At 37.8% G+C, this 144,179-nt stretch overlaps 1 protein-coding gene and 1 long non-coding RNA gene across 9 annotated transcripts; one reads left to right on the top strand and one right to left on the bottom strand.

The window, feature by feature from the left end:
- Positions 1–32,291: 32,291 nt before the first annotated feature.
- LOC106085739 (uncharacterized) lies at positions 32,292–113,527 on the bottom strand. The gene is made up of 4 exons (XR_001221013.2): positions 113,338–113,527; positions 111,679–111,969; positions 89,364–89,473; positions 32,292–32,765 (listed from the first exon to the last, which is right to left on the bottom strand). It is a non-coding gene; the product is annotated as an uncharacterized LOC106085739 (long non-coding RNA).
- On the top strand, positions 74,911–135,165 carry LOC106085738 (insulin-like growth factor 2 mRNA-binding protein 1). Of its 8 annotated transcripts, XM_013250130.2 has the most exons (8): positions 74,911–75,921; positions 83,376–83,739; positions 130,374–130,547; positions 131,024–131,398; positions 131,473–132,181; positions 134,376–134,531; positions 134,609–134,828; positions 134,953–135,165. In XM_013250130.2, exons 2-7 carry the CDS (start codon positions 83,627–83,629, stop codon positions 134,813–134,815), a joined length of 1,734 nt encoding a protein of 577 aa, XP_013105584.2. In that variant the 5' UTR covers positions 74,911–75,921; positions 83,376–83,626; the 3' UTR covers positions 134,816–134,828; positions 134,953–135,165. The 8 variants fall into 8 exon arrangements, with proteins under 8 accessions (XP_013105584.2, XP_013105583.2, XP_013105588.2 ...); XM_013250129.2 differs by having other exon boundaries at positions 134,609–135,165; XM_013250132.2 differs by lacking the exons at positions 74,911–75,921; positions 83,376–83,739 and adding exons at positions 113,678–113,761; positions 116,456–116,876 and having other exon boundaries at positions 134,609–135,165.
- Positions 135,166–144,179: the final 9,014 nt, after the last annotated feature.

The following is a 144,179-nucleotide window of genomic DNA, read 5'->3' as shown; positions in this document are numbered from 1 at the left end:
AGAGCAAGGATTGATGCCCACGTGCAGGATGTATGTCCCGATTGTGACCAGGGACAACACGACACACGTCACCTGTTTAATTGCCCAGCCAGACCCAGATCCCTCTAGACGCACTCTATCTTAGTCGCAGAGTTCCTGGATCTGGATACTCAACAGAATCAAGCAGGCGAAAGATGGAACATGACAAACTGTTACAACAACAACAAAGACTATTTTCATATACTTAACTCCCCAAATTGTCAGAAAAATCTACGATGGAATTGTTACTCATTGTACAATTTTTGACTCCTGGCTAGTGAAGTGTTCAAAATATTCCACTATTTTCAATCATCCCTTATGAGCCCCGAACTAGCACAATTTTTGGGTATTTTTTGACCCATTCGTCGTTAATGGCCTAATGACATTAGAGAGTCCCAAAAAAAAAATAAGAAAGATATTTTTCTTGATATTTGATATTTTTCTTTTTCCCCCTTTGATCGCAATAAGCAAAATATGCAATATAATGGGGATCGGGTAACGATAAACATAGTGGCATGGGTTGGATTAATATCTGCACCCTCTTTTCAAACTAACATAACCTAACGATAACCTGTGACGCCACGGCGTCCAAAGTTGAAGTATAGGTCCAAGCTTGAATTTTTAAACTTGGAGTATAGGTCCTAGCATGAATTATATGGAATTTATTACACACCTTGCACCCTGCACTACTACTGTGGCTGTGATAAAATGTGTATTTCGACCAAGAAATTCCAGTTGATTCGGCTTAGCCATGGCCTTCTGTCCGCATATCCTTTCTGTGCTGATAGTCCATTTGTCGTTTTTATTTGTAACTAAGGTGGAGATTTAGTATCCAATTATTACGAAAATTTGCATATATCATTTGTGATAACAATCGGTTCAGATTTAGATATAGCTCCCATATATGTAATTCGCCGGATTTACACATCTAAGGGCGTGTTTGCTAAAATTTTTAACGGATTTCGATGAAATTTGAAATTTGGTATGGAATATTGTATTACTCACCTGAAAACCTCAACTAAATTTGTTCAAAAACAGTTCCGATTTGCATATAGTTTTGAACCCACAGTTACTACAGCCTAATAATACAACTTGAACTACTACCTTTATATGGGAGTTGTATCTAAATCTGAACCGATTTTTACCAGATGAGTAAAAAACACTTCATACCAAATTTCGTGGAAATCAGTTGATAATTGTAGTTACTACGCCCTTATTAGTGTAAATCGGGCGAATTTCATATATGGGAGCTTTATCTAAATCTGAACAGATTTTCACCAAAATGAATAGCGTCTGCGCCTAGGCTAAAAATGGATATGTGCAAAATTTCGTGATGAATGGATAACAAATGCTACCTGTACCTTGATTCCAAAACGTTCACAGAGAACGTTCGCGTCCAGACGGACATGGTTTAAAGGAAAAAATGGAGGGTATGCGTTTTACTTTTTGCAAAAAAAATCTCACTTATAGGATGGGACGGTATAATGCACATGCAGTGGCACACATATGTCTACATAGCTTTTCATAAATAGGGAGAAACAGTTTTTCCCACAATTTTTTTTTGTTAAATGTGTTTTTTGTGCCACTGTATGTAGCCCATAGAAATTTTGACTAAGAAATCGGAAATGTTGTAACATGCCTTTAAGCTTTTTTATGTCACATCACTTCAGCTATAATCATTCCAAACTTGGTAAAGATAGCTCAATCCGCTAAACAAATTACAGACTTTTCAACCACTTTTTTTCAATCTCCATGTGTCGCTCAGGTTACGCTCGGCTATAAAAAGGAAGTTCTTATGATAGACCCAAATGGGCACATTGATATGAGAAAAGTCTGTCCGAAGTTCCCTAATCACACAATGAAATTCCATCTTTTTTCAATCTCAATGTATTCTTCATGTTGCGCTGTTCGAACTGAGCTATAAAAGTACTTTCCATTGAACTAGGGCGCCCCAGAAGCCGAGTTGGTCGTGGGTTCGATTCCCGCCAGAAGCCTTGGTCTGCAGCTACTGTGGTATCACAATGGACTTGAAATTGTCTAAGTGAGTCTGTAAGGGACAGTCACTCTTACCTAACCTACCATAGAACTAAATCGGCATAGCATCCTTTGTTATGAGAGATGTCTCCCCGCATCTCTTCAATGGAATGTTCGGCAAGAAATACATTTAGATTCTACCAGCCGTCAACATAATATTTAATATTCATGTCATATTTATCAATCAAATGAATATTTTACCTGTCGAGTGTAGCGCAAACATATTTCGCAGCAGATTATATGTAAGAAAGCGATCGCAAACCAGCGAACAACGTCACTCTCTCTGCGAAATTGTACTCTTTTTTTGGCAATTACCAAAAAATGTTTGCACCTGTCCATAATTTTTATCCACTGCTTTAGAGAAAAGCAAAAAGAAGCACAAGTTGAAGGAGTTGGCCAGCACAGACACATAAAAAGGATCGCCTTGATCTCGACTCTCGGCTTTGTTTCCAACGCGTGCCCAAAAAGAAACACACACACACACACGCACATCTTTATTCCAGTACAGTACAGGCAGATATTCGATGCAGTTGTTGTTGTTATTGTTGCTGCAGCTTATTGTAAAAGGTTTTTTCTGTTTCTTCTTAGCATATGCTCTCTGTCTGTAACACATTGTGATCCTGAGGATACCACTTAGTATTAGCTGTGTATGCGGTTGGCCAAGATAATACCTACCTATAGTCCAACTGGTTTAATCCTTAAATGCCTTTGCCTTGTTGCTGTTGCTGTTGTTGGTGCCTACACGACTTTCGTATCCACTGATCCTGGGGTGTCTACGCTGTCGCTGTCTGATCCTTCTCTTAAAGGACTCAAAGGTTTCTAATAATAATTTCTTTTTGCACATTTTCAAAGCATTTGTATTTTAAGGACCAGAGAGGACCTAGCAAACAACACAAGACAAATACCGACACATAATTATATTTAAATGAAATTCTGTCAAAAATTCAAAAATGTTGCACAATTTTATGGTTCTTTGCTAATAATATGTGCGAACGTAGTATGTATGTGTATGCATTTATTGTATTATTGCTATAATGATAAAGCCAAAAAGGGTCTCTGTAAAAAAATGGCCGAAGACATAAATGTAGAACGCTCTTTCTGCACAAGGGTCATAAGATCTTAGCTCTTGCTTCAGGTAGTTTTGGTTTTGAAACATTTTATGTAAGAAACAAAAACAAACCTACTTTTGCCCGCATTAATTGATTTCTTTTTTTTTCATAATTTGTTGCTAATGGGAGCGTTGCAAACGGCAACGTAAGCGAGAAATGTATTTAATGTCATTAAATTTGATATATGGCTTGTCCATATTCAAGCCTGCGATATATGAAGCCAGGAATATATTAAATATTTTCTTTTCTTTAGGTTCATTTAAAAGGTATCTCCACATAAAAAAAAATGATTTTTTACTTTTTATGTGAAAAAAAATCAAAATTTTAAAAAATTTTACAGTTTTCTTGTACATGAAATAACTCTTATCACTAAGTTATTGGGTTGCCCAAAAAGTAATTGCGGATTTTTCATATAGTCGGCGTTGAATTTTTTCACAGCTTGTGACTCTGTAATTGCATTCTTTCTTCCGTCAGTTATCAGCTGTTACTTTTAGCTTGCTTTAGAAAAAAAGTGTAAAAAAGTATATTTGATTAAAGTTCATTCTAAGTTTTATTAAAAATGCATTTACTTTCTTTTAAAAAATCCGCAATTACTTTTTGGGCAACCATAGTTTAGCACTAATTAAAATAAAATCGTGAAGACACAAAGGCGGGAGGAACAATGACTACCCTCCCAAGTTTCAAAAGCATTTCGTCTACGTTCTCTACTTTCCTGATTGGGATATCAGTATGTTTGGTGCCGCAATTTTATGCATCTAAAGTATTAACGGTCCCATTCTTACATGACGTACTCTTTCAAAAATAAATTTCTTTTAAATCTTCGTTCTACATAAACGTTTGTTTCTTGCTCTCAAATACCTTTCATATGAGTTGCCTAGTCATAAGAGTCGCCACCTCAAACCACATGGCCGCTCATGTGGTTTTGGTGTTGGTCGGTACCGCAGACATTTGACCTCAAATTTGGATATTAGATTTAAACATTACTTTCAGTCCTATATTGTGCTGTATGGTCGCCTATGGGGTGTTTTTGGAGATAGGACAGCTCCAGATACTTGGTCCAAAATTTTTATGTGAGATTCATTCTCTGTGTTTAGGTTCGATTGAAAAGAGGATGCGGATATTAATCCGCCCCATGCCATTATGGGCATACACCTAAGCCAGTAATCGGCGTGTTGTTCGCTCTTAATACTAAAAAGCAACCCTGAAAAGAATATCTAAGTTAGAGATTCCTTGCCATTAAGTTGATTCATGTCTGGTATTGTGTCCCCACCTAAGTACCGGTGTCTGTTGGCCCCGAAAGCCGCGCAATGACCTAGAAAATACTCCAACATCTCATCATCTTCTCCACATGCAAATTGCAAATTTTGCCCATGAACATTCCACTAAGGAACAGGGACAAATTTCTCACATATCAATGAGTGCAGTCCGATTCAAGTTTAAGCTCAATGAAAAGGGGCCTCCTTTTTATAGTCGAGTCCGAACGGCGTGCCGCAGTGCGACAAATCTTAGGCGAGAAGTTTTACATGGCATAGTACCTAACAAATATTGCCAGCATTAGGAGGGGAAAACCACCGCTGATCATTTTTTTTTGATGGTCTCGCCAGGATTCGAACCCAGGCGTTCAGAGTCATAGGCGGAGATACTTCGCTATAACGAACTTCCCTATAACGAATTGTTCTGTATACCGTATAAAAATTCGAAACAACTATCTTTCAGTCATTTTTACATATTTCACCCCTCTATAAAGAACTTCTCTATAACGAATACATCTCTGCAACGAATTATTTATCTCTCTATCACTCTAGCGCAGAGGTTACTATGTCCGCCTATGACGCTGAACGCCTGGTTCGAATCCTGGCGAGACCATCAGAAAAAATTTTCAGCGATGGCCTTCTCCTCCTAATGCCGGGAGCATCCAAAGGTTGCGAATAGTGGAATGCTCCATACGAACTAGCTGCAACGAAAGTCGTGGACAATCAACAGTATCGAGTCTCAGTGAGAGGCCGGGCGGAACCGGCTCCTGCACAAATACTGAGTGCCTATGATATACGATATGACAAGGCGAGTTTTTAGCGCCATTAAATAACTAATGGCCACTCTGTTCCCGCGGTGATCGGTCCTTTGGAGCCGAACGAGCTTGCTCACCTACAGGAGCTTGACGAGGATCGCCACCTCCACATGAAATTGTGGCTACAACAACAACAACAACACTTGGTGTCAGCTACCCTGCATTATTGGTCGCCATGATAATATCTCTCGATCTGTCAGTGTTCGTCCACTTGTCTTTTGAAAGCATCATTCAATCAAATAAAAGACATTTCTGCAAATCTGTCATCCATATTGGAAGCCAAAATCTCAAAAAAGATATAAAGACCTATCATGATGGACTCTAATGAAAGTTAATTACGAGTAGAATACGAACCTGTCATGTAAATTTGGAGCCAAGCATCAGTGGTGTTAAGAATCCGGGAGCAAACCTACCCTTAAAATCTCCAAATAATATATAAAGAGCAAAAATGACAGTATGGGAGTCAGATGAAAATTATATACGCATATTTGCTCCAAGTATCAGGTGGGTGGGTGGGTTACCAACCCAATATGGAATATCGAAAGATTGTGATTGTTCCTCATATGGAAATAGAAATCGAAGAGGAGCGTCTCTAGTTCAGCTCGTTGCTTAACAGACAGAGAAAGATGTTTTTTTATTGGTAAATATCATGGAATACAATAACGCTACAATTTTTATAAAAATTCATTCAAAACTTCTCTTAAAAGTATTTTCATTCTGCAGAAGAATTTCCCTTTCTTAATCTCTATACCAAAAACCATTGCATTTGTCTTTTGTAAGATAATAAGCAAGGAGTATGAGTGCTGTGCTGTAGTTAGATGATTATCTTGTCTCACATTACAGTGTTTATGACGTATTTCTGGGTAAATATTATTACATTCCACGAATAGTTCCATAAAACCCTGAACAGAAATGGATATTCTTTAATTGTGAATGTGCATATATAAGGGTGCCGATCGTAAAAAGTTAAAAGAAAACATCTATGAAAATAAAAATATCATGTAATGACTGCATGTGAGTTTTTTTTTTTGGGAAAACCTATGGATTATTCTATTAAGATAATAAAGTGATTAAAAAAACTCCGCAGGTGAATTTAAGACCTGGTTCCGCAAAGAATAAACTAGTTTAGTAGTCTTTACGATCACTAGGAAGAGAAACATGAAGATTGATTGTAATTTTGAAATATTATTGAGTGGTAATAACGGCTAAGAAATGTGTCATTGACTTATTCATATTTTCTACCAAAATGTGTCGTTATTGTCTGTTTAGTTGACCCTTAAGGTTGCCACCTCCACCTCTTGGTAGTTATGCGTACCAGTTATTCATCTTGTGGCATTCTAACATAGTATACGTATCGTAAAAGCAAACAAGTTATGGAATGCAAATAAATTCTTCGAATATTTGGGATTCTTCGAGCGAAGGTTGTTACAACGCAGCAGTAGCTGTTGTATATTTGTCTTGAAGTTCATGTAACAATACCAGTTCCAATTATCAAGTAAACATTTTAGGAATGTGTTGCACAGTAGGTCGTTAGAAACTCAGCCTATTTATAGGAACATTTTTTTTATATAAAAAACGAGCGAATATGTTTAAACTGTATTAAATATGGTTGACAAATGACAATATATTTATAGCAAATTAGCCAAAATCTTGCAAACAAATATATGGGAGCTATATCTATTTCTGAAACGATGTTGACCAAACTTCTTAGATATTTTGGTAGGCATTGAGGAAAGAGTTGTTCACAATTTTGGCAATATTGGTCAATAATGCGCTTGAAGTGACTCTAGCAGTAAAAATCGGCCTATATATTGGGTTGCCCAAAAAGTAATTGCGGATTTTTTAAAAGAAAGTAAATACATTTTTAATAAAACTTAGAATGAACTTTAATCAAATATACTTTTTTTACACTTTTTTTCTAAAGCAAGCTAAAAGTAACAGCTGATAACTGACAGAAGAAAGAATGCAATTACAGAGTCACGAGCCGTTGAAAAAATTTGTCAACGCCGACTATATGAAAAATCTGCAATTACTTTTTGGGCAACCCAATACATATGTGGCAGCTTTATCTACATCTGGAACGATTTTCGTGAAATTCACCAGTAATGTCGAGAGTCATAAGAAAATCTCTATTGCCACATTTTGAGAGAATCGTTTAACAATATTTCTGAAAATAGGACGAAAATACCTAAATCTGAACCGATTTCGAGGAAACTTTTTCAATACTGTGGCAGTCGACGAGGAAAGCGTTGTGCAAAATTTGGTAAATATTGGTCAATAAATGGGCTTGCTGTGACTCTAGAAGTTAAAATCAGGCGATAAATATAAATGAAAGCTATATCGAAATCTAAACCGATTTCCTTGAAGTTAACCTATAATGTCGAGAGTCAAGAGAAAAACATTCCTGCCAAATTTCGAGAGAATCGGTAAACAAATGATCATTTTATTGCAGTATTATAGCAAATCGGACGAACATACATATGGGAGCTATATCTAAATCTGAACCGATTTCAAACAAACTTTATAGACATTGTTGAAATCCTCGAGGAAAGCATTGTTGTTTTGGGAAGATTGGTCATTAAATGCGCTTGCATTGGCTCTAGAAGTGAAAATCGGAGGATATATATATATATGAGAGCTACATCTAAATCTGAACTGGTTTCTATGATATTCGCCAGTCGAGAGTCGTAAGAAAATCCTTCCTGTCAAATTTCAAGAAAATCGGTCATTTCATATCATTTTTACTGCAAATTGGACTAATATATATGGGAGCTATATCCTAATCTGAACCGATTTTTCCAATTTCAAAGAGCTACTTTTGCTCTTTGTTCAATCTAGAATTTTTACAAAGTTTTGTTTTTTAAATTAAAATCTTTTTTAGTGGTAAAATAAGTAGCCTTTTTTTTGCTCGATATTCTAATATAATTTGATATACTTCCCCTGTAATCGATTAGCGTCATCAACTGTTAAACTACATTTAAGTTAAATATCTTCAGCAAAGTCCCCTTTAATATATAGCAAATGGAATTTGTGCACTATTTTGCGTTTTGACTGAATTCGGCCACATATTTCCATTTACGCCCATAGTGCGGCGTGCCGCTTAGCGACACCACTTGTGAGATAAATTTTAACATGGCTGGATACCTTACAAATGTCGCTAGCATTTGTTAGGGAATAACCACCGCTGAAAACATTTTTCTGATGTTAACGCCGGGATTTGGACCCAGGTGTTGGGCGTCATAGGCGGACATGTTAACCTCTGCGCCATGATGGCCTCCACTTATACAATTTTAGTCCATTGTTATATCACAGCAGGGATAAACCACATTCTTTGGTGGCAGTGGAAGTCTGTAACCCTGCAACGGGAATCTGAGTCCACTCCCAACTCAGCAACTGGCGCTCTCCAATTGAATAGTAAACATTATGAGAATAATAATAATTCTGTAGAATAACTTCAAATTGTAAATATATATAAACATTCCGGAGTAGTAGTGAATCGCCCTAAATCTCGAAATTCCACGAAAGCTGTACTAACCCAGTTTAAGAGTAGCCACCTATCGAAAACAACTTGCATGAGCCCCCCCCCCCATTCGTTTTAATCAGTTTTTCATTATGTTTCTATCATACACATAATATTTATGTTACACTAAACACATACACACATAAACAAATTCCACACACTTGGACTTTCAACCATACGTTACTATGAATGGGTGAAAATAAGCCGCACATAAATATGGAATTCCAAAAATGTCTCTCCAAAATTGTAAAATTACAAACATCAACTTGGCGCAACATAGTGGGCCATAAAGAGACGAGGCGAAGAGGGTCATCGACATTGGCGACAGTGAATAAAAGTAGTTCATGTAAACACTGTGCATTGGATTTCCACTCCACTAAGTCATTGTACACAGGCTTGTAATTTTGTGTAAACAGAAAACACAACTCACACCACAGCCGATACATCTCTCAATGCATAATGCCATCACAGCAGACAAGAGCGTGTGTGTGTGTGTGTGTGCGTGATAGGGTTGACGACGCCGAGTGGCAATGGGGAAACCAGTGCACTCACCACTTTAATAGAGGACTATGTAAAATACAAACAAAGAGGCAAAAGTTTAGCAAACCCCATTACACAATACCCTTAAACTTCAAGTATACCAACTATTTTTAAGCAAATGCGAGAATATACCAAAAGGACAATGCATATGAAAGCTATATACAAGTCTGATCAGATCAATTTTCAAGACTAACAGCCTGTTTCACTAAGTTAATTGTCCCCATTCACCCGTACGCTATCAGGCAAACAGCTGATTTGCGTTCAATATGAAGCAGAAAAACAACTAATCAGGTGAGTGGTAATGCAGAAGAAGGCGTAAGTAATTTGCTTTATAATCGGTTTTCACTATGGGTGTATTGACGTTAATCCTCGACAAAAAAAGTAACATGTGAAAAATTTGTTATAAATTTTATACCTACTTGTTTAAGGTCATTTCGAGAACATTTCGTGTTTTGCAAAAAAAAATCGAGAAATTTCCTTTTATTAAAACAAAAAAAATCACCGCCACTGATAAAATCACCGCCATAAGTTGGAAAACTTTGCTCGTAAGAACCGCGCGCGTTTTGGACATTCGCTTTTATTTGTTTACTAGCTGAACCGGGCCCGCTCCGCTGCGTCTTCTTTTACTTTATATGGAACAAAATTATCCTTTGAGCTTTAAAGAGCTTTTAATGAAATGACATGTTAGGAAAATAGTATGGGTGTGGGGTGGCCCCATAGACACTTTTCCCGAATATTAATATCATATTTGTGCTTTACTTCCATATCGCTATGGTCGTAAATTTGTCCTCTTTGGGGGATGTTTTTCCCCAAACACTTGGCCCCACATCTGGATATCAGATTCGTATTCTACTCTCAAATAGCTTTTATTTAAGCCCCATATTGCCATGGTCAGTAAATAAGTCCTGTTTGGGGGGTGTTTTGGGGAAGGGGAGGACTCCCAGAAACTTGGTCCCACATATGGATATCAGATTCGCATTTTACTCGCAAATACCTTTCATTTGAGTCTCATATTGCCATGGTCGGTAAATATGTCCGATTTAGGGGTGTTTTGGGATGATGCCCCAAACACTTGGCGCCAAAATTGGATATCAGATACGTCTATAAGGAACACACAAACAAACACAAATTGATTTTTATATATAAGAAGAAAATTTATTGAAGTTGGAATCACACCACACAAATCTTGTATTAAGCTATGAGCCATTGTAATTGTTATAATAAATATGTATGTATGGTGTTCTTGACCCCATTTTCATAATATACTCAATTTCCCTCTTTTTTTATCAATTGTGTGCACCTTGCTTACCACCTAATCAATTCATGTATGACATCCCTACTTTGTGAATTCTCATCTCTTACATTTGGTATGACAAAATTCTCACTTACAATATGCAGGCCAAACTGAAAACACAGACCTCCAACACACACACACGCACAGACATGTGCATATGTATGAATGTATGTGTGTAGGCATTATCTATTGTTGGTTGTCCATACAAATATTTGATTGAATGCCTGAGTTCAGAAAAGAGCACCAGCCGCGTGGTTGTTGAAGCTCACTGATAACCTTCCACTAATCTGACCAACAGAGAAAAACTTGAGGTTTTTATGAATGAAATCAGAAGGAGGTGCTGTGGTGGCTCGTGACACCCGTAGTAAACTGTAATCAAAAGTTTTTATGTAAACTTTCGTTTGCGTAAAGCGAAGTGTGTCTCTGGCAATTGACAAAACGAATTTTCATTGAAAAGACGATTTGGAAAGAGTTGAATGGCTTTGAATGGGTGTTTTGGGAAGCGGGGCGGGGAAGTTTGATTTTGATAACATGCACCAAAGTCAGGTGTATCGGAAAATAAACCCATGCCAAAGATAATCTTTATGTTATTTTATGAACGTTTAATAAACATAGTTAAAGAAGTATGTCTATCTGTCTAAAGTTAAATAAAGGAAGAATTCCAGTGGTCATTGATTGAAAACGTTTAAAAAGTTCAGTTTTATCACAAAATAAAAGATAGAAGCGGAGGCCACCGTAGTGCAGAGGTTAGCATGTCCGCCTATGTCGCTGTACGCCTGGGTTCGAATTCTGGCAGGTACATCAGAAAAATTTTCAGCGGTGGTTATCTCCTCCTAATGCTGGCGACATTTGTGATGTACTGTGCCATCTAAAAACGCCGTTCGGACTCGGCTGTAAAAAGGAAGTCCCCAACATTGAGCTTAAAATTGAATCGGGCAGCACTCATTGAATTGTGGAAAGTTTGCCACAGTTTCTTAATGGAATGTTCATGGGCAAACTTGTATTTGCAGAAGCTACTTTAGTTTTAAGGTTTAAACCAAAATCTTTAGCGGATTTTTATTATTAAACGATATTTTTTTATTAAACAACATAGGATGAGAGGGGTATACTACACCTCGAAATATTGATCTGCGACCCCATAAAGTAAAGTCGATCTAGCCTGTCCGTCCGTTCCTCTAGCCTTTTGAAATTTTGCACAGATACTTCTTACTGATGTGGGTCATTGGGATATGCGAATGGGCCATATCGGTTCAGATTTGGATATAGCTCCCACATAAAGTGGCAATTATTATCCGATTAGACTGACATTTTGCATGTTGCGTTTTGTTATGACTTCCAACCATCGTGTCAAGTACGGTCCAAATCGGTGTATAACCTTATATAGTTTTCAAGTAAATCGATCTCCTGCTTAGTCTACATCTCCATGGTGGTCGGTTCCCAAGATTTGGCCCGGTCGAACTTAACACATTGTTATTGCCAAGTACGGCCCAAATCGATGTTTAACCTTATATAGTTTTCAAGTAAATCGATCACCCGTTTAGTCTACGTCGTCATACTGGTGGGTTCCCAAGATTTGACCCGGCCAAACTTAGCACATTTTTACTTGTTATTTGCCCAAAAAGTCACAATGCACCCGCCATTGTACTTCTTACTATTTAATAGAGTGGGTGGATTCTATATGAATGATGATCTGATTTGACCCATTGAAATTACAATGTCCAAAGCCTGTTTGTATCTTCGACCTTTTTATATAATAAAAGTTCATTTAAAAATCATCCAACCTTGTGCTATTAACTCAATTTTAATTTTTTACCTTTGAAGATTTCAATTTAAAATTCCTTGATCACATACTCTCCCCTCTTCTTTAGTTTTAGTTCTTTGCAGTTCACACATCCTCAACGAGTTTCTTATTCCATCTTCAAATGCCGCAAATTGCTGACTGTTGCAAGCTTTTGCCCCCTGCCGTGCTCTTTGGGAGAAAGGTGTCACCACTTTTAATTACTTTATTGCAAAAATACCGAGAGCTGCTTAAAGTTGGTGAATTCCTTGTTCCTTTTGCAACATTGTAGGCAACCGGTAAAAAAAAAGAACATTAAAATCCTTGTGCGATGACCATTGATGCCATTAATAAAAGCGGCCAACAAACTGCCGCAATGATCAATTTAAAGAAGTCTTCAAGTTGCAGCTCAGTCTTGTCGATTGCACATCTTGAGCGACGACTGGGCTTACCTTGAAAATCTTCGCGGATCTTAAGAGTGTCTCATATAAAGCAATTTTAATGATTGACAAATATCACCATCATCCTCATCATCGTAGCTTGCATGTCGGTCCTCACAGTCATCAAACAACCGCAAATGCAGCAGTTAAAGAGCCACTCAAAGGCGTCATGTGTGGAGTGGAGGATGGACCCCCATCAGAGAAAAGGCAGACAGACAGACTCTGACAAGCGGCAGCAGCGAATAGTGCTGCGTGGCGAGAATACAGGTGAGGATGAATTAAATGCGACAAAAATGAGGATTGAGCAAACCTGTGCCTGGGGAAGATCCTGGTTCTCGCAACCTCGTTAATAGCATGTGCCTCTCCAAATATACTCTGGGTGTGAGTGTGAGTGTGTATAGGCATGATGCCTGATGTTCAAGTTTTATGATTGCATGGCCAACGTTCGTTGTGAGAAGTCGGTGTAAAGGGCACTCCACATTGGAGCTGGCAACCTGCAACAACAAATTGCAGCTGTTGCACTTTTGCTCTACCCTAAAACAAGGCACACGCCAAAAACTACCGAAAACCAAAAAAAAAAAAAACGAAAACGAAAACGATTTTCGTTGCAAATATCTTCATATTTGGGCAAAGTGCCATCCACCACAGCCAGTTAACCAAGCAGTGCCCAGAGGTAATCAACGGCCACAGTACCACCACCGAAGCATACAAAACAAATACCAAGGAAAAAAGGGCTCCACAAAAGCTCAATGAGTGGAGGAATATCAGAAAAATGAGAAATAACTGTGATAACGGTAAGCAATCAAAAAGAGCCCAAAAGTACGCTGGACACACACAAACATTCGAACTGCAGCAGGTGCATATCACTCCAAACAGCACGGTTGGCAAGCATCATTTTCATCATCATCAGATATCGCCATCATCATTAAACTCATTTGAATGCATGCGGCACAAAGTCAATGCATTTGCCATTGTCTCTCTCCTCTTTGGAATATGCACTGACCATTTTATGGACAATTGACAGACATAACAAAATGTTTGAGCCATGTTTCTAATACTGGACACTCGTTGAATGACCGAAGAACTGCCTTCAAGTGTGGCCTTAACACCTTGCACGCTTGTTAAACAGGGCATGAGTATCACATTTGATCTGCTTAATTTTTGGGACTACAAGAATGGATCGTTAGTTGTATTGCCACCAGCTGCTTCTTTGCTTAATGTCATTATAAATTTTGGTATTTGGCCTTAAAGAGCCACCATTGACAGTCAGTCGTTTGGCATTACAAACGAACTTGGAGTGATTTATATATTTTAGAGAACACTAATGGCATGGGGCTGAAGGACCCAGTTCTCGAAAATAAGAAATTAGCTTTGTAGCAAAAACTGCAATAAATTGAAACACTTCCGAACGCGTGGATGTTCATAAGACAAAAGGGTAGTTTGCGATTTTGAGGCCATAAGGAAGAGGGGCGACGAATTTCAGTCAATATATACCAATTTTTTGGATTTATTGTTTTGGTAACTGCAAACCTCGAAACCAAAAAAAACGTTAAAAATGAAATATAAAGCAAACAAAAAATAACATAAACAATATTAAAAATTTATATGAAAACAGATTTAAACTTGCTAAGTTCGGACGGACCAAATCAAGCAAAATTTAAAGCTCCTAGGGGCCGTAAAAGACTTATCGATAGATCGGTTTATATAGGATATTTACCCGCATTAGGCTACAGACCGATTTGGCTAATGCTTACTTCACTAACACTACGTGCAAAAATTCGCCCAAATCGGATAATAATTGCGGCTTTCAGGGACCAATATGTCATATGGGGATAGCGGTTTATATGGTAGCTATATCCCATTGAGAAGTTTGCCCCTGTTCCTTAGTGGAATGTTCATGGGCAAAATTTGCATTTGCATATCCCGTTATAGACTGATTTGGATCGAGCTTGGCACGCTTGTTTAAAGTCGTAACAGAACACTACTTGCAAAATTTCAGCTAAATCGGATATTAATTGTGTCTGCCAGGGGCCCAATAAATCTAAAACGGGAGACCGGTTTACATGGGAGCCACATATGTCCAAATCTGAACCGATAAGGCCATTTGGAATTCCCAAAAAGAACTATTGGTGCAAAATTTCTAGTTGCTAGCTCTACTGCTTCGAAAGTTTGCGTGTTTTCGAAAAACAGATGGACGAATGGGCGAACTTGGAATGTCAAGACGATCAAAAATAAATATACTTTGTAACTAGTAAACTACCATTCTAAAATATCAAATAAAATTAACAAGTAACAAGTACCCTCCACCATGTATCGCATTTGTCGAATTCTTTGCCCGGTATTTCTTTTTAGGCAAACAATGAATAATGGCCAAGAATTGTTATGATTTTGGACCATAAATGAATTAAGTATTGAAAAACATAGTAGAAGTCATTGTGCAAAATTTCAGCTAAATACCTATAGGGGCTCAAGAAGTAATATCGGGAGGATGGGGTTGTATCAGGCTATAAATCGATTGATACCATATTTGACACTTATGTTAAAGGTCATGGGAGAAGCCGTTGTACAAAATTTCAAACAAATCGCATAAGAATTGCGCCCTCTAGAGGCTGAAGAAGTGAAAATCCCAGATCGGTTTATATGGCAGGTATTCCAGGTTATGTACCGATTTGAACCATTCTTAGCATTGTTGTTGGAAGTCATAAGAAAACACTTTATGCAAAATTTCAACCAAATCGGATAGCAATTGCGCTCTCTAGAGGCTCAAGAAGTCAAGACCCCAGATCGGTTTATATAGCAGCTATATCAGGTCATGGACCGATTTGAACCATACTTAGCACAGTTGTTGAAAGTTATATCGTACAAAATTTCAACCAAATCGGACAAGGATTGCGCCCTCCAGAGGCTCAAGAAGTCAAGACCCCAGATCGGTTTATATGGCAGCTATATTAGGTTATGTACCGATTTGAACCATACTTAGCACAGTTGTTGAAAGTTATATCCTACAAAATTTCAACCAAATCGGACAGGAATTGCGCCCTCCAGAGGCTGCAGAAGTCAAGATCCCAGATCGGTTTATATGACAGGTATTCCAGGTTATGTACCGAATTGAACCATACTTAGCATTGTTATTGGAAGTCATAAGAAAACACGTCATGCAAAATTTCAACCAAATCGGATAGGAATTGCGCCCTCTAGAGGCTCAAGAATTCAAGACCCCATATCGGTTTATATGGCAGCTTTATCTTAACATGGACCGATATAGCCCACTTACAATCCCAACCGACCTACACTAATAAGAAGTATGAGTGCAAAATTTCAAGTGCATAGCTTTTCTCCTTCGAAAGTTTAAATGCTTTCGCCAGACAGACGGACGGACATGGCATAAAATGTTATGACGATCAAGAATTTATATACTTTATGGGGTCTAGACGAATATTTCGAGGTGATGCAAACGGAATGGCGAAATAAGTATACCCCCATCCTATGGTGGAGGGTATAAAAAAGTATACAGTTCGGCCGGGCTGAACTTTGGATACCCACCACCATGGAGATAATTATCACCCTATTTTATTATGACTCCACCACCATACCCTAATATTTGATTTGGGTGACGAGATCACAGTTTCACCGAAATCGGGCATTATATCCGATTTTTATATAATTAAGACCCTACGTTAGAAGATCGGGAGGCTTAAAACAACTTACTGTTTCGAATTGAGTGAAATCGTGTAACAAATGCGGCATTTATAGCATCAAGACTTAATCGGCAGATCGGTCTATATTGAAATATGGTACGATATAGACCATTTTTCGGTTCAAATAACGTACAGTGGGAGAAAATCGAAAGAAAACTATCAAAAAATATGCCGTATGAGAACGGTTAGAGATATCTCTTTGAAATTTGAAATGTTTAAAGCTGTGGTGTGCACGAGATCGTGAGCAAAATATTATTAATTGACTTCCAAACTGTATAACTTTGTCCAAACTGTGGACACTTGTCGCGGTAAGGTCGTTGTAATTTTTGTCACGAATCCAAATCATACACAAAAATGAAAATCAAACCACAAATGCCTTCGCAAATTGCAAAATTGCGAAACAGATCTCAGTCAAAATTGCACAAGAAAAGAAACTAAAGTCGAATATCTCCGAAATCAGTGGAGATATTGTAGACATCAAGCGGACTTTTTTATAGGGACTTTCGAGCACCCATCAGTTTAAATTTTTTTAATTAAAAATCATACTATAAATGAAGATATGGCAGCCCTAACCATTTTTCGATATAGCGAGGTGACCAACTTTAGGGGTTGCCAAAAGGCGCTCAGACAACCTAGGGCTTTAAAATTTTGCACACGATCTCGGTCTAACGCCTCAGCTCTAACCATTTCAAATTTCAAAGAGATATCTCCACTCGTTCTCACACGGCATATTTTTTACTAGTTTTTTTTCGATTTTCTCCCACAGAGCAACGGGAGGCTGCTCTATCTAACTCTTCTAAATATCACCAAAAAATGGTAATAAATTAAACTTTTACAGGCTTAAGACCCTAAATCGGCAAATCAGCCTATATTGCAGCTATATCGAAATATGTTCAGATGTGGACCATCTCCGGTTCGAACAATGGGAGGACTAGTTCAACTGACTGTTTTAAATTTCAGTAAAATCGGGTAATAAATGAAGCCGATCTGAGTCAACAGATCGGTCTATATGGCACCAATATCTAAATATGGTCCAATCTGCACCATATTCTGCCAAATGACGAGACGTTCCAAACCACTCACTATTTCAAATTCAGCGAAATCGGGTAATAAATGCGGCTTTTCATAGGGTTTAAGACACTAAATCAACTGATCGGTCTATATGACAGCTATAGAAAAAGTACGGATCTGGACCAACTGTAGCGTGATTACAACAGTTGGACGACCAGCCAGGCAAACGAAACTTTTTGGATAAATACACGGTCGGAAATGGACATTTCGATGTGTTGGAAACGGAATGACCAAATGATTATACTCCCTATCCCAGAATGGGGATGCTACTTCGAAAAGTATTTCATTAATAAAGTTCTACACAAACTGCATTGCGATAAATGAAAGGACTTTCTGCCAACGAAATGTTCTTCGTTATCTTGAATTGTTGGCTCCAATTTTGATATTTTCATTTTTATCTCCTACGACGATGATGATGTTGATGCTTGCTTTTTGAGGCAACGCATTAATGTTGTCATTACAAGAATGTGGGTCAAATTGTGTGCAACACAAACATTAGCCCGGTAGAAAGAAGCAACAAGGTGTTACGCCACAACTGCATGCACCACAGTTGGCACAACCCCAAGGCAGATGTTTACAAATTCGCGTTGCTTTGTAACTTTTTAATCAGCGGCTTGCTTGCTTGTGTGTTTTCATTTAAATGGCATGGAGGCTTGGTCGTCGGCACATTTGGCTTGTGGCGTTTGTGAAATGTCATGTCTTAAGATTTCCTTTGGGGATTATAACACATCCTCGTCGGCGGCTCGAAATAAAGTTGTCTGGCTATCCTCAAACGATGCGATTAATAACACGGAAAAAAATTGCCCATTACCAGCACAACAAGGACCCATTGGTAATTGGGAAAGTGACCAAAAGCCTGTAAGCTTTCTCATTGTTTTGTATGCGTTTGTTTTCCTTGTCGGCTCTTTTATTTGGCAGAAGGAGGTAACCAACCGGGTATCAATATGTCATATTCGACTGTTGTTTTTGGCTCACAGGAGTCCTATGGTTGGCCCGCAGTCAAATGCAGTAAAGTTTAATGTGGTGCTGGCCACAACCTCCAACAAATTATAGCACAAACAATAATGGCATTTGCCAGGTTCTTTGTCACAACCATTATGGTGGAGTAGGGCTGGGAACGAGGTAAGCATTTTATCTGTGGCTCAAGCTAATTTTCAGTGTTACCTGTTATCGCAACTCCATGTTTGTTTTTGGCAATGAAGCAGTTTACAGCTTTATGATAAAGCCGAAGAGTTACATCCCGACACACACAAAGGACGAGTCAGACAAGAACAAAATATTCAGCTCCGAAGAAAAATTAGAGAGATGTTGATATGGTCTTTCGAAATCATTAAAATTTCTTATAAATAAAAGTTCATATATCTTAGGTGCAATAAGACCTTCTGATTCTACTTCTTGAACGCTTATTAAACGAAATTCTAAGGCAAATATAAAAAGAAAATATTTTCGAAAACTACCCTAAATAGCTGGGGTTTTTATTATCAGGTGCTTCCGCGTCTACTCATAAATACCTTCTATTTGATACCCATAATGCTTAGATTGGGGGAGTTAAAAACTTTCAAGCACCCCATAGGCACTTTCGGAATTCATTTTACTTCTGTTTATTTTTTGCTTTTTCATAACCTCTAGCAATTTTGCTCTTATTTAGAAGCAATTTCAATACTTACACCAAAGCATTAGGGGCCCAGGAACCGCTTTTAGAGGCAACGAATCCCAGGAAGCAGCTGGGACCTCTCAAATTTTGCACCAGCGATTGTGAGGGCATCAAAACGACGTTGACGAAATCTGAAGTCAACATTACTTATGCCACGCCTAATTTTAGCAGTGGGCGTTTTATTAACCTCCTCATTGATGATTCTTGAGCCCCTACAGGGTGAAATTATTATCCAAATTGGCTAAACTTTTGCATCCGGTCAACATCCACTGCAAATATGTCATGAATTGGTACATAATCTGTGTCTAAATATTTATTGTATTTTCTTATCTACGGCATTTTTCTGCAGATCAAACAGCATAAGTATTTCGCAGGACGAGGTTGGAACAAGTTGTGTTCCACAGTTTAGCAAATTTTCGTTTTTTTTTTCTTAAATTGCATCTCTGTAGGAGCATTTTCCATTTATTTCATTATAATACACTTTAAACTTTTTTTTACACCCTCCCCCATAGGATGGGGATACACTAATTTCGTCATTCTGTTTGTAACACCTCAAAATATGCCTCTAAGACCCCATCAAGTATATAAATTCTTGATCGTCATGACATTCTAAGTCGATCTAGCTATGTCCGTCCGTCTGTCCGTCCCACTGTCCGTCCGTCTGTCTGTCGAAAGCACGTTAACTTTCGAAGGAGTAAAGCTAGGCGCTTAAAAATTTGCACAAATACATTTTATTAGTGTAAGTTTATATAGCTGCCATATAAACCGATCTTGGGTCTTGACTTCTTGAGCCTCTATAGGGCGCAATTCACATCCGATTTGACAATGGCTTCTCCCATGACCTTCAATATACGTGTCCAATATGGTCTGGAATGATCTATAGCTTGATACAGCTCCCATATAAAACGATACCCCGATTTTTCTTATTGAGCCCCTAGATGGTGCAATTCTTATCCGAATGGAGTGAAATATTACACAATGACTTCTACAATGTCCAGCATTCAATTCATTTATAGTTCGAATCGCACTATAACTTGTTGACACTCAAAATTGGTTTAAAAAGAAATCAAACCATTAGACACCACAACTAACGATAATTTTACCAGCGTTGCCACCTAGGTCCAATATTTTGTTGTTGAGCTTTGCAACGTCATACCAATAAAGTTATAAAAAATGGACTTTTTGCCTCTGAAACTGGTCATAGGGCCCATAGTGTAAAAGGGTTGATTTTTTTTTAATTTAATATCCGAAATCAGCAAGGCCATCAACACATGAGGCATATTGCCTTAAACCTGGATGGAAGCGTAATATGTGGCTTCATTCATTAACAATTTGGGAGGTATTTTGCAAGCACTCATAAACCAATTACTTTATCGTTGTTGCATGTGTGTGTGTTAGTGTCAATACTTTACTTCCTATGCGCCAGCTTGCTTGAAGGCACCTTGCAACATCAATGTCATTTGCATAACTACGATGAAAGAAATCCGAAAGTGGCAAATGCGTTATTGTGTCGTGACGGCAGCATGCCTTACTGCATAAGCCATACAACAGGCGCCACATCAAATAAAGTATTTGTAATGCAAGAACGGAACACCAATAACGAAAAGATCAACAACAAATTAAGATACCAAACCAAGCACCAAACTAAAAATATGTAATAAGGTATAATGTTACGACTTTTTTTATTTCTAGATCAGTTATGGGCACACTAACACTGTTGGGAAGATCAAACTGTGTTTGTGTGAGTATCGTCAAACATCAACTAAATGAAAAAGATTTAAAATGGAGGCAGCCGAAGGAAGCCACACGAAGTTGTTAAAACTGTGCGTGTGCTTCTATTCGTTTTCCTATGCCCGCAGGCAAGGAATATGTGTACTGCCCAGGGTTCCGCTCCTCTCCCGATCAGGCCAAATTTTTTCGCTTCGTTCCGGGAATTTTTTTCTCGCTCCGCTCTTTTACATTTACACACCGTCATAGAACACGTCGTATATTATTTTTTCAATATGTTTGCAACATCTAGCAATATTCAACTCCGGTGACATGTATTCTTGATTGTCGTCTATATCGGATTCTATCTTAATGAAGTGTCCATATATACCGATCTACCGATTTACCGTCTTAAGCCCATAATTGGTGCCTTTTTTTCCAGAATCCACTTCTTGAGTCTCTGTAGCAAATTTTTGTCCATGAGCATCCACTAAGGAACAGGGGCAAACTTCTCACATATCAATTAGTGCAGTCCGATTCAAGTTTAAGCTCAATAAAAAGGAAACTCCATTTTATAGCCGAGTCCAAACGGAGTGCCGCAGTGCCACACCTTTGGAGAGAAGTTTTACATGTCATGGTACCTCACAAATGTTGCCTGTATTAAGAGGGGAAAAACCACCGCTGAATATTTTATTCTGATGGTGTCGCCAGGATTCGAACCCAGGCGTTCAGCGTCATAGGCGGACATACTAACCTCTGCGCTACGGTGGCCTCCTCTGTGAGTGAGTCTCTATGTGCGCAGCTCTTACTATGACCTCCAAATTTCTCGACAAGTACAATATGATCTGAATTGGTTGATAACTTGGAATAGCTCCCATACAAACTGCTTTCCCGAATGTACTTCTTGAGCTCCTTTGTACGCAATTCTTACTCGATTTTGGTGAAATTTTGCACAATGACTTCTACTATGACCTCCAACATTCGTGCCAAGTTCATATCCTGAAAAAGCTGTCATTTAAACTAATTTCCTGATTTGACTCCTTGAGCAACTACGGTAAGCGATTCCTATCTATGATTGCCTTTTAAGATAAATCGTGCAGAAACTTGACAAATGCGAGCCATGGTGGCATGCTTTTACTTATTTTTACTGGTTACAATCGAATAGAGCTCTACTGATCTGGTCATTTCGTTTGCAGCACCTCTGTACGTAAATTCGTTTGAAATTTTGCACTTATACTTCGTTCATCGTTTCATGTTAAGATATAGCCCCCTTATAAACCGATCTCACGATTTGGACATTTTTTGCGATTTGGCTGAAATGTTGTATAACGGTTTCTTCTATGACCTCCAACGTTCTTTTCAAGTATAGTCTGAATCGATCATTAAACTGACGAAGCCCTCATATAATTCGATCTCCCCCATTTACTTCCTTAGACCGATCATGCAAGCATATACCGGAAGAAATTCCTAATCAAATTTATAGAGAAAATTTGTAGACGTTTCATACTCTGCACCACAGTGGGTATGCAGACTAAGTAGTTGAAATTAAAATTTGCTTAAATTTGATATGACGAATTTCGAGCAAAGGCCCTAAAGTGAACATCGTGAGATGTATATATGTATATAGGAGTTATATCTAAAATAGAACCGATTTCTTTAAGATTTAACATCAATGTTGAAAGTCATGAGAGAATTCCTACCAAATTTCGTGAGAATCGGTTTACAAATGATCACATTATTGAAGAAATATGAAGATGATCGATATATAAAAATGAAAGCTTTCTTATAAGGTTATCTCATGTCACCTTAATAATTTTAAATTTTGGTTTCAATTTGCCAAATACCATGTTCGTAAACCAAACAAATTTATACAATATTTTAAAGTCTTTTCCATCCTCAAAAACCGCCCCGCTCCGGGTTTTAAAAATTTCGCTTCCCTTTTGGCCACTCCGCTCTGAATCCCTGGCACTGACCATCTATGTTCTAGATTTAAATTTAGTTTTTAAAAATTTTAGCACCGAAGTTATACTTTATATAGGACCAGCTGGCCTGGTGAGCTTCGCTACACCCCTTTTGACATAATCCAAATTTGAAAATAATTGATATTTGTATTTAACTCTCTAATAGTTTTCGTTTGGGTCCCGTAGTGTCCCGTTCGGTGTAAATGTCCATTTGTTGCATAATTTTGGGGTGTAGCGACTCGCCTGGGAATAGATCCTAAGCTTGTATATAAGTTTTGTATTCTACTCTCAAGTACCTTTCGTTTGATTCCCATAATGTCCGATCGGCCTACATATCCGCTTGGGAGTGATTTGCCCCATTTGGTAAACATGTAATTTTTGAGCGGTTTTTAGGAGTTGGTGGGCTTCCCGACACATGAGATCGAATTGTTATATCAAGATCGTACGCTACTCTTTAATACCTTTCATTTGATACCCATATTGTCCCAATCGGTAAACATATCCGTTTGGGCGGTTTTCGGGGAAGGGCGTCCCCCACGGTTATTTGACCCCAAAGTTTTATACCAAATCGATGTACCCATCTCTGAGATCTGGCGTTTTTATACCCCACTACTGTGGTACTGGGTATTAGAACTTAGTTTTTGTTTGTAACACCTAGAAGGAAGACCGATAGACCCATTGATAAGTATACCGATCATTTTCTGATTCGATTTAGCTCTGTCCGTCTTTCCATGTTAATTTGTGTACAAAGTACAGGTTGCAATTTTCGTCCGATCGTCTTAAAACTTGGTACAGGCATGTTTTTCGGCCTAAAGACGAAGCCTATTGAAATTGGAAAAAAATCGGTTCAGATTTGGATATAGCTCTCATATATATATTCCTCCGATTTGGACTAATATTGCAATGACGTGGTGATTTGTTAACCGATTTTGTCGAAATTTGGCAGGAAGGGGTTTCTCTCTCGACATTACTGGTGAATTTCATAGAAATCGGTTTAGATTTAGATATAACTCTCCTATATATGTATATATATCGCCCGATTTTCACTCCTAGAGCCACAGCAAGCGGATTTATTGACCAATCTTCCAAAAATTGTACAAAACGCTTTCCTCGATGCCTACCACAATATCTAAGAAGTTTGGCCCAAATCGATTCAGATTTAGATGTAGCTCCCATATACAGTGGCACAGAAAAGTCAACAAACCCCACTCAAAAATCGAGTTTTACAAAACGAAATTTTTATACGAAAAAGTGTTTCCACCACATATCGAATGTTGTTAAGATTGTTCATCATGATCACGCGGTTCATAATTAGTTAATATTATTTGAGTTTTATCGAAATCTCATTACATAACTGCCGGTTTATGAAACTGCCATTTACGAAAAGGTATGTAGATTTATCTGTGCCACTGTTTATGTTCGCCAAATTTTGGGTAATTTGTACTTGTGTTGTCATTTGTCAGCCTTAGTTACTAATATTTGAAATTTGATACGAGTTGTTTAATAACCCATCTGAAAACATACGGCGAGGTTCATTAAAATTGGTTCAGAATAAGAGACCCACTTTGCACTTATAGGGTAAGCGAAGTGTTTCACACAGTCGGCACCGCCCGATTTTGCCTTTCCTTGTTGGTTGAAAATTGTGGTTAAGGGGATGGTCCGCCCCCTCACGGATATCACTATATGAAGTACCCTATTTTCACCTATTTTCAGCATCTGTGAAAATTCCATGAAAATCGGCTCAGCCGTTTTTGAGTCTATTCGGAACAAACAAACAAACAAAGCCCAACACTTTAATTTGTATATATCATAATAATAGAGAGATATTTAAATGATTAGTACAAACTGTTGCTTTTTTTTCAATAAATCTTGAAGCCCCCTTCAAAAACTACCCTCAAAAAGTAACCGGAAAATATGCATGTCGCGTGCCAAAAGTCGCAATCAGGCAAAAACGTCCAACTACAATAACTGAGCTAAAGGGGCACAAAGTTTTTTGTGACTCTGCTGGAAAGCCATATTTTCGATTACGAAATAATTAATAAAACAGAACCAACAAAAAGTGAGTTTTATTAAAAATGCCAGCACCCTCTTCTCCTCTTTGAGATACGAGTATGTAAATACAAATGTTTATATTAAGGCACAACAAAAGAACGATCCGACCATCGTAACTCTTACAGACTTAATTCAAGGCAGACTCTCATCATTCCATAAAATGACTGGATGATCTTCATATGCCACAGCTTTGCATTGCATTGATGAGCAGGACTTGGACATGGGCAGCAGCGCAACAACCTTAACATCTGTGGAATAACAATACCTACAAGTTACTGGTGTAAATATCATATCCTTGTACTCCACCACTCCATGTGTGTTGGCTCTGGGTGATACGTAAGAGAAAACTCCTTTTTTTGTAAACGAAAGGGTGTAGCAAAACGGTGTAATAGTTTTTTTAAAAGTTCCTAGTAACTGATGTTGCTCAATAGCAACATAATGAGGATCATAGAGATGTCTCTGGGAAAGAAATTGATCTCAATGCAAAACGACAGACGGCCACTTGCTTTGTTTATAGTCATTCAATAGCACGATCATTGGCTGCTGTTCGTTGTTTTTAGACACCAGCAGTCGCTTTACGATTCAAACAAGCCGATGTGAATATGAAACTCACCACTCGGTATTTGCACTACTCTCTTGTTTTGAATGGTAGAGCATGGACAGGATATCTATAGAAAAAATGATGCCAATTGTGTAAGCTATTAACTTATATATTGGAGGCCATAGCAGTCATAGTGCAAAGCCAATTCGGATAAGAATTGCTTGCTTTAAAGTCTGAAGAAGTAAAACCGAATCGGACCATGCACTGATAGAAAAAAACGTTCCAAAATCATGCAACCATGTTGTCATTATCGTTCATAGACGTTGTTTGAAATATTGTTTACAAGTGTGGATGATAATTTGTGAACACGCGTTGTTGTTTCATTCACCGACCGTCATGACCTTAAGTTTAACTAAATTACTCTAAAACTATTGTATGAACATAGACGGCAGTGGTGCAAGGTGTGGTCAACATGCAATGGGATGGATAGAACACAGATTCGATACTTAGCAGCACACAAAAACTTTTTGCAATCTTTGAAAAAACTGTGCACTAGAAGTTGTCCAAATATGAACGGGTGTGGACGTTTCAATCACAAAAACTGTAGTTGGTTTATGAACATTTGTGGTTGATCTGATAGTATCTTGGCGTCGATTCAATTTTATGAATGTACTAACTGGCCCGGTAGTCACCGTAGCGCAGAGGTTAGCATGTCCGCCTATGACGCTTAACGCCTGGGTTCGAATCCTGGCTAGACCATCAGCAAAAAAATTTTCAGCGGTGGTTTTCCCCTCCTAATGCTGGCAACATTTGTGAGGTACTATGCCATGTAAAACTTCTCTCCAAAGAGATGATGCACTGTGGCACGCCGTTCGGACTCGGCTATAAAAAGGAGGCTTAATAACTTGAATCGGACTGCACTCATTGATATGTGAGAAGTTTGCCCCTGTTCCTTAGTGCAATGTTCATGGGCAAAATTTGCAATTTTGCAATTACTAGCTGGCCCGGTGTGCTTCGCTACACCCTTAATTGTTTGCGGCCCCTTACCATTAGAATTCTATATTGTTCCGTTTGGTATACTTTTCCACTTGGGGCATTTTTTTTTTGGTATGATTTTTGGCTTGGGACGGTGGCGGCCCCCTGGGACTTGATCCACATTTCTATATAAGTTTCGTATTCTACTTCCAATTATCTTTCATTTGATAACCATACTGCCCCATTCGGTAAACATATCTTTTTTGGACAGTTTTTGGGGGTGGGACGGGCCCCTTGACACGTGAAGTTAAATTTTTATATCAAGTTCGTACTCTACTCTTAAATACCTTTTATTTGATACCCATATTGTGCCAATCGGTAAACATGTCCGTTTGGGTGGGTTTTGGGGTAGGGCGTCCCCCACGGTTATTTGACCCCAAAGTTTTATACCAGTTTTATGTTTTTGGTTTACCATAAGGTGGCATGACAAATTTCGCTTAAATCGATCTCACATATCTGGTGTTTTTTAAAATTGTGGTTAGGGGGATGGTCCGCCCCCCTCGCGGATATCACAAAATTAAAAATTTCATGAAAATCGGACTCTATTCAGAACAAATAAACGAAGCTCAACACTTTGATATTTATATAATAGATTGGACCGGGCCCGCTGCGCCTTCTTTCATTCTCTTATTTTATCTGAGCCCTGTAGTGGCACGGTCAGAAAAAAATCCTGTTTGGTTTTGCTGGTACGGCCTTTTAGATATTTCGCCCTAATGTGGATATTATTGGGTTGCCCAAAAAGTAATTGCAGATTTTTTAAAAGAAAGTAAATGCATTTTTAATAAAACTTAGAATGAACTTTAATCAAATATACTTTTTTTACACTTTTTTTTCTAAAGCAAGCTAAAAGTAACAGCTGATAACTGACAGAAGAAAGAATGCAATTACAGAGTCACAAGCTGTGAAAACATTTGTCAATGCCGACTATATGAAAAATCCGCAATTACTTTTTGGGCAACCCAATATATTGGTGCTCTACTCTCAAATACCTTTCATTTGAGCCTTATATTATGGTCGGTAAATACTCCTGTATGAGGGTATATTTGGGGGTGAGGTGGACCGTCATATATCATATTCGTGCTCTAGTCTCAAATACTTTTAATTTGAGCCCCATATTGTTTTTGAGGGTGGAGGTGTTAGTAGATGAACTTAGTGTAGCTGTTGGGAGTCATAGGAGGAATCATCGTATAACCAAATCGAATAAAATTTGCGCCCTCTAATAGTTCAAGAATTATAGAGGGAAGATCGGTTTGTATGGCAGCCGTATGGACCGATTTGGACCATTTTCAATGTCAGATGGAATTCTGCGAAATTTTGAGCCTTACTTGTTCAAAAGCGTGCTTTCGACAGACGAGCGCATAGCTTGGGAAGATAGCGGCCTTAAGCGAACGGACATTGTTCGAAACTTAATTGCATCTTTGATCTAAATTTTATTGGGGTTGCACACAGATGTCCTATTTTATGCTGATTTTCTTTTTCTTTACGAACAAATTTCTCTGGATGTACATCTCCCGTTCTCTGGTAGTGAGCATATAAAAATTATAACGAATTTTTGGAGTATTTTAATTTACATCCATCTTCTTTATTAAACTAACTTAGGAATCGTTAAAACGTTAAGCCTATGTTTGGTCACACCCTGTATGGTGTAGCACCTTCTTTAGCGCAAACAATAAACGATGCTAGGGCACATCATCACCCTTTGGGTTTGCTTTTTTTTTTTTTGTATGGCTGGCACACAGGAAATATCGAGGAGCCGATACGCAAACCAAAAGCTCATCACCAGACTCACGTGCGTGCTACAACTGTTTTGAGGTGTTGTCTGTCTGTCGCTCAAGTGCATCAACAAGACAATGTGCCAAACAAGCCGCAAGAACAACGACAGCGACCAAACGCTCCTTTGTCCTCCTGTCTGCACCAAATCCCATTCAACGAAGACGAAGCCGAAGAAGACCGACAAACCCATGCTCATCAAATCTTGCGGTGAAAAAAATGCATTCACTGCAATGCATTGCATTGCATTGGATTATTGTCGCTGGTGATGAGTGAAATTTTAGATGCAACCCGAATGCAATTCAAGCGGCACAATAACGCCACAACTTGGCAACACTTCGTACGAGTCGTTGATTCAAGTCAGGCAAGTCTTTGGTGTCGAGATTAATCGGTGGGTTGGTTGTGAAGTCATTAATTCATGAATGAATGACTGACTTCAACTGAATGAGTGAATGAATGAGAATTAATTGAAAGCATCACTTACTTAGCCTCCGGTTGACTTTTTGTTGCTACATGCCTTCATTAACCTGAGGTAAAGGCATGACTCTAATTGAAATGAGGTTGATCCCCTTTCCTTGTGCGAGATAAGGAGTGGCAAAAACTGTACTCTTTGGCATAGGAAACTTGGTACAAGCTATTTTATTGATTCTTAAAGAAAGTCGAGAAGTTTAAAAAAAAAAACAACGCAATTAAACCAAAAAAAAAAACAAACCTAAATATCTCCAATTTCGAAAGTGTTTGAGATTTTCAGACACTTGAAAATAGATTTCAATTCCGTGCTCCACTTCCATATACTTTTCATTTAAGCTCGATATTGCCGTAGTCGGTTAATATCTCCGGTTGGGGGGCAGGAGTTTTGGAAGAACGCCCCTCCAAACACTTGACCCCAAAATTGGGTATCAGATTCGTTTTCCACTCTCAAATACCTATAATTTGAGTACTATATTGCCATGAATGGTCCATATATTCCTTTGACGGGTTTTGCGGTTGGGGCACCTGGGGGCTTCTAGGTTACCATAAGAGCGCAAACAGAATGTGGCATGAATCGCCCCACCCCTCTCCAAGATTTGGCATTTTTGAAAAGTGTGATAAGGGAGAGTGTCCGAAATTACAAAATCAGGTTCACTGTACCATAGCCACTATTCGAGTGTCGAACCGACCCAAGCCGGTTTGACGAAACCACAGGATGACTATGAGCATCACACAGGCTGGAAATTTAGGCTCCCATCTGTGTGGTGTGTTCATTGTTATCGCGAGAAGCTTAGCTGCGAGCGTCCACAGGTTGCGGATAGTGAATTCCTCCATACGGAGTACATGTAATTGCAGTCGCGGACAATCAGCGGTACCGAGCGGAGAGTCTAAGTGAGCGGCCGGGTGGCGCCTGCTCTTGCATAAATACTGAAAGCTTAATATTACAAGGCGAGTTATTGGCGCCTTTAAATAACCAATGGCCATAATGTTTCAGCGGCGATCGGTCCTTTGGACCGGAACGAGCTTGCACACCTATAGAACTAGATGAGGATCACCACCTCCATATATAGACATGTGACTACAACAACAACCATTCTACAATATCTGTAAAAATCGGCTCATTTGTTTATAAATCGGACCAAACAAACACAAATTGATTTTTTTCTATATATAAGAGAAGAAGACGATTGGAGGTCACCGTAGCACAGAGATTAGCTTGTCCGCCTATGATGCTGAAAGCCTGGGTTCGAATCCTGACAAGAACATCCTAAAAAAATTTCAGTGCTGGTTATCCCCTCCTAATGCTGACGACATTTCTGAGGTACTATGCCATGTTAAAACTTCGCCCAAAGAGGTGTCGCACTGCGGCACGCCGATCGGACTCGGTTATTAAAAGGAGGCCTCTTATCATTGAGCATAAACTTCAATTAGACAACACTCATTGATATGTGAGAATTTTGGCTCCTGTTCCTTAGTGGAATGTTCATGGGCAAATTTGCACTTGCAAGAAGAAGAAGATAAGAATTGGTTTGTAATTTTAAGCTATAGAGCCGTAATATTACTTTGTAAAATGTCTTTTTGTCAATTTGGATCTATTGCAAAACATTTCCAGAAAGAGAAAGAAAGCCCCGATTTATAAAACGCAATTTTGCTCACAGAAATTGTCCGTTTATAGGAGTGGTCAACCTTTTCATTCGCTCTTCATTAGCGCTCCTTCCTACAAACTGAGATTACCGCTGGTAAAATTGCCTAGTGTAAATTGGGATTATGTTGAGCAGAATTTCACTGCACTTTCTAAGAGTCCAAACAAAGCTTCGTGACTTCCCAGTTTCAATAAATGCACATCGCGAGATACATAAAAAGTTCCCTGATGGGCTTGATGACAACATTTGTGACACTTTAAGCACCCATTTGCCTTTGAATTATTATTTTCTCTGAATTGGCAGCACAGAAATGCTATAATTTCCGCTTAGAGCTATCAATCAACAACTTCTGCAACATTTTGCAGTTGCAGGCCACAGGAGGTGGTACTGCTGAACATGCAATGCCATTTGCCATACCTAAAAATGTTATTATGTGTTATAACTGCATGACAAATGGCAGGCAACAGGGAGGCGGCTATAATACACAGTTTATCAAATGTTCATCAAACTTTGTGGTGTTAATTTTATTACTATAGAAAAAAAAGTACATTGGCCCTAAGTTTTAAGTTAAGTTTGGTCGGGCCGATTCTTGGGAACCCACCACCATGAATTATACAACAAAATTAACAGAAAGTCAATTAATTGGAAGGCACATGCGTACTTTACGTACAACATTTCTACCAAATTAGTCAAATATTGAAGATCCTTGGGACAGTAGGAGATTAATAGGGAGATGGGTTTATATGGCAGATATGTCGGTTTGACCTTACTTACGACGGTTGTTGGAAGCCATAGCAGAGCACTACATGCAAAATTTAAGCAAAATCGGACAACAAATGTGGCTTCTAGGGGCTCAACCGAGATATCGGTTTATGTGGGAGCTATATCAGGGTAAACACCAAACCATCCAGGGGCTAAAGAAGTCAAATCGGGAGATCGGTTTGTATGGGAGCTATATCAGGTTATAGACCGATTTGGACCGTACTTGGTACAGATATTGGAAGTCATAACAGAACACTACATGCAAAATGTCAGTCAAATCGTACAAAAATTGCGGCTTCCAGGGGCTCAAGAACTCAAATCAGGGGATCGGTTTATATGGGAGCTACGTCTAAATCTGAACCGAAATGGCCCATTTGCAATCCCCAACGACCTACATCAATGCTAAGTATCTGTGCAAAATTTTAAGCGGCTAGCTTTACGCGTTCGACAGGCGGACGGACGGACGGACACTGCTAGGTCGCTTTAGAAAGTCAAGAGATCAAGAATATATATACTTTATGGGGTCTTAGAAGAATATATCGAGGTGTTACAAACGGAATGACTAGATTATTGGGTTGCCCAAAAAGTAATTGCGGATTTTTCATATAGTCGGCGTTGACAAATTTTTTCACAGCTTGTGACTCTGTAATTGCATTCTTTCTTCTGTCAGTTATCAGTTGTTACTTTTAGCTTGCTTTAGTGTAAAAAAAGTATATTTAATTAAAGTTCATTCTAAGTTTTATTAAAAATGCATTTACTTTCTTTTAAAAAATCCGCAATTACTTTTTGGGCATACCCCATCCTATGGTGGTGGGTATAAAAATGTCAATTTTACAACTTTTGCTCAATAATCATGCAATAAATATTCATCATACGCCCCGCATTCTATTTTGAACGAAATAAATCATACGCCACAGAGTACCCAAATTAATCTTGTCAAACTGTCTTTCGGAAAGCTTCATCTTGCATTTAATCACATACATCACCTAAAGTGATTTCAGTAGCAATTAAAAAAATATAAATTAGTAAGCGGAGGGTATAAACAATTCGTCATGTTTTTTCTCAAACATTTTTTTGTTCTTATGGTTACCTTATTTAAGCATGTCTAAAGCAGTACTTACTTTGATCCACACGTCTGATGTATGTCCGCCGATGCCATCTCGTGCACATTCTTTCACCTTTCTATACTCTCTAAGCGTTGCATCAGCCATGCAAAGTTCTTTTATTGATGCCATTCTTAAGATAAGACCAACTCTTCAAGATTTTTATCATTCAAAAACATTGGTCAAGCATATGAATGAGCTCGTGCGAGTGTGTGTGTGTGTGCGTGTTTGTGACAAACCAGGACCATAATAAGCACATCCAGTTGCAAACTCACGCAATTTTTGTTCCCATATAAGATAATTTGAAAAATTTCAGCTACCATTTCAAATTGGTCGATTGGTTGGTGCACTTGCTTCCTTTATTAAGCTTTTCATTTCGTTTTTGACAAATAGCTGCCTCGGTTTTGGTGTTACAACCTGGGTGGAGCTAATTAGAATGCAGAAGCGTATGGTTGATATGGCTGACTCGTTGTTGTGTTGGCTGCGTCCTGCAGGTGCTAAAAGAAAGTATGCATTGTTATGAAATTAATACCTCGTTTCTTTTTTATTAATAATTAATATATTTAATCATACTAATACATAATTAATGTCCGCAAACTGCTTCATGGACTTTCTTCTACACATTCATTTGCATTTAAATGGAAAAATTTTGGAAAAAAAGAAAGATCTGCACAATAATTGTGGGAAGAATTGCATGTGAAAAGTTTGCGCATGTTCCTTAATGGAATGGTCATGGGCAAACTTGCAATTGCAGTTTTGCAAATTAATTTTATTCGTCAATCAAGTTACCTGAAATGAAAGACTTAATCCTTTAATTCTATTCAAATGCTTTGCAAGGACTTGCGAATTGTTAATACTGTCTGAAATTTGTTTCATTTGATATGTTCTTCGATTGTCGTTTTTCTTTTGGGAAAATTTTAACATATGTTGCCATTGTTGGCCTACAGCTTTGACCATAATATTTACAATTTACATCTGTTGACCGTCCCAAAAACGAAAAACCTAAAGTTGTCCACAATGCTCTATCATCACTAAGTACAAGCACGTCCAAGCCCGTCCAAACACTGCCGCTGGGTTATCACGTAGTATGTAGGACTGTCCTTATATCGTCACCCAGTGCTCGCGTTAGGGGATCACGTACCTCCTCGCTAGCGCTGCTGCATCATCATCTCCCGGTGGTCTGCTTGCAAGTGCGTACTGTGTAATTTTCTTTTTTCCACATTTTTGGCCTGAGCTTTAGCCACCTCGTTGTTTAGTGGACTTAAGTCAGAGACCTGGGCGCCTATCTTTTGCGGAAATGGCCAACAATAAATGCAAAAGCCAGACTTTTAGTTCACTTAATTACGCTTACAAGCCATGGATGGTTTATTGTCATTCCTGTGCAAGGATGACGATAAAGATGATGATGATGACCATCATTGGTGATGGTGGCGTTGATATTGTCCTGTAATGTCTATAATTTGCTTTAATTTAGGGTCATATCTTCAGCCCATGATTGTTTGTTGTTCTCTGGTGGCAAAATTGGATTAAGCACATTACGTCGCTTGATTGGAGGATTCGATCATATCTGTCTGCAGGCAGTCCAAAATAAAGCCAAAGAGTAAATGAAGTTAATTGAACAGAAGTAGTCAGGATATGTGCTTGTTTGTAATGCCTTTGTCACTAAGAAGCCACAATTGAATACAGGAGGCATATGCAAAAAACAAACATATTTAACCATGTCCATGTTTAGTATTAAAAACTGACATTAAACAAGGAAAAGCGTGCCAAGTTTGGCCGGGCCGAATATTACATACCCTTCACCATGGAGCGTCTTATATTGACTCAAAAGGTAAAATCATGGGTTTTATAAGATATAGCTCCTATATAGCTATATCAGGTAATGGACCGATTCCAATAAATTGGGTCCGCATGTTGACGGTCATAGGATAAGTCGTTGGACAAAATTCCAGATAAATCGCATAAGAATTGCGCCCTCTAGAGGCTCCAGAAGTATTATCCGAAGATAATTTTATATGGCAGCTATATCAGGTTATGAACCAACTTGAGCCATACTTAACACAGTTGTTGAAAGTCATAACAAAAAACCTCATACAAAATGTTAGCCAAATCGGGTAAAAAATTGTGCTCTCTAAAGGGTTAAGAAGACAAAATCCGAGATCGGTTTATATGGCAGCTATATCAAGTTATGAACTGATTTAAATCATACTTGGCACAGTTGTTGAAAGTCATATCAAAATACCTTATACACAATTTAAGCAAAATCGGATAAGAATTGCGCCGTCTAGAGGTTCAAGAAGTGAAGATCCAAGATCGGTTTATATGGCAGCTATATAAAAACATGGACGGACATGGTTCATTAACAATCCCAACCAACCTTCACTAATAGGGAGTATATGTGCAAAATTTCAAGCGTCTAGCTTCACTTCTTCCAAAGTTAGCGTGCTTTCCACAGACAAACAGACGGACGGACGGACATGCCTAGATCGACTTGGAATGTCAGGGCGATCAAAAATATATACACTTTATAGGATCTAAGACCAATATCTCAATGTATTGCAAACCAAACAAAATACTAAATTTTTGCCAAATCGGATGAGAATTGCGCTCTCTAGAGACTCAAATCAAGATCCCAGATCGGTTTATATGGCAGCTATATCAGGTTATGTACCGTTTTGCGCCATACTAAACACAGTTGTTGGAAGTGATACCAAAACACTACGTGCAAAATATCAGTCAAATCGGACGAGAATTGCGCCCTCTAGAGGCTCAAGAAGTCAAAACCCAAGATCGGTTTATATGGCAGTTATATCAAAACATGGACCGATTTGGCCCATTTACAATCCCAACCGACCTACAATAATAAAAAGTATTTTTGCTAAATTTCAAGCGGCTAGCTTTACTCCTTCGAAAAATAGAGTGCTTTCGACAGACAGACAGACGGACGGACATGGCTAGATCGATTTAAAATGACATGGCAATCAAGATTATATACTTTATAGGGTCTAAGACCAATATTTTGATATGTTACAAACTAAATGGAGATGTTAGTATACCCCCATCCTATGGTGGAGGATATAAAAAGGATGTAGCAGGATGTACATTAAAGATTTGAGTTAAAAAATCAACTTAATTTAGAGAAGCCCAACATTTCAGCTATTTAAGGAAGGAAAGAGTTTTTACTTGATACATATTTAAATATTTTATTCCAAATAGAAGTTTAGGAGATCCTTAAGACAACCAGCAACAAAGATTGTCAGACAAAAATCTTTTAATGAAGTTCAAAATTTCGTTGAATGTTAGGTCAGTTTAGGTTGAATGGTTAGACCACCATAAGTCAGTTCACTCGAAGCTCAGTTTGGCTCATTGTGATACCTTAGAGAGAAAGAAAAGAGAAGAAGATGTGTGACCTCGGGTGTGCGACCAGAGGTTAAACACGAATAAAGAAACAGGAAAACTGGGGAACTAGAGCAGGGGAACTAGAGCAGGGGTGGACGCATATCTCTCATGTAAGCACGTATGATCACGCCGGATCTCATCACACCTCCAGTCGAATTCATCCCGTCCTGTCCACGAATCTCAGGAGACTTCCCGGACCTACATCCGCAAGATCACCCAGATCGCAGAAAACCCGCCTCCCCAGAATGGAAAGCCTGCGTCCCTGCAAACCCGGACATAAACAGATCAAATGCTCGATAGTCTCCTTTCTATTCTCATGAAGGCAACTCTTGAGGAAGTTATTGTGCGGTATTTCCCGTGTACGTGTTACCACTCAAGAAAATTATTTCCTACCAAAATTTAAAAAAAATCCTACCAAACGCGACCAAAACCTACCGAAAAGTGACATATGTTTTATACCCACCACCGAAGAGTTAGCCATTTTGCCATTCTATTTGGAACACATCAAATTTTACATTTGCAACGCTACAAAGTACTAGATCGTCGTTATTCATATAGGATCTAGACATGTCCGTCCATCATATGTCCGTTTATCGGAACCCACTCTACAGCCTTACGTTGAAAGATGGCCAATATCTTGATATAGCACCCTTTATACCGATCTCCCGATAATGAATCTTAAGTTCAGAACATCGTATCTTTTCCCCCAATTTCAATGAACAACCGCACCGAGTTTGAATAAAGCGATCTTCCTATTTAAGTATTTAAGCCCAAAAACTCGCTTGACTACCCATATTCACTGTTGCAGTGAGTTGCATGGACCCCTCAACATCTGAATATAGACTAGAACTGACCATATTTGTATGCAGCTGCTGCTAGCCAAAATGTACGAAATTTCGAAGAAATCCCTTAACATTTGTATCAATTGCAGTCAATATCAGAACTTACGGTGTTTTACTGAAATTTGATGCAGTTAGTCCCCTTGTTACAGTATTTGGCCCCTCGACATTCGTGGTTTGTTCTTCACTCGTTATAATCACACAGAATCGAATTTTGAGTTCGATTTCGAGCGATTTCTTATCTAACGCAAGTAACTCCTTCATCCTCCTCCGGTTGTTGGCAGCCAGGGTGCCTTAGTGTTCCGGCATACATCCATGAAGTCTCATATCGCCACCGACCCCGCATTGGCCATTTTATATAAAAGGGAGAAAGTTTTTCAAAAAAAAAAAAAAAACACATATAATTCAGAAAAACGCATGAAATCTTTATTTGAATCGATAGTACGGTCCATATAATTTAATGTTGAAGATTATTTCATGCTAATGTTGACCGTGACTGCGCCTCAAATGGTCCATCCGCTTAGTTCAATTTTGGCATATTCTTTCCAACATTTCGGCCGGTATCTCACGAATGAATATTTCAATGTTGTCTTTTAATTCGGGCTTGTCTGTATAGACATGACCTTTAACATAGCCCCATAAAAAGTAGTCAAAAGACGTTAAATCACACGATCTAAGCGGCCAATTGACCGGTCCCGAAATTGCCTCTCAATAACTCTTCTATTCAGCGTGCTGTGTGGCATGTGGCACCGTCTTATTGAAACCACATGTCATGCAAGTCAAGCTCTTGCATTTTGGCCAAAAACAATTTGGATATCATTTCACCATAGCGCTCACCGTTCACAGTTATGTAACGATTCGCTTCATATTTGAAGAAATACGGTCCAATGATGCCACCAGCCCATAAACCGCACAAAACTGTTACAGTTTCTGGATGCATTGGGAGCTCTTGCAATGCTTCTGGCTAATATTCACTCCAAAATCGACAATTCTGATCATTTAAATACACATTGAGCCAAAAATGAGTTCTGTCGTAAAATGGAAGAAGCGCGCAATGAACTTTCTTGACAGAGCACGCATTTTGATAATAAAATTCAATAGTTTGCAAACCTTGTTCGTTTGTAAGACAATTCATGGTCAAATTATAGACCAAACTGAAGATGTTTGACAGTGAAATAAAAACACGAAACGTGTGTGAACTGTTTAAAACATTGTTGCCAAAAGGATAAAGCTAAAAAATCACCCGTTATTATGTTCTGTGTACTTTGCTATGTAAGCAAAACCGCCGGTAAACACATTCGTCCGCCCCCACACCTAGTAATCCCATAATGTCCGAGAACCCATGTGAGCGTCCCATCATAAGCCTTGTAGCCTATCCAGGGACTCCAAACAATCCGCCACACACTTCGTCCTCACCAACCACGAATCTAGGGCCTTGAGCTCAACCATATTATCCACATAAATCCTGAGTTTTGAGGGGCAATAAATCACTTCCCAGGATTTCTATTGCGGCTACCGTAATGGCACAGACCTCTGCCTGAAAGACCATACACTTGTCCGGCGTCTCAGAGACAAAACGATATTGAGTGCATCGGAGTAGACCCCCAATCCCTTCACTGACACCATCTTAGAACCATCAGAGAAGATTGAGGGCTTATCGTCCTCAAATACAGCATTCACCCTCCACTCATTCCTCCGGCAAAACGTATTTTGAATGTCCTGTGGTGGTGCTAGATAGTCTTTGTTCTGTTGGACCATCGCGGCACTCTCCTCACTGACCTTTCCATGATCTCGCTGATCATCACCGACACCAGCCACGACGTCGACCACATAAGCGATTATCTTTGTGCCATCTCAACCAAGATTTAACTCTTTGAAATGCTATCGTGGGTCTAACAGATGCTAAATCCCGCAGTGTTTACTTGACCCCTCTTACATGCTCACACATACATAATTCATATTTATTACTTATTGATTTTATTTAATATTTTTAATTAATTTTTATTCGTCGCTTTGCCCTGCGCTCACCCCGATTTTTGCTTAATGCCACTTCATTATAAAGTATTTTGATGCCCTTCGCATCAAGAGCCTGAGCAACCACCCCACTATGCTGGAACATGAACTATGAAAATTACATTGCAGAGACGACATACAGTTTAATAGAAGGGAGTAGCGCAACAGCAGAAAACTACGCATTTAACGCACATTTTTCCAATGTCAAATGCGGAAATGACAACAGCCGTAAGCGATTCGCTTAATTCTAATGCCAGCACAGGCTAGACCGGTATAGTAATAGAACGCCATGGCACAACAACGTCCAAGGAAGGGTTGTTTGCTTGCTTCGCTTGTTGGCTGGCTTGATTGCCTGGCAAATGAAATAGCAAAAAATACAGAGAAACAAAATAAAATAGAAATTTAAATCGTAAGAGGGATATCCCAAATCAAGTTGAGGCCAGGTTTACCTTAGCAGCAAGAAACCAGAAGAACAAAGTTCTCCCCACAATAAAGCAAAACAAAAAAACAACCAAAGGCTAATATATCATTACGAGTGTTGTGTTGCGTTGCAACTAATGTTGTTAGAAGAAAAAGCAACACGACCTCATGGCGCAAATACTCAAAAGAAGAGTTGCCATATTTTGGTTAAAAGAAAAAATTTACTTTTTTAAACAAAATGAAGTGAAGAATAATTTACTTCAAAAAAATAGATATGCAATAACATCGGCTGGTGCGTCTCTTGATTACCAATCTCCATGGGTTCCATCGAAATGTTGGCCCAGTTGAACGGTATGCGGATAATTTGGATTTTGGCACTGATGGCCAGCCAAGGGAGCGAATCTTAACAAGTAAAAGCGTGCTAAGTTCGGCCGGGCCGAGTCTTATATACCCTCCACCATGAATCGCATTTGTCGAGTTCCGTTTTTCCTGGTATCTCTTTTTAGGCAAACAAAGGATAAAAAAAAAGAATTGCTATGCTATTTGAGCTATATCACTTTTGGTCCAATTCGAACCATAATTGAATTGAAAGTTGGGGACCATATTAGAAATTATTGTGCAAAATTTCAGCCAATTCGAATAAGAATTGCGCCCTTTAGGGAGATCGGTTTATATGGGAGCTGTATCAGGCTTTTAATAAGACGAATAAGACAATTTTTAACACGTATGTTGAAGGTCATGAGAGAAGGCGCTGTACAAAATTTCAGCCAAATCGGATAATAATTGCGCCCTCTAGAGGCTCAAGAAGTCAAGATCCCAGATCGGTTTATATGGCAGCTATATCAGGTTATGCACCGATTAAAAGCATATTTGGCACAGTTGTAAAAAAACATAATAAAACACGTCATGTAAAATTTCAGCTTAATCAGATAAGAATTGCGCCCTCTAGAGGCTGAAGAAGTCAAAATTCAAGATCGTTTAGATGGCAGCTATATCAGGTTATGAACCGATTTGAACCATACTTAGCACAGTTGTTGGAAGTCATAACGAAACACGTCATGCACAATTTCAGCCAAATCGGATAGGAATGGCGTCCTCTAGAGGCTCAAGAAGTCAAGACCCCAGATAGGTTTATATGGCAGCTATATAAGGTTATGGAGCGATTTGAATCACAATTGTTGAAAATCATATCGAAACACGTCATACTAAGTTTCAGCCAAACCGAATAGGAATTGCGCCCTCTAGAAGACCGCAGATCGGTTTATAGGGCAGCTATATCAAAACATAGACCGATATAGCCCCCAGATCGGTTTATATGGCAGCTATATTAGGTTATGGACCGATTTGATCCATACCTGGCACAATTGTTGAAAGTCATATCGAAACACGCCATGCAAAATTTCAGCCAAATCGGATAGGAATGGCGCCCTCTAGAGGCTCAAGATCTGTTTATATGTCACCTTTATCAAAACATGCACCGATATAGCCCATTTACAATCCCAACCGACCTTCACTAATAAGAAGTTTTTGTGCAAAATTCGAAGCGGCTAGCCTTACTCCTTCTAAAGTTAGCGTGCTTTCGACAGACAGACAGGCGGACGGACAGACAGACTAACGGACGGAAGGAAATGGCTAGGTCGACTTTAAATGTCATGACGATCAAGAATATATATACTTTATGGGGTCTTAGACGAATATTTCGAGGATTTACCAACAGAATGGCGAAATTAGTATATCCCATCCTATGGTGGAGGGTATAAAAATAAAGATGCTATCGTTTATTGAATGTAGCTTTATAGTAACGGACACAACCTTCCGGTTCGATTTTCCATCGTTGACTTTTTCTAATTTTTTCCCCCGAAGAATTTATTCCTTGAAGAGAGAACTAAGCATCCTCATTTAAATTTAAATTTAAACGATATTTTAACGATATTTTAACCTTCTGTAACAGATTTTTAACTTAAATCATAGGTGGCAAAATTAAGGATATATTTAACTACCATTTAAGACAAAAAATTCCTTAATATCAAGTAAAAAATTTTTCTCCTAAAGAATTGTTTCCTTGTGCAGATATTAATCCGCCCCATGCCAGTATGGACCGTCACCTAAGCCAGTAGTCGGCTTGTTGTCTGCTCTAAATACAAAATAAAAGTAACCTTGAAAAAGAAAATCTAAGTTAGGAATTCCGTGCTGTTTACAAAATCCTTAATTGTTTTCCATGCCACTCCCCTAAGTGGGTTCATGTCTTTTATAGTGTCCCTATCTAAGTGCCGGTATCTGTTAAAGCCGGGCAATGTCAAAGGAAATGCTCCAACGTCTCATCACCTTCCCCGCATGCCCTACACATGCTATCACTTGCCACATCGATTTTACATAAGTGAGCTCGTAGTCCTATGTGTCTCGTCATGATACCAACAGCTATACTAACCTCCTTCTTGCTTCTTTTCAGTAATAGCCTCGTCTTCTCACGATCTAGATCCCCCCATAGGATTATCGCCGCCCTATCGAGCGTTTCGCTGTTCCATAGGGTTGCATGCACATTCGTCGCCCACGTCCTTAACTCGGACTGCGTCGACCCGAAGGGCTTTGGGTTAAACAAGTTTATTAACGGCAGTCTTCTGGCCTTCACCGTCAAATCGTCTGCTCTTTCATTCCCCCCTACTCCGTTATGGCCCGGCACCCAAACGATGCGGAGTTTGCCATCCTCAGAGAAGGCGTTAATCTCCTTCTTATACTGCAAGACAGTTAGTGACCTTACCATTCTTGTTGTTACTGCCCTTATGGCAATTTTACTGTCCGTAAAGATGTTCACACTAGACGTCCTCGCGTGACCTTACCGTTCTTGTTGTTATTGCCCTTATGGCAATTTTACTGTCCGTAAAGATTTTCACACTCGACGTCCCTGCGTGAAAACCACACCACCTCACGCATTCCACGATCGCCCGGATCTTCGCCTGCAGGACCGTATTATGGTCAGACAGTGTAAAACAGATCTCACTCACTCGGTTCTCAACGTAGACCCCAGGCCCACTCTGTCCTCTAGATTTGATCCATCCATGATCTCCCAGATGGCAATACTAGGGTCCCGTCAATCCAAGACTGCCCCGCTGGCAGCAGTGCCTCGAAATCGACCTCAAGGTTCATCTCAGGTATCCGATCGGAAACCTCTTAGCTTCCTTCCAGGTTTCCTATCGTCGCCTCGATAATACCGCGATGGTATGAGCCTTTCCCATCCCCAATCCATTCTCCCATCGCCTTAAGTCTCATAGCCGCAGTGACTACCTCACATTTAATTTGTATGTTAATGGGTCGGATATCTAGAATAGTCTCCTAAAAGTATGAGAAATTGGGTATCTGTAAATTATGTTCGGCATCTTCGGCTCGAATCTATAAAATATGGAAAAAATTGTTTTCTGTGCAGTTAACGAGATCATCAGAGAAATGTCGTTTTGTTTCGTCTGATTTGGATATTTGGCTTCTTTGGAGATTTGGCTTCTTGGATAAGGCACAAAGGCGTCATACATATTTGGTGAAGTGAACGCTCAAAATAATGAGATCTGAATTAAATTTCTTAACCAAAACATTGTAACGATGTGTCACATTTATATGTTTTTACTAGCCCGTCCCCTGCGCCTTTTATTACCATATTCATCTAAAAGCTACCGTCTACCCAGTCAATTGGCGCTGAAAATAAATATCCTATTCTACTGTACTTTCAAATAGCTTCCACTTGAGTTCCATATTACCAAAGCCGGTAAATAAGTCTTTTACGTGGTGTTTTTAGGGGCGGGGTGGCCCCCTAGACATTTGGTTCCCGAATTGGATATCAAATTCGTATTCTACTCCCAAACACTATACAACTGAGCTCCATATTGCCAAGGTCGTTATATATGCCCTGTTTGGGTGGGTTTTGCGGGTGAGATACTTGGTCCAAAATTTGATATGGAATTTGTTTGAGTCCCATATTGGGCTGATCGGTATATATTTCGGTTTGGGCGGTTTTGGTGTGCAGCGATCTCCCAATGTACTTGACCCCAAATTTGGATATCATTTTGGCTTTTAGGTTGCTAAAAGAGCAAACAAAAATCGTTTCACCCATCTCCGAGATAAGGTGTTTTTCAAACTCAGAGTAAGTGGGAGGATTTGCCCCCTTCAGAAATCAAAAATAAAGTACCACATTTTCACCACAAGACAATTTTACACCATCTGTGTTTTAAAAATGTTAAGCCATTTTTGTATCTCCTCATTGGTATATGATCACTTTTTGCTGTATTTTATCACTTTAACAAAACCAATTCTACTAAGTGACAACTGTCGGCTGCATCAATTTTGTGGCTGGCCTCTCTTTCTTTTTCTCAATTTCACTCAGGCGGCAATCGCTGTTCAGCTGTCACAGACTATAACGACGACGCACTTCATTCGCATTCACTTTTGGGACAGTTGGTTATTTTACATTGCTCCAATAAGGTGGTGTGGTTGGATGTTAAAAGGCCAGTTGCTAGACGGCTAGAGCTCGATTCTTGTTTGTTCGAATAGAAATCAGGGAGGAATTTGTCTGTGTGAGTGTGTTTTTTTTTTCTTTCTCTTTGTGCGTAACGCATAGGAAAATCCTGGAATAGGACTCTACAATCAAAAGGGGGTTGTTTTGCATTTAGTGTGCAGCGTGCGTAGACCTATTCTGTTTGCTTTCTTCTGCGGCTATGTGAAGTGCGGGTAATACAAACATAGAAAATAAGAATAAGAATAGTAAATAAAATTAGTGTAGGAATGGAATGTGGTGAAGAGTGCTCTCTCAAGTCATGTCAAATGGCATAGAAAGAAACTAAGTTGCATGAGAGAATGTGTGGCGGTCTTACTTACAACAGCCAAAGGCAGAAGAAAAAGCAGCAGCGGCAGCATTTTTTCTAATGTCGTTTATCTGAATGTCAAGGTTTTACCACAATTAGTGCTTGCATTTTCTGTTGGGTTCAAATATTTATCTTTATGGCTACATGGAAATTATCATATTCAGCTTTAATGGCACTTGAAGTTGTGGGTATTATTTGTAGGGCTCCAATGTAGACCAGCAAAGAATTTGAAATAAAAAAAAAACAGAGACTTAGTTTTATTCAATATTTAACCAGAAACCTGAAGTCGATGACTTGTTAAGTTCAATAACAAAATAGTGTATGCATTAGGGTGGGTCGATTTTGGCGTTTGTCACAAATTATAAGAAGTTTTGCCATGGAGTGCATTAGGGTGGATCGATTTTGGCGTTTGTCACAAATTATAAGAAGTTTTGTCAAAGAAACCATGGTTCTTAACCCAAAATCAAGCTTCCAGATTTTAACGAAAAAAATGGAAAGTTTGGTTAATGGTGGTCCAACCGGAAGCTCCATGTTGCGATTTTAGACCCATGATTTCTTGGACAAAAACCCTTAAAATTTGTCATCTTTTTTAACAACCGCTTGGTTGTTAAGTACTTAAGTACTGACAAATTGACTCTTCCCAATGTGCATAGTTGTGGCATATACGCTTTTGAAGCTGAACGCTAGGATTCGAATCCTCGCGAAACCATCAGAACAATTTTCAGCGGTGAATATCCCCTCCTAATGCTGGCGATCATTGTGAGATACTATGCCATGCATGGAAACCATATACAAAATTTTACCCAAAGATGTAAGTCCAGGTGCAGGCCTTTCCGACTCGCTCATAAAAAGGAGGTTCCCTATCAATGAGCTAAAACTTTTATAGTTTTTTTATAACCACCACCATTAGATTAGAGCTGGCAAACTATCGATAATCCCAACATTCGATATTTTCGATAGTTTTAATAATAAATATCGATAGTATCGATACCATCGATAATTTCCCATCACCTATGTTTCCAGCGAAAATGAGAATTAAAAATTAGGAGATGGATTTATATAGAAGCAATGTCAATGCACAGACCAAATAAAACCAAGTAAATAAAGTCAGTTGGAAGTCATGAGAGAAATGATTGTACAAAATGTTAGCCTAATCGGATAAGGGGGTATATTCATTTAGTCATTCCATTTGCAACACATCCAAATATCAATTTCCGACCCTACAAAGTATTTATATTTCGAATCGTTAAAAAATTCTAAGACGATTTAACGAAGTCCGCGTGGCAAACTATCGATAATTCGATTCGATATTTTCGATAGGTTTAATAATAAATATCGATACTAGTCTGTCCGTCCGTCTGTTGTAATTACTCTACAGCCTTCAAAAGTTGAGATATTGAGCTAAAATTTGGTACAGATACATGTTTTTGCTGCACCCAGCTTAAGTTCTTGAACGGGCCAAATCGGACCATATGTAAATAAAGCTTTATTTACTAACCGATTTCGCTGAAATTTGATACAGCGAGTTGTCTTAAGCCTCCCTACATCCGACCTAAATATGTTTCAGATCGGACTATATTTGGATATAGCTGCCATGTATACCGATCTGCCGATAAAGGGTCTGAAACCCATAAGAGCTTTATTTACAACCCGATTTCGCTGAAATTTGAAACAGTGAGTTGTCTTAAGCCTCCCGACATCCGACCTAAATATGGTTCAGATCGGACTATATTTAGATATAGCTGTCATATATACCGATATGCCGATTAAGGGTCTAAGCCCATAAAACCTTTTATTATTATCCGGTTTCTCTGAAATTTTGTGTGGTTTAAAGTTTTTTGTATGGTTCAGATCGGACTATATTTCGATATAGCTGCCATATAGTCCGATCTGCCGATTAAGGGTCTTAAGCCCATAAAAGCTTTAATTACTACCCGTCATCTGACCCAATTATTGTATAGATCGGACGATATTTAGATATAGCTCTCATATATACCGATATGCCGATTAAGGGTCTGAAACCCATAAAAGCTGTATTGTATCAGACTATATAGATATAGCTGTCATAAAGACCGATCTTCCAATTTAGAGTCTTAATACCATAAAAAGCGGATTTATTACCCCTATTTGGATATAACTATGGAAATAGTAGCGGAGTTATAAAAAAATAGGACGATTATTACATCCTTGATGGTGGGTATCCAATATGTTTGCCTGTGCGAACGTGAGTGAAAAATCACTCACTCACACATCTCTAATTTCGAGCCAAAAATCAACATTTTAAAATATTGAAGCACTATGAAAGTGAAGGTCAGAAATGACATGACTGTGAACTTCTATTGGTGACTGAGTCTGACTTTACTTCTCTTTGGAAATTGTGCACATTTTATATAACAAGTAAGAACGGCCGGCCGAATTTAATGCGGCCGGTGGATAACCATCACCTCGGACATACATATTAACCTCATTGCGTCAAATCCGGTGCAAAGTACACCATTTATGAAACCTTAGCAGCTATATCGATCTGTACCAAACTCCCCAAGGACGTCGAGGGTTTTAACACAATACCCTATCCCAGGCCTTAAATGGGTGATTTGCCTATGTGGTAGCTATATGAAAACCAAGTCCGATCTACACCATTTGTGTAAGGGTATAGTATAGCTCACTGTGCCAATTCCCTGAAATCGGTTAACAAATGCGCCTTTTATGGGTCCAAGAACTTAAATCGAGATATGGGTATATATGGCAGCTATATCTAAATATAGCCCGATACTCGGTACTAATGTCGTAGGACCTAACACCACATCCATTGTGCGCGTAATAAATACCTTTTTATGGGACTAAGAAGTTAAATCGGTATATCGGTCTTTGTGGGGGCTATATCAAGATATAGTCCGATATAGCCCTTCCTTGAACTTAACCTGCCTATGGACAAATAAGAAATCTGTGCAAAATTTCAGCTCAATATTTCTATTTTAAGAGATGAAGCGTGATTTTAATCTGCAGACGGACAAACATGGCTAGATCGTTTTAGATTTTTACGACGATCAAGACTATGTATACTTTATAGGGTCGAAATGGATATTTCGATGTGTTGTAAACGGAATGACATATTTAATATACCCCGGTGGTGGGAACATACTCTGTGGTGGGTATAAAACTCAATGAGTTTCTATGGGTTTGCATGGTTTTTTATGACTTCATTATAGAATCAAGAAAAGGTGAACCGATTTTATTGGTTTCCATGTCGGACCTCAATATGAAGCTCAAATAAAAGGTATTTGGGAGTCGAGCTTGGATCATTTTCAAGTGTTGGGAAATTGGGCCCATTTAAATGCAGTTATTTATCTTTGGTTAATATTTTTCAATTAAGGCTACCAATTGTTTCAGTGTATATTTATGATTAGGTTAGGTTGAAAGAAGGGTGCGGAAGTAAATACGCACCATTCCACTATGGGCACTATTCCACATCTAAGCCAATGATCGGCTTGTTGTGCGCTGTACGTACACAAATCACAAAATTAAGAATAAAACCATTCTGAAGTGCTTAACAAAGCTTGAACGAATCTAAGGGAAATTTTATGAAATTCTCATCCAGATCGGCTACGATTTATGTGATGTAAAGAGAACTTTGCGGTTTTAAGCTCCATAGCTTACAGCGCAGTACGGCTTGACGATCCATTGAAACACCACCTGCAGACTTCTTCTCCGATCGAGCATGTATTTTGTAAATAAAAGCTTTAAATTTTATGTGGCTTACATTTCGTTAGTAAAAATCGATCTCAAATTTCCTATAGAGAAGTCAAAGATGTAGGGGTTGTATCGGCATTACTTTTTTAATTTCACCAAGCAGAAATTACTGTGGACATTTGACAGGGAGACATATATTTCTGAAACCTTCAAAAGAAAAATTTCTATGGAAATTAAACTACCCTCAAATCTCTAGCGCATTTGTAGATTCATCCAAGTAGACCACTTTGATTTGCTATTCCCAGTTTCATCCCTGATACTGGGAATATCACTGCCTTGGCGATAACCTGTGGTTGGTAGCTATTTTCGAAAATCGCCAAATTATTTTTATAACAGCACAAGTATAATTTCTAAATTCTAAGCGACTTTTCCCACAAATCTTTGCTAACTCCCACTCTCCTCAGTATTTTCCAGTGTCTGGGTATCAAAAAAGAAAATATCAAAATAATGGCGCAATTTACCAAACACAAAGAATCCTTAAACTTGCAAGGCATATGATGCCCGAAGCGAAGCTTTCCTTGAAAAGTTCCTATTTTTATTGGGCTTGCTTTCCCTTCTTTCGGAGAAGAGCATATAAGAAAATATAAAAATAAATTTTGCCGGATACAAAACCAGATTTGTTGACATTACATTCGGGTCCTTGCTGCTCCTCGACGAGTGAGTGAAATCCCTCAATTTAATGAGATTTTCATTCAAGTACTGGAATGAATCGTCCATTTGCCCATTGTCCTCCCTGCTTGGTGGCGCGGTCTTCTTTAGGTTTCATTCTTTTTTGTCTTGTCTGGTTGTTGAGGGTACAGTACAGTTAGATATGATGTGTAAGGTTCAATGCTTGGACGGTGGATGCGGATGGGAAAAAGTGCCGGTACCAAAAGTGAATACACAGTATTTTGAATGTATTGGTTTTTGTTTCACACACACACACACACCAATCTATGTGATTGTGTCCAGATACTTTATCTAGAGTTTTCCCACGAGTTTTCCTTTGTATCTCTACCCTGTTTTACAAAAAAAGTGTTTTTCTCTCTTGCCCTCTCTCTCTCTCGTTTTCTTTGAAAAGAAAACTTGTTTGCTCTCCTTGTTGTTTGCTTTGGACAATTCGTTGTTTTCTTTGGCTGTTGAAAAGGAAAAGCCATGAAAAATATTTTTCTCACACCAACCGAAATTTTCCTCAAAATCTCCCTCTCAACAAAAAGCAAACGCTCACACACACACACACATACACACATGCAGTGACATTTGCAGCATTGGGAAAATAAAGCATTGTTGTCGACGACGTCAACATTTATCTTGGCGGACTTGGTGAGAAATCCAAACAGTGAGCGAGCGAGCATGGGTGAGGAAAAAGTCAAAGGCATGTGTGAGGGTGTGTGTGTGTGTGTTTGGGTGTTTAGTAAATGAATTTCATTTAGATGGCTGAGTTTCTTGTTGGGATAGAGACCCATAGTGGTGGTGTGGTGACTGTTGCTGTGCCTCTCTGCTCTGTGAGTGGGTGTGTGTGCGTGTGTGTGTGAGCCAAAGAGTGAGAGCGAGTGCCAATTGGAGAGGGAGACCTGAATGACGTTATCTGTATTGGTGGCCGTATCTATGAGTAACTTCTGCGATGATGATACTTGGGCTAGTATCTGTGTGCATCTATGAGGTTGTTTTAGTGTACGCACAACAACAATGCCATCAGTTTTTGTAGTAGAACGAGCGTGTGCCGTACGAGTTGTAGGTTTTTTCAGTGTGTTCCATACCGACCAGCAGCCATTTTGAGTTTTCGTTAAACTGAAATACAAAAAACACCAACATCGGATTTTTCTTTTTCCTCAAACAAAAACTTTAATCGAGTTTTATTTAATAATAAAACAAAAGTGTTTTTGCATGACAAAATCATAAGAAAAATAAATAATCCCCCAAAAAGAATTTAAGGAAAATATAATTTTCCTTTTTTCTTAACAAAAAAAGCCACTACAACCAAATCATTGGAACATTGTGAAAGTGTCGTACAAACTAACGTGGAAGAAATACAAAGAATTTAATTTTTGTTCGCTCCTACAAAAGCCCAAACAGAAAAAGAAATAATTTTCTAAATACAAAAAAAAAATCTTTCGGTGAAATCAAAAAGAAAACCTCTCCCATTTTGGCAAAAAAGAAATAATCAACCATTTGGGAAGATTCTTAAATAGTTTTGGTCTCCCCCGCCCTCCACAAAAAAGTCAAAGCCCCTGATAACCATAGCAAAGTGTTTTTACATCGAATCGAATCTTGTCGGTGTTGATAGATAGAAAGGAAAAAAAGTGTTCGCCAACTCCTCCACAATAAAGGTAGAATCAAAGGAAATTCTAACGTAATCCTTACTATTCATAGCAGTGTCTACGTCATTTGTGTATCTACATTTAACGGATTTTCTTTGTAGTATCATCGTGCACAAACACACGCACACACAGAAAACTCATTCGCTCGCTCTGTGTGGCAGACACCAGAAAAACCAAGCGCCCAGACCATACATCATCACATCCATCGCCCAATACAGAGACAACAAAAACACATAACACGCCACACACTCGGCAACATCCTCTAACAAAAAAAAATCATTGCTGTCGCCGTCTTTCCCGTTGCCGAGGCAAGCCACTTTTTTCCCAGTGTATCTCTTGTCGGTAAGCTGCAAAGGAAGCCACTACGACAGCAACAACAACAGCTACACAAATAGCTTCAGAGCTTTTCCCACTGCATACGTATCTGTGTATCCTTTTTTCCTTCTTTTGTTTCATTAATAAATTCCGTTTGGCCGCTGTCTTTTCAAATACGTGAATCCCAGAGTATACAGTGCACAAAACCAGCTACAACAACCACAAAAACAAAAAAGTACCAAATAAAAAGACAAAAATCGATCACAAAATAAGAAAAGCAAGAAAAAATCCATTAAAATTTGTGTGCGTGTTGTCCCATAGTGTCTCACTCTCTCTCCCTCTCTCGTCCATGCCCCCTACAATAAAAAGTGTGTAATTTTTACAACCAAAACAAAAAAAAGAGTGTTTTGCACCTAGTGTTCAAAATTTCGAATAGAAAAGGAAAGTAACGCGAAACCTCCGAAAGCATCTTTTGGTTGTTGTTATGCCCACCAATTATCTAAATCATTCTCAGGATCAGGATATATATCATCTAAATAGTGTGTCCACATTTGAAAGGTAAGATGTTGCTACAAAATATGCCTTCCACATGCGCTTTTGGAGAAAAAAATTATTGTTCCTTTTTAATTGCAGTGTAACTCACCATGTTACGCTGTAAACTTTAAAGCGCGGTACAATTTTTGTAAAAATACTGGCATTACAAGACCTCCCAAAGTATTTCGGAATTGCACCAGCTGAATCAAATCACGCCATCCAGTCAGAAATATACCAACATTTTCGATATGGCATGCAAATCGTTTTTGCTCTCTTGAATTCCATTAGCTAGTCGAAGCACTAGTTAGTGAGATTTAGTCCAGGGTATGAGGAATTCTAATATAGTAATAAGAACGAACGAGGATTAAAATTTTCACTAACACATTTTATCTCACTTCATCAAGATTAGAGATGAGTAACTAACGAGTAAATTCCCTTACATTGGATATTTATCGAGAATTTACTTTTCACTGGGCAAATAACCACTAAATACTCCACGTGTGGGAATATACCGGATAGATGCCCATCTTTAAACGAGATCGAATAACGATTAATCTTTTCTAACTTCTATGTAGAGCTGGCAAACTATCGATATTGCCAACATTCGATATTTTCGATAGTTTTAATAATAAATGTCGATAGTATCGATACGTCATCGTTAATTTCCCATCCCCCATATTTCATACGAAAATGAGAAATAAAAATCAGGAGATCGATTTATATATCGATTTGCCAGCTCTACTTCTATGTCTCATTAACACGGTCTCTAAACAGCACAATCTCTTCATATGCATCCTTAATGGAATGTTCATGGGATATTTTACATTATACATGCATCATGGTGAACCCTCAGTCTTCCAAATCACAAATTTGCCCATAAACATTCCATTAAGGAACAGGGCCAAACTTCTCCCATAACAATGAGTGCTGTTCGATTCAAGTTTGAAGCTTAATGATAAGGGCTTCCCTTTTCTTGCCCAGTCCGAATGACGTGCGGCATCTCTTTAGGAAGAGATGTTACATAGCATTTTACCTCACAAATGTCGCCAGATGTTTTCTGATGTTCTCGGCAGTAGGATTCGAACCCAGTTGTTCAGTGTCATAGGCGGAAATGCTAATCTCTGCTACCCACTATGATGGCCTCCCTCATCTTAAACATTTTTTTTTCTTAGCTTAACAGTAATATTTTGTACTAGTCTCCTATCACATTTTTCAAACAAAAATCGTAGAGTTTAAGTTTATATGATTTGGCTTGTTTCCTAAACTCCTCCTTGGAGCTTGTTCACATGGCTGGGCGTAGAAGGAGCACTCATAGAAAAAAGTTTGCTGAAAATAACAAACACTGAATATTAGTAGTTAATTTTGCTGCTATTGTAGCAGTAGTTCAGAGTAGTTTCAGAACAGCAGACTTACTTCTGAAAAGTCTGTTGTCTGCTGAAAAGTACAGCTGCTTAATTATGAATGGGATGTTACAAGACCATAAAAAGTAGCATACACATTTTCTTTTCAGCAGACTTGTGTACTCAAAACATCAAAATAGCAGTGAGAAATGTTTGCTAATACAGCAGCCCCGTGTTTGCTGAAACAACAGTAATGTCTGCTTTCCCATTTTCAGCAGACAAAAACTGCTGTTTTAGCAAACATTTTTGCTGTTTTGAATACCAAATTTGGTTGAGTGAGTCGTTGTTGTAGTGTTGCTACCTACAACCTACCTTAAAGCTTGTTCGCCAGCTCGGATCGTAGGGGGACTCTTGACGTTCGCGGAATTCCCTTACAACATCTCTTTGGCCTTATTCGAGCAGCCGCACCGTAAGAAGATTTCTTAAGAGCATTCTCTCTTTCTACACTATCATAAGAGCTTGTTCTCCCAATTGTGATGTAGAGAGACAGAGACTTGGTATCGAAGTATCACATCGCAGACGTCGCCCAACTCTCACCCTCTGTGTTTAAGACAACTATCGCTTTAGTGTTGAAATATTACACATCAATAAAGACATTCTTTTATAACAGAAAAACCCTAAACCTCCGTATTTTTTTATATACCATCCTCTCAATACGACACGCTCTCACCCGCATCCTAGGATGATTTCAGTATGGGAGATATTCAGTGTATTTTTCGATGTTGTCTTCATTCGATTAGGTTATGACATTTTAACAGAGTCTATATTCTAAAACAAATATGAGATTCTTAAGTAAAAAGTTCCGTTATTCATGCCAAAATGTAATATAAACATTCTTTTATAATAGAAAAACCCTAAACCTCAGCATTTTTTATATACCATCCTCTCAATACGATACGCTCTCACCCGCATCCTAGGATGATTTCAGTATGGGACATAATCAGTGTATTTTTCGATGTTGTCTTGTCGCTCTGCGGCACGCCGCACAGTGGGATTGAAAAATAAATAAGTTTGGCATTTTGAAATGAATAAATGCGCTTTTGACAGCCCGAGCAAAATTTTGTAGGGCCGAGGTGACCAACTTTGAAAGCCCACCAAGCGGTCCCAGGTACTTCTTGGGCCCTGAAATTTTGCATATAAACTGGATAACACCTGAGCCATGTAAAATGTAATGAAAATATCTCTAACCGCATCAAAATGGTCGACTTATTTCCACTTATTTCCATACCATTGTGCGCCTTCCGGACTCGGCTGTCAAAAGGAGGTCCCTTATTATTGAGCTTAAAATTAAATCGGACAGCAATCATTGATTTCTGAGAAGTTTGCCTCAGTTCCTTAAGGGAATATTCATGGGCAAATGTGCATTTTGCACCACCACTGTGGTACAGGTTTTTATAACTTTGTACATTTGTTTGCAACGCTAAGGAGTAGTATACCGATCGGCTTAGAATCACTTTCTGATTCGATTTAGCTATGCCCGTCTCTCGGTCTATCCACGTATTCTTGAAATCAAGCTACACGTTGCATTTGCTGCCCGATTGTCGTAAAATTTTACACAAGTTCCTTTTGTGGGTCCAAGAACGAACGCTATTGAAAAAATCGGTTCAGATTGGGATATAGCTCTCAAATATATCTTTCATCCCTTATAGCGTTGTAAGACTATAGGGGGCTTCTAGGGGTATACTTATCAATTACGATACGATATTTACACAATTTAGCATGAGGTGTTTCAATTGGTGTTCCAATACGTGTGCAAAATTTGATCAACATCGGTTCAGATTTAGATGTAACTCCCATGTATATCTTCCATCCGATATGGACATTTAAGGGTGTTGTAGCCACAATTTTGGCTACAACACTAAATCTTTTAGTCGACTAAATCTTTTAGTCGATATACGCTTTTAAGACTGCAGGAGCCACATTTTAGGTCCTATCGTTAGAAAATCTTGCAAGGTTCTCTTCGATATTGGAATAAGTATGCAAAATTAAAGTCCGACTGGTAGTAGGTAGACTCGGTGGTGTCGGCTGCACCTGGCTTTTACCTATCCTTATTGGTTTGCTTTGGTGTAATCTTATCTTACCTTTATCTCGTTTAATATAGAAACCATCAAATACAACAAGAAAATGGTTTCCTGAAATCTGATTCCCAAGAATTTTTCGAAAAATTGTTGTTTGACTTTTAAAGCTTTGTAAAATTTCTGACTGTGGACAGACCAATTTTCCCCCAAAACATGACCATGTATGATGGGAAAAATTTTATTCAAATAAAACTGCATTTGTATACCTCTCAGCCAATTCAAACGAGAAAGCTATTTCTTTGGGTATTTTTCTGTCCATTTGTCGTTAATGGGTTAATGCACACAACTTAAGCAGACATGTACGTTTAAACATTTCTATGGAATATTCATCTACCTTTCAGGGGCCTATTTTTTTAGGCACAATCTTTCATGATCCCATTATGGCTTGCAGCAAATCAATTCTAGATTTTGTTATCACTTTTAAAATTTACACGTTTTTCTATGTCAATGACATTTCTTCATCAAAGTGTGGCTAAATGTTCAATGGCTAACGGAAACACACACACACACAACTATCTTCCTTCTTTTCGTGGTGCATTTTTTATGTCTGCTAGACCGTCTGGCCCTAAAGACTATATTTAGAGGCAACTTCCTCTTTGGCAACACCATATTCTAGTTGCCGGCCCGTTTCTTACGCACAATATAACGAACACACACACACACACACTCATCCATCTCTCCATCCATCCATTCGCTAAGAAGAAACAAAAACAACACAACAAACGCCAACAATAACATAAAAATACAAAAACAAAAACAAACATGAAACAACAAATTTGGTAAAGTTCAGTAGACTTTTTCAGTGAAATGATAACTTATTGAAGGCAAAGAAGATATTGAAAACCCCCTACAGATGGTGTCACTCTTGGGCATCTTCAAATGGAGGATCAAAGTTTCTCATCGACCAATCTAATGGATCGATTATAGATGGCAACTCGAATAAAGTTGGGTTGCCAAGAGATAAAAAAACCACGAAGTAAAAATTAATATAAAGTTGAAAGTTTTTGTCACTTTCACTCAATATCAGTAGTTTTAAAGTTCAGCTACAAAGAAATAAAAATTTCTGTAACAAATTTTAGCCGTTGGCAACCCAACTAGGTTGCCATCAATAATCGACCCATAAGATTTCTTTTTCATTGATGTTTCTGTCAACGGAGGGTAGACTGAGGAGGATCTCCGACTACCTTGCAGCAGTGTCGACTGGAGTGAGGGCATTCGCGATTCGTTTTCCTGAGAGGGATGAATGGAGGGCGGATGGTGTACTTAAGGAGGATGAGACCTCGATCCACACAGATGGCTCCAAGATGGAGTCAGGGACTGGATTAGGAGTCTACTCTGATGCACTCAATATCGGTATGCCGGACAATTGTACGGTCTATCAGGCAGGGGTCTATGCCATTGCAAGGGGTATACCGCCCTCGAAACTCAGAATTTATGTGGACAGTATGGCGGCGCTCAAGGCTTTGGGGTCGAGGATGGTGAGGTCGAAATGCGTGGCGGACTGTTTGGAATCCTTGGATAGGCTCCGGGCCCACGATGTGACGCTGACATGAGTTCGCGGACATGGAGGGGTTCGTCTGCGCCGGGTGGACCAGTCATCGGTATTGCCTATGTGCCATTTGTCGAGCTACTGAACACAGTAGAGGGGATAGCCAGGGCGGTGTCGGTGGCGAGGTGGGACACGGTGGATGGTTGCCGTACTGCGAAGGCGCTATGGCCGGTCATCGATCGGAGGAGGATGAGGGAATTGCTGGCGTTCCATAAGAGGTTGATGAGTACTTTAACAGGGGTTATAATCGGACACTGTACCATAGGCCGCATGGCGACGCGCATGGGGATACCGCACTATGACTTCTGTAGGCGTTGCCTCGATGAGGATGAGGAGGAGACTATTGAACACTTGCTTTGTTCCTGTCCGGGACTGCAGAGGCGTAGGATTTCCTTTCTGGGGAGTCGTTTCTTCTGTGATCTGGGTGAACTTGCGAACTTGTATTTGTTGAGGGAACAGGATGGTTCCGAAGTGGCGTGACCCAGGCTCTTACGTAGCGAAGGGCGGTTCTTCACCTCCCGCTCGGGTTTTCTCCACTCCTCCTGTCTTTTGTCTTTTTCTTTTTATTTGTGTATAACTTCTAATACGAGGTCTCACATTTTCCCTTTTTTCCCTTTCTCTCTCTAGGGTACCACAATGGGCCAAACTGGCCTCCGAGTGAACTCACCTTTGGTGGGCGACCCATTCAACCTAACCTAACCTTCCGTTAAACAACTGAACATTCCCGGACTATATTTTGGCTATCTTACAACACCGCCGCTTTCAACAACACTGCTCAATATTGACAGTATGGGGATTTTCTTCCCGAATTGGGTTTTTTTTTTTTTTTTTTTGAAAATGGCGACGAAAATTTTGATTTGGGGACTTGGGGTGGGACTGTATCTTTGCAAATCAAAACCATATTAATCAAGGTCTATATTATTGTTAAATCGCAGGTTGGGCGCAATGTTTCCCTTAAGCCCCTCTGAGTGTGGCTATAAACTTCGATCAGAACAAAATTATGTTCAAACGAAAGATTTGCGAAAGTGAATCATGTAATGCAAATCCATTCAAAACTCTTTGGAGATTTTCTCGCACTTGGAGATTTATGGGGCAAAAATATTCAAATGGACAACCATTATGTTCACCCCATGCCAGGCCGCTTAAAATTTCTTTGGAATAAAGCAACTCTAAGGCTTCAATAGAAATTACAAGAGGTTTCCAGTGGATCGATTTGTGGGAAACTGATCATATGTCTTCGTATGCTTAATGCCCAGTTTAACTTCCCGGCATTTAAAGAACATTGAACTTCAGCTTTATTCGTTCGATTCTCTTCTTGTAGCATACAATAAAACCACCCACGATAGGGTGCAGCGAGACTTGTGCGCACCCCACACGAAATAAGGCAAATCTCATCAAAGTTCACTCGCTGGTGGGTTACGCAGTGAGGAACGCACAGCACAGCATACACATCACAGCATTTTGCTGCTCTATTAAGACGATGTTGATGTTTTGATACTAGACAAGACTTTTAAAAATAGCTTTCCCACTAATAGCCAAGAAATTTCAGAAAATTTTTCCAACATAATCGCCCAAACTCAGAGTACACAGTGAGCACAACGAACTTATGAATGGATGAGCGGAAGGGCAACATATTGTAGATGCTGTGCCTGAAATTGGAGTGGAAATGCCTTGGCGCCCTTCCCTTTGGCAAAGATTCCCTTGAATCGCATCTCGGTGGGTTGTTTATGTTTGAATGGCTACACAGGGAGGGCGTTATTGGTTGGTTGGTGGAGATGATCATTAGCCAGAAATAGAATTGAAAACGGAACTAGAAATGTTGCAAAGACGGACCGCCAATGAAGGTATAGACGCATGGACGGACAGCAACGGCCGCTAAGGGCGGACGATATGTCTATGCATACATGCTTGATGGATGGAGGGGTGATTAAGGGAAATTCATAAATAGACATGGACAACTTATTTATAACAAGACATACGAATTGTTTTCCCATCAATTTCTTCGATGTTCCAAATATTTTCTTGTTTGGGGGGCAATGACGTTGCACTGTCGTCAGCCCCTTACAAAAAGGGACGGTTCAGTTTTTAGTTAGTAGAAGATGTGAGCAGCTAAGTAGGCAATGAAGAAATATTTTACTGGCAAATCGATGTATACACGAAAAAAAATAATTCATTTGTTATAAACGAAATTTTCAACAAGTAAACTTTATTTGTAAAAAACGTTGGTACTTTGTTTACGGCAAAATCACAAGAACTTTTACGATAAGTTCAAGCTAGAATTTGTGACAAACACATTTTTGTTTGTTATGCTCAGTAGTTCAAATTTTAGGCAAAATTTGTCAACAGTCATACAAAAATTACCATATTAATAAAAATCGGACGAACATATATATAGCAGCTATAACCAAATCTCAACTGATTTTTCACAGTCCCTATATCAATTTCGTTTCTAGGCCCAAAAAAAATTTGTCTGTCAAATTTGAAGATGATCGGATGAAAATTGCGATCTTTACACAAATTCCAAATCCAGATTTGCCCTTAAACACTCCTTTAGGGAACAGGGGCAAACTTCTCACATATCAATGAGTGCTTTCTGATTCAAATTAAAGCTCAATTATAAGGGAGCTCATTTTTATAGCCGAGTCCCAACAACATGCCGCAGTGCGACATCTTTTTGTGGAGAAGTTTTTATATTGCTGCCATACCATTTTTTCAAATGGCATAGATCCCCACAAATTTCGCCACCTTTAGGAGGGGATAACCACCGCTGACATTTTTTTTCTGATGTTCTCACCAGGATTCCAACCCAGGGGTTTAGCGTAATAGGCGGACATGCCAACCTCTGCGCTACGGTGACGTCCGTACTTTTTACATAAATTAAGATGGGCAAACAGATGGACATACAGAAAGACGGACATAAAATCGAATCAAAAGTGGTTCTTAGTAGTTCAGAATACTTAGCAATGGGTGTATCTCTCTTCAAACAAGAGCGCTAAGTTATAATATCGTTTATCACAGTAATGGTATGCTCTCTACGCTCACGCCCTAAAACTCTCTGAAAGAGACAAAAGAAATAAACCAAGCAAACGATTCATCTTTTAGAGTAAAAAAGCGTCTTTCTCTGTAAAAATTACATTTTTGACTTGAAAGAATTTCTGAAGTCTCGCATAATGAAAGCATCCTTTAGCACAGAAGAAACGCTGTTGGAGGAGAATGTTAGACAGAAAAGCAAATTTTGCCCATGAACATTCCACTAAGGAATAGGGGAAAACTTCTCACATATCAATGAGTGCAGTCCGAATCAAGTTTTAAGCTTAATGATAAGGGGCCTCCTTTTTATAGCCGAGTCCGAAAGGCGTGTAGTATTTTTTCTCTTTGGAAAAATACTACACTCATAAAAATTTGTTAGTAAAAACAGCAAAAAAGTTTGCTGAAACAGAAGAAAGTCTGCTGAAAATGGGACAGCAGTAATTTGTTGCTAAAACAACAAACATTTACTGCAGTTTTCGAATTGAAGAAAAAAATGAAAAAAGCTCAAAAAATGCTGGACTAGTGTACGGTCTTTCAGGCAGAGGTCTGTGCCATAGCAGTGGCCGCAACAGAAATTCTGGTAAGAGGCTTACCGCCCTAGAAACTCAGAATTTATTGTATGACGGCGCTCAAGCCCATTCTCGACTGGTGAGGTAGAGATGCGAAGCGGATTGTTTGGATAGACTCTGGGCCCACGATGTGACGCTGACATGTGTTCCTGGGCATGAGAGGATTCCAGGAAATGAGAGGGCGGGCATTTGTAGAGCTATTTCGAATATTTCAAAAATTTTAATATTTCATCTTGTTTTTCAATTTTGCAATCTATAACTTAAAATTTTTTGTATTTTTGTACAATTTACTCATTTTTGATCGAATTGAAATAACAGTAGACAAAATAACTACAACTATTATATTTATGCTTTAAAACAAAAAATGTACACCTAAAATTGGCAATTTCTTTTTTTTTAATATATAGCAAATGCCTCAATTGTTGTTTAGAAGTTTAAAAATTTTTGAATGGATTTATTCAAAAGTTTAAAATTTTTAATGTAATATCAGCAGACAGAGTTTGCTGATATCAGCAACTAATTTTTCAGGGTGTACTTCCCCAATAAAGGAAATTTCTTTGCCGCAAAGATTTTCCAAACGTGTCATTTGTTTGCGTGTAACAATGCAACAAATGCTGAAAACCAAGGGGGAGGAGCATGTAAACTTTTCCCCACAAGCGTAAGGGTGTCTGGTCAACTGAGAGGGAGCTTGTCCCAAAAACAAAATCTTAAAATAAAAAAACGATATCCCCTGTCATCTCATAAAAAACAATTGCAAGCCATAATTCAAACTGTCGTTGTCAACGGCCATCTAATGGGAATTTTGTGTCAATCGAGAAACATTTTTAGACAACCACGAAAAGGTCTGTCAAGAGGGGCGAGTGCTTAGAGATGCCTCGAATTGTGCATTAGAATTTTTTTGAAGAACGGAGAATTATTTCAAATTCATTTTTTAGATCAATTGTAAGTAAGGATATCATTTTCATAAACACTAAACCAGTTTCCACTTGGGATGGAACAATGAAATAGTCCTTGTTCTCATCCTTATCCATGCACATTTTTCACACAAACGAGATTTGTGCACACACTTTATTCCTGTTGCTAATTCTATGGAAGGCTGTTGCCGGGTTTCCTGGTATTCATGTCCTTTTGGGACATGAATCGTTGGCATTTCGTATACCCTAAACCACACACACACACACACTCGCATTGGTGTACTTTTGAAGAAATTAAAATTCCATCAAAAACTAGTACCAGCAGCCATTCTTTTGATACTCTTTTTGCCATGGCATGCCATGGAGGATGAAATGCTCTGTCCCAACCCAACCATTCCCAGGCATCGTCATCGTCTTCTTCTTCTTCTTCTGGTTCTTCAAAGACTAGCATAGAAGAGATATGATTTTGTTTGATTTTGAAACTTTGGCAATCTGTAAATGCCGCAGCTCAAGGAACTGCCACGGCCACAACAATGGAAAGCTTCCCTCATTGTTGGCGGCCACATCAGGCGTTATCTGGCGCTTTTCACACACACTCGATCGCTTTTGCCAGGCTTAAGGACTCACTTTGGCATTATAATTTGTTGTCAGTGTGCTTGTGTGTGTGTGTGTGGTCTGAGGATTATTTTCAACTTCTGCACCATTTTTACTTGGGCCACATACGGCCTTCGCTTTTAAATCAAAACTGGCATTAGATGCTGCTGCTGCTGCTGCTACTGCAACTGGCTTTCGATTGTGGTCGATAAAGAAGACACCGGAGGAGAATATAAAGGAGAATACTTCTCTGTTTCTTTTAAGCTGCTAAAACAAGAAAAAGACCTTATTTTCTTTTGTATATTGAGGCTTTTGTCTTAGACACACAAAAACAGAATCGAAGAGAAGTTACGCTAGAAGTTTCTATTCAAGAAAAATCCTGTTAAAGGCTATGAAAGGGAAGCTGGTACTTGTTTTCAATCTAGGAAATGGATGCAACCCATCGATTCAAGGTAATCATGTTTTCCCCCTTTATTTCCTCCAAACGCAGTACATGTCCGAGAAAAACAAGCACATGGCCTTATCAAAAATTGTCAAACAATAGGAAATTGCGGAACAACGTCCTCTGCATTGCAAATCCAAGCATACTACAAACTCGGCTAACGAGACGACCTTCTTTACAGACAAAATACCAATGCAATTTTTTCTAAGGACAAAATTTCAATGAATTGTTTTCTAAAGATAAAATGAATTTTTTGTAAAGGCAAAATTTATAATGAAATTTTCTATTAAGCAAAATTCACAAGACAAATTTCTCGTCAGACAACATTTTAAAGAAATGTTTGGTAAAAATTTGTAGGATATTTCTTTTTTTAAGAAAATTGCAGAACATGGAAATTTGCAGTACCAGATTCCAACATCCAGAACGAGAAACTAAAGAAATCATGTTAATATAGATGGAAGGCATTCAACCAGAGTACCAGACGTACGATCAATACGAGGAGCGAACTTCCATTTGGACCATTAATTGTTGTTGTTGTCACCGCATTTGTAAGTGGAGGTGGCGATGCTCGTCAAGCTCCATATGTGAGCAGGCAACCTTTGTTTGTTTCTCTTTCGATACAAGCTCAATGATCGGAGAATTGTGTTGTGCAAATGGAAAAGGAAGCCAAAAATTGCAACACACATCAACCACTCCTGCAGAGGCAAAGAGGGAAATCTGGCAACAGATACAGATAGTGTTCTAAGGATATGGAGACAAAAACTTTTCCCAGCAGCTGGTATCCGATGATGGTGGCGATCAGTATACCATATTTCCAATCCCTGATATTGACATAGAATGTATACCGACTGTTCAAAACGAGGTCCACGTAGCAGTAACCCACTTGAAAAACAATAAGGCATCTTGAGCCGGTGAGGTAACGGTTCAACTGTTTAAGACCGAAGTTTACATGCTGATAAGGCGTATGCATCAGCTCGTCTGTGCAGTCTGGCCAGAAGAACGCATACCCGATGATTGGTATGAATCAGCTCGTGTGCGTACACTGGCCAGAAGAACGCATACCCGATGATTGGTACCTACCATACTATATGGCATACACAAGAAAGGAATCAAGACAGCATGTGGCAGAGCAATAAGTCTCCTTCCCATCGCATACAAGATACTATCGAGCGTACTGTATGAAAGATTAAAGTCAAAAGTGCGGCTTTAGACCCGGTAAATCCATCATAGATCCAGGCACGGAATGATTATGAGCATCATACGCGTTGGAACCCTCAGTTCCGATTTGTGTGGTGTTTAACGTCATAACGGAAAGCTCAGCTGGGACCATATGGAGTAGCTGCCATACACTGATAGGAAAAATATGTTACAATCCACGAACTGTATGAGCTGTATATCAACTGATATCACTGATAGGAAAAATATGTTACAATCCACGAACTGTATGAGCTGTATATCAACGTTGGCTTAGTGAAGCGTGTCGAAATACAACGTATGCGTTGGCCTATGTTGTAAGAATCTCCAGCGAAGAAGTCTTTTGAAGGCAAGCACTATGACACACGCAAACAGGGATGACCAAAACTCCGATGGAAAAATCAAGTGGTGAAACTTTTGCGATCTCTGGCGTTCCTTTTCCATTTGCAAATCTCCGATTATTGAGCTCGTCTCGAATGATAAACAAACAAAAACTCCAAAACTCCGATGGAAAAATCAAGTGGTAAAAGACATCTCGAAACTGGGTGTCACAGATTGGAGAAGTAGCGCAGAAGATCGAGGCGCTTGGAAATCTATTCTTAGATCGGCCAATTGAACAAATCCGCAATCATCCAACTAAAGAAGAGAAATGAAGTCACACTAGCGCAGAGGTTAGCATGTTCGCCTATGATGCTGGATTAAAGAAAAGTAATAATAATGGCTTCGAATCCCGGCGAGAACATCATAAAAAATTATCAGCGGTGGTTATACCCTCCTAATGCTGGCGACATTTGTGAGGTACTGTGCCATCTGGCATGTCAGCCACAACTTCTGCAAGAGTTGTCGCATTGCGGCAGGCCGTTCGTACTGTGGTCTATAAAAAGTAGGCTCCCTATCATTGAAATTAAACTTGAATCAGACATATCACTGAGTATATGTGAGAAGTTTGCCGTTGTTCTTTAATGGAATTTTCATGGGCAAATTTTCATTTTGCAAGTTTTAATGAATTTTTTTCTTAAAGAAACAATGTTCGTTAAATTTTTCTATAAACAAATGTTAGGGAAATTTTCCATAAAAATAAAATATAATTTTTTTTTATTTTCTAGGAAAAAAATTTATTTTCAAGCCTAAAAGGCTTTTGTTTTAGAAAAATTAGGATTTTGTCTTGAGAGCATTTAGTATTGACAAATTCGAGCTAGAAAATGGCAATATCTCATTTTCTTTGTACAAAATTATGGATCCGGTGTTTATTGTTTTGCAAAAGTTCCCCTCAATATAGCCTCTGCAAACACCACCACAGTTTATAGAGTGTAGAGGCATTGCACAATACTCCCATTTGTTGCTACAGGTTGTGTAAAGAACATTTCGCCGGTTGCATCATATCCCTGACAGAAACCACGAAACTCAGATGTCTAAGGGGTTGAAACGTCATTTTTGCCTTATTGCTGTTGTATGGGTGTGTATGTGTTTCGTATCATAATCGTGTTCTGTATGCACTGACTCGATATGCATGCGCATCAAAGGTCAGAGTGCAACAGGGGATGGTAGTCGGTGCTTGACTGCAGGTTTACATAAGCACGACTCGGTCTCATGATGCTTACGATGATACGAATATCCTGTGCCCATATGCAAAACATGTATGATTTTATGTGTTGATTGACTAGTGTACAAGGATGCATGTGTGTGTGTGCGAGAGTCTACTTTGTTGGCTGCAACTAGCACAACATATCATACAAATGCAACGACACCAAACACAACAACAACAACAAAAACAGCAATAGCTTCCTAGGAAGGGTAACATTCGCATGCCAATGTTCTCTCTTTCACAAGCCAGCGCATGCGATGCAAATGCCGGCAAAATTGCACGTTTATTGTTAAAGCTAGGTGCGGGGGGGAGGGCCAGGAGATGCAGAATATTTCTGTGCACTCACCATTTGGGTAACATTGCATGTGATGTACAAGTAGTGAAGTTGTTGCTGTTGCTCACAGTGGTGGCAATGGTGGAATGATGGCAGAAGGAGAAGTACAACGAAGTTATAGGCAAAAGGGGTGCACTTTTTCTTAATGCATGCTTTTGCATGCGTAGGCGCATTTTCTGCATTCTGCCTATGATTGGTTGATTCCGCACGACAGCGGCGGAATGCGCTCTCCATAACTCGACAACAAGTGCAGTTACAAGGTAGGCCTAGCTTGCACATAGCCAAGGGGAACGGCAACGGGAAGGCAGTTATGTTATGCCCGTACAGGAGAGAGGAGAACATATCAAAGTGTTACATACAAATAAATGTGTGTGTATAGACACATGTATGCGGCAACATTCTCAGCATCGTTGCAACTTTAAGGCTTTTTATTGGCCTTTCAACGCCATTGCAATTCCTCTGCACGTTTTCTTCTTGGTGTGGGTTTGTGCCGCAAAAAAAGGGTTGCATGTTGCAGTTATGCCTGTCTGCTGGGTTTAGAACTTTTTGCTGGCTTCGTTCGAATCGTCTGCTTTTCATTCGTTGCGATGACAATGAGGTGTTGAGGAGCCTACATATCCTGCCACTTAATGCAGTCGGGTATCATCACCTTCAATTCAATTAAATTTCAATACGATCACTCATTCCTCCAACAGTTTTTTGCTTTGTTTTGTGTAGATGAATGCATTTATGACATGGGGTTTCATATTTATCTTCATCATCATCGTTTTTCTTCTTCTGCATTTCTTTGTTGCTGGTGTGAGGCACCTAAAACTTTTGAAGTATGCTCTCACACCTTACAGGTCAGTCGGTTGGTTGGCTGGCCGCCCTTGTCCATTGCATGTCTCTTGACAGACACTTTTTGACGTTAATGACATTTTTGAAGTATCATTAACTCGCTTCTTACCGAACATTGCTCAAGTGATTGCTTTTTTGTTCGATTTTGCCATTTTTCTTTTCATCTGAGTTCCTCTGCCACCAAATGACCACGACATTCATTCAACATCATCGATATCGACAATGGTATTATTGAGAAATGGTGTGCATTCTGGATAATTGAAGCAAAGTGGAATATGTAGTAATGGAATCAATTTGGGCACAACCAATCGATACAAAACATTTGGGAAGGTGTACAATTGGAATAATTCAATCTTTTTATACCCATCACCGTGGGATGGGGTTTTATTCATTCTGTCATTCCGTTTGCAACACATTGAAATATCGATTTCCAACCCTAAAACGTTTATATATTAGTGAACTTCGTAATATTCTAAGGCCTCTGTCCGTCCGTTTGTTGAAATCACGCTACAGTCTTTCAAAATCAAGATATTGATGTAAAACTCCGCACAGATTCTTATTTTGTCCACAGGTAGGTTAAGTTCGTAGTTGGGCTATATCGGAATGTATCTTGATAAAGACTGTTCGTCCGATTTAAGGTCTTATGCCCACACAAAGAGCATTTACTACCCAAATTACTACCCTAGATTGGACCATATTCCGATATAGAGACATAAATTGTCACTGAATTTTTTCGAAATGTGGTTAAAATACGTGGTGGGTATCCAAAGGCCAACCAGAACCCGACCTCGAACTTTACGCTTCGTTTCGTTTTCCATTCAATGCCCCTAGGTTGGTTTAGGTATCTTCCCCAACTGCCTCTCAGCAATAGTTTAACAGTTTGTTATTACAACATTAGGAAGTTCCAATCAGGGGCGGAGTTACTGCGTGAATGATCGAGGACTCTTTTCTATCTTATGAAATGTTATCTCATATTTAATGAATATTAAAAATTTTAAACATATTTTAAGTGAAATTTATAAAAATACATTAAGTTCGGCCGCGTCGAACTTTGGATACTCATAATCCGGTGAAAATGCATTATTTATTCCCCCTTTGCGGCTATTTCCAAATAAGGTCCTATTTGGACCAAATTCGGCACGGACATTGAGTGGTCTAATAAATACCAGTCACTTTTCAATTTTGGTTCAATATTGGTCTTTTTGTCAGCTATATCTAAATATAGACCGACCGATCTGAACCATATAGGACACGGATGCCGAAAAGCCTAACAAAAGACACTGTGTCAAATCGGATAATAAATTCGCCAAGACCTTAAATCGAGAGACCGATCTATGTGGCAGCTACATCCAAGAAGAATATCGAGGGGCCCAATTTCAGCGTCCTCAATTTCGGCGAAATCGAACAAAAAATACGCCATTTATGGCCCCAGACCTTAAATCGAGAGTTCGGACTATATGGCAGCTATATCCAAATCTGGACCGATCAGAGCCAAATTGGGAAAAAATGTCGAAGAACCTAACACAACCCACTGTCCCAAGTTTCAGCGAAATCGGACAACAAATACGCCTTTTGTGGACCCAAGGCCTTATATTGAGAGATCGGTCTAGATGGCAGCTATGTCAAAATCTGACCAAACTGAAGAAGGATATCGAGTGGCCTAACAAAACTCAATGTCTTAAATTTCAGCAAAATCGGGTAATACATGTGGCTCTTATGGTCCTAAGACCCTAAATCGGCAGATCGGTCTATATGGGGGCTGCTGTATCAAAATAGAATCTGTGCAAAGTTTCAGCTTTGGGCGCCCCGTTAGCCGAGGGGTCGTGGGTTCGATTCACGCCAGAAGCCTTGGTCGGTCGCTGCTGTGGTATTACAATGGACTTAAAATTGTCTAAGTGAGTCTGTAAAGGATTGCCACTCTTACCTAACCTAACCTTCAGCTCAATATCTCCATTTTTAAAGACAGTAGTGTGATTTCAACAGACAGACAGACGGACGGACATGGCTAGGTTAGGTTGAAAAGAGGGTGCGGAGGTTAATCCGTCCCATGACATTATGGACATACACCTAAGCCGGACACGGACATGGCTAGATCGTCTTAGATTTTTACGACAATCAAGAATGTATATACATTATAAGGTCGAAAATGGATATCGATGTGTTGCAAACGGAATGACAAATGAATATACCTCCATCCTTCGGTGGTGGGTATAAAAATGAAGAATTTCAAATAATTTTGCCCGTTCACGTTCGCGATTATTAAGCCGCAACTCTCTTGTAGATGTAGATGGTGCCTCACGGATCTCTACTGAGCTGGAATTTCCGGCTACTCTATGATCACGAAAACCGATTGAGGAAATCTTTTTTCTCTCTGTAAATAATAAAGCCCACAGCAAGAGCTTCATACAACATCTATGTAAATATTTTCCTAGAAGTAAATTTTATGAATGGCATGGCATTCGTTGTCCGTCTTTGTGTGTGTTACTGCCTCCTCCTTGCCAGCAACAAGTGGTGCATAATGTTGCATTTGCACACGCATATCTTTTTAATGCGTCAGCAACGTTTGTGTGTTTTTTCTCTTCTTATCTTGGAAGTGAACAAAGTAGTAAGGAAGCTGTGCCATGGCTCGGCAATAGGCATTCTGCTGCTACCCATAGCGGTGCTGGCATTAAATAGGTCATGATGATTGGTTGCACTCAACCCTTTGGTGTGAGTAATTTTGAGCAAACATTTCTCTCTCCCTTTAATTCGCCTCCTTTGCCTGCAACTGCACTTCAGCAAAGGCTATGTCAGTGACTGATACCCCCCTTATGCATCGTGACTTGTCTTGCATAACCAACACCACCGCACTGCACCACACCACTCAGCTAGCGCATGTTGATTGCAGAGTCACTGTAGTTTTCAACTTAATGTCGCTCTTCCTCTCTCTCTCTCTCTCTCTCTCTCTCTGTTTGCATTTTTGATTGCATTGAGCATCTCTCTGGCCTTTCAAAATGTCTCACCACTCTTTGGCCCTTTGCTGTCAACAGCAACACTTGTAATCTCAGTCCATGGTTCGGTGGCTCACTGAACATTTCGCATAATTGACCTCATGCGCCTCTCACTACACTTGGTAGTAAACATGAATGGGAAACCGGCATCGATGACTGACTAAGCAGTGCAGCGGTGCTGCCTACTGCACTTGTTGCAGCCAGGCTTGCGGCCATGGCCCGAAGGAATTTATGAAATTGCAAAATTACGGTTTGTTATTTTTTTTTTTTGTGGAGGTTTTTCGCTCATTCGCCTTTGCCTTGTCCTGCGTATGTGCGTTAATTTGATAAATTACTTTACAATAATAGCCTTAAACTATTTTTTGTGTAGGAAATCGGTAAAATTTCTTTAGGTGCGTGTTAATCGATGATGTGCTTTGAAGAATTTTAATGAGCTCATTTTTCACGCAACTAAAAAAGTTGCCAAAATTGAATAAATGGTCCAAAACAATAACAGAGTATTCATACAATAATCAAAATTTTCTATATATGATAGCTACTCTACAGATAAAATTTAAGTAAAATAAAATTCTTTAAGCAAAATATCTATGAAATTTGTTTGTAAAGGGCGGTATGCAGCTCAAACAAAATTTTCGTTACCATTAGAAATGCATTGACGTTATCGGTTTGCTTACTTGTTCCAGGGTGGAATTGAAAGCATTGGCATTTTTTTTTTTTGGTTCATTGAATTTTTTTTTGCTCCACGTAATGGATTTATTTCTACAAAACAACGCTTAATTGTTGATAATGCTAAAGATTAGGCACATTGGCCAAACGGATGCTCTGTTGTTTTGTCACCATGTGTTTGCTAATGAAAATTTCGCTTGAGATGCATACTGGGCCTAAGACTAAAAATTCAATAAAATGTTCACTTTAACAAATTTTTGTGGAAGCCATCGTAGCGCAGAGGTTAGCATGTCCGCCTATGACACTGAACGCCTGGGTTCGAATCTAGGCGAGAACATCAGAAAAAGATTTCAGCTGTGGTTATCCCCTCCTTATCATGGCGACATTTATGAGGTACAATACCATGCATAGAAGCCATGTAAAACGGACTCGGTCATTGAGTTTAAACTTTAATCGCACTTCACGCATTGAAGTGTTGAAAGTTTTCCCATGTTCTTTGACGAAATGTTCTTGGGCAAATAAGTGTAAATTGGGCGATTATAGTTTATAGACGCAATGTCGAATTCTAAACCGATTTTGATAGTCTACAGCATTGGTGTTGAGATGAAAAATAAAACAATTCGAAGCAAGATTCGGGGATATCCGTGCAAAATTTTAATAACTTCGGCTCCATAACTGCAAATCAATCAAATCATATTAGAACTACCAAACAATAGTAGGTACGTATTCGCGCTAAGATTCTAGAAATAGCAAATTGAGGAGGGGTCTGGTGTCCGTTAAACCCCCCACCCCCCCCCTGGCTACGTCCCTGGTGGCGGCAGGGCACAAAAATTAGTTAAAACATTTTTAACTTAAGAGACGTTAGGAGTATGTGTATCCCCCCCTGGCTACGTCCCTGGTGGCGGCAGGGCACAAAAATTAGTTAAAACATTTTTAACTTAAAAGAAGTTATGAGTATCTGTAAATTGTGTATAAATGTTCAATGAGTTTGATTCCCAACATCTGTTCCAACCGAACCAAATCTTAAAATGTTGTAATGCCGACTTCAAACATGGTCGTGGAGACAGTCATGGCGTTTAACGCACTAATAGTTCAAATAGGATGCAGCTACCACATTGGCATCAATGCTCCTTACAATATAAACTAGCGCTTTTCATTCTCATCTCATCATCATCATATCGGATCATCTCGAATAGAAACTTTACAGAGCGTTATATAAATCTCTGTGCTACAAGACAAGAAAGAAATATCCGCTCCCTTGTCATATGCCACAACAACTTGTCACATTTTTTGCTAAAAATATGCAGGAGCAATGCCTAACAGAAAACAGCTTGTTAGTTAATGTTTACTTTTTGTTTTTGCTTATTACTGTCCAGTTGACAGCAATAATGAAAGGTTTCGTGTATGGCGAGAGCCCGCATTTTATTGCCACCGAATCCCATAATTATCGCTTATTTAAATAACGATGATAACTGCCTTTCCAGGCATACCCTGCACTTAGCAGTTATTGTAGCAACAAATTTAAGACAGCAGAGTAGTGCATTTTGCAGCTTCTGCCCAATAGTGGCCGTTAAACGGCTTCATTAGGGAGTGATTGAACAAAGCGAAAAATTAAGAAAATATTGAAATTTTAGAGAAGAACTTACATTTCCATCATACTTTCTTAGCTTTAGACGATTTGTTGTTTCTTTAAGTGTATCTAGAATTCTTATCTTTTCTTTCAGGTAAATACTGGGAAAACATTACAAAATGTAAGCAGGTTTGTATACAACCGAGTTTAGAATTTTAATTCAGAGTTTTAAGGAGGTAAAACCTTTAAGTCCTTTTCATAATAGCGATACTTTGTGATTTTGGAAACTTTTTCAATTCGTAGTGACTGAATTTCGTTTTAAGTTTTCTTTGCTGAGTTAACAGGGCAAAAAATATCGAATATTTAAAAAAAACTCTATTCATTCACACTAATAATTGTTGAAAATTTTAACGTTAAACTCATCTTTCTTTAAAGTTAAAAGAAATAATTATCATAACCCAAAAAATTAGTTGTGATCTTGGTTATTTGGAAAAAATGCTTGAGCTTATAAAATGTACATTCTAGATATATACAAAAATCTTTTCTTAAAAACAGAGCTGTTTTGACTCACCTGTTTTGACCTAATGATCTCTGAGCCCAACACTCCATTCTCCCATAATCAATACTCATTATTAAAAATTGAAACCTAAACTTCTATACCTAGCTATCAAAAATGTATTTCGTTTGGTTTAGTTCGGTTCGGCTTGTGTTAGTTAGTTGAGTGTGCATGTGTGTGCTCCTTCCTTTTGTATCCTTCAAATCAAGGCCAAGAGCAAGGATTTCTCAACCTGTGTGTATGTGTGTACAAATTTTGTGTGGAATATTTGTTTAAGCTACCCAAAATCGCAACGAAAAAAAAAGAGGGAATGAGAAGAATACCCAAACAACACGCTAAATGAGCCCAAATATGCTGATGATGGCGAAGCTTGAGATGCTGGCTGGTGTTGCTCTGCCGATAGCGATGTGTTTTATTCAAATGCTTGGCTTCGCTTTGCCTTGGCTCTTTGTGTGTTCTGTGTTATCACTTCTCATTCAGCAGCAGCAGCAGAGTTTAAAGTGAGAGCCTTGAAGTTGGCTCCTCGAATTTTCTTGAGGATTTTTTGGGTTTTGTATAAGTTCCTTGTTTTAGAAGCAATGCCCCGAGGCAAAGAGTTTTGCATTTTGCCTTGGCAGTTATTTGCTCATTTGGCATTATGCTTGCCCTGCTATGTGTGTGCCCACCAGTATATATTTTCCTTCTTCCTTCTATTGTTTTGGGCACGTCCTTCCTAAAGTAACTTCCTTTTTGCTTTCTCAGTGTTTTAACATTGCAACTGTGTGTTGAGTTTGAAAGTCCATTGTTTGCCTTATGTGTCCTTATATCTGCTTTGCTGGCCGGACAATTTGTTTATAACAACCTACTTCAAACAAAATAGTTCGATTTTGTATGAACTTGAACAAGAGGTTTGTTTCAGATATTACAAGTACAAAGAAATTTGTCCTCATTGAAACTGCTTGACTCACTCTTTCTCCCTCTCCCTTTCTCTTTGTGTCTCTCTCTGTAATGTTTGCCTCTCTTCCTTGTCACAGTGGGGTTTCTTTTGCACTTGTTGGCCCCGTACACAAAACCATGCGAGCCGAAGTAAAAGCTTGCGCTGACCAAACGAAATTGTTGCAGTAAATGCTACCTCTGCCTCTGCTGGTGGCAGCAGCAATTTTGGAAATGCCAGCGTCGGGACATTCATACATGTGTGCGTAAGTTTGGGAATTTGAGTGAAATGACGCTATTGAGAAAGATACTCTCTATAGAAATGCCAAAGGAGAGCCAATGCGACAGGATCAATGAGAAAAGCTCATATCTCGCAAAGGAAGTGGAGCTATAAAGGATACACTGAGAAAAAAACCGAAAATCTAACATTTAAGATGGCCCACGAACATTTTGCATTAACATTTAGTACAGACCTATGTATGTATGATGCAAACATTTAGGATTTGAGATATACAAACTGCTGGTTCTTCTTTTCTAATAAACCCCTAATTTAGGTTCAAACATGTGTGAAACTGTCAATTTTTATTTACGGTATGCTGTTTACATTTTGCAATTTTGCCATTAAAAGAAATAGGCCTTTAAACTTTCTATAAATGGCGCCAAAAGATAAGGAACATTTTTATTTGTATGTTTCACAAACTTTTTCAACACAATTGAGCGTAATTTCGCAATAATGTGCAAATTAATTTTGTATTAACGAAGGAACAAAAAGAAGAATGCCAACTTGCATGAATAAAAATTAATAAGACCAAGCAGACCGTATGTCTTGATCATATACGGTCTTTGGTATGAAGCCATGTTTAAAAGATACTCAGCGTGCATATAAAAAACTTCTGAAGTTGAATTCAAGTACGACTTCCAAACAAAATTCAAAACAGGGGATAGATTTTCGCACGGTCTGGTATCACACCGAATGCAACCAACGAATGATAACTATTGATTTTATCACAGGCAAATGCCTATTTGCCCCTGAACAGAGGCAAACTTTTCACACATCAATGAGTGTTGTCCGATTCAAGTTTAAACTCCGTGACCTCCGTTTATAGCCAAGTCTGAATAGCATGCCGCATTGCGACACCTCCTTGGGGAGAAGTTTTGACATGGCGTCTATGCATGGTACAGTACCTTACAAATGTCGCCAGCATTGGCAGAGTTTAACCGCACCTCTCTACAGTATATATCGTCCTAGGCGGACATGCTAACCTCTGCGCTATGATATCACTTGTAATATCTGCGACTAAATGGCGCAAAACGACAACCTTAGCAGAGAAAGTTTGTATTACATAGGTCGCCATTATCAGTAAAAAAAATTTCACCAATGCTCTAACGACAGCTTCGTACATCTCAACAATTAAACTTCGCACCGTTCATAGAGTAGCACTTATCACTGAATTGCACTTAAGGAGCCCAGTAGAGGTCTAAGTGCGTATGTAACGGACTGCCACTTCTACCGAACCTAAACTAACTCGGGCAGTTCTCTTGATGTGAGCGAAATTTGATGCTGTTACTTAAAAAAATAGTTGTTCTTGTCAAGGAGTTTTAGGTAGTGCTTTGGGCATAACCAAAGAGGTGATATCGTTTATATGCGTAGGATCAAAATGCTAAACATGCGTAGACAAGTTTTTTAGAGCCTTGCAGGATTAGGTTCTAACATTCTATCATATAGGTAGGTGCTCATGTTCTCTGAAAGAAATAGGGGCGACCGAAGACAGTTTTAATGGATTATAATTTTCACATAATTTGGCAAGTGCCGACTTTCTATCAATGCCACCTAAAAGATCAAAGAATCCCCTCCCTCTCATTCACTCTTCCAAAAAAAGTTCAATAAAGGCAACAAACAATTGAAATTGTCAAACATGCATATATGATTTAATTAGAAACAACAACAACAACAACAACACACACATCCAACGTAATGGGAATGAGTAATCAATGCAAAGTAGGAAAAAAGCCATACACGCATACACTTACACATACATACATGCACACACACACACTTTACTCTTTCTCTCTCTCTCTCTCTCTCATTCAGACCCTGATTTATGTGTCCTAAACTGAAAGGCAAGAAGTACAAAAAAAAAAACATGCAAGAGAATTTTGCACAGCAAACTAGCTCGAGAGATGGGAGTGCTTTTTGAGGCTAGCGAGCTATTCCACACACAAACATGTCGTTAGCATAGTGTTTGACATGAAGAGCGGAGCCTTTTGTTCTTGAAGAAATTTTGGCAATTTTTCGAAAGAGTATGTGTGAGTGTATGTGCGGCTTGAAATCACCAACCCAATACCCCTACAACGTTGCATATCATTAGTCAAGCAAAAGTAAAAACAAAAAAACTATATTTGATGGAATGTTTGGCTGTATAGAGAGTTTGTTCTTGGCGCTGGCGTCCGCATTGGCAGAGCTGCGAAAGGGTTTGGAGACCTACATGATGTTGTTAGTTGGCTTGTTCATATCTTAACCTAGGTAGTGAGCGGCGTTTTTTGTTTTTGTTTTGCCACTTAACAACAATTTGTGTTTTTGGTTTGGTATTGTTTTGAAGTAGCTGCTGCTGCTTATGCTCGTTGATTCGATGATGTTGGTGCTAAGAGCTAATACCTATGTGTGTGTGATTTTTGCTCTTTGCCAAATTTTTGCCGTTGAGGTTGTAGGTTGTCATGCGAATGGCCCATATACACATGTCTCAAGCGCACACAACCAACTATGCCTGCACTACATGACAACCGGACTGAGTGTAATCTGTCGCATGTGAGTGGTGTTTGAGGCTCTATGTTACGTCTCTGTGACAGCAACGGTGCTTCGCGCAATATGCTCGTTGTGTTTGTGTAGTTTTCGATGGTGGTTTTTGTTGTTGTGTGCGTGTGGGTTTTACTACTTCTGCTGCTGCTACCAAAGTTTTGGTAACTCTCCTGCCTCAGTGTTCAAATACGTTCCTAACCGTGAGCAACCAAAGAATTTGTTTCGTTTCGTTTTTTCTGTTCGTTCTCTGTTTAACACCTTCTGTTCATTCATCAACGGCTGAGTGTGGAAACTTGCTAACGGATATCCAAACCCAACCGAAACCAATCCAACCTTTCTGCATTCGACGCCACACTGCTCGGTGTTGGAAATCATTCAGTTTTCGTCTTCTCATCACCAACATCATTAACCATCATCATCAGTTCGATGTGACACTCGAAACACCGACAAATCGAATTAAAAGGCCGCCAAAGTTTGACAAGAAACAAAAAAAAAACACCAGAAACAAACATCAAATCTTTGCAAAATTATTAACAACAAAATTTCAACCAATCTCGAGAACAAAGTTTCAACACAATTGTCCCAAATAAAATTAAAAATCGCCCCCATTTTTTCAAAATTATTTTCACCAAATAAGAGAATCCCACAGTGCTTTCTGAGCTAACAACAAGTGTGTGTGTCCCCCTCAGTGATATCGAATTTAGCTCTAACAAAATCCTAAAATGCTGACATAATCTGCACACCAAATTTAAGTCAAAACAAAGAAAACTTTTGCGAAAATTATTTGAAAAAACATCGGCACTGAACACAAAATAGATATTGAATAAAAAGAGAATAAAGTAAATTAAAAAAAAATCGAATTGAGTAAAAAAATCGCAATCATCACATTGTAAACTTTAAAAACTCTGCCTTGCAATTGTGTTTGTGTGTGTATGTTAAAATTTAATGGAGTGCTTTGTTGTTGTTAGCAATTTTTATTTTGGAACAACAGAAATAACAAACATCATTTAAACAACAAGAACAACCAGCCAAACTAAAACATACTAGCACCAACCATACCACACTCACTACCTATATTCGAAAAAAAAACAACAGCAACAACAACAACCACAAAAAGTTCCAACTCAAAATTCATTTCAGTATCTTCAAATTTCTTCGTTTCGTTTTCCTTGTCATCGTCTTCGTCACCGTCCGATGGTGTTGTTATTTGAACACAAATGTATGTATTTTTTTGTTTTTTTTTTTGTCTTGTCTTCTTCTTTTGTTTTCTCATCTTCTCATCTAATTTGTTATTGTTTTCTTGTGCTCTCATTTGTATTTGTTGTATTTAATTTGTACAAGAGTATTGTTGTTGCCCACTCAGCAACAGCGAACAGCAAAAGTGTCCATCAACACAGAGAGAAAACCTAATATATCACTCAATTGTTTATTCTCTTTTCTTTGGGGTCGCTCTTGTGATCTGTCACAACAAGAAGGGAGCGCGAAAGGCAAGCAAGCAGTGTAGAGTAAGTGGTCTTATTCCGTTTTCCAAGTGCGATGATGCACAATGTGGAGAACAGTGTTGCCATTGTTTTACAACCAGCAATGTCACTTTTTCAAAAATCCCATAACGGGAAAAAACGGCAAAAAGACTAAGGGGACGATTACGGATGGTCACTCAACTATAGTTGCGTTGCCAGAAAACAAAATCATGAAATAAAAATTTGTATAAAGTTGAACATTTTTGTCAGTTTCGTTCGATATCTATGGCTTGAATGTTCAATTACTATAACAAATTTGCCCGTTGGCAATTTAACTGAAGTTGGGTTTCGATCCATAATCGAGCAATAACATTTCAAGCCACTCTCAAATTTAGCCTTAGCTATGCAAAGTTCCCACACAAAATTCCAAATTTGCCCATGAACATTCCATTTAGGGCAGGGGCATACTTCTCACAAATCATGAGTGCTGTCCGATTCAAGTTTAAGCTCAATGATAATGACCTCCTTTTTATAGGCGAGTCCGAGTTTGTGGAGATTTTTTACATGGCTCCAAATGGTACAGTACCTCACAAGTGCCGCCAGCATTAGGAGGGGATAACCACCGATGAACATTTTTTCTGATGTTCCCGCTAGGATTCGAACCCAGGCGTTCAGAGTCCACTCCGCGCTACGGTGGTCTCCAATGGCCTTCTCTTCTCTAAAATTTGCCAGTATGCCAGTATGTATAGGTATCTAACATTGCTGCCAGAATCTATAATTTTGATTATGCCATTCATTAAAGAACTAGAAAAAAAGGAAACATAAGAGATATAACTTAAGACTAGGCTAATTTGTCTATCCACTAACATTGCTTAGATGACACTAGTAATCTATGTAAGTGATAGTGTGATAACACACCAGCGGCAGACTAAAGGCTCGTTGGTGAGCCAAGCTCAACTCAACCACCGATAATGGGTCCCATGTTTAAGGCCGAGTCCAAGAGACACCTACATTTGAAGTAATAATACAAGACTCAAAAATCCACAACGAATTCAACGTCATAGGCGGACAAACTATCCTGTGCATCACAGAATCGCCGGAGCTAGATGATATTTTTTAGAGATGTTAAAGGCATAGGTAAATTATTCTTTATGGGTTCAATTCTCAGCATGATTATCAAGTGACTTAATATTCAGGTAGTGGTAATGGTCACCTAAGTAAGGACACATTCAGGTTAGAAAGTACCTTATTGCATGTCCCTACGAAATGAACGGAAATTTATTATACCCACCGCCATAGGATGATACCCCCCATCTTATGGTGCTGGGTATAAACTTGTTATTCTGTTCGTAACACCTCGAAATGTTGATCTGCGACCTCGTACGTAAATCATAAATATTCTTAATCGTCTTGACCTTCTTAGTCGATCTGTCCGTCTATGGATATCATTGTAGCGATCGAACGAATGAAGATATCTGCTTGAAATTTTGCACAGATATTTCCTATTGAAGCTTAAAATTTGAATCGGACAGCATTCATTGATATATGGGAAGTTCACGCATGTTCTTAAAGGAATGTTCATGGACAAATTTTTAAATAACTTCTTATTGATGTGGGCCTTTGGGCTTTGTAATTGGGCCATATCGGTTGAGATTTTGATATAGCCCCCATATAAAGTGGTTCTTCAAACAAAATTCTTGAGCCCGTAGAAGACGCAATTGTTATCCGATAAGGCAGAACTGGTGCACGTAAATATTCTGTTACGACTTCAAACAACCGTACCAGGTATGGTCTCAATCGGTGCATAACCTTCTATAGGTCACGTATAAACCGACCTCCCAATTTTCATGTTTAATGGTAACGACAAGAACAAAATTTGCATTTGATAATGCTGGATAAATAAAATCGGATAGAATAGAGATAATTTTGTGTTTCTTTCGGTGTTTTATAGAGGTTGTGATAGAGAATGAAAGTTCGTTACTTGGGTTTTAACATTCAGAGTAACACTAGTTGAAAGTCGGCTAGGATATATAGACCATGTGGAGCTTTAATACATATACATACGAGGGGAAAGCAAACGGAGATGTGGGAACGTTTGCAATAATCCATATTGGCTACAAGATAGCGGAATGGATAAAAATGTGCCAAATTTGCACTTATAACATTTCCTAATACCTACGCTTTATGAAACAAAAGTCAACGAAAACTTGACGGAAATAGGAGTATCTTATTTATTTTGCAAATTTTTGACAAAAAAGTCGAAACATCTACTTTTTGCAAAAGTCGACTATTTGATAAAGCCGATATGTCAACTTTTGATAAAAGTCGAAAAGTCTTAATGTCGACTTTTCATTCCAACTTGGGTTCCCTAGCCACCTCAAGACTTCCTTGTAGGAAATTTTGACCACGATCCAGCAAAAAATGGAAATTGTACAAAAGATTTGACAACGTGAAAAAATTTTCGAAATACCGAGTTGACCAACTTTAGGGGCCTGCCAAAAAGTGCCCGGACAACCTAGGCCCATGAAATTTTGCACACGATCTCGCTAACACCTCAGCTTTAACCGTTCCAAGTTTCAAAGAGATTTCTCTAGCCGTTCTCACATGGCATATTTTTTATTTTTCGATTTTTTCTTATTGTGCGCCGTCCGAACTCGGTGGGTTCATTGAGTCCGAGTTAAGTTAAAGAAACATAAAAATATAAAATTTATAATTCAATAGTAAAGATATCAATTTCAAAAATAGAATTTTTTTGAAAAACGAAGTAATTAAGAGTCATTTGTGAAGAAAAACCAAGATTCTTTTTAGCGAGCAAAATTTAAATCCCCCTTCTTAATGTTGGTTAAAATTGTGGACTCATTTCTAATTTGTTTCGTTACCTCTTTGTCTGGTAATCTAGCCCTGGCCTAAGTGGATCTCAAGTAAACCACAAGTTTTGCCTCTCACTGTAGAGCCTAATTGTATTTTGCGCATCTAAACAGCTACCATATGAGTGAAACGTAGTAAAGACGGCTCTCACAAGTTGTTGTTTTTGCCATTCGTATATGAATGGTGTCAGTCGGTCGGTCGGTGGGTCGGTCGGTGGGTCGGTCGGTCGGCTGGCTGGTTGGATAGTCAGACATTCACATGGTCACTCATTTATTACTGCTACTTATTCTCTTAGTTTTTTTTTGTGGAGGCAAACCCACATCTAGCACGATAACGAGTCGAGAGTTCTTCTCCAGACAATCGGTGACACTCTTCATTCAAGTTTGCTCGTCACTTGTACTTAGTCGATTTCAAGTAATCCAAAGTGGTGGCAACAGAGCGCGCCATAGAATTTTTGCTCTTAATGACTTCATTTCGTTTGTTTTTGTTTTTTGCCCTGTTCGTTTTTACTTCGTATTTCCTATTGTTTTTTGTTTTATTCCATTCCATCTACACATCTATTCGTTACTTCTTTCTATTCGAGAGTTTTCTTTGCACAACAATTTGTGTTAAGTGCTATTTTCGTCTGCCTCCTTCACTTCACATGGCAACATATCACGTTTTCCATGGCCCTGCCTCTTTGACGATTTGGCCTTCCCTCGCCAAATTGTCATCGGTCGATTTACTTCGCTCTCTGTTATGTTTGTTTTTTTCTGGAATAGCTAAGGCGTCTAGCGAGCGAAGTGTGGAGACGAGTTCAAAGTTTCAATGGGGTTTCGAATTGATTACGTCGAACTACAACTACAACAGCACACTTTGTAACATAAAAGCTCTTATGATTGCAAAATTAACACCCTCATCAATAAATGAACGGAAATGCCAAAGCATATCGATAAACTCTGTTGCTAGTTTTCTTATCAATGTTTGTAGAATTCTACGTAAGAACTGCAAATAATTAAATGGGGTGGTCTTCATACTTGTGTCAAATCATGCAATCCCATAGGGCACAGAACGACTCTAACTCTTAATAAAGCCTTTGTGGGTGATTTTGGTTGTTTTTTTTTTTTTTGCTTTTAATTTTGGCAAACTTAACAGGCTTTGAACTTTACGGAAATGTTAGACAACCCAGTTAGTAGGTTCATAGCTGGCCATCACCAAATAAGGTCCAATCTAGATCAAATTGTCCAAAATGAGCAACTAAATAAAACTCACGTTTTCCGAATTTCAAAGAATCGGATATTAAATAACCATTATATGGGCCCTTAAGCCTAAATATAGCATCTGTGAGCTTACTGTTTAGACCGGGATGTTAATAGGATGCCACTTATAGCTCAAATAAATGACGAATGGGACGCTCTTTTATACGAAGAAAGAAATTTGAGCTCCGACCTCTTACCACCTCACCGTACGAGGTTGAACAGGGGTCCTCATACAGACCCCAGGCCGGCTCTGGTCTCTAGCTTTGATCCATCCGTGTAGCATGAAATTCCAGATGGCAATACCAGAGGACGCCACCGTAGCGCAGAGGTTCGCATGTCCGCCTATGACGCTGAACGCCGGGTTCGAATCCTGGCGAGACCATCAGAAAAACATGTCAGCGGTGGTTATTCCCCTCCTAATGCTGGCAACATTTGTGAGGTACTCTCCAAACAGGTGTCACACTGCGGCACGCCTTTCGGACTGGGCTATAAAAAGCAGGAGCTTAAACTTAAATGTTCATAGGCAAAATTTACAATACCAGCGATTCAAACAACCAAGACGGGCGCAGACACCAGACCCAACATTGAAAAAATGTTTGTACTCATCCTAAATATTTGAGCCCAAGATTACCTAAATTAAGATGATCAATTTTATCAATTTTTTGAATAACACTCAACACAGGAATAAGATGGTAAATTTTCCAAGTTTTCAAGGAAACATTTCCTTTGGTGAAAGATATTTAATTTGATATTAAGGAGTTTTATCTTAAATGGTATTTTAATAAGACGCTTAGATTAAAAAAAGAATTTTTCAAAAAAAAAAAAAAATGATTGCGAAGTAAAATAAGAATCAATCAGAAATCAAAACTTGAAACTGATATTCGTGTTCGTTAGTAAACTTTAGCCACTTTGTTTTTAAGTTTGGCTTCTATGGCTTGTATTTATTGCTAAAATTCTTCGAATAAAGAAAAAGTCTTGATTTTTCGTTCAACCCTTTTTTCTGTGCATGAGTCTGATCCGAAACCCTTTCTATTACATCTTTCTGGCCTAGATTATAACGCGATATTATGTTCTGTTCCTATCCTCTTTAAATTGTCATCATCGCCTCTTATAGACACTGGCTCGTACTTACGTCCGAATTCTCATAACTTAACGAAGCCTTAAAATAGGTTTATTTGACAATTCTACAAAGAAAATATGTCAAATAAAACAATTTACAATTTACATTAAATTTTGTAAATACCGAAGTAAATCTGTTTGTAGAATAGTCTCTAGTGCTCTAAATCTGTTGTAATGTCTTTATTTGGCACCTTTTCTCCATGCCATCCACCAAACTAATGCGTGTGCAATTATTATATTTATGATGCTCCAGTAGAGCCAGTGGCTATCCTCGGTCGACATAGTCATCGGTTTACATAATTCTCGGTCTACATAGTCCTTGGTTTAACTAGTGCCCAACATCTGTCAGCCATCTCAGTCCGGTCCTGGATGTGGCCCTTCCAGTTCAATTTTATATCCAAGATCCCTCCCAAGTATTTAACCTTGTCGGATATAGCGGAGTGGTAGTGCCATCGCCTAAACCCCTTCGGCTCTTCATCATAGCTGATTCAGACTCTTACCACTTAGAAGCCTGGGGAACAGACGGGTTCAAAACCCTTCTCAGTCGGGATCCATAGGAGTGGCGATAAAACTCCCCCACTTATGCTTATACCATGAGACGCACCGACTTTCCGTACAAGCAACATGCCAATTTCAATGCAGCAATTCGTAATGTCCTACTCTTTATCATGGTATCCTCAATATGTGCAATAGTTCTGATTAAAAACAACCTGAGGCTTATAGGCCTTTACTGTCGCATAGCTTGCCTTGCTGGGCTTGGAAATAAACTCCACCCTTGTCTCTACGACCAGGATTCAGAGTATATGCAAGGTCTAGCCACGCTAGGAATATAGCGGCCAGATTTTCTCTTCTTTCCATCAGGTCCGGCTGACTTAAATGGTTGGAAACTCCTCAAGGTTGCCTTTGCTATAAAGTCTGTAATGATAAACTTTCGATCAATCTCATTGTATCCTGTGGAAAATGCGTTCTTATCAAAAGTCTAAAGATGTCCTCTGTTGTCTTCGCTCTTATTCCCATGCCATCCATATATGCCGTCAACCTGAGTTAACATATGAGTATTATGGGTGAAGTTTTGCATGTAAGATTACAAAATGGTTCAAATTATATCAAAGTCTAATAGAAACTGATAATTCTTGAGCATCTGGAGTTTTTTTTTTGTCCTACAGATATACCTTCTTAGTTTCTGCCTGCAGAAAGAAAACCATGGGACAATTTGTAGTACCTAACCCATTGCGAATTTATTTTGTTTTTCCTGGGTTTTAACTGAAACCTCCGCCTACGTCATCATTGATAGTCATTGGAAAGATATGTGCAGTCGAAACCGCTCAACTGTAATCCAGCCTAAGTGAAACTCTATTGAAATACACATTTTTTAATTCATTTAAGGAAATTACGTTTAATTCGCATATATGAAAAAGGATGTTCTGTGGAATCGAAACTATTCGCGTCACCAAAAAATTGCCAAAATATATCCTGTCTCTTCGCCAAAATTTCTCTCTGACTTTTTTCATAAACATTAAGTAGGTAGACACTAAAATTTGTTCTCATTTATGCATCGCTTAACTGCAAAAAATTCCACTTATCGTAACTACGCTTAACTGAAAATTACGGATAAGTACTGCAAAATAGAGTTTAGAGTTTCACTTATCCGGTTTCGGCTGTATATGACAGTGTCATTCGAACGCACTGAACATTGGACTCATGTTAATGTTTCGAACAATGTTGCCAACCTCACAATATATGGAAGAATTTTTGAAGTTGAATTTGCCATATAGCGGAGCTCTATTCCAAATATATTCCCAGGTAACCCAGGCATATTATTAGCAAACTGGCGTATCCAATTAGAAACTATCACACTCTCGACAATATCCGTTATTAGTATCCCCTAATTTTAAGTTAATTTTTAAGTTTATATTTACTATCCCCATCTTTCCATTTGATTTCTCTATTTATTTTTTCAAAACTTCTTTTTCTTTCTTTCGTTATAGGTTGGAAAATTGACAAACCACTGAAATTTCCAAATTAAATTTCCAATCCGGCATATGTTAGGACCAAAACAAAAACACTCAAAATTTTGTAAAACATAAACATCAGCAATACATTTTTTTTGATTTTGAAATCATTCCAATTGATATAAAAAAAAAAATCTGAAGAAAAAAAACAAACAAACAAAACAAAAATTGAAATTCGTTAACAAAATTTAAAACAAAAAATACAACAGAAACAAAAATAAAACAAAATGGCTTCTGAATTGGATCAATTTGCCGAATTGGAATTATCAAAAGAGGATCGCGAACAAATATTCGATCCACCTTTAGATCGACAGCAAATGGAAGGTGCTGGCACCTCAAGGTACTTATAATTGATATTTGATCCTACTGCTACTACTACACCAACATTAAAACTTTGAGCATATCCTCCCTGCTATTCTACTCTAGATCTGTTTACTTAGCGTTTAGCACTAAAGTTAAGTCGGTACTAAAAAAGGGGGATTTGTTTGAGCAGCAATCCCTTCCTTGTTGTAGTTTTGGCTTCTATATAGATTTGTGATCCCTCTTTCTTTTCTTATTTTTAATTTCTTCCTTTAGATGACTTTGAGTTGTACTGTTATTACTTAATTTCTAGATGAAAAATTGCAATTGGGGTTTTATGGTTTAATGAGGCCAATTAAAGCCAACATTTCTGGTACTTATCACGCCTAACGCCTTTATGAGGCACAGCCGTAATGTGTTGCTTGCTGCTGTATTGAGTGGTAATATCTTGCTTTCGTTCGTAAGATGCCGAACGACAACAAAAAGTTGTCATTTGATTTTTCGGATGCCGAATGACAAATGCCACTTTTCTCTCGGCAGTCCATGACATCCTTCAGTATCTGCGCACATTTACTCCGAGTCTGTGCAACCTATAGAAAACACCCAAAACTCTATAACGATCCCCTCTTGGTTTGCAGCAACGGGAAAAACACTTTCGCACGTCCTAATCATATTTTTTCCTGCGTTTGTTTTGCCTAAAATTATTTGCTTGTGCTTGTAGTTTTGTTGCCGGTGCTGTTGCTGTTGCAGCATCTAAGCTAGGGTTCTTCATTTTATTCGGACCCATTCTTCAAGTGTTGTAAACACCACATTTTCGTTGTTTGCTTAGAACATAAAAATGTTGTTCTACATACGGTGTTGTTTGCCAGAAGTAGACCCTGGCGATGAAGAAAATAAAAAAGCGTTGCTCTTTGTTTGGTTTGCGGCTCATTAAAGATGCACCCCTTCCTGCAGATAAAATAACAAAAGCACAAATGGAAAATGAACCGAATATCCTTTTCGTTGGGTTGTACGTACGGATGGATGGTGTTTTCTTAAGAAATATTAGGGAACGCGCGCGTATCGCATCCCTAGTTTTGAAATATCCTGCAGAGAAATAAATATTTCCTAATTTTGATGCCAACCTTTGAACGAAAGAGCAAAACGGTATATGATGAACCTCCGAAATTGTGTAGAATAAACATTCAGGTTGTTATACATTTACAAGGTGGTGAAGAACACCACTGAATTAAGGGAGGAGATACCATAGAGTGGGGGTTCAGAGAGTTTGCTAATTATGATACAAATGTATAAATGAAAGCTTATAAAATCTAAGCGGACTTATCTGAAGGTAATAACAGAAGTCATGCACAATTTCATAAAATTCGGAAAAACAATGCGCCCTGTAGTAGTTGCTAAAGAGCTCAAATCAAAAGTTATGTTCACATGGGAGGTTTACAAAATCCGTTTAGGTTGGCATAGCAGAGCGGATCAGATTTGCGCTCTCGACTGATCAACGGGTCATGGCGATTAAGAATATATTTTTTTAATATATTCTTGGCCAAATGTGGGTATAAAACTGAGTTTTCTCATAAAGAAAAGGAACATAGCCCTTGTGGTGGACGTTTATGAAGACGCAGGGCCAGCTTGACCTACACTAAAAGCATGGCGGAGGGCATAAAGATTTTTTTAGCTTATTTTATAACTTAAAATGACTGTATTTCCCTAGGGATCCTTTTTATCGTCTCCGGAACAGATTAATTTGACTGCAAGTTATCTTTTTCCAAGTGATAGACCCTAGAATCCCAAACTCGATAAAATTTAATTTTTACGTCCTGACAGCTTATTGGTTCTGCTATTATTTTACCATATTATTATTAAAAATATTATTGCTTTAACCGCAAGTGCTAAGGATGATTGTAACATCATTTCCTCAAATTCCATTGAAACAACCCCACTATAACATTGCTATCGCACCTTACGTCTGGGCACAAATCATTACGAGAACAAGAGAAAGGTAAAAATTTTCTCAGAGTATAATCTCAGTTTTAAGCGCTTGCCCTTAATATACTTTTAATATTGATTAATCCACTAAGAATACCCAAAAAATTAAACTGTCTCGGAAAAGCTCTAACTTATATGAAGATCAAACAAATATGGTTGCGCAAAGAAAGATAACTAAACATTAAAATGTTTTCCTTGATTGAAGGATTTTCACTTCGATTATCTTTTGATCTCCATTAAAAAATGTTTTTTGTCTTTTTTAATAAGACACCAAAGTAAGGATCTGTAACACATTGTAAGAATATTACCTAATTTCAAGTAATAAAATTTCATAAAAGAAATTTTTTCTTAAAAATTTTAATTGAAAATTTTGAATATTGGACATTTTTAAATTTAGTATTCAGTGCTGAAATGTTTCTGTAAATTAATTGTCCGATTCAAATTTAATGATAAGGGACCTCCTTTTTTTTGACGAGTCCGAACGGCGTGCAGCTGGCGACACCTCTTTGGAGAGTTTTTGCCACCGTTGCCACCGTTAGAAGGGGAAAACCACCGCTGAAAAATTATTTTAATGCTTCCGCCAGGATTCCAACCTTTGCGTTCAGCGCTATAGGCGGATAGGTTAACTTCTACGCTACGGGTGGTCTCATTTCATTTGTAATATACGAGTACGAGTATATATATTCTTGATCGTCGTTAAAGTATATGATGATTTAGCCATGTCCATTCGTCGGTCTGTGGTAATCACGCTGCAGTCGTTAAAAAATGGATATATTGAGCTAAAACTTCGCACCGATATGCAGGTTAAATTTGAAGATGGGATATATCAGACAATACCTTGATATAGCCCACATATGCGGCTTATAGAAGCCGCATCTATTGTACGATTTCGCTAAAATTTGGCACAGTTAATTTTGTTAGGCCCCTCGACATCCAAATATGGTAAAGATCAATCCATAATTTAATCTTGCTGCTATATTATACAGATTTAGACTCTTGGGCCCGCAAAATGCACATTTATCACCCGATATTGCTGAAATTTTGGGCTGTGTTAGACCCTTCGTCATCCGTGCGGAGTATGTTTCAGATCGGACTACATTTGTATATAGCTTCCATTCATAACAATCTCCCGATCTAAGGTTTTTCACCCATAAATTAAGTATTTATTATCCGATTTTGCTGCAATTTAGTACGTTGAGTTGTTTTAGACACCCACATATCCTTTCCGAATATGGTGCTGATCAGATTATATTTGCACTATTGAACCCACATAAGGACCATTAATTACCCGATTTCGCCGACTTTTGAAAAAGTGAGTTGCGTTAGTCCCTCGACGTCCGTGCTGGGACCATATTCGATAGATTGGGCTATTTTGGATAAAGCTGCTACGGGTTCATAAATGGTGCAGTTTCCCCGGATTTTGTCAAACTGTGGCTAATATATCTCTCACCCCCCGGCCGGGGCGAACTTTATACCTTTTTATTTGTTTTTTATGCTTTTTCTACAAATGTCTTGATTGCAAAAACTTCTAATTCATCTTATTGTATAGGCATGCCTTATCGACCAAAGTCCTTTGGAACGATCATGAGCAGCCTTTTTCTTGGCATTTCATGTAAGGGAAAGGAAGGTGCCATAAAAATGCCATGTACGCGAGTACATGTCGAAAGTTGGAAACACGATTTGTGTTAATCGATGTTGCATTTTTTAATGTTACTTTAAACATCCTTTTGGGTAAAGTGGCCAGTGCTGCAGACCATATTCCGTACAAATATGTTACTCCTCAAATTATCCCTATTAGCACCTCATTAAAAAGCCATCAACAATGTTAAAATCATGCAAGTCCAAACATTCAGTCAATCTATCCATCCAACTATCTAAGCAGGCAGACAAGAGGCAACTTCTTCGTCATGCTTGCAAAGTGTCCTTAGAGAGTGCGAATGAAAAGAAGCATGAATTCTGCTTGTATGCCTCCGGTCGTCTTCCATCTGTGTGTCACTCAGCCATTGCTGCGAGTCGACAATAAATCCCAAAATTAAGAAGCAACAAAAACTAATTTGGGTGTCAATCAAAAAATATGCAACAAACACAACACAACTAATTTATGTTACATAATCGATGGGAATCAAATGACACATGCGCACCCCGGTGTACCTGAGAGCTCTGCAGCAATGGCAGCGAAACAAACAGAACAGCCAAACAGATAGGAGATCTCATTTCGGTAAACCCCCTGACAAGGGATCGCCACACCAAACTCCCAAAATGAAAAAATCAAAAAAAAAAAAAAATTGCAACAAAAAGAAAAAAAACAACTCGCATTCACTAAACCAAACTAACCTAGAGGCTGTTGGTAGGAAATAAATAAAATCTAAGATCTGCCAGAAAGGCCAAAGGTTTCGTGTGCAATGGTCTGCCTCCCATGCTAACGAAACTCTTGCTTGCTAACAAGCTTCATAAGGAAACAAAAAAGATACAACTGCAGATATTCAACAAAGATCTTCCATCCATTGTCATCATACATTTGGGGTAACATTTTGCGAAAAAAAAAACAACAACAACAGTGGCTTCTCCCAAAGATCGCTCTCACCTTTTGTTTTCAACTTTTTCTGTTTAGAAAATTTTACGGGAATCTCGCAATGCCTATATAAAACACGCAATTAATATATTAAAAGAGAGGCCACTGAAAGTCCTCCTCAAGATCTATGTTGGTGCCTACGCTGCATTGTTGCTTGAAGTACATTACAAATTAGTAGTTTGTGTGTGTGTGTGTGTTATCTAAGCCATAGCAACCTCTGCATATTTTACTAGCGCAGAAAGCCTAGACTCATTGCTTGCCTAGATCCATTTCAGCAGCAGAAGAATTGGGAAATTTGTAATTAGAAAAACTCTCAAAATTGAAATACTCGATGGAAGGGTAGAAACTAGTTTCTCCCTTAGTTCCTTCGCTTCCCAACCTTCTGGTGTCCCTTCTGGCTTTTGGTGGTGTATTCAAACACAGCAACTCCCCTTTCGGAAAGGAAAAGACTTTGTCTTCCAAATCTAATATTTCGTGAGCATCCAGTGCATAGAAATTTGTTAGATTCTTATCGAGAGAAGTGTGTATTCTTCATCTTTTCCTGTTACCTTATGTCTCCCAGTGTATGGACAAAAGGACTTCCTAAGCTCGCTCACACCCTTGCTGATGATGATGGCACCACAGAAAATCTATCAACGTGTATGTTTTTCGTCATACTTCCTTCCCCTAAGGACTTTAAGGAAGAGGAAACATGACAATTCCGCATAATCAAATATGCACACACACACGCACACACACACACACACACAAAATGCTTAGGATTAGCTGTGAGTTTTGACAAGATAACGCAAGGCGCTACACACACACACACGCATGTGTTGTGCCGTGATGATTATGCGTGTGTTTGAGCATGTTTGCCAACAATAGGAATGTTCTGTGTTATCCTGGCAGTCACATGACAATCGCAACAACGCACATCTAAAAAATTTTCTCACTGATTTTGTTGTTGAGGCAAATTCTTTCAATTCCATGATACACAGTATCATCTTTTCAACTGAATGTTGTCATACATTTGCTTTAGAAAAAAAATGATTTTTTTCGAAAATTAAGAAACTGAAAATGTCTTCTAAGGGGCAATATAGGGAAAACGAAAATTTGAAAAAATTTACCAGAATTTATGCACTTGATTGAAAGTGGGATGGATGAGAGCATTCCGTAGCATTCCTTGTCCAGATAAAAAGCTTCACAAATATTGATGAGAGGCATAACGATGTTGACACTGGAACGATATTGAAAAAACAGTTATCAGATAGAGAAAAAATTAGAATCAATGTTTTTAGATCAAGTAAAAACGTGCTTCGGTCGGCCGCGTCGAATTTCGGGAACACTCCCCCTAGGATTCTGCTAAAAAATGTACACAAATGAACTAAGTTGAAGGGTATACTATAAGTGTTCTTTAAGTAAGTACGTCTACTCGGGAGATCGGTTTATATGGAAGCTATATCAGGTGATGGACCGATTTGAACTGTACTTGGCACACTTGTTAGAAGTAACGTAACAGAACACTACATGCATGATATCTTGAGCGAGAGGCTCAAGATATCAAATCGGGAGATCATAACACTACGTGCAAAATTTCAGCCAAATCGGGTAAAAATTGCGACTGCCGCTTTATATGAAGTGAATATCAGTTTATACACCGATTCGGATTCAAGAAGTCGAATCGAAGGACCGGCCGACAATCTCTAATGACCTACATCAATAAGAAGTTTCTGTGCGAAAGGCAGATCTCTTTATTCGTCCGACCGATATCGTGATTTCCAAATACAAACATGGTCGTCATGATCGTCCTAGAATTTCAAGACGATAAAGAATACATATATATACACTCAGAGAAATTTGTTTGTAAAAACAGCAAAAATGTTTGCTGTAGCAGCAAAAGGTCTGCTGAAAATGGGACTGTTGCTGTTTTCAAATGGTTAAAAAGTAAAAAAAACCTCAAAAATATCATAAATATTTCAAAAATTTTTATATCTTTTAATTTTAAAGGCATATAACGTAAAACTTATTCCAATTTTTTGCAATATGCTCATTTTTGAACGAATTTAAATAACAGCAAACAAAATAACTAATACTATTACATTTATGCCTTTAAACAAAAATTTTTTTTTCAAAAATTGGCAATTTTTTCTATTAATGCCCCAATTGTGGTTTAGAAGTACAAACATTTTGTATATATTCATTCAAAAGTTCAAAATTTGTAATTTAATATCAGCAGACAGTGTTTGCTAATATCTGCAGACTAATTTTTCCGCTTGTATTGTATTATGTGTATTATTGGATCGCAAATAGTTATTGCAAAGGAATTACTAGTTTAGTACGCCCCCATACTATGGTGGTGTGTACAAAAAAGTGCCGTCACTTGCCAAAAACAAAAAGTGGAAAGTTCCCCAAGAAACAGTTTTCCTGTAAAAGGATACATTTTTTTTACAGATTCTCGACAGGATTTGAATATTGACCCACACTTATGTACATCCAGTCCACATCCGTATAGGTGTCTAATCGCTGTTTGCGAACCAATGACATCGGGTCCCCTACTGGAACTATGTCGTCTTGTCGATGAGTAAATTCATCTGAATTTCCTTGGCAAAGATCGCCAAGATCATAAAAAATTCGCATCCTCAAGATGGAAAATCTGTGTTCTGCAGACCAGGACATCAGCAAAGCAAGTGTTCGATCGCCTCACTCTCATTAAAACAAATGGTACCGTACTTATTAAGCGGGATATGCCACAGCGGTTGTTTATGATTCGTGTAATTGAATGGGCTTTCTCTTTCCGGAAGCAAGCCATTAGTCCATTCTTTTTCGGTCGACCCGTAGACCATATTCAGTGGCTCGTAAAGCCAAGGTATGCAAGACTTATGACGGACGAACCCTTCCAGGCATTTTTTGTTCTATTTCTCATATATCTCGAATATCATTGTGTCCGTAAATCCAAGTCAGCGATATGTCGAGACGGATTCTAGGCACTATACCATGCACTTCGACCTCATTGTCGTCGGGCTTCGAGGCTTTGACCAATAATGTCCAAATAAATTCTGATCCATTCACTAGATTTCATTTGCGACTGTCGCTATGGCATATTTATGTGCCTCCACGACCATATATTCATTCGCCAATAGCAGTGGAAAAACGAATCCGAATAAAGACTGATGAAGGACGAACCCTTCCTGGCATTTTTTGTTCTATTTCTCGAATATCATTATGCGCGTAAATCCAAGTCAGCGACATGTCCAGACAGATTCTAGGCATTTCACCACGCACTTAGACCTCATTGTCGTCGTATTCAAGGCTTTGACCAATAATGTTCACATAAATTTGGATCCCTTCACTAGATTTCATTTTCGGCTGTCGTTTTGACATAGTTATGTGCCTGAACGACCGTATATTCATTCGCCAGTGGCAGTAGGAAAACGAATCCGAATAAAGATAGGACCTTCTATCTCGAATCGGTGACTACGAGCCACATAACATGGTTCTCTTTCTTCACGCCGTGCTCCCTCCACCTGAGCCCAATATGGATCTCAAAAGGCTGCATATTCAGCATGACTTCAACCTCGGCGCCGCCGTCAGCGACACAAATGCCACCAGCTTTGATATAAAACGAAAGATAAAGGGTGATTTTTTTTCAAAGATGCTGTTGGACGCAACGTTACGGTGAATGAACACATTTCGAACCGAACACTGATTTTGGTAATAAAATTCAATGATTTGCAAGCGTTGCTCGTTAGTAAGTCTATTCATGATGAAATGTCAAAGCATACTGAGCATCTTTCTCTTTGACACCATGTCTGAAATCCCACGTCATCTGTCAAATACTAATGCATGAAAATCCTAACCTCAAAAAAATCACCCTTTAGTATTGGCTAACAGATCCTACTTTGGCTAGAGCAAGCAGCTGAGTAGCAAAGCCATCTCTCTACAAACGATAATTACACTATACAAGACACTGATACTAATCGTGCTGTTGTATGGCTCGGAAGCATGGGTACTTGCGTAAGTACTTGGAGTGTTTGAGAGAAAAATCCTTCGGATTTTCTTTCCTTTGGAAAAAATAGTAAAAAATATCCCATGTGAGAACGGGTAGAGATATCTCCTTGAAATTTGGAATTAATATAGCTGAAGTGTTAGCGAGAACGTGTGCAAATTTTAAGGCCCTAGGATGTCCGGGAGCCACTAAAGTTGTATATTTCGTTATTTCGAAAATTTGTTGGGGCTGCTCAATCTTCGTTTGTGGTCTAAATTCCATTTTTTTTTTGCTGATACTGGTTAAAAATCCCTACAAAGACGTCCGGTTGAGGTTTGCAATATCTCCACTGGTTTTGAGGATATTCGAATTTTATTATTCTGTTTTTTTGCAATTTTGACCGAGACCTGCTTCGTATTTTGCAATTTACGAAGGCATTTGTAATTCGACTTTTATTTTTTAAGCATGATTTGGATTTGAGACATTATTTGCAACAAATATCCAGCAAAAACTGCCCACATTTGAAAATTCAGTTAAAAATTATACAGTTTAGAAGCCAAAAAATGAGAAAAAAAATTATTTTTTGCATTTTTTTGGTTTAAAAAAAATCGAATTTCATTATTGAAAAAACTGGCTTTAATAACTTAATATTTTCTTGTTTTTATGAAGAGGACATATTATAGATGCGTTTTAAGTGAAATTTGAACTATATTTAGGAAATTATTCATTAAGAAATTGGAAAACCCCCTCGAGTTCTCAAATTCCAAAGCCCAGATAACCCATTTGGGTTTATGATCTCTTTTTTTCTCCTCCAAATGTCCCCTATACCCATGCAAACTTTTTTTGCACCTAACAATATTTGTAGTCTCCACAGCAAATTTACTAGAAAATACCGAATTTAAAGTCATCTTTGTTCGAAAGAGGCATTTTGGGCATTTTCGTTAAAAAATTCGGGCAGAATTCATTTTGTTTTAAGGAAAACAAGGAAACACTCAGAAAAAAAAGTATTGAATTATATCTATTCCTTTTCTTCTTGCATGAGCATGAATGGGCCACCTTTTGTAGAATCCTTTGCAAAATCAGAATGTTTTGTGAGCACTCATTTTGAAGTCTCACTTTAGAAAGGAGAACAAGCTTCCACAGGTCTTTCGAAATCCCCATAAGCTACGAACGAGCAGAAACTCTCCACTTAATATTTTGGCACTATATTTGGTATAGCTCCCATATAAACAATCCTTTCTAGTTTACTTCTTGATGATTCAAATTTTATGTTGTAGAATCAACCGTGGTGGGTTAGCCTGGCCGAATTTATAAAGTTTTTACTTGTAGCTCCCAACTGTTTCCACAAAATGGTTTGATGACTATAACCACAATGCAGTCAACTAAAGCCAGAATACGTTGCCGGTACGGATAATTGCGTCGTGAGCGCATCACAGATGACCAAATCTATAAATTCTTGGTACATATCAATCACATGTTATAAATCAATCTTAGGGTCCCACAATAAGAGGCAAGGCTGAGTTGCCTAAAACCATAGCAAAACGTTAGACAATGTATAAATAGTCGGCAAATATCTAAAACTTTTTTTGTGTGCATATTTTGAACTTGAATAACCCTAGGCAAAGAGAAGAAACCTAAAAATAAACAAATTTAAAAAAGGGGAACACCATACCGTCAACCAAACTGACAGACAGACAGAGAAACGTGGTCGAAATATAGCACAACTTACAAAAATAGAGCCGAAATAAATGAAATTTTTATCCAAAACAAAAAGAATGAAAAAAAAAAACGCAGACGATATAGCCAACAGAAACCAACAGACAACGGTAACCAAAGCCGGCCAGTCGACCGGCCAGTTGATGCTTTGCTAACCCGGTGGCTTAAGAACCAACCGCAGACGTAGACAACAGCCAGTGAGTGAGTGTAAGCAACAATTTCAATTGTTGTTTGTTTCATAACCAAGTTAAAACCATGTACCAACACCAACAACATTCATTGAGCCCGGTCAGCAGACCAAACCACCATGCCTTCCGTCCGTGTGCCATGTGTGTAGGCATACATTTAGCATTTCCACACACAAACAATGGGTCAATGACTCCATTCGACTCCACATTAAATTCTGGTGGCCAAAAAACACACAAAAACGGCTAAGAACACTTCGCTTCGCTCTTATTCCATTTTCATTTCCATTGGCCTGCTTGCTGTTGTTACGGTGCGGCGAATGCTGTTGTAGGCGCTGTTCCTGCCTGCTCCTTCGCCTGCTTTTGCTCCTTTGGCCAAAGGATGGTGATCTTGGCCCAAAGATAGTACAAGTGTTCTAATTTGTGTGTTGCTCTTGTCAGTTGGTTAGAGAGAGATAGAGAACAACGGACGGTCCTATTGACCCTGCCAAAGGAAATAAACAGTCAGCCCAGCCAGCAACAACAGTCGAGCCCTTTCCCAAATAAAAAAAGGGACACAAGGGGCCACGAAAAAGGATAAATGTAATTTATTGTTGATTAACAGAACATTTGTTTTACAGCGAAATGCGAAATGCTTTCTTTCGTTCTGTCTTTCTCTCTGCCTTCTTGCGTCGTCCCAGTTATCCTGTGAGCCTGTGAGCAGTGCGTGTGAGTGTTGGTTTTGTCGTTTCCTTTCTTTCCGTTCCACCAATTCTGCTGTCTTTGGGGCCTGGCAACCAAAAGTCTTCCACACACACACACACACACACACATTCGCCCAAAACTTTCTTTTTGTTAATTTGTAACTTTTTATTTCGTTGCGAAAAAGTCGAGGGGTTGTTGGTTGGCTGCTTGTTAAAGAGGTTTTTATTGATGGCCTTTTCATTTTTGGCTGTTTTTTCTCTCTCCTCCTTGTTCCCGCTTTGAGGCCTCTATTATTACCTTTGCTGTGTTGCTGCGTTGTTTTATGGTGTTTCATCGTATTGTTGCTATTGTCTTTTTTTATTTTGGCCAGAAAAAGAGCATCTGTCGCATTCGATTTTTATAGGCCTAAAACGCAGACGGACAATGGACACAGAGACTGACTACTGCACCTTGTTCCACATTTGCTGCTACAGACAAACCAACCAGCCAACGTAGCTGTTGTTGTCGATCATGACGACAATGATCATACACCGACGATAATGACTATTTGCCAGCCTTTGGCTATTGTTCTGCTAACCAGTGGAACAGTTTTAACCAACAAGGTCTTCAATAGGTGTAATTACTGCAGCCAATATTTTCGATTTGCTAGGTATTTAAAAATAAATGAAAATCTTCCCTTGCCATTTTATGGGGAGATAGATTTGAATCGGCTCCGGCAGATATGAAGAGATGGTAAATTTTACCCAGTAGTTAAATTAAAAATCGATTTTAAGCAGACAATTGATTTGCAGTGTTGAAGCCCAAGAATAACCGGGTGGTATTCTAAATTGACCAATTCGAATCCTGGCGGGAATTTGAGAAACCACTCTAAGAGGTGATTATTCCCTCATTAATGCTTGGCGGCATCTGTAAAACTTATCTACTACTTCTCTCTCAGACCAGCGGCAAGGCAATGAGACTCGGCTTTCAAAAGGAGGTTCTGTATCGTTGAACAAAAAAGCAAACGAATCCCGTTAGGAAGCGAACGGTTCGTGTAAGGAAGTGAATGAATCGCGTTAGGAGGCGAACGAATCACGTTAGGAAGCGAACGAATCGCGTTAGAAAGAGAACGGATCGCGTTAATAACACATTTCTGTACTAATTCTAAGAATCGGGCCAAAGATTAGCAAACTTAAATGTTTAATTTTTAAACCCTCCATCATAAGATACTAATTTCGTCATTCCGTTTGTATTGTAAATAAGAAATATCGGTTCATATGCACCGATCCTAGATCTTGACTTCTTGAGCCTCTATACACTCAAAAATTTTTTAACCTCAACATTAGTTAAAATGGACTAAATTTGGGAAATATTGAACTTGCTATGGCGCTAAAGAATAATATGCTTGTTGCGAGTTCAACAATTTCTTTATAGCTAAGAAATTGTTTATACATAGTATTAGTCCACTTTCAACTTCCCACAGGTAAAATATGAACTAAAGAGCATTGAAAATGAAAAATAAAATTATTGAAAAAAATCGCTTTTTCCGAAGCATCCAATTGGGCATATCTTAAAAACTCAACCCATTTATTTCCCCGCCTGTCTCCCATCCCCACGCTATCAATTGCTCAGCTATTGTGAAGAATACAAATTTAATATGAAACATTGCAATTATAAATTAAATAAAAACGTTACCTTTTGTCCCAGCCGAGTATTGAACCGGGAACCTTCTGTTTACAAAGCAGACGCTCTACGCATTCACCCACATCAGTATCGTTTGAATCTTCGACTATTTTCCCATTTCAATATTTACCAGCAACACAAAAGGCCATCAAAGAAGGCCATGCTTATTTTGTTCAGCTTTGTCATGTTCTATTTATAGACACAATGTCTCACCATTAGAAGTGAGTTTATGAAATTGCTCTTAATTTCGAGCATGTATTAGTGAACTCAAGAAATGAGAATGCGAATGAACGTTTTAGTTGTACTGAACTAAAAACCTTTATTTCTTTCAGTAGTTCATTCAGTAATAAGTTTCAGAAAAGCTATTGTCAACGTCAATGTTTAGTAAAATTCTCGCTTATTGAAAAAATAATCGTTTAAGGAAAAGTACTAACTCCACCTGTATTGTAAGCTATTTTGTCTACACTCACGAGTAGTTAAATTTATTCGTACAACGTTTATTTTTACACTCTTTAGGAATTTTTAACTAATCGTGGATAAATATCATGGACTAACGAGTATTATGTAATCAACTCCTATTTACGATAAGCATTTTTCTGAGTGTAGGGCGCAATTCTTATCCGATTTGAATTTCTGCAAATTTTGTCCATGAGCATTCCACTGAGGAACAGGGGCAAACGTATCACATATAAATGAGTGCAGCCCGATTCAAGTTTAAGCTCAATGATAAGGGGTCTCCTTTTTATAGCCGAGTCCGAACGGCGTGCCACAGTGCGACACCTTTTTTGGAGAAAAGTTTTACATGGCATAGTACCTCACAAATGTTGCCAGTATTAGGAGGGGGAAAACCACAAATGAAAAATTTTTTCTGAAGATCTCGCCAGGATTCGAACCCAGGCGTTCAGCATCATAGGCGGACATGCTAACCTCTGCGCTACGATGGCCTCCTGAGTCGCTAGAGGGCACAATCATCCCATGGCAGCCGGTTGTACGTACCGGATTGACCCGATGGAGTACTTCATCGGCAAGGGCTGCCGACTCAGTTTACAACGAACTGCTACAACAACAACAATTATCTGATTTAGCTGAAATTTTGCACGAAATATTTTGTTCTAACTTGTAACAACTGCACCAAATATAGTTTAAAGCGGTTCATAACCTCGGATTATATCCGATCTCGGATCTTGACTTCGAGAGCCTCTAGAGGACACAATTACTATTGGCTGAAATTTTGTATGAAATGTTGATGGTCAAACACCATCAACAACTGTGCCCAGTATGACCCAAATTGGTTTATTAGCTGATGTAGCACCCATATAAACCGATTACGGATCTTCATTTCTTGACACGCTAGAGAGCGCAATTATTAACCGATTTGCCTGAAATTGTGCATTCAATGGTTTGTTTTGACTTTCAACAACTATGCCAAGTGTGGTCTAATCGGTTCACAACCTGGTAAAGCTACCATATTAACCGATCTCCCGATTATACTTGTTGAGCCTCAAGAGGGAGCAATTCTTATTCGATATGGAAATTTTGCACAACGACTTCTTGTATGACCTTTGACATGCCGTTTTTGAAAAGGTAGTTGAAACACTTTCAACTAAAAAAATTGCATATTCAATTAAAAAATTATTGCCATTTTCAATTATTTTTTTTAACTAAATCCATTAAAACCAGTAAGGAAGGGCAAAAGTCGGGCGGTGCTGACTGTATAATACCCTACACCTACCCTAGAAGTACAATGTGGGAGCTATATGAAATTCTGAACCAATTTTGATGGACCTCGGCGAGCAAATATGTTCAAACTGTAATAACAACGGTGGACAAATGACAACATATTTATAGCAAGTTAACCAAAATCTGATGAACATTTATATGGGAGCTATATCTAATTCTGCACCGATTTTGAGCAAACTTCTCAGATAATGTGGTAGTCGTCGAGGAAAGCGTTGTGCAAAATTTTGTCAAGATTGGTCAAACAATGCGCTTGCAGGGGCTCTTGGGGTGAAAATATGGCGATATACATAAATGACAACTATATCTAAATCTGGGCCGATTTCTATGAAATTCACCTGTAATATCGAAAGTCATAAGAAAATCCATCCTGCAAAATTTCGAGAGAATCGGTTAAAAAATGAGCACTTTAGTGCAATATTTCTCAAAATCGTACGAACATATATATGGGAACTATACCTAAATCTGAACCGATTTTGATCACACTTCTCAGATACTGTGGCAGTTGTCGAAAAAAATTTTGGCAAGCTGGGTCAATCAATGCGCTTGAGGTGATTTTAGAAGTAAAAATATAAATATATATGAGAGCAATTTTTAAACTGAACCGATTTCTATGAAATTCACCAGTAATGTCGAGTCAAGAGGAAATCCTCCCTGCCAAATTTCGAGAGAATCGGTTAACAAATGACCATTTTATTGCAGTATTACTGCAAATCGGACGAACATATATATGGAAACTATATCCAAATCTGAACCGATTTTTTCCAATTTCAATAGGCTTCGTCTCTAGAACGAAAAACATGCATGTACCAAAAAAAATTTTAGTCACGTTTAGTTAATTGAAAATGACAGAAATTTTAATCATGACTGCTGTTGAAAAAAATGCATACTCAATTGAAAAATGACTGAATCAATTAATTTTGTAATCGAAAAAAGGGGTTTTATTTTCAATTAAATTTTTAATTGATTTTTATATTATTATTTAATTAATTTTTTTTATTAATTTATTTTGCAATTTTTTTTTCTATGCAGTTTCTACTTGCAACAGACGTTTCAAGCGAAATTTTCCTAGATTTAGGATAACGAATACTTCCGTCATCGGTTTGCTAGGCCATAGCGCTATGGATTCTTAGCCAGTTTTTGTTAAAATTACCGGTGCAGCAGTTTTTTCTCAATAAAAAATTTACAAATTGGCCTGTAGTCGTAATCCTATCTCAGTATCCCTATCTCAGTTTGTAACATGTGGAGTTGGAAAAGATTTCAATAATTTGCTAGTTTCCTCTTTTATGACGATTTCGCAGCGTCTGGAGAAAATATTGATTGCCTTCAGTCTCTCAGCATTATTGAGACCGAGAGAGAGAGTGAATGGTATGTTAACCCTGATTCTATTCTGTGTTCGAAATTTTCTGGTGGAATCTACGTTCACATTATAAAAATGTGTCTTTAAAAATTCCATTAAGCAACAGGAGGGATACTTCTCTCATATCAATGAGTGCTGTACGCTAGAAGCTTAAGCTCAATGATAAGGACATTCATTTTTTTGCTAAATCCGTATAACTTGCCGCATAGCGACACCATTTCAGAAGTTCTCTACTTGACAAGGCTGATTGCCTTAAGTAAATACCTCAGAAGGGGATAATCACCGCTGAAAAAAGTTTCTGATTTTCTAGCTGATTTCTCGATTTGAACTCAAGCGTTCAGCGTCAAAGGCGGTTGTGCTAACCTGTGCGCTACGTTGGCCCCAACCTTCTTTCGGCAATCAATAATAGGGGAATTTTTTCTACTACCTTCAAAGTCGTTTCATTCCATAACTAAAAGTTGAAAAAAATGTTTATCTGAATTCAATGAGTGATGCTGCCTTCTTCTAGTTTAGCTGCTACGAATATCATTTGTCGTAATATTCACACAGGGAATAAGACAGTCTTTATTTCTCTACCTTAGAAAGAGAAAACGATGAACCAACCATATTTTTTTCCCTCCAAAAATACAAGAGTCATCAAAAAATCCGAAACCATTACCTTGGCAATGTTGTTTAAATTCTCTCATCCTCCTTGATCTACCACTTAGCCCACACACATATTTAAACTGTACCGTAAATGGCAAAACATTCCTCGACATTCAACGAATACAGGTAAAAAATCGTCTAATTCGGCTTAGAAAATTAACGCTTGACACAGAAATGGTGTTCTCAGTTGAGCGCCGTTGCCACAGCATCAGACTCGGCCTCAATGAGTTTAAAAGAATTCCAGCCTGAGTCGGCCAGACAGGCCATCACCATTCATCCCTTTTTCGGGCAATGGTATGAGTTGTTAAAACTCTTGCTTTTGATTTTGATGTTATTTGTTTGCTGCCCTCTCTCTCTCTCTCTCTCTCACACACACACTCTTTCGCTCACTTACTTGCTCCCTCTCTCCCTGTATCTTTCTAAGTTGGAGTTTGTTCTGTTAACGAAATAACGAAGTACGCATGCGCGCTGGTATTATTTCCATGAATAAATTCAAGGCAGCGTACACCAACACCAATGGGCAAACATATCTCGGGATGTATGCACGTACGTACATACATACATGTGAAATAAGTATCCGGATTACGAATTCGGTTGAGAAACACACAACATCTGCTTTGCGTTTTGTTGCTGCCCCAGAGGAAACAAATTATGGCAACGTGCCCTTCGAGTCACCACTAAAATACGCACTACTCATAGCAAGAAGGAATCGTCTGAGGCGGCGGCCAGTAACTGAGAGCGAGTCTGAATGTTGTTGCTGCCTGCTATCTCCACATTCCGCCTTATACATTGTAGGCCATTGGAAACTAACATTTGTCATTTCATGCAGTTTCAAAAATGTCCTTGATAGGCGAGGATGAACAAAAAACAAAACACAGATGAAAGGAGTAGGTGGGAATCTGTAGCATTAAATTTTTTGTACTTCAAAGGAGTTCGGAGTTTTGAGTTCCCCTAAGCGGCATAACTCCAGCTCACCAGATTTTCTTTATCTGTCAGCTGCGTATGAAATAACCTATCTAATGCTTATGTCTTCCAGGTGGTGACCGACTTAACTCCATACCTCACGTGGGTTTAATAAATAAAATACTTTATGCTTTAAATGATAAACCCCTAACAAGCTCTAATTGTATGCCACAAAATTTTCTTCTTCTCTGTTGATTCACACTGTCCCACATGCCCTTGAACACCTTCCTGTCACTCTTGCCCAGTTTTTTTTTTATCCTCATTCCTATCACTAAAGCGCCAATATGATGAATCCTTTTTTTGCAAATCCTTGCCCATGTTCTTATATGCCACAAAAATGTTGCATGACGACAACCTAAATAAAAATAAGCTAAAGTTGTTTTTTTAACGGATTAGTTACTCATTAAGAAGAAGAAAAGAAATAAAAAGATGAAACAACATGGAAATGTTCTTTTGATGGATTAAGCCGACTACTAAATACCCTAAATATGGGCGAGAAGTTGAACGTCTTTCATTCATTTATTCACCAGAAATGTCTCCAAAGTCTAAAGAATGCCAACCAATTTGTGCCATACAAATACATACAGTGTCGGTCAAAATAATAGCACCAGTAAGGTTACAATGGTGTACAATATACACATTAAAACATTTTTTATTGCGTTCAATATTATAGGGAGGGTAGACAATTATGTTATCTTTTGAAAACGCATGCAATTGTCCATCATATTTCATTTGTTTATATATTCTAATCGATTTTTTTTTGCAATGGGACAAGGAAATCTCTCCACGGATGCTAACCCAAAATTTGATCAAAAAAACTGGTCATGTCATCATTCTTTAAAACAATTGTTCTACCATGTGCCTCCTGTAAAATGCCGCTCGTTTGGGTCTTCCAGTAAGGCACTTGTCCCAAAAGCAGTCGAAAAAGTAAAATGTGGTTTGCGGACAATCCAAAAAGTGTCATATTGTGAACAGAAATTGAGTAAGGGGAGTATTCAAGAGATCCTTTGGAGTTCTTTTTCCTAAGAAAGATGCCAAAATCTTGCCAATTCAGTTGGAAAGCGTAGCTTTGCTGTCATTACATACAAGGGACAAGTCCTAAATTTGGGTTTGGAAGTTGTATGGAATAAAACCACCAACTGTATTGAAAAATTTATATTGGTGCTAGTATTTTGACCCCAGTTGTATATGTTGGATCACTTAACGCACAGATGTTCAATAAGTAGAAGTGCCATGCGCATCTTTTAAAATGGGCTAGGTGCAAAGATTGGAAATAAACGAAGAAAATTGAGAGGAGTACTGTGAATGAACAATGAAAGTGATTTAGAAATTTTTCAATCAATTGTGGGCATTTTTTGTTTTTACAAAACCATTTTTTAGTTTGTTTTAAAATTAGTTTGTTCATTAAATTGTGTTTTTTACAGTTTTTGTGTTCCCTCATTTTTTTTTTCTCCTCTTTTGAGGTGACTCTTACGGAAGAAAGAAAAGAAAATGCTAAATTTTTACCTATACATGGTCTATGTCTTAACGTATTAAATGTCAACCAAATTGGTTGGTTATCGTAAGGGTGCCGCTTTTAACCCTCACCCTGTTACTATGGGCATACACCGCAGCCAGTTATTGATTTGCTATGCTCTCTAATTTGGTGGTTTTATTTACCAATCTGACGGATTCGCTAGCTTATGGCCAAATAAATCGCTCTTCCCGCTAAATGTTTTGTATTTTAACTTTAATCACCATTAACACTCATGTTTCTAATTCTATTTTTTTTTAATTCTTAGCAATTTTCTGCATCTCAGAACGTTTAATCATTGAATAATTACGTAGCATTCTTCCTCTTTTAGTATTATCATTCCATATTTTCTCTATTTTACACGTCATTAAAAGGGAGGGCAAGAAAGTCCGCTTAATGGGTTAATAAAACAAGCCTAATATAAGGAACCTCATAAACCTTCGTAACGGATCGAAATATTCGTCTAAGGCCTCATAAAGTACATATTTATATTCTTGATCGTCTTGACATTGTAAGTCAATCTAGCCATGTCCGTCCTTCTGTGGAAAGCACGCTAACTTTCGAAGGTGTAAGGCTAGGCGACTGAAATTTTGCATAAATACTTGTGATTAATGAAGGTCGGTTGGAAATACTTGTGATTAATGAAGGTCGGTTGGGCCAAATCAATCTAGTAAACTTCTTGAGCTTTCCCACTATACTTATTGAGCCACTAGAGACCGCAATTCATATCCCATTTGCAGTATGACGTTTTTTATGACCTGCACCTACAAAACCTGATATAACTCTCTTATAAACCGATCTCCCGATTTTACTTCTTGAGCCCCTAATGATGTAGTTATTATGCGATTTGAAATTTTACACATTGACTTTACCTCTAACTTAACCAATATACGTGCCAAGTAAGAACTGAATCGGTTCAAAACCTTGTATAGCTCCCTTATAAACCGGTTTCCCGATTTTACTTCTTAAATCCTTAAATGACGCGGTTCTTACATGATTTGGCTGAAATTTTAAACAACGATTTATACTATGGCTTTCAACATAAGCGCCAAGTACGGTCTGAGTCGGTCCATAACCTGATATAACTCCCATATAAGCCGATCTCTCGATTTTACTTCCGGAGCCCCTATAGGACTTATATATTACCCGATTTCGCTTAAATACTATGATCTTCAACATCTGAATCAAATATGGCCCGAATCGGTCCATAACCTGATATAGTTTCAATAGCATAGCCATTCTTATCCATTATCCTTTTTTTCCGATAAATGATAACGGGCAAAGAACTTGACAATGAGATCCATGGTGGAGGGCGAACCTACCACGCTTTTACTTATTTATTCTATGCCCATGAGTTTGCTCAAATCTGGTATGGCATCTACGTGCGTGTTGACATAGGGAATGCTTCAACATCACATCACTGTTACTATGTATTCCGGAATAACACCGAAAGCCATACTAATATCCTTCTGCCTTTCTCTCAGTATTGTTACAATCCGCATCTCCCCTTAGGATCATTGTTTTACTTGGGACCATTTCACTGTTCCTCAAGGTACTATTTTTCCTACAGTCGCCTCGATTATCCTGCCGCATCTTAGACTATTATGTTATAGGTCGGTCGGAGGCCACCGTCGCGCAGAGTTCACTATGACGCTAAACGCCTGAGTTCGAATATTGGCGAAAACACAAAAAGTCCCCTCAAAGTGTCTTAATTAAATGCTTGTGAGCTTATTTATTATTATTTTTTCTTGTCTATCGATCGTTTCGACCGGTCATTTAAAATGGACTCTGTCGGAATGGAATGGGCATAGTTTTCACGTACGTAAAACAAATAATGTGGAGGTGGAAAATTCCAAGTCAGGGGGACTGTATTAGGCCAGCAGAAGAAAGAGGAGCTTTCGTAGCAGACATACATTATGAAAGTCATATGGATTCAAAAAGTAACATGTCATATGACAAATACATATTGTCTGATAGCAGCTTGAGGTCGCGCGCCTCTTGTTATTGTATTGTACATGTGTAGCTGTTAGCATAGACTCTAAAATAAAAATGGCTTCTAAGTGCAGCGATTAGAAATCTGGCGTTTTTTTTTTTTTTTGTTTCTTTCGTAAGATTCACCTCAAGACAGAAGAAAAAGGAGATGAAAGAACATAAAAACTGTAAAAAATACAATTAAATTAACAAAACGAAGCCAACAAAGCTGGAAATATTTGTTAATATTTAAGAGCAAAAAATGTGAATAATTGATTGAAATCTTGCTAAATCACTTTCATTTTTCATTTACAATTCTCTCTCTAACATTCTCTCTCTCTTAATTTTCTTCGTATATTCCCTATCTATGCACCTTGCCCATTTTTAAAAAGAGTCACAAAACACATCTATCCGTATTTAATATCTGTGGCTGTTACAAACTATAAAACCCTTAGATGCTGTACGTAGCAAGTGGTAGAGTGCAACAAGGAAAGTAATAAAATATGCTCACTCGAATTATTGGACTATTCCAGGAATTAAAGGATAACATTCGATACTAAATGACATTGACGTTTTTACAAAATATTAACAAAAACACTGACAAGTACATACAGCATATGGGGAACAAAAGGTATAACATTGGATATTAAAGGCTACATGATGACAAAATTTTTGGCCTACACAATTTCCATAATGAAGTTGTTTTGCTTTATAAATACATGCATATGTTATATCTTTCCCACAATAGCTAAATGAGTTCAAACTAGTAGCCACTGACGTACCTGGCTTTTTTTTGCTTCTTTCCCATCTCTACTTAGGAGAAACAGGAAAAACATTGGCCTTTAAACACTACAACCTTTTAAATCAAACTTAGAAGAGAGAAATATCTAAAGATATGGCTATTTTACAGTGGCAATCAAAATTACTTAAAATTTTACCTAATCCTTAAAGTAGATATTTATGATTTTTTTTTGTTAATATAAGCCCTGTTTTATCTTATTACTATACACTGCAGTATAATGTAAACTGTATGAAAATGACATCTATATGCAGCAACATGTTGCTGCTATTTAGCTCTATTTGACTGGTACTATGTAAGTGTTTCACAGTTGAAAACAAGTCTTTTTCGACTTAAAAAGAGTAATCACGAAAAAATTTCGCGAAAAGCTAACATAGTACCTACCATTAGCCTAGAAAATTGTCCATTAATTGGTTGCGAAATATGTATGCCGCAATACAATGCCACAACAAAGCAACAACATAAGAACAGAGTTGTTTGTGAACCATAATTCCATTTGCAATTAAATTTATACTGATGCAGCGACATGTCGCTTCTATTTCGCTCATAGATCTTAGTAACACTTCTACGGAATGTAGGATTTTGGCGTGGAAGAGTTTGACAGTTATACAACTGACGCAGAGTAGCAGCCCATACATACTGATAGATCGATTAGACTCATCTCAGAAGAATTTCGTGTGCTTTATTAAATGTTGCTGTTTAAATATCAATACCATTACGAAAACACATATTGCGGAAAGCAAAGGAGTAACGTGGAATTCAGATGACAATTCAAGAATAGCCTCAAGGCAGATGAGAGGCTTGCTGATTGATATTCACACCTGACATACATATGTGAATGTCAACACTTTTGCACGTAACGGTATAGCCTGAATTTGCCCACGCAAGTAAATACAATCATACACACACACGCACATTCATAAATGAATGTGCGGGTTTTGAAATAAGAAATGTTGTATTTTTTGTGTTTTTTTTTTTTGTTTTTGGTTTGTTGGGTAACAAACAACAAGCATAACGAAAACGACAAATATGGAACAAATTCTTTTTGAGCTTCTGCTTTGGACTATTTTCTTTGTTCTACTGCATTCGTATGTATGTATGTATATCTCTTGTTTCCAACTAAAAGCCAACAAAGCAACATAAAGCTAACGTTTGTGTGTTTCTTCTCAACATTGAAGCAAGAACAAAGCATAGAAACTAATAACTACAACGTAAGCAAAACGTTTGAATGTAAGAGACGACTCTTTGTTGCTAGGTTCTCATATTTTGACCAACTTCTCCTTTGCAAGTCCGTATTCGTATCTAACTCTAGTGTGTTGTTGTAGTGTTGAGTGCCAAAATAAAATCAGTAGGGAAGACAAAAGTTGAGCGGAACCAACTACATGATACCATGTCTTTTACCCAAGGCAGATTCGTCTTTATAACACCCTCAGTCAACATTTGCAACTCGTTCACGCAAAATGTTACTCACGTTTACGCTCGACTTTTTTATGTCGCTCACGTTCATGCACACTCACGAGACAAAAATTTTACTTATTTAGCCTAGTACTGACTTCGACTTTTCACACGAACAACTGGCAAAACGCACTATAAAAAATGGCGACGAAGATAATGCGAACACATTTCGTACAAGTGGTAGTGAGTTCTATGAGCACAATAGTAGCGACATGTCGCTGCAACAGGATAAATTTCGCACAATTTTAATTGGAAATGTAATTAAATGTGCCTAATTAACTCTGCTTCAATACTCTTGTTTTTGTTATGTATTGTTGTTTGACTTTTATTGGTGTTCCGACAAATAATAATTTAATAGACATTTTCGCTGTGAATGAAGTCAGTACTAGGCTTAAGTTGTGATTTTCTTGTGAGTCGTGGAGTCGTCTGGTTGTACTTTACCAATACCAAATGGTATTAAATTGATACCTATTAAGAATTGACCGAGTCACATTTGTATTGTTGTCACCGTGGCAAAAGTGTTGATAAGCTTTGTACTTAAAATATTGACGCGATCATAAAATACTTGTTTCAATTTAATAAATGGTTTTAATACGATTTTAGCCCAATCGAATGAAAATCGCTCCCTTCATAAGGCGCAATGTGTGTTATAGGATATCTTCAGTGTCGAATCGCTAATTTTTGTCCAATTTTGCAAAAAATTTAACTTTGCCTATAATATCGATAGGAAAAATATCAATCGATATTCAGACGAAGAATCGATCGATAGTGCCATCGATATTTTGCCAACTCTCTAATGTCTAAGACTACTGGCAACACTGCTTCGAGCATAAGCAAACTGCACACCACACCGAGGAGAAAAAAAAGAAACTCCATTCCAACGTCAATCCAAAAAAAAATGTTTCATTCAAATTTTTGTGGTTTCAAACTTGTTTGGCTGTGTTGTTGTTGTTTGTGTTTGCAGCTACTCGTTGCCAACGTAGCTGCTGTCGTCGTCGTATTCGTTGTTGGTGCTCAATGTTCTATGCTTTTTATTTTGGCATTGTTGTTGTTGTCACATTGTTGTTTTGCATACGTTAGATATTTTGCCGAATCTGGTTTTCTCGCGATCACGGCGGCCGACTGCTCTTTCGTATGCATAAATAATTTGTATTTTGTTTGTGTTTCAATAACTACCTCCTCCTCAGTCAGCCTGCCACCACCTCCTGTTGTCTTTTGCGCTCATAAAATCATAGTTGGCCATAATCACCAGAAATCCAAAACAAAAAATCTGGCTTTTATTGACTTATTTTGTATACCACTTCACCCCTTCCGATCGTTCGCCCGGTGCTTGTTTGGAGTACGTCAATAATTTATTGAGACTCTAGTTTCACAGGCCGTCCGTTTCAGCGTAGCGTAGCTGAGGTTTCTTTATAGGTATCATCCATTTAGCTTGAATGTTATTTGATTTCATTGGTAATTTATTAACATTTTATGCTAATTTCTCGAGATATTTTAGTTTTTTTTCTCAAACTTGGTTATTTTCGAAAAAATTTACCGGTTTTTTAAGCGTTAGCAACATTTTTGGGCGATTCAAGAGCAAACATTTTTTGAGCTTCTTGCAAAAACTCATTTAGGTATAGAAGTCTGCAAAGCACTTACTAATAGTAACAAGTAAATGTCGAATTGGATTTTCAAAAATGCTAAAGAACCGGATGTAGTATATAAATAGATAAAATATTTAAAGTACATCCAAAGGGTGATTTTTTAGCTTTTATCATTTTGGCAACACTGGTTTAAACAGCTCACGCAAGTTTCGTGTTTTGTTTCACTGGCAAACATCTTCAGTTTGGCCTATAATTTAACCATGAATCGTCTACAAACGAACCACGCTTAAAATTTTTGTATGAAAATGCATGCTCTGTTAAGACAGTTCATCGCGCACTTCTTCCATTGAGCGACGAAGCTCATTTTTGCCATATTGGGTACGTGAATAAACAGAATTGTCGATTCCGGAGTGAAGATCAGCCAGAAGCATTGCAAGTTGCTCTTGCAATACATCCAAAAAATATCAAAGTTGGGTGCGGTGGCATCATTGGACCGTAGTTCTTCAACGATGATGCAAATCGTAACGTTACTGTGAATGGTGAGCGCTATCGTGAGATGATATCCATTTTTTTTTGTGCCAAAATGCAAGAGCTTGTCTTGTTTCAACAAGACGTGCGATTTAACGCCTTTAAACTGTTTTTTGTGGGGCTATGTTAAAGCTAATGTCTATACAGAGAAACACGCTTCAATTGACGCACTGGAAGACAGCATAGAAGCATTTATATGTAGATCAGCGATCCTTTGCCGTGGGCTTGCCTTACTAAGGTAGGTATTAAGATCGTTCAGTATGGAAAATTTTCATATTGTTGTTGTATTGTATTGTAGAAATCCTCAAAAAAGCGTTTTTCCAATTAAAAGACATATAGGCAACACTCCCATCATATGTTTTACCACCAGCATTATTTTGGTAAATTGTGTTGTTTGCGTGGCGTTATCACGAAAAATAAAAGTGAAAGAGCTGTATTTGCTTACAATTGTTATTTATTTCAAAGCAAATGCAACGCGAATGCAACGAAAAATAACTTCTTTATCATGTTGGTCCAAGTTGAAAAACGTTTCGTCCACGCCTTTAATAAATACCAAATTTCCACTCCACTCATTTTTTTTATATTGAGTTTCACTGTGAAAACTAAGGTTAACACCCACCTTTAGCTTGGAAATAATTATCAAATGAGTGCGTGCGTGTGGCCATCTTTGAGGTAGAATTTCTACATAGGTCAATCCACCTGCCATCAAGTCTCAGTTATAAACGGACTGGATTTATTGGCCCAATCACCTGTTTTCCCACTATAAAATCAGCTGAAAAGAGCCTTAAATCCGGATTTAATGAGCAGTGTAAACAGGGAGACCACCTTAGCGCAGAGGGTAGCATGACCGCCTATGACGCTGTTCGCCTGGGTTCGAATCCTGGCGAGACCATTAGAAAGAATTTTCAGCGGTGGCTTTCCCCTCCTAATGCTGGCAACATTTGTGAGGTACTATGCCATGTAAAATTTCTCTCCAAAGAGATGTCGCACTGCGACACGCCGTTCGAACTCGGCTATAAAAACGGAGGCCCCTTACATTGAGCTTAAACTTTAATCGGACTGCACTCATTGATATGGGAGAAATTTGCCCCTGTTCCTTAGTGGAATGTTCATGGGCAAAATTTGCATTTTTGTAAATGACGTTTCAGTCAATCGTCAATTGGTTATAGTCAAACAACTGACAAAAATAATTTTAGAAAACTTTAAATAGATATAGCAATATATTCTTGGAATAATTAAAAAAAAAAAACTACAACTAGTGTACAAATTCATCGTCCAGTCTTCGGGTCGACTTATAAGCCTTAAACAGTTCCGCGCCGCGTCTCATCACTGTAAACAACCAAATCCAATCGAGAATTATTAAAAAATTTTTTTATTGAGCCACTTTTGGATGTTTATAGCAGCATCTCGCCGCCTACGTCATATATTATGACCGAGCTGGAAACACTGACAACAACCGTGAATTCATTCACATACTAAACTCTCATCGACTTTTTTTATTAAGGCCGCAACTAAGTTCGCTTTCCGCGCTATTTTTCGCCGATTACTTTTTTTAAATATTAAAGAAACTTGATGATTTCATTCGCTAGGACATTCCCCCATTACTTTTTGTAGAATTTTAATAAAAATTCTTATTTTATCACTGAAATTTTTGTAGTGTTAGAAAATGTAATCGCCAAGAAACACGAGGTTTCAACGGTAAAAAATTAACATAGTACCAGCCTTTATGTGAAAAGAACTAAATTAGGATAACAACAGTATAATGGCTTATATACCAATTGTAAATACTACAAAATGAGTACAATTAGTGCCCTTTTCTCTTTTGGCACTAGGTGGTACCTATCATTAACATTTTTAATTACCTAAAAAGCACCAAAACTAGTGCGAAAAGCATTAAGTTGGTATCCCCGTTCACATTTGTACTGTTTTATAATTCGACTTTTTGGACCAAATGACGCACAACGCCCCATGAAACACTTTTTGTTACTTTTCGGGGGGATGCTTTTCTACCCTTATAAAGATCATTTAGTTTTTTCATGCATTTTTTCCTTCAAGATAAATGATGTCAATAGGATATGCAAACTTGCCTTTAGCATTTTTAACATACATTTATTACGTTCGATGGCAGCCCTACTCATATTTTCCCATTGAGAAATGAAGTTAAGTGAGCAAACAAAACTTAATGCTGGTCACCATCGAACACAATTGCAACGACAACAAAAAATGCAACAAGGCAAGAAATATGCAAAATGTTGTAATTTCGCGCTTAAGTTGATGTTATATGGCACCAACACGATGACGGAGTTGACGACGGCAGCAGCAAAAGTAAACAACAACAACAGCAGCAACAAGCCGGCGACGATGAGAACATCGTTTGCACACACATGCATATGCGCCTTGCTCCCAAGCATGAGAATACAGGAAATACCAAATAAACATTAAGATTAGTATCAGTGGGAATAGGAGCCGAGTGCATAGTTGTAGTACTACAATGGTAAAATCATAGACAAATATTACTGGCCCCGATTTATGGTGCATATAAATTGGTTTTAATGTGTCTACAACGATTAACAGTTAAAACTAATAGCCCATACCGTAGAACTTAAAACACAAAATAGGTACTATGTAAATGAAAATAATGAAAAAGACTTACCTTTGTGATTACAATCATGCCAATTCCCATGTTTCATCTCCATGCACATTTCACTTTGAGACTGTTGTTAAATTGTAAGCTAACTCACCAAATTCTTAAATTCAATCATTCACTGTTCTTGACTAAACATCTGCACGCTTCAATGCCTGACTTCTAACTGAGGATGAGTGACTGCTGATGCGATGGTCGTGTCACAAAGAGAAAGTTTACCGTTATACTTATGTGCACACAACAGTGTTGCCATACTAGAAGAAGAAATTCATTCGATTCTCCAATGGTACCGATATTCCACTGCAAGAAAAACAAAACACATAAGGCGCAGTCGTTGGCGATTTTTCTTTTTGTTTTAATATAAGAAGCTTACCAAACGACGCTAACGTGAAAGAATCTCAAAACAAAAATAAAAATTCCTATGCACAAAAGATAGTCGAAAATAAATATGCACACAAAAAGCAACTGGCTAACATGTATATTTAGCAATATCTGCACATAGTAGTGAGAAGGTTGCCCCTGTTCCTTCATGGAATGTTCTTGGGCAAATTTGCATTTTGCATACATAGTAGGAATTATTTGTGGTTGACTAATATTGGCATGCAAACCATATTGAAAATGAGTGATCCTTCTCAAACACTTATAAACATAATCATTTGTTTTTGTTTTTTTTTTTGGTTTATGAGTTTCTATTTTTTGCTTAAATGTTATTATAAACATTTGCCGTGTTTCCGTCTACACTTTCTTCATTTTGATATATTGAGAGATGATTAATAATATATAACTATTATCTAACCAATAAGAAATCATTTTAGTCAAATGGGTATGTGGGAGGGGGAAAGTCGTCCAATAAAGCAAATAAATATCGAAAAACATCAGGAGACGGCTGGTGGAAGAAGAGTGTTCGATGAGTTTGTTGGTGTATGTACTCGGACCAAAGCTTAAGAGATTAAAATGAAAAGAGTGTGAGTGCGAGTGTGGCGAGTGGTTAAGAGAAACTAAGAGCAAGTGTATGACAAGAAAAGGCAAACTTAAACGAACTAAAAACAACTGTTTTTATGTGTGATGGTTGTGGGGACCACATAAAAGTACAATTGTACTTTTAACGGAGCAACAGCAAATAGCTGGTCAATTTGCTAGCTTGAGCAGGCTATTCGTTTTCTATTTGTGAACAACTTCAACAAATTGTCCATATAAAATATCCATTGATTTCACAAAATTTGATTATTCATATAAAAAAATTGTAAATGAAAAATAAAAATGTTTTTTAGGATAGGTATTAATCCTAGTGTAATATGATGGCAGGATTGTGTTGATGCAGAAAATTTGCCAAAGAGACGTTTAAATGTAATAAGTTATTTTGTGTTTGACGACTAAAAACAGAGTACCCTGCTTTAGGGACAATAAAAAGGTCTTCTTGTTAAATGCTTTGTATTATAACGTTGACCAATATTAACACTCATCCGAAAGCATGTGGCTACGACAACAAAAACACTCCTCCGCAAAAAATTATATACATAAGTATCAACAAAACAAAAAAAAGTAATTTTAATCATAAGCAATTGTTTCTCGGATTTCATATGTTTTGTGATTTTATAAAAAAATTCTTAGCCTGCTGTTTAGGGTTTTAATAGCTTATACCTATATCAAACAAAAACTTTTACTTACCTGTAACTATTTATGTTTCATTAATCTTTGTTAATATTGCTCGTTCGCCTCGAAGCGCTAATTAATTTTCCAATGTGTATCTTCAATGTGCCATTTGGGTCCTTTTGTGCACTTGGCACACACAATGTCCAAAACCCAGCACTGCAGCACTGTTATTTTACTGTTTCCTTTTGGCATGAGGTGGAGAACGAAACTATCCGTCTAATCGCATAAACAACCGGCCTCGTGTTGTTGGTGCTGTCGCTCTGTGTCGTGCTGGGGTGTCTTTGGCAAAGAGCACAATTGAGCAGCTTAGTTTAGTTTAGTACGTCATGTTTTGCGGTTGATTCATTTTCTCGTTGCGAATGTCTTTACACTCAAAAAATAGACGACGTACACACTCAAGCATTAATAAAAACATACATAAGTGAAATTATAAATAATTGTTGGTTATTTATGCAAATATTAAGAGAATTGCATTAAATAAAAAGTTATACATACGTTAAAATTCTATAGGATTTCGCTTACCCAGCTATCTGTGTTTCAATAACAAGCTAATAAGTGTTGTGAAGTGGTTATTATGTATTTGTGCGTTTTAATTTTTGTACAAATTGTAAATTGCGAGACATTTTTAGGTGAACGTCATGGGTACCGTTAGAAATGTACTCGCACACATACACAAACGCTTACAATTCGGCTTGACGTGGTCGAAGAATCAAAGAATTGCAAACAAAACGTATATCGGTCAAAGCAAATCATCAAATGGAAAAAAGGCATATTAACGACGACAACTCGAACTTAAAACAACAATAACAAAATAAATAAAGAAAAACTTAAATAAATATAAAAGTTGCTGTCGTTGTTCCCATCGACATTGTCCCGCCGACAGCGTTGCAGTCGTCATTGTAGAAGCAATAACAATTTCAACAACAATGGCGCGGCAAAACCGCCGACATCATCACACTAGCAGCAGTAACAACAAGAACTACGTTAGAGTATCAGCACACATATTTACAATCGGTTAATTCCTCGCTTTGTGTATGTGTGCCTGAGTGTTGTTGTTTGTCGTCGTCGCCGCAGTTCCATGGTTGCCGTTTATTTGCATTTGATTAGTTCGCAATGACTGTGTGTAGTGGAGTAGTGGTGGCGTCTTTATTCTTCGTTGGATTTATTTCTGCTTTTTTTCAAGGGGTATTTGGGAGCAAGGCAGTGTGCTCGGAAATCTACTTATTCGATCTATTATGCTACACATTTAACCCATAAGTTTTATTTTGCGGTTAAAATAAAATATCGTTTATTTAGAAGCTTGCCTTTTCGAAAATTATTTAAATTGGTGTTATCGTTTAAGGGACACAAGACATAGTTGACATGATTCCCTAGCACTGTCGCCTCTATAGGCAAGGGCGCAAAATTCTATGCAGATCGTTATTTGTAAAAAAGCTGATTGGATCTGTTTTAGCAATTAGTAATGTCTTTGAGGAGATCTTTTTCTATGGATGGGATCAAAAATAGCATTTCTTTATTAACTCACAAGTACGCCCAATTTATTTCACTTTCTCCTCTCCCTACTTTGTGTTTTTTGTTTGCAAAATTCAATTGTCTCTTCTGCCCTAGCGAATTGTTGCTGCTGCCCTCTCAATGTGCTTTTCCTAGTTTCGTGGTGTGTGCTTTACCCACCAACCACTACCAGTATGTCTATCGCTGCTGTACAAGCCTTTGTAATAGTTGACCTACTTTTCTGTCTACTACATTTGCTACTTTTATTTTCCCTTCTTTTTTTATTCGTTAGTTCTGCTACGGCTAGGTTTATGATATTGCATGAAAATATGTGTGTGTTGTTTTTTTCTTATCCATACATACACATATAGGTATATATATATATTTTTTTTTAATATTATTAAGTGCTGTGGCTGATTGGTTGTTGCCGCTGCTGCTGCGATTGTTATGTTAATCAATTTAGAGGTTTTTGCTTCTCAATATTAAATAATAGCAACATTTTTGTACATACCTACCTACCTTTTGAAGAAGTGTGACCACAGGCAGTGACGACGGCACAACAACAATAATAATAAAGATGATAATGACGGCTACGGTGTCGACAATAACCGCGACTAGTCGGTCACTCACTCAATAAACTCTCAATGGTCGAAGAAGAACGTGATAATTTTGCAATAAAAGCAATTAAAATGTATTCTAATTAACGGAAGTAATGACAGCGAATGGGAGAGAAAAAAGGAAATACATACATAGATGGAGAGAGAGAAAGAGGGGGGCTCAAGCAAAATGTCTCTTGAGAGAAACAAAACGTTGCACTTATTTATTTCATTTTGTGTGTAGGAAGTGTAACAAATGTGTTGATCCATTGTTCACTCTCAGAGGAAACCGGAAGTACTCGTAGATGCGGTCAACAGTCAGTTGAACTTTGATATAACAAGATAGGCAAATGTTTGATAGGAGTGATGAATACCAAATACATAAATCGCACACTCTAACTAAATGAGAACTTACCTACATATACGATTAAGAAATGGTAATGTCATAAAGATGTTCTTCAACCCAGCTGGTGTATGGAAATTCGTACATACATACGTGATTCCCTCTAGATGCCGTTGGGCTTGATTCTTAGCTTTCCGTTTGCATTTTATATTTGCTTCTTTATCACGTACACTCGTGGTATTAGAAATTCATGAGTCGACAATTAACACCAACGAACTTTCAATTACTTTTTTTTTGTGTGTGAAGCACACACCGGAATAAAAAAGAAAGAAAAAATGCGTAAAGTGGAGGTGGCGAAACAACAAAAAACAGCAAGCAGAGCAAAAAACTTTTGACATAAGCTTGTCAAACAATGCCCCCTCAACTTTTCCCCCTTTCGCACCAGAGTACACAGCAGATTTAATAGATTCATCTCAACGAGAGAAAAAACGAAACGCGAAAAGAGAGCTAACTAAACGTTTCCGCCTTTTCCTCTCCTCATATCTATTCATGCAAACTGAAAAAAGATGAGCACAAGATTGCAAAAGTCCGTCAAAGAGATAAAGATGAAGAGATGAGTAGATACCGAATCATAAAAGAGAAACAAATAAAGAAAATAAGCGACACATTTTAATTTGATCGTTAGAAAAAACTTATTTTTCAGTGACACTGCTGCCAACAATCTCTTAAAAGCCACCATGAAGAGAAAATAATCAACAACAATTGACACACAAAAGAAACACCGTCTCTAAACAAAACAAAGAGTTGCCAATGTAAATAAAACCCCTCACAAATAGGGGGCGAAATAACTTAAAATGAATTCAGTTAAGATGTATATATTATAAGTGAGATTGTTACCTACCACAGACCATTTTTGTATTTATACAAAGTGCCAAATATTTTATTTTTTTAAAAATAAGAACAAGTCTAAAATAAGAAAACAAAATTTCCAAGTCTTGAATTGAGTGAAATTTGAAACTACCACACGTGTAAGAAGGGAGATCTGTAATTTTGGTGATTGTAAACTCTTAACACCAGAAACCAAATCAAATGTTCAATATGTCACGTTACCCACAGCAACCTCGGTGAGTCTAATAACTTTGAATTGGTCTTAAATTGTACAATGATTTTTTTGTTTATGATTTGGTTTGATGTATCACATAACAAAATATATTGTATTATGTATTTAACTTATGAAGTATGCCAGCTTAGCTTCTAGACATAGCAAAAATGCCTAAGCTTTAATATCCCTCTACCCTTTCATCCATGGGTAGTGCGAAATGTGAGTTAGGATTGCAAACGCGTTCTTTAGATAATCATCATGGGCAACGTTTTAGCAAGTGACTTTGTAATATACTACATACATATGTATCTAAATTGCTCTGTATATAGAGCTAAGATAAACTGAAAACTTTAGTCAAACTTTCATTTCTCTTGATCAAAGATCTATCGGGACGACCAAGAATTTGTTATGTTAACATTTCGAGGCTTATAAAAGAAAGAACTATGTTATTATGACCCCCGATCTTAAGGTTAAGCGTCTAACTCATTGTGATTCGCTTGGCTCTTAGGCGATTGATTGAAGGTACATTGCAATTTACAGCTTAAATAATACGTGTTTGGTCGCCCCGGTATCGGAGTGGGTAGCGTGCTCGGATTACCAGTCGTGGCTTCGATTCCGACTAGAGGCCTGGTCTCACGCTACTGTGGTATCACAATGGACTAATGACTATGCAGTCATTTCTTGATATAGGATAGAAATAAAACGCCGCTGGACTCCAAATAACTAGTATTTCCCAGATTTATGAGTCCCGATCTTGTATTTCAATTATTATATAGAGTACTATCTCCTGGTGTAGTGGGTTTATTGAGGCTTTTTTTCTATTCTTTATTTCATAACACGTTTAATTAAAATATAAACTAAAAATTTCACATTAACTATGTAGTTTTGTGTCAATCCTAACTTCCCACATTGGGATGGCGAATTTGCATTTGCAAGTTTGTGGAGATCAGCCAATACTGTATGCTGATTTTTGTCTAACTTTTGAACCAGGAAACGTAAAAAATTAAACATAAATAAAGAATGAAGGATCATTGACAACCTTAATGGCAAATACTTTTAAACATACATAAAAAATTCTAAGTCAGCTGATAGCTCTCCGCAAACCAAAATTTTTGAACTTTTTAACGATAATATGTCGTTCAGACCCAAACTGTTTTGGGCAAACGACTCGTTTTCCCTTTATAATAAGCCGTTGGGACCAAAGCTGTTTTTGGTAAACGATTCGTTTTACGTTTATAATGAAAAAAACTCGTTTTCGACAAAAACGAGTCATTTAAGGCATGTGAACACAAATAAATGCTTAAATTGTGCTAAATAAACACAAATAAAAAATTGATAAAATTGACAACATTTAAAAAGATATTGAAAGAAAATAAATCTGAACAATAGTGCGCCATACAAATTATGGTAGACTCTTAAAAAAAAGAAGTTTGCGAAACATCTCAACTGGTGTGAATGGTTGAGATGTTTTCCAAAATGAATTAAGCAAAACAAATGTAGACATAACTTAGGTTAGGTTAGGTTGAAAAGAAGGTGCAGAATTTAATCCGCCCCATGCTGCTATGAACATACACCTCAGCCAGTAATCGGCTTGTTGTGCGCTCTAAAAACTATAAAGTAACCTCTAAAAGGAAAATGTTAAGTAACGAATTCCGTGCTACTTACAAAATCCTTAATTGTTTCCGATACCACTCCCCTAAGCTGGTTCATGTGTGGTATTGTGTCCTCACCTAAGTGCCGGTACCTGTTAGACGCAAAAGCCGGGCAATGACAAAGGAAATGTGCCCCGTTATGATACCAACAGCTATACTGACCTCCTTATTAGTTCTTTCAATAATAGCCTCGTCTTCTCACGATCTGGATCCTCCCTAGGATTTTCGCTATCCTACCGATCATTTCGCCGTTCCACAATGTTGCATGCGCATTCGTCGCCCACTTCCTTAACTCGGAGTGCGTCGACCTGATTGGTTTCGGTTTAACCAAGTTTATTGACGGCGGTCCTCTGACCCTCACCGCCAAATGAATGAATGCCCTTCCATTCCCCCTTACTCCGTTGTGGGCCGACACCCAAACGATGCGGATTTTTTCATCTTCAGAGAAGGCGTTAATCTTCTTACACTGCTAGACTGTTCGTGACCTTACCGTCCTGGTTGTTATTACCCTTATGGCAATTTTACTATCGGTAAAGATATTCACACTCGACGTCGCACCACACCACTTCACCCATTCCGTGATCGGCCGGATCTCCGCCTGCAGAACCGTATTATGGTCAGACAGTCTAAAACAGATCTCAGGCCTTGGATTCTCAATGTAGACCCCCAGGCCCACTGTGTGCTTTAGCTTTGATCCATCCGTGTAACATGATCTTCCAGATGGCAATACTAGGGTTCCGTCAAACCAAGACTGTGTCGATGGCAGCAGTGCCTCGCACTTGACTTCAAGGTTAATCTCAGGTATTCAATCGGATACCTCTTCCCATCCTTCTAGGTTTCCTATCGTCGCCTCGATTACACCGCGATGGTATGAGCTGCTCCCATCCTCAATCAATTTTCCCATCGCCTTAAGTCTCATAGCTTAGAGATAACTTAGTCATTTGCTTTATTTTAATATAAATTTTTGGGAATCTACGGCAAAATTTTTATTTTGGAGCTTAACAAGTTCTTTCCACTGTTTCTCTTTATTGCCCGAAACTAAAAAAAAACGGTAGTGTGAGGTCAAGCAATAAATGAATAAAAATTGCTCCCTGTAAAGATGCTCAAGAAGTCAAATGAAGCGAAGGGATTAGGGTCGCAGATCAATATCGAAGTGTTAGGTTAGGTAAGAGTGACAGTCCATTACAGATCCACTTAGACAATTTTAAATCCATTATGATACCATAGTAGCAACAGACCAAGGCCTCTGGTGGCTACCGGGTTGCCTATAATCAAAAATGCATTCGACAAATTTTTGAAATAAGGGAATCGGATTACCAGTAAGGGGATCGTGAGTTCGATTCCCACAAGAGACATGCTCTGTCAGTACTGTGGTATCACAATGGACTAAAATAGACTTAGTAAGTCTGTTTGAAAAATAGACTGCCACTCTAAACTGTTAGGCTACTTTCAACTTTACCATACAAAAACAGCAGAAAATGTTTGGTGTTTTTGCAAAAATTACTGCTGTTCCATCTCAGCAGATGTTTAGCAAACTTTTTTTTAAACAAACGGCAGTAAAATATAATCACATTGCAGAAAATTGGAAAATCGGCCCAAATCGAAAGATAAGATGCAATAAACACATGTTAAAAGTGTTTATATTTTCTGTGAAAACATGAAAATGTTTGCTGTTTTAGCAAAAAAAAATGTGTTGTTATTCCCACCAGAATTTCTGTTATTGCAGCAAACATTTTTGCTGTTTTAACTACAACATTTTTTTGGGTGTTGGGAAAAATTGTTTTTTTTTTCTATTTATCAGAAACATTTACTTTGCAGTTATCGAAGTCAATTCACATCATGAAATATGTGAGAACTTTTTAGCCATTCTGCGAAAAATTTTGGTTTCAGCTTCATTCCAAAGAAAAAATTCCTCGTTTGCAGATCAAATGAAATTCCGTTGAATTGTAGCTGACTTAGCCAAGCCTAGAGATATGCGCTTGTTAAATAGCTAGACTACTGAAGTTTTTGTTATGTGTATCATGAAATCGTATAACGTTATAAGCGAAAATGCAAAATTGCCAAAAAAAAATGAAACAAAAACAACAAAAGGAATTTAGTATTCATGGCAAATTCCATCGCCCAGAAAAGTGCAACCTAATATAAATATGTAAACCTACAGAGATTATTTTGCTATTATAAACAAAACGCTGGATTCAGTCTCTTGGATGGGTTAGTTTTCGCTCAGTTGGTATACACAGACCTCTAATCTGAAGATTGCTGTGCTTTTTGATAATAATTTTAGAAAATTTTTTTAATAAATCTAAAAACGGAAAAGATTTCATTGGTGATTGTCAGCTGTAGAATTTGAATTCGAAATGGATGGTCCTGAGTAGAAGTTAATTTGCAGCTACAGATGTTTTCTCGTTTTTGGACACTTTGAAAGATAAGGATGGAACAAAGATGAAGGAAAACAACAAAACACATCGACAAGACAAAGCAAAGCAAAACAAAAAAAATTCATTCATAAATGTTTTGCGATGAGGAGGTTAATAAGCGTGGTTGTTGCTGCTGCTGCTGCTGCTGCTGCTGCTGATATATATGAATGTCGCCTGCTCGTTGCTCAGTTCGTTGTTTTCGTAGGACTTGCTAAGACCCTTACCATGAAAGAGCACACATGTAGATGGTTGTTTGTTTGTTTATTTCCGCAGCAGTGCAACCGATTTGGGTGCTGCTTGCTCTTGATATCATGCCGCCGTCATCGCACCCCGATCGATGGTGGAACGCAGCCACATCAGAATGGCGCTATTTTTGAAAAAAAAAGAAATAAAAGGATTAATATATTTCTTGTTCCATTAAATTTGCTCGCGTTGTTGGGTTATATACACACATGCCCATAGATAGTGCATGCGTATGCTCTGTGTTGGCTTGTATGCAATTTTTTCATACAAATGCAACAGGCTGGCAAGACATCATGCACTCTCAGTGTGCATTATGTTCTGCATGCTGCTGTCGTTGCTGTTGCTTTTGGCACCACCAGTGACGCATCATGCACATGCCAGACCACCGACACCTACCATCACAACCTACTCCTCCCCTTTGCAGCTTTGCACTTTGTACATTCGATTAGCGATGATGGCGTCCTAGTGGCCGTGTGAGTTGTTGTAAACACTGTCGTATGGGTGCGAGATTTGTTTTTTTTGGTTTGCCCTTTGCAATTTAAATATATGCATTCAATGTTTTGTATTCTTTGTTGTTGCATGTAATTCAAAGTGAATCTCTCATATTATTTATCTTTTGTTTTTTTTTTTTTTTTTGTTGCTCTCTTTCTCTCCTAATTCATAAACTCAAACGCTAGATTCTCCCACAGCCCATGTGCATGTTTATTGGTTGTGTGAGTGTGTTGTGTTTGTTTTTCTCTGGTTGTTTTCGTTCCACTCGGCGTCATCGACCCTTTACATTTTTTTAACCCAGACACCAAGCTCTTTGATGCACCCTTTTCGTTTCTCTGATTTGTTGCCTAATGGCCTTACATATTTGAATAAATCCATTGATATAATATGTATGTTGTGTGGGTGGGTGTGTGTGTGTGTGTGTGTTTGCCCTGGTTCAATAATTCGATTGGCCGGAAGAAGTTGTTCTACAATGCAGGCGTATGATTGTTGTAGCGTCAATCATATGCATATGCATCCCGCTCTCCGGCATAACCGTTGATCCACTTTAGTATCACATTTTACACTTTTTTGCCACTTTTATTTTGTGACACTAAATACCATACCTTTTGGGGTTTTGGACCACTTTTCAAAAATTACTTTTATTGTGTGCTTTCACTTAAATTACAGTGTCACATACGCTTAAATCTCGCATCTGAAATATTAACCAGAGTTGGAACTGCTCTCACTATTGCTGGAAACACCTCTTCTTCTCTCCAAATGCAAGAACTAATTGCCCTCAAGCATAGCATCGATCGCCTTGGGAGCGTGATGGCCACTGGTTATTTAACTGCGCCAATAAGTCAGGAAGGCTTTTCCCATGGCCTTCAACATACGTGCCAAATATGATTTGAATCGATTCACAACCTGATATACATAGCTTCCATATAAACCGGTTTTTGAATTTTACTTCTTGAGCCCTATAGGGCGAAATTCATATCTGATTTGACTGAAATGGTCCAAGTATGGTCCGAATCGGCTTATAACCTGATAAAGCTCCAAAAGCATAACAATTCTTAACAATTTCCTTTGTTTGCCTATAAAAAGATATCGGGCAAAGAACTTGACAAATGCGAACCAAGGTGGAGCGTATATAAGATTGGTAAAGATTTATGTATTTTTCCTGTGTGCATATAACTGCCCGTGTATAGAAATGCCCGTTGAATTATTTGTTGCTAGAACCCAGCGAAAACTTGAGAAGGACCGACATTTAGAAACCTTCCATGAGGCATATAACTCAAACTCAAACAAAGCAAAATAAACTCTGAAATGCCCTTCAAAATTTATCCTCATATAAGACTTGTGATCGAATCCGTATCACTTTACAAATTCACTGTTTTTAAGAGCTATAGGAAAGTTAAAAAAAACAACAACAACAAAAAAAAAATAAAATTCAGAAAAATGCATGAAATATTTATTTGAATCGTAAGTAGGGTTCATATAATTTAATGTTTGAAGATTATTTCATGCAAATCTTGACCGTGACTGCGCCTCAAATGGTCCTCCCGCTTAGTCTAATTTTGGCATACTCTTTCCAACATTTCGGCCGGTATCTCACGAATGAATGTTTCAATGTTGTCTCCCAATGCGTCAATTGAAGCGGGCTTGTCTATATACACATGAGCTTTAACATAGCCCCACAAAAGATAGTCTAAAGGCGTTAAATTGCACGATCAAGGCAGCCAATTGACTGGTCGCGAACGTGAAATAAAATATTCACCGAACTTTCCTCTCAATAAGCCCATTGTTACGCGTCCTGTTACGAGCATATGGCACCGTCTTGTTGAAACCACATGTCTTGCAAGTCAAGCCCTTGCATTTTGGGCAAAAAAAAATGGATTCGGTAAGATTCGCATCATCTATGAAGAAGTACAGTCCAATGATGCCACCAGCCCATAAACCGCAGCCAACCGTGACATGTTCTGGGTGCATTGGTAGCAATGCCTTTTGGCTGATCTTCACTTCAAAATCGACAATTCTGCTTACTTACGTACCCATTGAGCCAAAAATTACCTTCGTCGCTCAAAGAAGCGGTGAGCTTTCTTAACAGAGAGCACGCATTTTGGTAATAAAATTCAATAATTTCATCATGGTTAAATTATAGACCAAACTGAAGATGTTCGACGGTGAAACGAAACACAAAACGTGCGTGAGCTGTTTAAACCAGTGTTGCCAAAAAGTTAATAGCTAAAAAATCAGCCTTTATAAAGCATTTCTTAGTTATGAGTTCCTCATGTCTTTGTCGCTCAAATAAAATTGAGGGAACATTATTGTTTTTTATGTTGTCCTACAAGTTCAAAACCATCTTCGGCATTCGTCCTTCTGTGAGTCCTTCTAAATACCAAGGAGCAGAGTAGGTCTCTGGCATGTCATGTGTCTGCAAAATAAGGCCTTTTAGAAGCAGCTTTTACTCCTGAACTTTCCCGCTGAGAAAGTTGTAGGTATTTGAGTGTATTTTCATGTTTATTCTCCTGCTCGTACTAGAGGTTATATCGCATATGAAGCATACCAATATAGTGGAGTAACCGTTAAATTAAAAAAAAACTGAAATTTCCACCGCAAATCCTTTTTTTTACAAGACCTTAAAGAGACATTCTACATACGAGTACATGTGGACATACCTTGAATACCAAAATCGCATACAGAACTTCGCTAACAGAAGCCACCGCCGCAACAAGATGCGTTGTTGCTTGCTGTTCATATAGAAAAAAGGCAACAACCAATTCGAAAAGTAGCAACGCAACTCAACGACAAGAGAAGAAATAAACCGCCACAAAAAAGGAAGGAACAACTGAAGACAAATTCCTGGAAAAGTATTTCGAAGATATTTTGGCACTTTGTTTTTTTAATTAAGTATGAAGTTTAGATTGCTTTTAAGGCCTATTTATGTAGGCCGGATTGTTCTTTATACATACACCCATATCTTGATGACGATGTTTATGTTGATGTTGATCATTGCCACGATGCAGTCTGTGTGGAGTGTTTCAAAGAAACGCACAGTTGAAAGGAGTTTTTCTTTAGCTTTTCCCTTCCCCATTTGTCGTTGGTTTATTACGACCCAGACGACTGACTGTTGTAGACGGTGAGAGAAGAGATTCGTAATATTAACGTGTTTATGAGACTCTTCTTCTGCAAAATGGACAAGACGTCTTTGCTGCTGTTGATTGGATTTGCTGTTGTCGTTAATACACTGTCTGCATACGAAATACGTGGAACGTCAATCGTTTTGTCCCAGCACAGCGCTCAACAGCAAAAACAACAACAAACTGGGATTCTAAATGCTGCTGCTCCATGGCAAAAAAAAAAAGAAAAATACCTATGCAGAAATTTAGCTCCCACCTTATACAAGACAGACGCAAGACCCATATAAAGACAGACAGCATGCATTAAAGGAGTGTAACAGTGAGATGCAGGAGAGCTAAAATATGAGAGGAGAGGGAATTTGCTTTGGCCAAGAATTCTTGGCATGTGGACTACAGTATAAATGTAAACAAGTTTTTTTTTCTTCTTGCTGAGATTTTGTTGTTCCACCGGAACGAGACGATATAGTAACTGGCAATACAACCATCACAGAAACTCGCTTTTAGTAGTCTTTCTCCTCTAAGACGTAGGAATTTACCTTTTCTTCGCTCCCTATCCCACTTGTGCAGACTCCTCCTTGCAATGTGCTGCACTAAAACTCATTCAGTAAAAAACAGACTCGGCACCACATTCCATGGAACGAGTTGGCATCAATATTGTTTTGGTTTCAGATGTAGTAGTAGTTGTAGCATTTGTTGTTTTTGTTTTTCAAAACATGCTATGCTATGTTGTTGATGGGATTACTGCACACATTCTTAGTGTGCGAGGAAATGCAAACAGTAACAACACAGGATTAAAATAATACAAAGCAAAGAAAAATATCCCCCATATTTGCGGATGTTTATGAAAATATCCAAATAACCAACCTAAGGCCCGCAGGGAAATCCATACATTAATCCAGATCGTCCTAGTGTTGCCATATGGTTAGTGTTAACACAAAAGTACACGTAGCTTTCTCTTCAGAAGTAGCCATCATCTTTGATGTCAATTTGGCAACTCAATTTAACTAATGGTGATTTCGATTGTGAAAAAAAGTGCAGCATTTTTTCGACATGTTGCACTGAGATCGAAATTTTGTGTTCGATTCTCCAAAAAAGTGTAACCCCACCACCGGGTAAATGTTCGTTTGTAATGGTGTTGCCCACTGAAAGTGAAAAAATGCTGCATTTTCTACACCGTGGCTAGGCTAGGATGGAGAATGCCGCACTTTAAATCAGCTGCTATCATCTCATGTGCATGCCACCGTTCAAGCAAATTTTGGTTGAAAAGAAGAAGAAGAAAACAATTTGTAGAATGTTTGGCAAAATATTAAAAAGAAATACATAAAAAAAGGAAAAAGTAATCGCGTTTTATTTAGCTAACGGCATATTAGATGCATTGCTACATTTTACAGCATTATTTGGTTGAAATTACAATATACGGGCATATTAACATGTTCGATTGAAAATGTAAAAAGTGTAAAACTATGAGAGGGATAAGGCAGCATTCCCAAAATGTTCTCCCGTATAAGTGCAACATTAGTGTAACATTTTTTTTCAGAATCGAAATCACCATAAGGTTGCCATCCATAGTTGCCCCTGTTCGTTAGCAGAATTTGCATTTGCTTTATCTAGATCGCCCCAGTGTTGCCATATGGTTAGTGTTAACACAAAAATACACGCAGCTTTCTCTGCAGAAGTTGCCACCTTCTTTAATATCAATTTGGCAACTGGCAACTCAATTTAAGTAAGGTTGTCATCCATAATCGGCCTATATTTATGAATTTGGGTGTATCTAATTTTTTTGCTACTGAGCTAGAATCAATGGGGATTTCTTGTTATGACCTTCCATTATCCTCGGGGATAGAATATGGGCAAAGAAGTTGACAAATGAACTTCTGGGTGGACGGTTCCTATATAATATAGTATATACCTATCTATTGGGTTGCCCAAAAAGAAATTGCGGATTTTTTAAAAGAAAGTAAATGCATTTTTAATAAAACTTAGAATGAACTTTTATCAAATATACTTTTTTTCTAAAGCAAGCTAAAAGTAACAGCTGATAACTGACAGAAGAAAGAATGCAATTACAGAGTCACAAGCTGTGAAAAAATTTGTCAACGCCGACTATATGAAAAATCCGCAATTACTTTTTGGGCAACCCAATATAATATTTTATGACTAAAAAACAAATATACTACTTTTCAATAAAAATTTATGTATTTATGGATGTAATCAATTGAAAATAATAATCTACCGTTTGCGATCAAATGATCATTGGAATGTTAGTTTTTCAATCACATCGTTATCATTTTGAACGTTCTTATAAGTCTTGATTTGGTGTCTAAAAACTGCAGGAGACTAAGAAACAAAATGCGCGCAACAACTAATGGAAAGGACAGTGACTTACTAGCTAGTCTAGATGATGAATACTTCTCGCCTTTGCTCAGACCGTCTTTTCATGCCTAGAACAGAAAGTATTGTGGAGTGCATTTTCTGGGTTTAGTAACGTTTGTTTACCGTAAATTCCTGCGGATGCGGTTGCCTGCAGTTTGTGTGTAGTGTGGTTTGGTGAGATGTGTGTGTCTGTTTGGAAGTTGTGGCCAACATTTGTAGGCAACAGCAATAAAAAGTTTCTTTCTTCCACTTTTGCTAGCAGAGAGCATCACCATCCTCAACAACAAACAACACGTATAGGATTTTAGTCGGCCAAAAGAATGTGTTTACATACATAGAGACTCACTTGTCTGCAGCCACTCGTATATACATACATAGATACATATGTATATGTGTGAATGTGCATCGAAGTTAGTAAAGTATATTGAACTTGCGCATATTTTGCTGCGCTGGCGCTGTTTTTCCAGGAATTGTATACATTTTGGGATTGTTGTTCTCTTTATGTGACTGTTCCTCCCTCCCTGCGCTCCGTTGTACTGTTTAAAGCCGACCGCCAACCGGTACGCGTTGCTATTCTGGCATAGATATGTTGTTTTGAGCTCTATTTTTTTGCTGTGTGCTCGGAATAGAATGTAGCGTTTTATTTTTGTTTTCTGATTAAGTGATTTTTTTTTAATTTTGTGTTTTATGTAGGTTTTGCTAGAATATGCATTTTTTTAGCTTCTATGTTATTTTGGAAGTTTCGCTTAATTTTTGCTATAGTAGTACAGATTTTTTATACCCTACTCCACTACTGTGGTACAGGATATTATAAATTAGTGCATTTGTTTGTAACACCCAGAAGGAAGAGAGGTAGACCCATTGATAAGTATACCGATTAACTCAGAATCACTTTCTGATTCGATTTACCTGCAGGTCGCATTTTTCATCCGATCGTCTCCAAATTTGGTACAGGCATGCTTTTCAACCTAGAGACGGAGCCTATCGAAATTGAAAAAAATCGGTTCAGATTTAGATAAAGCTCCTATATATATCTCAAATTTGCAGTAATAATGCAATAAAATGGTAATTTGTTAACCGATTCTCTCGAAATTAGGCAGGAAGGATTTTCTTATGACTCGATGTTACTGGTGAATTTTATAGAAATCGGTTCAGATTTAGATATTGCTCTCTCTCTATCGCCCAATTTTCCTTCCTAGAGCCACTGCAAGTCCATTTATTTACCAATGTTACCTAAGCTTTGTAAAACGCTTTCCTCGACGACTTCCACAATATCTATAAAGTTTGCTCGAAATCGGTTCAGATTTAGTTATAGCTCCCATATATATGTTCGTACAATTTTGAGATATATTGCAATAAAGTGCTTATTTGTTGATCGATTCTCTAGAAATTCGTCAGGAAAGATTTTCTTATGATTTTCGACATTACTGGTGAATTTCATAGAAATCAGTCCAGATTTAGATATAGCTGCCATATATATATATATATCGCCCGATTTTCATTACTATGGTCCCTGCAAGTGCATTTATTGACCAATATTGACAAATTTTTGTACAACGCTTTCCCCGACGACCACCAAAATATCTAAGAGTTTGCTAGAAATCGGTTCAGATTAAGATATAGCTCGCATATTTGCCAGATTTGGACTAATATTGCAATAATGTGCTCATTTGTTAACCGATTCTCTCAAAATTTGACAGGAAGGATTTCCTTATATCTTTAAATATTACTGGTGAATATCATAGAAATCGGTTCAGATTTATGTATTGCTGCCATATATGTATTTCGCCCGATTTTCACGTCTAGTGTCACTGCAAGCGCATTATTGACCAATATTGCCAAAATTGTACACAACTCTTTCCTCGATGCCTACCACAATATCTGTAGGCTGCTCAGCATTTAGGTGTTTTTTATCATATATGCCTACGTGCAAGTAACTTGTTTGATTTTGAAATTCAACATTTTCTTTCCTGACAATTTTCGTCAAAATTTGAAAACAATTTTAGAGTCAAATATTTTTTGTTTTTTGTTTTTCGTAACAAAAGTGCATTCTTTGCCATCCAACTAGTTAAATAGTTCGTAATAAGAATTTTTGTGCGTGTGTGCGGTTTTGTGTTCAAATTTAATTGATGTGTGAAGTTGATCAAAATTGAAAGTTCGTCGTTGTGCTGCAGCAGGGGAATCACATATCAGCATGTTGAGGTAAAACCATGTTTACACTTGGAGCAAATCTAGATTTCGCAAATCTCGTGGTTTCCATCAACCTTCAGTGTGAGAAAATCTTGTTATTTGGGGAGATTTGCAGCAAATATCCTTCGAAATTCAAATGCAACTTTGCGTTTGTATTGAATACCGTAATTTTTCTCAACATTTGACAAATTCTTATTTAAATTATAAAATATTGAAGTGAAATTAAAAAAAAATCGTTTCACAAATTTAATTGCTGAACACATAAATCACAATGAAACCGCTGTCAAAAACATCCCTGTTGTCAAATGCGAATCCCTGGAATCGTTTTTTGAATCGGCTTTTGAAGATTGTCTCAAATCAAGTGGATTTGGGCTCTAGTGTAAACGTGGGTTAAATTTTGATACCATTCGCCATATGCGATCTGATTTACATGTATAAATGTACTTACGCATGTAATTGATAGTCATACAAAATATGACGTTGTTTGGTTACATCGTACCGTCGACAGCAAGCATATGTATGTACATACATGTGTAGTTACATAGATAGATCTAATTTGCAATACTCTTAAGCTTGTGTTAATAAGACTCCTCATTAGAAACAGCCTTCCATAATGTTTGTTCAAGTAGTTGCGAAACTGTTTACAGCTTTTCCCCTCATCTCTTCCACCATTTACAACATCCCAAAAACAAACCCATACCCCCATTGACTGGAAACAAGCCCCTCCCCCGAAAACAAATGTTTAGCAAACGAATTTGGCAATTCCTTTTTTTTAAGAAACAATGTATGAATTATGGATGCTGCACACAAACATCACTTATAGAGATTCGGACATACATGCAAACATACGTATGTATGTGCATGGCACTGATGCATGTATTTACATGTCTGTCTGTCGCGCAGTGTCTGTATGTGTGTGTGTGTGTTTTTTTTTTTGCATTAAGAATACAACAAAACCAAAATTCAAAAAAAAAAAAAAAAAACAGAAAAATGCTGGTGTTGTTTTACGATTTTCTTTTCTTGTTCACAGTGTTTCGACATCAAAGATTATAATTAGCGGCATACCGCTGCAAACTCGATTCGAAGACATCGAACCTCTTTTGAAGCCATATGGCATCGTCAAACAATGTGAGGCTGTCTCTAGTAAGGACCCACTGACACAAACGGTTCACATAACATTCGAGAATTATGAACAAGCTCAAAGGTACATGAACTACTATTTTTTTAATTGTTGTTGTTGATAGAAACCCTAAGAACACAATCCTCATATTTGGCAATAGAAGAAAGCATACAAATCTGATTTGGCTTCAAGGCGTCATGTACTTTTGACATCAGTTTTATTCACATTGGCCGATCCATAAATCCTTTTGGCAACCATTTCAAATATTTTGCTTAAAAACTATATTCTACATATAGCGATGATGCTCTCTAGTGTCTGTCAGCTTCGGAATGACTAGCCTTGTATGCCCAGTAGTATTAACAAAATTCAAACAAAAACGAGAGAAAAACAAAACAAAATTATTTTTGGTTTAATTCTTACAATGGAATTATAACCGCTCTATTGGCATTTATAACACTCCATTCTAGTTAACTTTGTGTTCTTGTTTTGAAATAACTTAAATTGATGCAGTTAGCCCGTATCTAATCTATTTCTTTTTTTGGCAATTTAATTTTTTGCAGGGCTGCTGGAGGTTTGAACGGTGTCGAATTCGAAGGCAACAAATTACACGCCGAGCAATTGGATAAGAATCAGCGTCGCACTCAACGCAATCCAAGAAATCCATATCCCGGAATGCCTGGACCAGGTCGTCAAGCGGATTTCCCGCTACGCATTTTGGTTCAAAGTGAAATGGTCGGCGCCATCATTGGCCGGCAGGGCAGCACCATACGCACGATAACACAACAGAGTCGTGCGCGGGTCGATGTACATCGCAAGGAGAACGTTGGCTCGCTGGAAAAGGCCATAACAATATATGGTAATCCCGAAAATTGTACAAATGCATGCAAACGTATCCTAGAGGTCATGCAACAGGAAGCCAATGCCACAAATAAGGGGTGAGTAGTTTACTAGCAAACGTGGGCGCTCGTTCAAATGTTAAGTCTTCTCCTCCATCTTTGATTCATTGCAGTGAGATTTGTCTCAAAATCCTGGCTCACAATAATTTAATTGGTCGCATCATTGGTAAAAATGGCAACACCATCAAACGCATTATGCAAGAGACGGATACAAAAATAACGGTCAGTTCCATAAATGACATCAGCAGCTTTAACCTGGAGCGCATTATAACTGTAAAGGGAGCTATAGATAATATGTCCCGTGCCGAAAACCAAATAAGTTCAAAACTTCGCCAGAGCTATGAGAACGACCTGCAGGCCATGGCACCGCAGAGTGTTATGTTCCCCGGTCTTCCCCCCATGGCGATGATGTCGACGCCCGGCAATGGTATGATTTTCAATCCCAGCATGCCTTATGCACCCTGCCCCGGCTTCCCTATGTCGAAGACACCTGCCGCTGTTGTGCCGCCTGTCTTCCCCAATGATATGCAGGAAACCACCTACCTTTATATACCGAATAATGCAGTGGGTGCCATTATCGGTACTAAGGGATCACACATACGCAGCATAATGCGTTTCTCGAATGCCTCGCTGAAGATTGCACCATTGGACAACGATAAACCAGCGGAACAGCAGACAGAGCGTAAAGTTACCATTGTTGGTACGCCGGAGGGTCAATGGAAGGCTCAGTATATGATTTTCGAAAAAATGCGTGAAGAAGGTTTCATGAGCGGCACAGATGATGTTCGATTAACAGTAGAGATTTTGGTTGCCAGTTCGCAGGTATGTCAAACCTTAAGAACTTTAGGCTTATTTCAGCCATACCATGTATATTTTCGATAAGAAGTAGTGACATTATTGTAGAGTCGCGCCCAGTTTTTTGTTTGAACTTGAGGACCGCGTTGCTTTAAATCGAAATTTCGATGTGACCTTTCTGCACATTTACCTCAAAATCTGAACATTTAGCGTCTGTCTTTAATCACAGCATCAATAATGTTTAGCGAAACTTTTTTTTGCGCATACCTTTGTTTGCGGTTCGTATTTAGGACTTGGATTTGTTATTAAGGACGATGATGAGAAGGCACATAGGTGAGGAAACTTGAACCGACTTGGGGTTGCGGAATGGGAAATAATTAGAGATTGTCTTAGTTGCACGGAATTCCTGAATTAGATTTTTTTAGGGTTACATTTTAGTACTTAGAGCACACAACAAGCCGATACAGGCTGTCCATAATGACATGTGGCGGATTAATATCCGCACCCCTGAATAAGGATTTCTCAGTATAAGCCATGTAGTAAAAGATGTTCACCCAGTATTTCATGACTTCTCTCTCTCTCCAAGGCACGGCATTAACAAATTTCGGTTTCGATCGATTCTATTTGTTTTGTCTGCATTTCGCTGTATCCAATGCGCAGCAACCAGATGGTACACCTTTCAAAATTTATATATTTGATATAGATTAAATTAATCCTACTATAGTTATTGCAAGAAAATATCATTGGCTACTGTGGCCATTAGCAATATGACCTTTAAGGTCATATTTCCTTGATTGCAGAATAATGGATTTTTCTATACTCCACATATTGGGTAATAGTTCCTTGAATATTTATAGGTTCAATTATGACTTCTGCTCCTGTATCACCGGTAAATTTAAATCTTAACATAGAAGTCAAAATGATGACATGCTGTTACACTTAAAATGGGGCCTGAATCCAAGGATAGTCTACTGAAGGAGCGTGATTAGGCCAATACGATACATGCTTACTTACGCCTCAGTAGTTTGGTGGACTGTGTAAGGATAATACAACAGTTTCAAAAACATGTTGTCTTCAAGTAGACGGGGCGATGAGGACCTCGCCCACTAAAGCACTGTAGATATCCGACCCATAGACATGCAGATTAAGTGTGAGCCAGTCACTGCCGCTATTAGAGGCTATGAGACAATGGGAGAATAGAAGATCACGGTATAATCGGATCGGCTACCTGAGCCGACAACTGATGTCAATTGCGAGGCATTGCGGCCAATGCCATAATATGCCTCTGGACATTGTGGCTACCCAAATTGCTACCCATTACTGTACCACTATTCCTGATAGAACCGATTGGGACTACGACATCCTTGGTAACAGAAGTTACATAGATTTCTATACGGATGGTTCCAAACTAAACGAAAAGTTGGGCTTTGGATTGTACTCTAAAGATCTAGGACTGCTCATATTGAAGAGGTTACCCGACCACTGCAGTGTGTATCAAGCAGAGATCCTTACAATTAAGGAAGTGGTGGAATGGCTAAGATAAAATGTCATTACGACGATTGGCATAAATATCTTCTCAGAGAGTCAGGCAGCCATTAAATCCCTGGAGAACGTATTTCTGAACACAAAAACCGCCCTCGACTGTCGCAGATCTCTCAACGAGATGACTGAACAGTTCAAAATTCACCTGTTCTTGGTGCCCAGGGAACTTTAAAGCAGACGAGCCAGCGAGACTAGGAACTACCTTACACATTCTAGGGATACTGGAATCTGTAGGTATGCCTCTAGCGACATGTAAGCTAAGTTTTCAGGACCAGGCCCGAAGGGCAACGAAAGATAGATGGTCACAAAGAGTGGGCTCTGAGCATTCCAAAACTAGAAGGCATCTTCCTTCTTCTGTTACTGTGGCATCACAATGGATGAAACGTCTAAGTGAGTCTAATGGCAGACTGCTACCTTAAACCTAACCTATGGAATGGAAAACAATAAGCAATGGCACGGTATTGCTGACTTAGATTTTATCAAAGTTTTTAGCATTTGGAGCGCACAATGAGCTTAGGTGTATGTTCGCAGTGTCATGGGGCGGATTAATATCCACACACTACAAATGTAATCTGTGGTAACTGAGCCCGCTGGGGGGTTTACAGCAGAATAGAGGAATACATTATTTTCTCAACTTTGTCTTTCCTTTTGGTAGCTAAATATTTTGTTGTCATTGTAGGTTGGTCGTATCATAGGCAAGGGAGGTCAAAATGTTCGTGAATTGCAACGTGTCACCGGCAGTGTCATTAAATTGCCCGAGCATGCGCTGGCGCCAACATCGGGCGGTGATGAAGAAACACCCGTACACATTATTGGTCCATTCTATAGTGTACAGGTAAGTTTTGGATATAAATCTGTGTAGATGCATTGAGAATAACATTAAAAATCGTTCGTTCGTTCAATCTCTTGCAGTCTGCTCAAAGACGCATTCGAGCTATGATGTTGTCCACAAATCCCCCACCAGTTACCAAAAAACAGAAAGCTGCCAAAGAACAACAACAAGCCGCTCAAACATCATCAGGCAGTGGGTCACAGCAACAACAACAACAGCAGCAGCAACAACAACAACAACAATCATCACAGCAGCAACCGCAACAGGGTGCGAGTACAAATCAGTAAGAACCGTAGAAATGTGGGTGTAAAAGCATTTATTAAACTTTACTTTTTATTTTTACAATTTATTATAAAAAAAAACTTTTTTGTTTAATATTTTTTTTCTAATTAACGCCTGCCGCATATAAAAAACCACTTATCAGAATGAAAAATGTACCCCTGTCAGGACCCGTCATGCCCTGTTCAATTTTTCTTAATTGTTTTCCTATGAAATAACGTTATTTGTAAAGTTCGTAAGAAAAGTAAGATCAGAGTATTTCTAGAACAAAATCATCCACGCGTGAACGATCATAATTGCAAAATGAAAAGAAGATTATAAGTTTTTTGTCACAATAAAGAAAAATTTTATATCCGTTTTCGATATTTTGTAAAAGTCTAGGTCTAATAGAATGCCACCTACCACCACAGCCAACTGCACTACTAACCTACTAACTACATAGTATATATATATATATACTTATATATATATATATATATATATAAAATAAGCTAAACATGTATTTTTTGAAATACCCTACAAACCACATAAACATATATCGAAATGGTACGAATACTGCACCAAAAATATGTAACCGGCATCGTCTATAAGGCTTTTATAGGAAAACTATGAAACAAATCAGATAATAGCTTCATCTATTATTTAAAACTACTAAAATCAAATACACACACACACACACACACACATAAAATAAAAGCTTGCTTATTTGAAAAACAAAAATATTTCGGCATATTTTCAAAAATAAACATTCAAATAATAATACAGAACACAAAATCTACACTTTGAATAACAAGCCAGCCCCCAACCAACCCCAGGAACCATAAGCCTTACCTTATGCTGGACTAAAAGAAAAAATCAAACCTACCCTATTAATACACTAAAACTTTTCGTAAGAAATCTAATTACTGGAAAATAGTCGCTAGGCCTTTAGAAATTCTTCAACCACACGGAATGTTCTGGTTGCCGTTGAAATTTATTAATGATGGGGAAAAATCATTCGGCCGGTGCCTAGGAACATGCTGCATGTGTGTTAATAGGTATTCCGGAAGCCCAAATCATTCAATCATTCAGTAGTGCTGACTGAAGAACACTACCCCCGAAACGTTGTTTATTCCCTATAACAATGAAATGAGCGAGAGAGAGAGAGAGAGAGAGAATAATAACAAAAGTGTTTGCCTTAAAACGGTGCTGAAATGTTAATTGATTTGTTAAATTATTGTAATACTTTACCGAAACTAATGTTTGTTTAATTTTTTTTTTATGAATTAATTTTGTTAAAGACAACACAAAAATCTACAAAACAAACTAGAAAAAAGTACATAGATACTTTAAAGAATTAAAACAATTAATGCAATAGATCCTCAATAGATAGCAGCCACGAAACAAAGGCAAACAATGATGGATAATGCATGGATAAAAAAGATACACAGATAAAACCCCCCGCGACAACTGCAGTTGTTCCATTATTGTTCTTGCTGAGCATTTTTCACATTGTTTTGGCCTTTGTGTAACTTAACCATATCCCAAGAGCATCAAACAATCAAATCGTAATATTTACAATAGCCTTTTTATACGAACATTTAACCCTCATATTTTATACCACTTTTTTTTTGTTTGTTTATAGTTTCCTTTTTTTTAATTACATACATACATACATGCCTACATACATATAAACTAGTTGTTTCAGTTGTTAAAAACAGAGAATATAAAACGTAATTCCTATAATTTACAAGTTTTTTACATTTATACATAATTTTTAAAATATACATACATATACATATAAAAATAGAGTAATAACAAATATGTTTTAGCTTAAATTATAAAAACACACAGACACACATCTTAAATTTAGCTAAGGTATTGTTTTGCTAAAAGATTTAAAATTGCAATTCGAGTTTCCTTTTCCTTTATTGACAAAACCAAATTCAAAACATTTCGGCATTCTCCAAACAACAAAATTAAAGCCCCTCCCCCCCCCCCCAAAAAAAAACCCTTACAACAACGTTTTTTGGCAACTCTAAATTCCAAACCCGTTTGACAAAAACTAAATGCACCACCACCACCCTCTAACGGATTTTCGATCGATAAAAATTTTTCTTTTGTATAATTGAATTGAACAAAAAGAGAACTAAGAAATGAAAATTATAATAAAGAGAAAAGAAATGAAAAAGTAATTAAAATACCTCAATGTAAGTGCATTATCTTGTAAAATTTATTAAAATGATAACTAAAATCAACTACATTGCATTATATAATACGAAAACAACAAGAATAACATCAACAACAACAACAACAAAGATAAAATAAATAATGATAAAACAATGAATGATGATGGTCTATTACCACCATCCATCTTAATTAAGTACATATGTAATAATGAAGCAAGAAGAAAATGTATCAAAGATAATGAAAAGTCAAACGAAGTGACATGTAATAATATGAAGTAGATCTAATACAAAATATACAGAAACAACAACAAAATCATATCAACATAGCAACAAAAAGTCAGCAGTATTGCTCTATGATGAACACAGACACAGACACAGAGATAACTGATCTAGCTGCAAAGGCATCTACTACATATGTATGTATGTATGTTGCCTGCCTATGCACAAAAACGCATTGATCGATTAATCGCTATGGCTTTTGGATGGACTAAGCGCACGCATCAAAGGAAACTTGAAAAAATGCTAAGAATTTTTTTTTATTCTTCTCGCCTCACCTATGTGTGGTGTTTATGCTAAAGTTGTCCAAATCCAATAACGCGAGCCTGCGTGACTGAGTGATATTGTACTCACTATAATTACTCTAATAACGAGTCACGAAAGAATCACGACGTGAGTAATGCATTCTTGCCTCGTGAGCGTACGTGAACGTGAGTCATCATGACCAGTTTGTGAGTGAAAAATCCCTCATCTCTATACTGCATCCCAGGAAGATCTAATGAACAATGCCATTAAATAATGCAGTATGCTTAACTTCACAAACATTTTCATAATGATTTGCTGTTGTGAGAAGAGGACAATATCAATAAATATCTAGAGGAACATTCACCGAAACCACACTTTTCGAAATGAATGTGTAAATCATTGAACATAAGAATGCTTAACATGCATTCAAGTCGGTTAGTTCAAATTCTACTGTGCTTCAATTGAAGATCCTATCCAATTGGATATCTTATGATTTTCATTTTTATCCAATAGTATTGGAAAAATCACACAACAGAAACATGTCCATATTTTATACCATGAAAAACTAACAGCTTCAAACTTCCCCACTGTGGGTCCATATTTAGCAGTTGTCAAAATCGAGATCTACGACAAATTCGAAGAGTTTTTGCCCAAGAAACCATGGCTGTAAAAATCAAAATTTGTCTATGATTACGACTTCGACAAGCGCTGGTTGGGCGTTTTCTGGTCCTTACAAATTTGCCCACACTAATGGATATGATTCAGGACTTTTGTGTAATTTCCCATTTCCCATTGAGTCTAAATAGGTAATTACACTTCGAATCAAAAGCATTTCGGGGAATAGAGACAAATCATTCTCGCATCCAAAGGCTTAACATGAGAAATCAAAAAAGAATGATCGACAGCGTTCCATAGTGAAAACTAACACCATATAATAAAAGAAGACCTACAACAGATAATAGATAGAGTTATATATACATATTGTATCTATATATGCCACACTCCCGTACTCTTACCTAATGAAATGAATGAAATAAAAATATACCAATCAACAACAACAACAACAACACTTGCCCGTCAAAACAACATACTATGAACACCAACCTCTACCACCACCACCACCACCACCAGCACCACCTTGAGAAATTGTTAAGAAATAATAAATAGAAAGAAAATGAAATTGTACTATTTAGTGAGACGAAACTTAACAAAGTTAAAAAATGAATTAATACCAAATTGAAAAATTCCAAAAATTATTTCGTTTTATAATTTAAAACAAACAAAAAACCAACAAACAAAATGTTGACGTTTGACGTTTCGCGATTGACATTTTAAAAATCGTACTAATGGGTATTTAGCGTAAGATGTTTAAAACATAAGCAAGCAACCAAGCAAAGGAGGAAGGGTGTCACATCCAACAAACTCTACCAATGCCCCTCCTAAAGAATTTTTATGAAATATTTTTGTTTTGTTCCTTTTCATTTCGAAAATAAACAAAAAAAAAACCCCAACACTTTTTTTAAAAAAGCAAAATACAAACAAAAAACATTTTTTAAGAAACAAAAATATTTTTTTTGTAAATAATAATTATTTACCAAGTAGGCATACATACTATTATATATTTTTAAAAGTATATACATATTTATAAAAACAAAAAACACTAAAACAAATTATACTAAAGTATAATTAAAAAAGCAAGAAAATCGATATGATAAACATATTTTGTTGAAACTTTTTTTAAAAAAGTACGAAAATTGAATTTGAAAAGAGAGAATTTTAAATTTTTTTAAAAAAGAAGTACATATATACAACTATTTTTGGCAGCATTAACTAACAACTATACAAGAAAAAAAAAAACAAAAAGGGCTCGCAGCCGGTGGTTTGAATTGGTAATGAACATTGCTCATATTTTTATGGAAACCCATGAAAACCCAAGCGGGCCCCAGTTGATAAACTAACTTATTACGACTACGGCGACGACGACGACGACAAGACTTGGAGGCTATTACAAAAAAAGAAACAAAACAAAAAACAGAAACTATGCCATATTTTCGGTTCAAACGAAACACTGCATGGCTTATTTGTTTGTTCGTGTGTTACTTGTTCTTGCACATACGGTTTACACTTTAGTTTTCTAACCAGGCTTTTGGATTTACATACATTTACAAGCTTATATTTTGTTTTCTGTTGTTCTAACTAAAAGCGAAAACAAATCAAATTTAAGAGTTGTGCCAAGTACTGTGTTTGCGCAAAATCGCAACATGAATTAATGTGTGATATCTGTTTTAATTGATTTTTTTAATTTTTTTTATATATATATCTCTATATATGAATTATTTACAATTTTTGGCAAAACGTAGAATGTTTAAGTAAGTGATGAAAGTACAGACAGACAGACATGTCCATGTCCTCCGATTACAAAAGGAGCTTTTACCATAGCCCGACCCCAAATATCCATAATCACACACAGAGAATGTAAACGTTTACTCCACTGCAGCAAAGCAAAAGCAACGGGAACAGCACAAGAAAAAGTCAACGAAATAGATTTCGCTATCGAGTAACGCATCGCAATGGAATTTCAATTAAGAAGTCCAAAGGCAATTGGCAAAAGTGCAGAACATCAGAAATCTTCCAAGGCCAAGGCATCCAATGAAGCCTCTATTGAAATTTCAATGCGAAACGATAACTGCAAAAGGGTCTCCCGAATCGATATTTTCTCTGGAGAAACCGAAATTGTCCCAAGGGGGTTTCTTTTTGTTGACAACAAGTAAAAAATGGTACAAAAGCCAAAAACTATTCTGAAGTACAAACTCTAAGTTTATTACGAAAGTATTTGTGGGAACGCTGAAACAGCGTTAAGAATTTTTTTTACAAAAAAAAAAAACTTGTTTACCTCCCACACTTACATACATCCAAGCGTCAAGACTAGACCTCTGTTTGTAAAAGACACAAACAAATATATACACACACAAACACATACACAATAGCCACCATGTGACATATACAACAGTCCGCATACAATACCGAATTAGATCAGACAAAAATGTACAGAGATATAGTATGTAGCATATGCAATTCAAATACCAGTTTTTGAAATAATTGTAGAAGAAAAAATCATAATTTTGTATAAACTGCCATCTGCTAACCAACCCATAGAACGAAAGAAATGTTTAACCGAAACACCTGACCAACTAACCAACCAACCAAACATCTTAGCAGCAAACATCAATGGGTTGAAATATGCCCATATGTACAATTGAATTAAAAAAATAAAAAATTCACAATTTACAGAAAACAAATTGGCAGAAATGCATCGTGGAACAATTTTTCAACTCGCACCACATACATATATCCATACATCCTAATGCTTAATGCCTACAACATATAATATAAATCACACGGGACAGAAAGTCCTACTCTAAACAAAAGACTTCGTGCGGAATCGGCAATAAACTTGTATCGGTCAGCACTCATTGATATGAGAGAAGTATGGCCGCTGCTCCTTAATGGACTGTTCATGGGAAATTTTGCATTTTTTCAAATGACTAGAAACAAAACCCCTTCTCACAGAGTTAGGCAAAATTCCTTATATACACATGGTTTATTTCACAGCGAATTTTGTGACCATGTAGTATTTTTCGCAGTACCAATAAGAGAAAATTGGGAAAAAGGAGTTGTTACTTCTATTTTTAATACTAGTATTTTCAATACTAACAATGGTGCGAAAAATTGTAACTCGATGTCATGGATCTGCTTTACAGTTCAAAGTATAATTAGGTTTCAAATTCCCTCCTTTTTCACTCGTGATGTCTAAAGAGAACACAAGAGAACACTACACCACAATCAGTTATTGAATATTGATTGAATCCTGCAAACATTTTCCATTGCCAAATAATCTTTCGTCTTTCTAGATAAAGATTATGGTCGCGGACTGGCTCGGCTAAAAGTCGTAGAAGTTTCCCCCGTCGTGGGGGAGTTGTGGCCCCAAGAATAATCTTCTGAAAGAGCGCGTATCATTCTATAAGTCTTTGAAGGTTTTGGAATGGTGCAAGAATCGTGTGGATGAGTTACAAATTAGTATGTTGGAGATTAATTACATTAGTATTCTTTTTCTTTATGAGCTGCGCATTATCGAATAAAAGATCCTAAAATGTCTATCATAATTACTCTGTTCATCGCAAACACGACAATTATAAACAAATCGTAAAGACGATTATTAAGGAATCATTGCAAAGAATTGTAAAAACATCCGCACAAGCAATGAATTGTCCAATGATAGCTTAGAAAAGTTTTTCGCTACTCATACGGAAGAAAAATTGCGTAAAGCCCTTCGAAAAGATTGTTGTATTCACCGCACGGGCAAAGGCTCTTCAAAAATATGAAAAATGTTTGCAGGGAAACGAGTTAATAATACAATATGCTCACCCATACACACATACACAAAAATACATTTGCCGTAAATTGTTATCGCGTTTCGGCAGGAAGGACATTTTGTGTAAAAGCAAAAATTACATAGGCATACTTATTTTCAAATTCTGCTTTTTATCGGCGAATAACAACACAACACTGCCGTTTAATGAGAAGCAACCAATCCACACTGATAGTAAACAAAGCAAGTTCATTTCTACGCAAAATAATTTGAAAAGAAAAAAAACTAAATTCAGAACCAAATTTGTCCTCTAAGTAACAGAAAATAAAAACGTTTGATGATCAACAATGACGAACCACCCAACAACATTCAAAACAAAATAGCAAAAAATTATCTAGAAAAGAACCGAAAACGTAACTTAAAAAAGTATATATTTATAAAAAATAAAAATAAAAAAAAAAAACAATAAAACATTTTTATAATAACATTAATTTTTAGACATTAAGCATTTTTCTGCGCGAAAACCCGGAACCCTTCAATCAATATCCGACAACCGATGTAAACTAAATAATGAAATGTTAAATGAATATATCCATAACATTTAGAAACAAAAAAGAGAGAGGGAGATAAATATAAGCAACAAAACAAAGATCATTTAAAACCTAAATTCTTTCCCCCTCCTATGCCTCCTACTTCTTCTACAAAAAAAAAAAAAAAAAAAAAAAAAAGAACACAACAAAATAACCAAAAATTGGCTTAGTGTTGAAATGGATTTAAATTGACAGAAACAGAAACTCCCCCTACATAATAAACCAACAACTAATAAAATATTTGACTAATTGGCTTAAAAAAACCCTTTATAATTTTACTTAGTCAACCTGGGTGTGAAATGCAACCAAGTTGGTATCAGAACGTTACAATTTATTGTTAATTTTTTTATTTGGCTGAACTATTCAACAAAACAAACCACAACGAAAAATTATTTTATTTTTCTAAATAAAAACAACACCGATTTACTAAAAATTCTATATTTATATATATAACATAGTTTATATGTATATGAAAGAAAAGTTCAAAACTCATAAAAGTTTAAGTCGCAAGTGCACGCAGGAATACAGTCAAGCGATGTATGGCTAGGTAAAATGCTGTTATATATCGCTTATGTATATAAGTGGTACACGACGGCAACCTCAGGCATTAGACTGAAAGCCCAATGTGCATATTTGTGGTCTTATTAATTTTTTTATTTTTGATGTTGCACTTTTGCAACATAATAAATTAATTACCTTTTTTCTCAATATGCAACTAACAAATTGTTTCAATTTTTTTTTATTTAAAATGTAACAAAACAAAAATATACATACATCTATATACACACATTTAAGAATTCCAAAACAAATCGGCGGTAATTAACTGGAGACTGAGCTACAACATTTTTATTTTACCGTTTTGAATTGTTTTCGATATTCTTCTTCGATTAGTTTTTACAAGTTTGTGTGGAAAAGCACAAGAGTATCGTTTCGTTTTATATAATACCAATGGAGAGATACGAATGTTTTCCTGCAGCCCCAACAAAAACATTTAACCCCACTACAAATTTTACTCCCTACTTTTAGTTTTGTGCTAACCGTTTTTTTTCTTTTTTTTTTGAATTTTATTGAAGTATATACTTTCCTATATTTACATTCTCCATTTTTAGTTCTCTTTTGTTATATTATTTTATGTCTAGGTTATTTAATTACGAGAAAATAACAACAATATATGTATATTATTAAACGGTTTTTCTTCTGTGTGATAGTAGTTTTTAATTTAAGCCGTTTGATAATTACAAAGTTCATAAAAAAACTAAAAAAAAATTATATTTCGTTTTTACAAATTTATCCATTACACTATATAAAATCTAAACCATCATTAATATATATAAAAAAACACAATTACATATTTCTATTGTAATTTATCATTAAGTTGTAAATCCTTTAATGCGATAAAATGATGAAATTATAAAACGAATATTTCGATAATTGTACATTTTTGTCAAGATAAAAATTCAAAAAAAAAAAATATTATTTTTTATTATTTTTTTAAATATACATTAATTAATTTTATTATTTTACCATTTAAATCTTAAAGCATTGATAGTTATTATTAAAAAGAAAAAACATACAAAAATGAAACAAAACAAAGTTATGAATTTAATTTAAAGCAAAATAAATTTGTTTTGTTAAGTAACAAAAAAATTGTAAAACTATATATTTTCAAACAAAAATATAAAAGTAAAAAAAACGGAAAACGAAAAAATTGATGTTTTAATTG

The sequence above is a fragment of the Stomoxys calcitrans genome, chromosome 4, assembly GCF_963082655.1.
Source record: "Stomoxys calcitrans chromosome 4, idStoCalc2.1, whole genome shotgun sequence".
NCBI classification, from domain to species: Eukaryota; Metazoa; Arthropoda; class Insecta; order Diptera; family Muscidae; genus Stomoxys; species Stomoxys calcitrans.
The sequence above is the reverse complement of the archived record's forward strand: the minus strand, read 5'-3'. Positions and strand labels throughout refer to the sequence as shown.

Bases quoted from the DNA above. Each gene is read 5' to 3' on its own strand.
- LOC106085738 (XM_013250130.2), top strand. From the start codon at position 83,627: ATGGCTTCTGAATTGGATCAATTTGCCGAATTGGAATTATCAAAAGAG. The intron at 130,548-131,023 runs GTACATGAACTA...AATTTTTTGCAG, and splicing joins AATTATGAACAAGCTCAAAG to GGCTGCTGGAGGTTTGAACG. The intron at 131,399-131,472 runs GTGAGTAGTTTA...GATTCATTGCAG, and splicing joins GCCAATGCCACAAATAAGGG to TGAGATTTGTCTCAAAATCC.